The sequence below is a fragment of the Hakea prostrata genome, unplaced genomic scaffold, assembly GCF_041222555.1.
Source record: "Hakea prostrata isolate BN-2017 unplaced genomic scaffold, UWA_Hpros_2 contig_77, whole genome shotgun sequence".
NCBI lineage: Eukaryota > Viridiplantae > Streptophyta > Magnoliopsida > Proteales > Proteaceae > Hakea > Hakea prostrata.
This window is the reverse complement of record NW_028291196.1, coordinates 56,668-200,846: the sequence shown is the minus strand read 5'-3', so window position 1 is coordinate 200,846 and position 144,179 is coordinate 56,668. Positions and strand designations below refer to the sequence as shown.

Here is a 144,179-nt window from a genome sequence, read left to right as displayed (position 1 = left end):
CCGAAATATAAGGAATATCTTGTTGATTCCCCGCCCCTTCCAGAAGAACCTTCACAGCCCGCAGCTGAAAAGAAGACTGATGAAGACGATCCTGAGGAAGGCTCCCCTATGAAGGACTCTTCAGGTGATAATGAGGAAGAAGCGTAGGGATTTGTGGGATTTGTGGAGCTCACATGGGTAGACGAGCCCTGGCACACAAGATTCTGAGACTTGGGTTATATTGGCCTAAGATCCAACAGGCTGCTATGGAGTATGTTCGTCGATGTAGCAATTGTCAAATCCATGCTACAATATCAAAACGCCCGGCGGAAACCATGACTAGCAATTGATATTATGGGCAAATTCAGCAAGGCATCAGGTGGACGAGACTATCTGATAGTAGCAATTGATTACTTCACAAAATGGGTTGAGGCCAGCGCCCTGGCAACAATCACTGAGAGAAAAGTGGAGAAGTTTGTGCTTGAATCGATCATATATCGCTTTGGGATTCCAAAGATAATCATCACTGATCAGGGCACTCAATTTGATTGCCCACAATTTGAGCAATTTTGTGGAACTTACATGATCGAGCATCATATGTCATCAGTGGCATACCCCCAGAGCAATGGACAAGTAGAGGTTACTAACCGAACGCTGCTTGAGGGGATAAAGAGAAGACTTGAGACCGATAAAGCCTTATGGGTCGAAGGGCTGCATAATGTACTGTGGGCTTACCAAACTACGGTTCGAACACCCACAAGAGAAACTCCATTCAGGTTAGCTTATGGATCAGAAGCATTGGGACCTGTGGAAATAATGGCGGGAACATTGCAGGACAGAGAGTTCGAAGAAAAAGTGAACGAGCAAGGACTCCTTGATAGTCTTGATTTGTTGGATGAAGTTCGGGCAAAGGCAATAGCACGAACTCAACATTATCAATGGAGGATAGCGTCACATTATAATACCCGAGTAAAGAATCGTCGGTACCTAGCAGGAGATTTGGTATTGAGGAATACCTTAGCTTCGGATCCACGCCATCAAAGAAAATTGGACCCTTCCTGGGAAGGACCTTATATGGTTGTAAAACCAGTCGGTTTAGGAGCTTACAAGCTGGAGACCATCACCACCCAGAAAGAGTTGGATCGTTCGTGGAATGCTAGGCATCTCAAAAAAATTTATCCTTGATGATTTCAATTTTGTTCGTGATGTAACCAATTTCAACTCAATCAATGCAATTATTGGTTTTCAACAATTATCTTTTGATTTGGGGGCATCATACACTACACTCAAGAACAGATCCAGCTACAAGGCATCGGATGAAAATCCGTGTGGGTCCTTCAACACTTATTGAATTTTTTCGGAATTTCTTAAGTCAAGGCATCGGATGAAAGTCCGAGTGAGTTCCTTCCACAAGGCATCGGTTTAAAACCGAGTGAGTTCCTTCTAAAAGGCATCGGTTTAAAACCCGAGTGAGTTCCTTCTACAAGGCATCGGTTTAAAACCCGAGTGAGTTCCTTCTCAGACTTATTGAATTTCTCCGGAAATCCTTAAGTAAAGGCATCGGTTTAAAACCCAAGTGAGTTCCTTCTCAGACTTATTGAATTTCTCCGGAAATCCTTAAGTAAAGGCATCGGTTTAAAACCCGAGTGAATTCCTTCTTAGACTTATTGTATTTCTCAGAAATCTTTAAGGCATTGTTTTGAACAACTAAGACCTAGTGCAACAGCGACTCAAGTGACTGGCAAAGTTCAGGACAAAGTTAATTTCTTATTTCTTCGAAAGACCAGAAGGGGCCAACCTTTACATCAAACATACACATGAGATTACAAGAGTTGAGATACAATCTTCGTTCGGTCAAAAAAAAGAAAGAAAGTCATCATCGGTGATCATTAAGAAATCAAACAAGATCGGAATAGCTTTGCCAGAACAAACACAAGAGTCAAGAAGCAACACAAAATTCAGGAAGAAGGAGAATAGAGATGGAAAAAAGCACGTTATCAAAATCCTCTGCAATTCCATACTCTTTATCCAACTCGGCCGGAAGAAGTCTGATCTTTGATGAAACCTGTACTCAGGCCAAGTTCTTCGTAATTGAATCCTTGGAGAGGAGAATAAACAGGGGAATCATCGAGATAATCCATGATATCTGGATCTGGGGGCAGAGAATCAATCTTATCCTTGGTTCAGTCAGGCGAAGGAAGACCCAGCTGGGCAAACACTTTAGGATGACAATCAACGTTGTAGGGAGTCGTATCAAAATGAGGATCTTTCCTTAGTATTGATTCCCATACTTCGTTCTCGCCATCCTGGTACGCCTGCAAGTTATAAGCATTCAGCATGTCAACAAAGGGCTTACTGTGTAAATACTTGACGATGCAGGCTCTGTGAACGTCAGTTGGAAGGGATTCGGGCAAGGGAATTACAGCTTGCCTTTGAGGTAACGCTTCAGATCCTTTGGCCCCTGACTTTCCTACTTCTCGCTCCAGTCGCCGGATCTTCTCCCTGGCATCATCCAAGTCTGAACGGAGATGCTCAATCACAGAGTTCTTTTCTCCTGGAACCTCCCAAGCTAATTTCCTAAGGCGAGCAATCTCGACATCTTTGGCTTTGGAGTCTTCCCGAAGCCTGGAAACTTCATTACTCAGTTTACTAAGTCTAGAGGCTGCTTCCACTTGATTGTGGAAGTTCCCAGTGAGACTCTTGCAAACAACTTCCGAGTTAGTCATGTGACACCCAGCCCAAATCTAGCCCGGAAACCCGATCTGTTTTGGGTGAAGTAGGGTTTGTTTAATGTTGACTTTGAAGTTTGACCGTGATTTCAGTTTTACTATCTTTGAAAATCTTAGGAAGCCATGTCAAACCTTTCCCTTAGAGTGGATCCAATGTCCCAAAATGAGGAAGATATCTTTGTGGGCCATCTCAGTAGAAGATATGGTATTTGACCCAAAACCCATGGATATTGATGATGGTGTTTCTTTATGGAAACCATATTTGATTTGGAGTTGAACTACTCATTTGTGAAGAAGAACTTGGTTGATGGACCTAAAGCCTAGTTGGACCTGGTTTGAAGATATCCCTCCATACTAGGTAAGTAGTATGATGTGTTGAAAGAAGCCCATCCAAAAATATTGAAGTTAGGCCCATTAAATCCTTTGTTTTGACAAGCTGTCCAAGCAGTGGCATTTTGGTAATTTTCTGTTTTGAAGGTTTTTAAAAGTTTTATTTCTTTTAATTTCGTGGTAAGCTATCCTACCATGTTTCTAAACCTCTTGATGGCGTGGGAAAGACCTTTGAACTTCCTCTTTGGCGACCAATCAACCAACAGGGTCAGTTTGGTCAGTTTGGTGAAATCCTAGTAATTCTTGAACTCTTTGTGCTATTTAAAAGGGGGAACTCCATGTGTTTCAGTCTCAATCTGTTCTAAGCCTTTGGAGAACGTGGGAAAAGCCCTAGAACCTCTCCTTCAAAGCCAAGGAAGATACTCAAGCATCTGTTCTGATTTCTTCATCGGTTTCTCTTCTAAAAGGTTAGTATTCAATTCGTTTATTCTTTAATTCATTCTTTCTTCTCTACTTCTGATTTTCTGATCATGAGAAGGGTATTACACTGCTGTAATGACCTCTTCTCTAATTCTATTAGCCCTAGAGTGAATCCCCCAATTCACTCTATGTTCTTGAAGCCATATGGCGATGATTCTTGAATTTGACTCCACCAATGATCTTGATGACACTTTCCCTAATTTTCTACCTATCTTTATGATTGTGGGGAAGGTCTCATATTATTACCATGACCTTCCCTTGTGTCCTCATGATTGAGGAGTTGATCCCTGATATTACTTGGACCATTGGAACCAGAAGGGAGAGATTTTGAGGGGAAATTCTTGGGTAACCTTCATGAGAGGGTAACCAATTGGGAACCCTTTTATTTCTGTTAATTCATTGGACCCTCCCCAAAACCTTTCTTGATTGTAAATTCTTTGCCCTAGGGTGAATCTTTATTCTCCTTAGCCTTTCTGTGGGATACATGGATTCTTGTTAGTAAATCCCTAATTATATGATTTGAATTTCTTTCCTTTCACTTTAATTGAGAACCTTATTTTCTCTTATTGGTAGACCCTTCCTAATTCCATTCTTTATTTTGAAATACTAATGAGATTTTCCTTTATCTATCTTGGGTTGTTTTTGTGTGAGTTAATTATGGGTAACTCTCATGAGATGTAACCAACTCTCATGAGAGGTAACCATATCTGAAACCCTAATGTTCTTTTATCTATTGGAAACTCCCCAACACCTTTTTAGATTGTGCATTCTTTGTTTCTCTTTCCCTAGGGTGAATCTTGATTCCCCCTAACCCTTCCATGAGAGCCATGTTTGATGAAACCCTAACCCCTTTATTATTGACCTATTGAGATTCATTTTCTGACTAAGATCTCCCCCATGTCTTCATTTGGGTTAGGTTGTACTTGATCTTCAACCCCATGAGCAAAGCACCCTTGTATAGCAATATACATGGGGGCGGTTGCTAGTGGCGGTCGATCAAACCAAGCGACCGCCTGGAGCGACCGCCCGGTCTGTTTTCGGGGTTTTGCCCTGTTTTGCCCCCTGTTCGTTATAAATAGCATCCCTCGCCCTATTAACGCATTATTATGTTCGGGGTTGCTATTTTGGGCGATTAGGCGGTAGTGGAAACATGTTGGAAGGTGGGCGAAGTGCTGTTAATATTATGGAACCTTTTCTCTTCTATTCTTGGTGATTTTGGTTAAGGTAATGAATCTCCATCTGCTATTCTCTTCTTTTTAACCTCTAATTGATATGAACCCATCCCCTTTTTGTTAGTGGTTACCCAATTGATTTGCTGTACTCCCTTTCCAATGTTCTTGATGAGATCCTGTCCAGAAACGAATCCCTGCATTTGTTAATGGATAGATCCAGTCAAGGGGAGAATTTCTGGGTAATCCATTTATGATGATTGTTAGTTTTCCCTTCACCTATTGTCTTTACGAGTGTTAGATTCGAGACTTAGGCCATGATCACTCGAAATTCGGATTGAAAACGGATGATCAGAAGCCTGAGTTTCGGATTGAAACTCTCTGTTTTTGTGGCAGTCGCTCAACCTAAGTGACCGGCTCAAGCGACCGGCCGGTTTCCAGTGTCTGTGTAAGTTTGATTTTGGATTTGTTTTGACTCTTGACTCTTATATATTCTTGTAATCCTATGCCTAGGTGTTCTCTGTTTCAAGTAAAAGTCTTATAATAGTTTCTGGAATTCAAGTTAGAGGCATTTTACATAATTACAGGTAAGGACATGCATTCTTATTTATATGCAATTACATATACATGATGATTCTGTTGTTCTATTTACTATTCTTTGATCATGTAACTTGCTGTAATTGTATAAAACATGTGAATCTTATTGTACACTTGTTGTTTGTGGTATTCCTTGATGTACTTCATCTTTCATGATATTGCACAACTGTTCATGGTATGATAAAGAGTGATGTAGTGTGATTGTGATGGAAGGGGTATTCCTTTGGGATATTTTAGCTTGGGATATCAGAAGGCTGTGGAATGGGACACATGCCTGCTGATGTCTCCAGCACTATCATAATTACTGGATGACATACTTAGGAGAGTCTAGAATTGCATGGTTAGGTACCCCACATGCTATTACCCTTTCGGCAGGGGGAATTGAAGCCGGGTGACCCGTGACAATGGTGACGTGACTATGTTTCATCCAACAGCGGTAACCAGTCCGTGCGGAGACGCAGTGGTCCACTGTTGGTCATGCAACGGTAGGGTTGGGCTTATGGACCGGGTGTCGTGAGGAGTCATGAGAGCATCCGCCCCAATAATATGTGGATGACCATAGGGTTAAGGAGTGGAGTCCAACTGCGGTAGCCAGTACGTGAGGGTTCTCACTCCTAGGTTGCGAAGGATACTGAACCGAGTTGGTTGGTGCCATAGGGGAAGTATCTGGACTCCATATAGTATGTTACCATTATGACTTGCATTGGATTAGAAACCCCTACATGCGCTAGTACTCATTGCCAATGGTCATGGTGAGAGAGTGTTGACTTAACCCCCAGCCATGGTTTGAGAGCCAGATGTGGACTTACCCCTTTGCCCAGGATCCCTACAGAGGTAACTAGTCCTTGCCGGATCAGAGTGTTGAGACTTACCCAGAGGAAGGCTGGTGTATATCTTAAAGCATGTCAGCTGTTAGAGACCTGCATAGTTAGATCTTAGTAACATTCATATTTCTGCATACCATCCATATCATTTCATCTGTGCATTCGTGGATTGTATTGACATATATATGATAATTGCTTGTTCCTTATTGAGTTCGTTGGAACTCATTCCTTTCATTGTATATATTATATGAGTTGTACAGATGGTTGCACAACATCGGAAGTTAGAGATGATTCGTATGAAAGAACCTTCTCGTATGAAGCTGATGTCACGCCCTCCCAGCCGGTACCCTATCTGGCATACCCGAGAGTGTGATCCACAGCCCGAAGATCAGGTATCGAGTGATCAACCTCCCACATAAACAATAACATAATCATGAACAATCATAATAAAAGTGCGGAAGATAAACCATAGATCCAATAAAGAAAGAATGAATCATAAATAAATCAGAATAATAGATATAATCAGAGTGTCAAACAGATAAGTAAAGTGAGGCAAAAATCCCACTTTACAACTAGAGGAAAAGTAGCTCTAAAAGAATAAACTAGACAAAATCTAATCCCAGTAGCAAGTACATTGGGTAACTAAATTGTTCTCCACTTTATAGACAACATCCTTATAAGTGTAAATCTCATAAATGGCACAAGGACGCTTCCACTCAATGGTCGGACTAAGCATCATACGGAGCATAACCACTCGCGGGATCTTCAGTGTAATTGTGGTAACTGCAATCACCTTCCTGGAGATATGCCTCTTCGACTTGCGCTTCTTCATAGGGACCGTCATAGTACTCAGTACCTGCAGGATAGTCTAACAAACATGGTACAATAAAGGAATGAGTTTCAAAGAAACTCGCAAAGGCGCTTAAAAATCCATAATAACATAAATGGCAGGATTCCGGAGACAAACATAAATGCAATATGATATGAGACAAGCAATGAATGAATGAATCTAACTCTATGTATGCTGGTCTCTATTGGCAGACATGCTTTAAGTCATAGCACCGTACTTCTTTAGGAAAGTCCACTCACATCCTCAACCATTTAAGATATCTTGGATTCTCTCACGGATCATTTCACCGGTCTTGAGCAGCCGATTGGTAATGGGTCCTTCATCCCTCAGACAAACCATGGCAGGGGGTTAAGTCAACACACTCTCTCACAACCATTTGGTATAAGTACTGGCGCATGTCGGGGTAAAACCTAGCCAAATGCAAGTCTTCTACTTAGTTACATCAAGTCGATCCAGATACTTCCATTCCTCGTCCCCGACGATCCTTTCCGGTATCCTTCACACTAGAGTCCTCATAGTCCCCGACTACGGACTCATCAACCCTATTGGTTATCCACATATGGTAAACGGGAAGCTCTCACGTCCTCTCACGGGTTGGTTACCGGTCTTAAGCGCCCGTGAGCCCAAGTCTAACCATATGCAACCCTACCAATAAATGGCCCCCACAATGTGATTCCCTGTCCTCTCACGGGTTGGTTACCGGTCTTAAGCGCCCATGAATCCCCATTGCTACCACGGGTCGTTCGGTCTCAATACCCCTCCGAATAGGGTCCCACATAACAGGACATCCTAGCCAAACACTACTAGACAATCCTAGATATGTCATCCAACAACTTAGGAAGGTGTCCAGAGGGCATCTCCGGAAACATCCCATAATATTCCCGTAGTAGTCCAAGGACAGAAGTGTCAAAAGGACACCTCCCCTTTCCAAACCATACTTAAGCATACACATGCATCAATTCATATCATCACATATATGGTAACTTCATATATGGAAAGAAATCAATAATTACAATCACTTGTATAACATTGGTAAGTAAATCATACATGAATCAATTCAATATGAATAAGTAATGCTACTGTAATCAAAGTTATGCAACAGTAGTATATCATTGTAAGAATCTAATTTAGGAATCATATCAATGATATTCAAATATAGAAACTAGATTCATGCTATCTATGTAATTAAGGAAATAACCATCCTTACCTTTTATAACTCGCAAAGGAATCCTAAGAAATCAAGTAAGATCTTGGCAAACTTGAGAAGAATGTCCTAAACAAGTATATACAACATATTAGGAAAGATCCCTAACAGAAAAGATACCAAAACATCCAACAAAGACCAATTCTGGAGTTGCTGTACTCATTGGTCGAGTGGATTGGTCGATCGGTCCATCGACCAATCATCGACCAATGCAAGACAATGAGCCTAGAAAAACAGAGTTTTAAGATATGAAATCCGAATTTGGTGGTTCAAAAGGGTACTAATCAAGGGGTAAACTACATCAGCAGTATTCCAACATATAGGGGACCTCAAAACACCAATCAAATCAAGATATCAAGATCCAAATTAGGAAACAAAAAGTTACCATAATTAGATCAACCATGGATCTTGATGAATTCGAAATAGAAATCAAAGACAAGAGCAATAGGAGGATGGATCATTGCTTCATGTAATGGTATCATGAAAACATACTTAGATCTTCAAGGAACAAGGCTTAGTAGCATAAATCTAAATTAGGAAATAAAACCTACCATATATGTAACTACCATGCTTCATGAAGAATACATAGTATGGTAGAAGAGAACAACTAGAGATTGATAGATCATGGATCATGGAAAGAAAACACAGTAACTAACTACTAACATGATCAACATAGAAGATCCAAAGAGATCAGAATTCAAATCAGATGTTTAACAAGATTAGATCATGGTTTGATCATGATTCTTTCAAAAGCTTGCAATGATCATGGTTAAGATCATTATTCTAGCCCCAAACCCCAAACCAAAAAAAAAAAAACAATTAAAAAAAGTTTTCAAAAAACAAAACCACACCCCCTCCCCTCCCCCAACCCAAAAGGGAAAGAAAAAAAAAAAGGGGGGGAAAAAAGGGGGGGGCAACCCTTTTTATACAAAAAGAAGAGTTTCGACGAAGATCCGTCAAGAAAACACCAAGGATGCAAGGGAGATGACTTGCAGAGGTCTTTGGTTCGTTCCAGAGAGTTTGGAGGCAGCAAATACGAAGTGGACTCGAGATTGGACTTAAATAGAGCAAGAACAACCTAATTGCCAAAGACAGCACTCATTGGTCGAGTGGATTGGTCGACTGGCTCAGTCGACCAATCAGTCGACCAATGCTGACAGCAAGTCCAAAACAGGGAATTGAAGGCCCAGATCAAATCCAATCCTAAAGGGGTTTTGCACACAAGTCAAGTGACTTACCTAATAGGTAGAAATGCCTTCAAACCAAGATAGAGAGCACTCCAAGTCCATCAACTAATCAGATCTTCATCAGGATTCAGTTTCCATAAATAGAACTTCATCATCAACTTTCATGGATTCAAAGCCAGACACCAAGTCCTCCACTGGGATGGCCCAAAGCTGACTTCTTACTTTACTTCAGGTCATCGGACCTACAAATAACAAGGTTTCCGGGTCAAGGTTAGGGCTGGGTTTTACAGCTGATGTGACACAGACAGTGATACATGAACTTGAAGAGCATGAGGCCTTCTGAAGATGATTGTGTGCACTTTTAGCACCATTGATGGCCGACGGAGGCAAATTGCCAGGATTTTGATGATCTTATGGAGAAAGATTGGAGGACATCTTTATTTGTTAATTTAGAAAACCCGTTTTTAGATTTTGAAAAGAAAACCAGAAAGAAGATAATTTAGTTATTTAGTTTGCTTCCGCTGAACTCGATATTGCATTTGATTCTTGATTTTTTCCTTTGATTATTTCTTGGATATTTATCGGAGTATTTGGACTCTTGTAACCTTTTTATTAATTATTGCACTATTCTTGCTCTTGATTATCTGTATTTGTATTTATTATTGTTGATAGACTAAAACCGTGGATCATGTGACGGTTCGCACCCACGGGTTGTCGGGCCGGGTCCAGGCCCGGCGGGCGGGTAAACCAGGCCCGGCGGGCGGGGTGTGACAAGTCAGGAGCAAAAGAATAATCTTCAGAATCAAAAGATAATGAAGAACAACTTACATCACTAGTGACTTCATAAAGTCATCGTCTGGAAGTTTGGAAAGAACTCTGCTCTGGCTAGGCATTTGAGCAGCAGTGCACCACTCCAACGCTTTGTCAAACTTGTTTGACACTAATTCAAACTTCCTCGAAGGAGGAGAAAGATGAGCTACATCAAGAGAAGGATGAGCTGCATCCTCCACCAACCGATGACGCTTCCTAGTGGCAAAATCCTCCAGCTCCAAAGAAGGAGAGGAAGAGGATGAAAAACAAGCTCTAGAGTTGGAAATAGAAGCAGCGCCTGCTGTGACCGCGCCTTCATCAGATGCCAACATAGTTGCCTCTGATGTCCGAAGAGTCTCCTTTGGAGAAGCCCGAATGGTCTCTCCGGCAGAGGCAGCAACAAAACCATCAGCGACGGAGTGATCAAGATCTTCCTGAGAAGACCAAGCGATCTCTTCAGGCGGAGGGAGCGTAGGAGAAGCATCAATAGAAACTATGGGAATCTGATTTGAAGATTCACCAACAGCAGTCTCCTCACGCTTAGAAGACTCACCAGATGCAATCACCTCACTGGCCACAACCTTTGTCGATGCTGGAATAGTCTTCTTGCAGGACTTTGCCCTAATAAAGCTCAGATCGAATCTGGGAGGCACTGCATGTACAGAAAAGCAGTATCAGTACGAAAATCCAACAACATACAGAAAAGGGAAAACCCTAGTTCTCTATCGAATAAGAACTACTCAAAGTACCCATTAAGTAAACCCCAAGTATTACTACTGTGGAGTTCACTCAGGGGGAAGAAGAGGAGATTTGTGATAGACAAAGCAAAAAAAACTCACTTGTTCAGAAGCTGATAGAAAATATTGTTGGAGTACGAGGAATACGGATGCAGAGCAAGAAGACGGAATGTCATTTCGCAAATCTAACTTGCGGATAGCAGGATAGACGAAGAATACCCTTGAAGGACTTAAATAGCCTCAGGTAGTGAGGCGACGGTTGAGAGCCAAAGGAAACCAAAGGCCTAGATCGAAGAAATGCTTTGAATTCTTCAAAAAGCAAGATCAACGGTCATAAGGAAGCCACGTGGAAACGTGCACCTGGTACGAGAATACCTCCAACCGTCGCGCCACCATTTAAATAATGGTTGTATTACCAATTCATTGAAAGAAGTGAGTGGTATACAAAAGCAGAGAAACGTTTGGACTTCGCAATAAATGAAGGGAAACGTTTGAATTTTTGCAATAAATGAAGGAGCAATAGGGAATACAGAAGCTAAAGCATCTTTCCCGAACGTCTCTTCATGATATCTTAAAGATTATCCCACGTCAAGGTATAAGAAGTTAAGTGATAAGTTTTATCATTTATTTCCAAAACAAGCTTTTGGATGTGAGATGAGGAAATATGGAGGCAATCATTGAAAAAGTTCTCTTTTCATTAATGGTGGAGGATCAACCTTTACAAAAAAGAAAGAATAACTCCCTACGCTTCTTCCTCATTATCACTCGAAGAGTCCTTCACAGGGGAGCCTTCCTCATGATCGTTTTCATCAATCTTCTTTTCAGCTGCGAGCTGTGAAGGTTCTTCTGGAAGGGGCGGGGAATCAGCAAGATATTCCTCATACTTCGGGTCAGCGGGAAAAGGATCATCCTCTTCCAAAGCCCAATCTGGGAAGGCCAACTTAAGCTTCCCAAAGACTTCTTTATGGCACACCTCGTGGAAGGGAGTTGTATCAAAGGAAGGGATAGATCTGAGGATCTTTTCCCAAACATCGTTCTGCCCCACACGGTAAGCTTGAAGGTTGAAGGCGCCCAACAGTTTAGAGAAAGGAACGTTGTTCAGATATTTCCGAATACAATCCCTTCGAAGCTCTGGTTTGATGTGTTCAGGTTTACTAGGAACGACCATCTTCAATATACGTTTGTTCTCTATGGCCTTAAACTCAAGACTGTCACCGAACAGCGTGGCAGCTTTCTTCTGCTTCTTAGCTTCGCGCTCGGCAGCAACAGTGCGGGCCTTTGAAGAATTGAGGGCCTTTTTCAAGGAGCTCATCTCCTCATCATACTTCACTTGCAGCTCCTTGGCTGCTGCCATCAGTCAGTCTATTTCAGAATTGGCCTTCGCCAAATTCTCTTCATAAGTCTACAACAAGGAGCCATTGCGACCAACCCGGCTCAATGCCTCCATGTGTTGATAAAAGCTCAACACAGCATTCCTGGGACGAGAAGATTATCAGAAGAACTCATAAGAAATTATGAGAAACAATCAGTGAAAGATCAAGAAGGCCGGTACCTTGTGGATTGACTAACAAGAGCATCGCCGTCCAGGGCTTCAAAGGCCTGACGATCAGTAGACAAAAGACCGAGAGAACTCCATTCTACAGCCTTCTCAGGGTCTTGTGTTGCCCTATCGGTCTGCTTTAGTGTCCACTGAGGCATGAAGACCTCCTCGCAATCTTCAGCATTTTTGGATATTTTATGGGAGGAAGCATCAACCGTATCGTGCTTCCTTTTGGTTTGAGCGGCGGAGGGGATATTTGGCTTTTCCACCATTGGTTTTTTCCCTTTTCCATAAGCGTCAACCACGGACTTCAAGTTCCTGATACCCTTGTAGGAAGGGTCGGGAGAGGGAACAGAAACTTCTTGTTCACCAGTCAAGGCTCGGGGCGACCGTTGCTCAGCTGTCACAATGGCCCTAGCAGCCTTTGCCCGAAGATTCTCAGGGTTCATTCTTGGTGGCACTGCAAAGAAGAACAAGAATCAGAATTGCAAAAAAACATATCACTCTTAGAAAATTGAAGGATGATGGTTAAGAAGCTCACGATGAGCCAACCCCCAATACTGAAGGATGGAGTTGTACTCCACCTCTAATCCATGTATCTCCTGATACCATGGAATCGATTTGATCTTCCTGACAGCCGTCTCATCTTCTTTGGATAAAGGAAGGGCCCGGTTACCCTCAGAGTATGAAGTATACTGTTTCCAATCGGTCGGGAAGTTGAGATCAGATTGAGGCGCTCGACAAAAAAAATATCTCGCGCCATCCTTTGTGATTGGAAGGGCAAGTTCCTTTTGCAAGAATGCTGCCCCTCCAGCCAAGCTCAGTCTTATTACGCTTGGAGAGCACAACCCAACTAGGAGGATGGGAAATAGAAAGAAGATGAAAATGCACAAAAAGAGCAAGAGAAGGCGTAATGCCAAGTTCGAAGCATAAACCCAAGAAGCCGATGATGAGACACCAGCTATTGGGGAGCAACATTCATGGGCAAATGTCCCAGTGATTCAGGATGGCTGCAAACAAAGGATTGAAAAAAGGAAAACGAACCCCACTTTCCAGTGCATCTATATATAGGGAAAATTCGCCCGGAAGGGTCGAATCAACCCTCTCATCAGGGTTGGGAACCCTAAGATGATAAGGAGGAAAATCAAAACCCTGGATGGCCGAAAGAAGAGTTTTCTCGTTATAATAGGAGGGAACAGAACCAGGTCCACCACTAGACCTGGAAGTTTGTTTTGACTGCTCAGAAGACTCGGCGATCACCCTAGGAGTCGTGGATGGTCCAGACTCAGGAAGGGCAGAAGAAGTCTCAGCTTTTCTTTCTAATCTTTTCTGGTTAACTTCGGCGAAGTCACGCCAGAGAGCAGTTAGGGTTTTATTATCACTATCCGACTGCTCAGAAGGAAGGGAAACAAAGGCCTCGTTACCACTATCACTCTTACTGACGCTGGGCACAAGGGAAGCTTCAGAAGAAACCTTATTGTCCTCCATTACTAAAGCTTCAATATGGTACAAAAAGAAAAAGAAAAACCTGGAGACAGGAAGTTAACTTTACAAAGGGATCAGTAAACTTACTGATTCAGTGAGGCAAAAAGCTCGAGAACGAGAAGGCGCGAAGGAGACGACGAGGTTTCAAAATTCCAAGACAAGAAGAATGAAACCTACGAAGACAACGAACCGCTTTTAAGCACCCGCACGAGTGTTTGAGGACGTGAACGATCGAGATTGATTTAGCATCGACGATCGAGATTTAGGAGACAGTTTGAAAGGTTGAACCCACGAATCCAAAACCGGCGTTCGGAAACCGTCACTTGGGTTACGTGAGCCACAATCATTCGACTGCAATAAGACGCGTGGCATTGCCCTCACAACGCTCGAGGAAAAGTGACCACCGCATTAAATGTGATATTGCATTTAGTGGAATATGCAAAAACTATATTGCTTGACGAAGAACCCAGTTAAAAACCAAGCCCTCGGGATCGACCGAACGCTTGGTCTGGGGGGCTCGTGATATGGACGAAATATGATCGAACCTGATTCATACTTGGTTTGACCCTCGATCTCGGTCGAGACGAAGGGAATCGACTCGCTTCCGAGCGAGCCGGATCCAGGAGGTAGCTTGCTGATGAAGAAAACTAAATCAGCCACAGGCACGCCCTATCTGACTTATGGATTAGGTTAATTACCCTAATGATGGCAGACACAACTTGGCGGCTGTCACCTATCGCTATTGAAGGGATAATCATCGGATAACCGTGAGGTTATCTCAGGAGTCCTCTATTAGTCCAAACTAGTAGAAGTCTATCGCTCAACGGATCTAACTGTTAGGATCCAACGACTATTCGAAGAAGGCTCAAATGCATCCAACGAAGAAGATTCGAAGGTACATTCTATATAAACCTTACTTACCTACAAGGTGAGGAGGACACCAGATCCATACACACACCTTTGGACGTAAACATTCATATGCTTATGATCTAGATCATATTCTAGTTATTCATTCCTTAGTTCTGTGTGTCTAGCAGAGCCATTTGTGATTAAGTTCATCAACTGACTTAGCCTTCGGAGGTGGACTCCCAACCCCAACGGTCGGGCCACATCTGACGCTTTCGTTTTGCAGGTCATTCCAAGGAGATCTAAGGGCTGAGCAGATTTTGGACGTATCAGTATTGCTTAACTCATAATACATATACCTCATTACCATATATACTAATTTAATTTGAAGAAACTATAAATAATAATTGATCTTTTATATGGAATCATTCAAATTATAGTTATAACTATAGTTACTTATTAAAATATTTATTATATGAAAAATACAACCGATTGCCGTGATGGTCAATGAAATAAAATAATATTAATCACGTGAAATTTTATCAAATGAATTGAAATTCAACTAACATGGGAACCAAAATAATTTTTTTAATTTCACATCACAATGTTCAAATAAGAGAAAATATAAATCATATCATATAGTATCCTATAAAAGTAGATATTTTCATTCGTGGCAAATTCTTCATTGGACAAAATTATCATTTTTCTTTTGCCAAAAAGATTTCTTATATAGTTATTTATTTATTTAATAATTATATGAAAATTGTTCTTTAGAGTAAATTTATCCATTTGTTAATTTTTATTAAACAAAATGTTCCTATTTTCTATTTAAAAAGACTAATCATATAGTTATTAAAAACAAGGTATTCTAACTTCTAAGAGACAAAATTGTTAATTAAAATTTACTTCACAATTAGTTAGACAAGTGAAGTCAAACGTGTTTCCTTGTATTTATTGTTACTAAGATTGATAATAAGGTAAATTATATTTTACATTTTTTTTTTTGGTTCCTTTTACTATATTTTCTAGAATAATTTGAAAAATAGAAAGAAAATAAAAAATAATGTAAAAATCACAAATCAATACATTTAAACTTTATATTATTGAACAAGAGAAGGAAGTCTATCAAAATGAAAATTTTATTTTATTTTAAAAATAGAATGTAAGTTTGTATTTAGTTTAATGCAATTTACAAATTATTCAACTTTATGGCATTCTAGAAAACAGTTAAACTCATCAAATTTATCATGATGTTGGTGAAAATATCGAGTCTTATTTGACTCAAATGATTTATGATGTAATCACATTATTTTAATTTGAATTTGATCTAGATGGACTTTGTTTCCATAGTACATGTTTGAATTGAATATCCATTTGATTATTAACTTTGAAAATATCGACTATAGGTTGAAGTGTTGAACTCATGGGGAATTAAACAATTCACATAGGACACAAAATTTATATTATTGTCAATTTAAAGGGACCACCAGCGGTCTTCTGCATTATTGAATGCAAAAGGAATAACTTTCCGTTTGTGAGTGGCATGAAATTTAGTTGAGCTATCTTTTACATCTTTTATAGGTTTGACCATTTGTCACAATAGCGTTGGGAAGAGATTGTTTTATGTTACAAAGACTTGACAAAATAATATATTCTTTTTATATATGATCAAACATTAGATTAGTGATAGGATCTGATGAGGTACATCTCGGGTGGGTAAATGTTTGTTCTAACAATGAAGGGCATAAGTTTTGGCTTTAGAGAAGATGAAAGCGCTCTCTTTTTCCACAACAAGAAGTTATTATCAATTAGCTTGAAAGTGATGTAGTGGCCTGTAATGGAATAGAAAGGCTAGAGCAAACATTGCTACAGAAGATTAAAAATGACGATGGTGGAAAGAAATAAAGGAGATCAAGTATTTGTCTCTGTGATGGCTTCAAACTTTGGATTCATTTAGTCATTTTAGAATATTAGGTAGCTAAGTTATTTTAAGACTAATGAATCTTACATTTTATAGAACAAATTCTGGGAAACTCAAAACTTAATGTAGCTACTCTACAAAGTCTTGGTTCTTGAATTTTATATTGATATATTGACTATTTAACTTTGTTAGATGCATAGTTTCTAGACTTGAGCAACCAATCTAACTTTGGTTGACTTGTTGGTGCCTCTTCTTTTTTTATAGGTAGAAATATATGTATTTAAACTTAAAACCACGATTATGCTTGCATTCGAGGTATACTTGTTGGTGCTTGATATCTTGATATATAGGCTTGACTTCATGGTTGTCATCTATTAAAATTAAAGGTGTTAGCTCCATACTAAGATCACTTACCAAATCGGATCCATATCAAATTATACAAATAACGATATGAAGGAGTAATGCATTTGTGATATGGTATGATAATAGTATTGGAGTTGATGCCAATGGTATTTAATGATACCATACTATATAACAATTATTGAGTACCACATATAATACAATGTTTAATAGTATTTTAACACTCAACATACACTTTTGATATGTTCGAGGAAAAAACTTAAAAAAAAAAATTCTCCCCTCTCAATCCATTCTACAAAAGATATTGAATTAAAAAATCACAATGTACAATTTGAATTGAAACATGCGCATGAAGAAAATTTTAAATTGAATGCTTAGAAAGCAAATTAATGTAAAAATGTGACATGTATTTAATAGGTGAGAGAAAATAGTTTTTCCTCATTTAACATTCCGAGTTTGAAACTTTATCATCTTATCATAGTAAGAATTTTCAATTGAGTGCTTAGAAGGAAATTTAATGTAAAAACGTGGCATATATTCAATAGGAGAGAAAATGGTATTTTCCTCATTTGACATTACAAGTTTGAAACCTTATCATCTTATCATCTCCATTATAATTTTGTAGTTTTTCAATTTGAATGTCTTATTAGAGTGATATAATCAGCCCTTTGTCCAATGCATTTTGTTAATATTTATAATCATTTAATTGTATATATATATATATATATATATATATATATATATATATATATATATATATATATATATATATATATATATATATATATATATATATATATATATATATATATATATATATATATATATATATATATATATATATACACACTATTATATAAAAGCTTGTACTCCTTTTTTGTCGCAAATCTTTTTCTTGATTATTGTATCCCTTGTTTTTATTTAAATGACATATTTTTTGTATTAATCTTTTTATCATTTTATTCTTTTGTCTTACAAATTGTTGGTACCCTTTGTATTTTTTCTTTCAAATTTATAAAATAAAAATAGAAAAAAGAATTCTTTTGTTTAAATTTTCCAATTTGTAAACATCATAAATGATATTTTGGTCTTATAAAATTTGTAAAATCCTATCTGAAAAGGAAATCAACAAATTTTCTAGAAATAATAAGTCACAACTTTGGAAAAGAAGTTGAATAAAAACATCCAAACTTTTCTATTTTAAAAGTTTTTTCAAATTTTGGAAAAACAATTGTCTACCTATTTTTTAGAAATTATAAATCACAACTTAGGAAAATAAGTTGAATAAAATCTTCTCATAAATTCTATCATTCCCTCAACAATTTTTGTTTCCATTTTTTCTAATATAATCTTTGAGAAAGAATAACCATACATTGAGTGTTATAAATAATATTAATTGTGGATATCCATCACCCCTAAATAGATTATACTTTCAAATGAAGATCTCAACTCCCTCAGGATACAATATTGGTGAAGATCACAGCCATCTCATTATACAATGTTGGCAGTCAATATTTTCATTATATGCACCTTCTATCTTGGGTGGCAATCTATCATTCCATATGAAGATCATCTTATTGTGTGTGAGAATCATATATTTTATTTCTTTGTAGATTTTGATATTACCATATCAGAGAAAATGCTAGTTCCATTATAAATATATCATGACTAACTCAGATGAATTGAACTTATCTTGTCTTTCTTCTTTGTATTCAATATCTCTTTTATTTTATAACATCGAGAAGTTAACTAAAAGAATAAAAGAAATAGAAAAGAAGAAGATAATAATTAGGGAAAAAATATCAAGTCATACAAATTGTAACTTGATTATCTTATTCTTTGTTTTTATTTAGTTTTTTATGTTTTTTATTTAGTTTTTTTAATGTTTTTTATTTAAATTTATAAAATCCAGGTAATTAATAATTACCGTTTAAGAAAAACAAAGATTTCAAAATTTTATGCCTTCCACGATTTTTGTTTTTGTTTTTCAATGAAATTCCAATCCTATTTATTGTTTCCCAATTTAACCCCCCCCAAAAAAAAAAAATCCTCATTGGTGTTTTAGTTCAATTTTCTTTTTTTTTTTTAAAAAAAAAATAATCAATGTGAAGCAGTAGTTGGGAATGGTAAGTCTATTCTCTTCTAGAGAGACAATTGGATATGAATTAATCATGCTATTGTAGATATGGCTATGAAACTTATTCCAGTTGATTGGTTAGAAGAGATTGTACAGTCCAATGTGCAAACTAGTGAGAAGTTGTGGAATGGCAAATTTATGAATTTTCTGCCTGATAATATCTGTCAACAGATTAAAGCATGTGCCCCCCCCCCTTAAGAAGATAATGGCAGTGATAGGTTCATATGGAAGCATTCTCTAGATGAGCGATTCATTGTTCGCATAGCTTATGAAGCTATTTCAAATGAACAAATAATGTTGGCTCCTAATACATACACAGTAGCCATCTGGGATGTGTTTTGGAATCTAAAACTACCGAGTAGATTGTGCTCGTTTGCCTAGCTTGCAAGCAAAGATCGCCTCTTAACGAATGCTAGCAAAAAATATTTGAAACTCCAGGATGAAGATGGATGCAATTTTTGTAGTGCTAGGGTGGAAGACAATATACATGTCTTCCAAGATTGCGATTTTGTTATGGGTATATGGAATCAGTTGGTCCACCCGACTTGTCGAAATTCATTTTACACTTGTGATCGAACCTTTTGGTATGAACTTAACATTTGTGGAGAAGCTTCTAAATGGTATTCAAGATGGGCAGAGAAATTCGCCTGTATGATTTATTTTCCGTGGAACTGGAGGAATAAAGATGTGCATGTTATCGATTATGTCCAACCTGGAAATGGAAAGTTAATAATTGATGATTACTTCACCACAGTAAAGGAAGCATGAGAATCCTACAATGCGAAAGTACAAAAACCACCAAGTATTATAAAGAAGTGTAATTGGTCTAAACCATCGAAGGGTTGGTTTAAATGCAATACTTACGCCTCCATTATCAAACAAGGTCAAATTGCTCAAGTGGGAGGAGTTACTAGAGACCATAGTGGAGCTTTTCGAGGCAGATTCTCAAAAAACGTGCGATGTGATGAAGTTGTAGAAGCTGAAACTTTGGCATTAAAGGAAGGATTGGACATTGCTCTTAATATGGGGGCATGGCCTATTGAAATGGAATCTGACTCCCGCTAGGCTATCCTACTTGGACCAACCCAGGTGGTTTCTAAATCTTTTGTTTACTAATAAAAGAAATATCTTTACTTTTCTTTTGTTTTATTATATTAACTGGAATGACAAACTAGAAAATCTTGCACTAATGACAAACATGTGTACTTTATGCTTTTTTTTTTTCTTTTTTCCCCACTATACATCTCTCTTTGACCAACAATGAAATCATGCAAGACTTACTGCGAAGTTCTTCCACAACTGCAACAATGCATTTCAGGTTAGTTTATGTCCACAAATATATTGAATATGCAAGAGTAACTATTTATAGTAACTGATATGCCTTTTTAATCTTGTTGCAGTGCATTGGCAAGATTATCATGTTCACTTTACAAATAATAGGTTCTAGATGGTAAGATAAGTAATTATTTAGTCATTTTTGAGGTAAGATGATCATATTCACTTACAATTGTATCTTTGTGAATAGTCTTTTGAGATCTACTTGTTTGGATCAACAAAAATTGTGTTCCTTCTTCAGGAGAATATTTATTAAGATTTATTTTTCTTTTATGTCATTCTCTGATCTACCATTATTTTATCACTTTTTATGATTTCTAAATCTTCTAAACCAATTAATCTTAACTTATTGTGATCAATTCAAGGATTCTAGGATGGATTTTGTAGTATTTGATTTGAAAGTATATTCAATGATTTTCCTTTTCCACAAAAAATTGATTTGTATTCACATAAAATCTTTTAATATTGTATGGATCTCACTTGAGATTCTTAATTGAAAAAGAATTTGGTTGCATCATTGAGGGCTCACACTAGAAAGTTAGCAAAACCAACTCATTCAACTTCCTTCAAATTCAGTTTCTTGCATTCCTTGGTTCTTTGCTTCTTCTTGATATTTTTTAATATCATCTGCATGTGTGGTAGTATTGGTTGTTGTAATTATTGTTATTCTTGGTTATTTTCTAATGTAATACACCAATTTCATGATTGTTTAAGGAAGTATCAATTTTCTTGTTGATTGAGCATTTGGATGGACTTATTAAGCCATCCAATCTCCATCACCAAAGACCCATGGCATTCCCAACAAACCCACTTATTACCTTACTTAGAATAGGACATAGCGATTGAAAGAATTTATCTACAAAGAGAGCGGTTTCTTCTATATCTAAGGCTTGCATAAGCTTATTTAGGTTCATGGATTCAACTATTGTAGACATGATGTGATGAAGCTTTCCCTCGTTGATATTTATTTGTTTTTGTTTGATTTGTTTTTCTTGTTTATTTTTATAATTTTCTTCTTCTTTTGATGGTAGGTTTGATTATTTTATTGGTATACTTCTTCAATAAAGAGTTAACAAATTAGGCAAGATGTACATACAACAACTTAAATATTTATGACGGTTAGTGTTTATTTGCTATTATTTGTTGATTATGACCAACATCTATGAATTTTTGTATGAAATTAAAACATTTATTTGTGTCTTAGTGGGATTAGGGAGGGGAGAATGATGGTTAATATTTCAGAGAATTTTTTTTTAACTCTTCAGGATTTCAACAAAAAGCAGATACTTGCTTATTAGATAGCCAACTTGCAGCATTGGATGAGAAATATTGAATAGAGATGACAAAATAGCAATACAAAGTGAATTTCCATAAGGATGGCTGAATCTTCTACCAAACTATGTGCTAAATAGTAATTATTTTTTGATACGGAGAAATTATGATCAAACCGGGTTCATACCTGGTCCGACCCTCGACCCCGGTCGAGACGGAGGGAACCGACTCGTTCCCGAGCGAACCGGATCCGGAAGATGGCTTGCTGAAGACGAAAGCTTATTCGGCTACAAGCGTGCCCTAATCCTACTTATGGATTATGGTAAATACCCTAATGATGGCAGACTCGATTTGACGGCTGCGGATAATCATTATCGAAGGGATAATCATCACATAACCTAAAGGTTATCTCAGGAGTCCTCTACTAGTCCAAACTAGTAGTAGTATATTGCTCAACGGATCTAACTATTGAGATCCAACGACTACCCGAAGAAGGCTCAAGTGCATCCAACGAAGGAGATTTGAAGGTACACTCTATACAAACCTCACTACCATACGAGGTGAGGGGATCGAAAACACACAATCTGAGACTCAGGTTCAGATACATTCTGATAGACTTAAACTATCAGCGTTCTGCTATCTAGATCACCTTTCCCAGTTCTTCGTTCTTTAGCTCTGTGCTTCTAGCAGAGCCGTTTGTGATTAAGTTCATCAACTGACTTAGCCTTCGGAGGTGGACTCCCGACCCCAGCGGTCGGGCCACATCTGACGCTTTCGTTTTGCAGGTCATCACGAGGAGATCTAAGGGCTGAGCAGATTTTGGACGCATCATTTGGCGCCGTTTGTGGGAAACGACTTGAAAAGCCATGGAGACTAGATCAGCAGCCGCTGCACAGCGCAATTCCGGTGTTCAGATCCTTGGAGCGAATAATTCAGATACTCCCCAGGGAAGCCAAAATCCTATCGAGGTAGATGGTGGCCGGGAAGGACGTAATCCTCCTCCTGATACACTCCAAGATCAATTGGATCAGGTAAATATTCAACTCTTGGAGGTGAGTCAAGCACTCCGCCTGCTCACCAGACAAGTGGTTTTACCACAAGAACCTGATCAGCGCGATTCAGGGAGACGTGCATTGGCACGTGATCAGAGATTGGCTGAAGACCGGAATATCGGTCAGAATTTTTGGGAAGGAGACCGAGGACTTAGGAGGATTAATGATCAACCTAGGCGAGACGATCGGTTCGACAGACCGCAAGAGAGTACAACACATTCAAATACAAGGTTGGATACAGGGGTAAGAACTCACTCACCCACTGTCAGAAGAACCGTTCGTGATGATCGAGCAGTTCGCGACGAGCGGAATGCTCAGGATGGACTGGCTGTTCGTGATGATCGAGTAGCACGGGATGATCGTGTTAATCGAGGTCGTGATCATATTGCTGAAGATCACCCGACCCAGATTGGTCAGGAATTGGCCAACATCAATGAGAAATTAGGGCAGTTGGCTAAGGGAAGAATAACTGAGGATATTTACTCAGTCATTCGGAAGACTCCCTTTGCCGAGCCAATTGCGGGATATCAGTTTCCCCGTAACTTCCGTTTACCTACCTTTTCAACATTCGATGGCTCCGGAGATCCAATAGCTCACATCGGCTATTACCAACAGACCATGGCAGTTTCAGGTAATTCTGATGAAATTTTATGCAGGGTTTTTGGTTCATCTCTAACTGGAGCAGCACAAAAGTGGTTTTCAAACCTCCCCTTTGGAAGGATCGTAAACTTTGACGAATTGGCGCGCCAAATCATAGGGCGTTTCCAGAGTGGAATATAGGTCAAGAAAACGGAAGAAACCTTGTTTACTGTCAAACAAGGAAAGAACGAATCAATCAGAGAGTTTCTGAAAATATTCAACAAAGTAACGATGGAGATAGAAAATTTGGATGAGCAAGTAGCCAAAACTGCTCTATTCACAGGACTCACTAATCGGAAACTCCTGGAGTTATTACTACAGGATATGCCTGCGACTTATGCTGAGTTGGTACAGAGATGCCAGAAGTAGGCTGAAGTTATGGAGATTCTAGACGCGCGCCAAGGAGATAATAAAGTCTCCAATAAGGAACAGTAGGCTCCTGAGCGAAGCAGAAGCCAAAGAAAAATGTCCGTGATCGGGTTGGAAAATCTCAGGCTTGGCGCCAAAGGTCCCCCGGTAAAAGTGAGTACACTCCATTGAATGTTCCTCGGGCTGATATTTTAAATATCCTCAAAAGAAAAAATATTTTGAAGTGGCTGCCTAAAATTCTTTTGAAACCCGGAGAGCAGCAGGATCGAGAAAAGTATTGCTGATTCCACAAGGACTATGGTCATTATACTAATGACTGTCGTCATTTGAAAGCTGATATTGAGAGATTAATATCTTAGGGACATCTGTCCAGTTTTGGTTAGCGAAGGAGGGAGGAGCCACGTGAGCCACGTACGGCTGCTCCTAGAAGGGATCGTTCAGTTAGTTCGAAACGATCAAGGGAGGCCCCGAAGTCTAAGAAGGGCAAGGAGGTGATTGAAGCTACTCGGTCACCGATCCTTACCATCTTCGGGGGACCAGAGCCCGAGTCACTCCGGAGTCTGAAAACAAAATCCAAATTTGTTGGAACCGGAGAAATGCTGAAGCGGAAGAAGCTGAATGGTGAAGATTCTCTCACCTTTAGCGAAGAAGACGAAAGAGATGTTTATTTAACTCATGATGATGCCATAATCATCAAGGTAGAGATTGCACGTCGGGAAGTGCATAGAGTTTTGATTGATACAGGGTCTGCAGCTGACCTAATTTCTTACGAAGTGTATCAAAAATTGAAGGTGGTTCAGGACTTGATGAAACCTTCATCCACACATCTATATGGTTTTGTAGGGTCATCTGCAGTGGCGGAAGGATCGGTCTAGTTGGACTTATCTATTGGAAGTTTTCCTAAGGAAACAAGCGTCCAAATCAATTTTTTGGTGGTTCGGGAACTGCCAGCTTATAATATGATCCTCGGGCGACCATCTTTATCCAAGATAGGTGCTATTGTTTCGACAAAGCACCTGAAGATAAAATTCCCGACTGATATGGGAATTGGTCAAGTCTCTTCTGACCAGAAGATTTCTCGGCAGTGTTACGTTGCCTATTTAAAAGACAAGGAGGGCCCGAGGAAGGTAACTGCCCTACCTATAGAAGTTCGAGGCGATTGGGAAGAGGCAGAGATGCAAAGACCCGAACCAGTGGAGAAGTTGGAACAAATCCAGCTGTGTACCGAGGATGAGAAAAAGATTATTTATATCGGGTCTGAACAGCAAAAGGAATTTAAAGATGAGTTGAAGTTATTTCTTCAACAGCTGGAGGTCTGCTGAGGACATGCCAGGAATCGATCGGGCCGTCGTGGAGCACAAACTCTGGATAAATCCTAAGGCGAAACCAGTGATACAAAAAAGAAGAAATTTCTCCATTGAAAAATATGAAGCCGTTCGTAGTGAAGTTGAAAAACTCAAGAATTCTGGTTTCATAGAACCAATTGAATGCCCAACTTGGTTGGCCAACGTGGTAATGGTAAAAAAGGCGAATGGGAAGTGGAGGATGTGTACAGACTACACAAATCTTAACAAGGCTTGCCCCAAAGATTGCTATCCGTTGCCTCGGATTGACCTCTTGATAGATGTGACTGCAGGATATGAAACTTTAAGTTTCATGGATGCCTACTCAGGGTATAATCAGATCCTTATGAATAAGGAGGATGAGAAGTTTACGGCTTTCATGACTGATCGTGAAAGCTATTATTATAAGGTCATGCCTTTTGGATTGAAGAACGCAGGAGCAACATATCAGAGGGCCGTCAACAAGATCTTCAAAGAGCTGATAGGAAAGAATGTTGAAGCTTTTGTTGACGACATGCTAGTGAAAAGCTTTACAAAAGCAAATCATATTGCGGATTTAATTGAGGTATTCTCAGTACTGCGAAAATATCAAATGAAGCTAAACCTAGAAAAGTGTGCCTTTGGAGTCTCCTAGGGCAAATTTTTGGGCTTCATGGTATCCCAAGAGGGAATTGAGGCTAATCCTGCCAAAATACAAGCTCTGGTTGATATGGAGGCTCCCAAAACTGTTCGTGATGTGCAGTGTTTAACAGGGAGAGTTGTTGTGTTGAATCGATTCATCTCTAAGTCTGGAGAAAAATGTTTGCCTTTCTTCAAGGCACTTAAAGACCTGAAGGGCAGTAAGGAAGCAAAATGGACTGAAGAGTGCCAGAAAGCTTTCGAGGAGTTAAAAGAAGCACTTGGACAACCACCGATTTTGTCCAGACCAGAGAAGGGGGAAATATTACAGCTATATCTAGCGACGTCCCTTTCAGCGGTCAGTGCAGTACTTGTTTGTGAAAAAGATAAAAAACAGTGGCCGATTTACTATGTAAGCCACGTGTTGCTAGATGCGGAGACAAGATATTCACAGATTGAGAAGCAGGCTCTAGCTCTCATGATGGCCGCCAGGAAGCTAAGGCCATATTTTCAGGCTCATCCAATTGAGGTATTTACAACTTTTCCTCTTAGTAAAGTTCTTAATAAACCTGATTTGTCTGGAAGGATGGTGTCCTGGTCAGTTGAACTCAGTGAGTTCCAAGTAAGCTTTAAGCCCAGAACTGCAATTAAGGCTCAAGCATTAGCCGATTTTGTAGTAGAAACTACTGCACCGGTGGAATCCACCATCGAGGATCCCATTATACCAACCGCTTGGGAGGTATATGTGGATGGTTCGAGTAATAAAGATGGAGCAGGAGCTGGAATTCTATTAAAAAGTCCAGCAGGATTTATTATTCGATATGCTTTGAGATTTGCATTTGAAGCAAGTAATAACGAAGCAGAATATGAGGCTCTGATAGCTGGACTTCGGTTGTTAAAAGCATTGTCTATTACAGATGTTACTATTTATAGTGACTCTCAACTTATAGTCAACCAAGTCCAGGGGGAGTATGGTATTAAAGAACCACGTTTGCAGAAATATCAAGAGATAGTGCAGGCATTTCAAAACCAATTTCGAATTTGAAGATATCTCAGATTTCGAGGAATGAAAATTCAGTGGCAGATGAGCTATCCTGACTAGCCAATGCCAAAGAAAAGAATTTAGACCCTTCGGTCTATATTGAAGAGATAACTTTTCCAAGTTATCATGAGAAAGAAATTTCTTATATTGAAGCAGAACGTTGCTTTGGATGGATCCGATAATCGAGTATCTAAGAGATGACAAATTACCTGAGGATCCCAAAGAGGCAAAGTTGATCAAGATTCGATCAGCTAGATTTGTCATTCAGAATGGGAGACTATACAAAAGATCTTATTCTGGACCCCTTATGAGATGTATAGGCCCCGAAGGAGCAAAATCAGCTTTGGCTGAGGTTCATGAAAGAATTTGTGGAGCTCACATGGGTGGACGAGCCTTGGCTCACAAAATTCTGAGACTTGGGTTATATTGGCCTAAGGTCCAAGAAGCTGCTATGGAATATGTTCGTCGGTGTGGTAACTATCAAATTCACGCTACAGTATCGAAGCGCCCGGCGGAAACCATGACTTCAATTCTAGATCCCATTCCCTTTGCGATGTGGGGAATTGATTACTTCACAAAATGGGTTGAAGCCAGCGCACTGGCAGCAATTACTGAGAAAAAAGTGGAGAAATTCGTGCTTGAATCAATCATATATCGCTTTGGGATTCCAAAGATTATCGTCATCGACCATGGTACTCGGTTCGATTGTCCGCAATTTGAGCAATTTTGCGGAACATATATGATCGAGCATCGTATGTCCTCGGTGGCATACCCCCGAGCAATGGACAGGTAGAGGTTACTAACCGAACGCTACTGGAAGGAATAAAGAGAAGACTCGAAGCTGATAAAGCTTCTTGGGTCGAAGAACTTCATAATGTACTGTGGGCTTATAGAACTACGGTTCGAACGTCCACAGGAGAAACTCCATTCAGGTTGGCATATGGATCCGAAGCATTGGCACCAGTGGAGATAATGGCGGGGACATTACGGGATCGTGAGTTCGAGGAAAAAGCAAATGAACAAGGACTGCTTGATAGTCTTGATCTGTTGGACGAAGTTCGGGCAAAAGCAATAGCACGAACTCAACATTATCAAAGAAGGATAGCGTCTCATTATAATACTCGAGTGAAGAATCGTCGGTACTTAGCCGGAGATTTGGTGTTGAGAAACACCCTAGCTTCCGACCCACGTCACCAAAGAAAATTGGACCCTTCCTGGGAAGGACCTTATATGGTTGTGAAACCGGTCGGTTCAGGAGCTTACAGGCTGAAGAACATCAACACCCAGAAAGAGTTGGATCGTTCGTGGAATGCTAGGCATCTCAAAATGTTTTATCCTTGATGATGATTTCAATTTTGTTCACGATGTAATCATTTTCAACTCAATCAATGCAATTTTTGGCTTTCAACAAACTATCTTTTGATTGGGGAGCATCATACACCACATTCAAGAACAAGATCCAACTATAAGGCATCGGATGAAAATTCGTGTGGGTCCTTCAACACTTATTGTATTTCTCCGGAAATCCTTAAGTAAAGGCATCGGTTTAAAACCCGAGTGAGTTCCTTCTCAGACTTATTGTATTTCTCAGGAAATCCTTAAGTAAAGGCATCGGTTTAAAACCCGAGTGAGTTTCTTCTCAGACTTATTGTATTTCTCAGGAAATCCTTAAGTAAAGGCATCGGTTTAAAACCCGAGTGAGTTCCTTCTCAGACTTATTGTATTTCTCAAGAAATCTTTAAGTAAAGGCATTGTTTCAAACAACTAAGACCTAATTCAACAGCAATTCAAGGGGCTTGCAAAGTTCAAGATGAAGTTAATTTCTTATTTCTTCAAAAGATTGAAAGAAGCTAGTATCAAAACAATTACAAAAGCTGGATACAATCTTCGGTCAAAAAAGAAAGTCATCATAGGTGACTATTAAGAAGTTCTACAAGATCGACGCGACTTTGCTAGAACAAACATATGAGTCAACCATTGGTGTGGATTCAAGGAAAAGAAGAGAAGAAATGAGGATTACAAAAAATATTTCGGTATGCATAAAATCCTCCGCAATTTCATACTCTTTGTCCAACTTGTCCAGGAGAAGTATGGTCCTCGGCCAAACTTGCATTCAAGACTAGCTCGTCATAATTGACTTCTTCCGGGGGAGAATAAACAGGAGAATCTTCCAGATAATGCATAATATCTGGATCGGAAGGTGGAGGATCAATCTTATCTTTGGTCCAGTCAGGAGGAGGAATACCCAGGTCGGTAAATACTTCAGGATGGCAAACAGCACTGTAGGGAGTTGTATCAAAATGAGGATCCTTTCTTAATATTGATTCCCATACTTCGTTCTCACCATCCCGGTACGCCTGCAAGTTATAAGCATTCAGCATAACAACAAAGGGCTTACTGTGTAAATACTTGAAGACGCAGGCTCTGCGAACATCAGTTGGAAGGGATTCGGGCAAAGGAACGACAGCTTGCCTTGGAGGTAATGTCTCAGATCCTTTGGCTCCTGACTTTCCAACTGTTCGCTCCAGTCGCCGGATCTTCTCCCTGGCATCATCCAAGTCCGACTGAAGACGATCGATCATCGAATTCTTTTCTCCTACCACCTCCCAAGCTAGTTTCCGAAGGCGAGCAATCTCAGCATCTTTAGCTTCAGAGATTTCCCGAAGCCTAGAAACTTCATTGCTCAACCTACTAAGCCTAGAAACTGCTTCCACTTGGTTGTGGAAGTTACCAGTAAGACTCCTGCAAACAACTTCCGAGTTAAAAAGGAGCAGAAGAGTAATTTTTCAGAATCAAAAGATAATGAAGAAAGACTTACATCACCAGTGACTTCGTAAAGACTTCATCTGGAAGTTTGGAAAGAACTGCGCTCTTAGAAGTCATTCGAGCAGCAGTACACCATTCCAACGCTCTGTCAAACTCGTTTGACACTAATTCAGGCGAAGGATGAGAAGGATGAGCTACATCAAGAGAAAGATGAGCTGCATCACTTGTCACCCTACAGCGCTTCCTGGTGGCAAAATCCTCCAACTCGGAAGGTGTGAAACCCAGCCCTAACCTAACCCTGACCTTGACCCGGTAACCCGGTTGTTTTTAGGTTCGAAGACCTGAAGTAAAGAAAGAAGCCAACTATGGGCCATCTCAGTAGAAGACATGGTGTTTGACTCTGAACCCATGGATGTTGTTGATGGAGTTCCATACTTGGATGTCTGTGTAGATTTGGAAAGGAAGCTGCAGTTGTCTGAAGATGAGATTAGTTGAAGGACTTGGAGCATTATCTGACTTGGTTTGAAGGTATTTCTTCACACTTGACTTGTTACTTGATGCGTATGCAAAAGCCCATAAGGTTTAAAGCCCATTTAATCCTCCAAATCCCTGATTATTCCTTCTTGTTTCTTGGTGGTCGACCGGTCGAGTGGGCCACTCGACCAAGCACTCGACCAAAGGAAGGTGAAATCTGAGGAATTGTAATTTTAGGGTTTTTCACTCTTATTTAAACCCTACTTCGTATTTCTTTGTTACGGCTGCCTCCTAAACACTTTGTGAACGTGAGAAGACCTCTCCGAAACTCTCTCTGGTGATTGATTTCGAAGATTCCTCTGCACAGTCTGAAACCTCTCTTCTCTCTGTTCTTACAATTCAAGGTTAGTATCTCTTCTGAATTATTAATTCTCTTTTCTTGATCTTGTTCTTGATTGAGATCAGGAAGTTGATGCTGCATCCTTGCAACCATCCCTTCGTGATCCCCTTCGTTTCTTTGAGATCTATGATCATCATCATGATCTCAACCCTAGCCGAAGATTTTCTTGAAACCCTAACCCTTGCTGGAGTTCTGGAAACTCTTGTTAACCTCCCATGCGAGGGAAACCTCATGGGTAATATTTCTAGAAACCTAAATTAGTTTTCCTATGATTTTCTTATTGTCTTTGGCCAATTATTTAATTTTCTTTCATTCTGTGATCTCAACCTTTTTATGGGAACCATAAGGTTGAAACTCTAAATTCTTGGGTTAAATCAAGAACCCAAAATTTCCCCATGACTTGATGTTTTTATCTTACTATATGATCCTAATATACCTTAGGAAGTTCCCCTTCGAATTTCGGATCATTTCGATTTCAAACGAAGAAGTTATGGCCAAAGCGGATCCCAGATCAATTCCGTCCTGACTTGCTTGGTCGACTGGGCCAGTCTACCAAGCACTCGACCAAAGGAGTCAATAGCTTCGTTTTTCGCCCGAATTGATTCGTTTGCTCTCTGATCTTTTAGGCATCTTTCCTAATGTTGTATCTATGATTGTTAGGAGTCTATTTGCTAAGTTTGGAGTTGCTCTCTTTGATCTTTGGATCATCTTCTTCGATAAGCAGGTAAGGACAGTTGATTCCTTAACTACATAGATTACTTGTTCTCTGGTTTCTACTTTATGAAACTATGAGATTACCTACTGTTGTTGTATTTTAATTCTGATCTCCTACTGTGAGAACAGTAGCACTTATTTATATTATCTTTTTCATTATTCATGTTATATGAGTTACTTATTACTGCTTAATCTGATTTTGCTTTTACATTCTCTTGCATATGATGAACTGTTGGTTGTGTATGTCATGACTGATCTGAGAATGTGTTTGCTTAAGTTTGGTTTGGGAATGGGGAGTATCCTATTGATGCTTCTGTCCTTAGACATCGGAGGGAATAGTATGGGCTGTTTTCCGAAGATGCCCATCGACGCTTTCCCGAATCAATGGTTGTCATACCTAGGGCTGTCTAGCAGTGTTTGGCTAGGATATACCCCTGTTATATCAGACCCAAATCAGAAGGGTATTGAGACCGAACGACCCGTGGTAGCAATGGGGATTCGTGGGCGCTCAAGACCGGTGAAAAGATCCGTGAGAGGGCATGGATCACATTGTGGATACTCGAAAGAGGCCATTTATTGGAGGGTTGCATATGGCTAGACTTGGGCTCATGGGCGCTCAAGACCGGTGAAATGATCCGTGAGGGGACATGAGAGCTTCCCGTTTACCATATGTGGATAACCAATAGGGTTGATGAGTTCGTAGTCAGGGACTATTAGGACTCTAGTGGAAAGGATACCGGAAAGGATCGTCAGGGACGAGGAATGGAAGTATCTGGACCTGAGTTGATGTAACTGAGTAGATGACTTGCATTTGGGCTAGGCTTTTCCTTGACATGCGCCAGTACTTATGCCAAATGGTTGTGAGAGAGTGTGTTGACTTAACCCCCTGCCATGGTTTGTCCTGAGGGATGAAGGACCCATTACCAACCGGCTGCTCAAGACCGGTGAAATGATCCGTGAGAGAATCCAAGATATCTTAAATGGTTGAGGATGTGAGCGGACCTTCCCAAAGAAGTACGGTGCTATGACTTAAAGCATGTCTACCATAGAGACCAGCATACATAGAGTTAGATGCATACATTCATTACTTGTTTCATACTGCATTGCATCATGTTATGTTTTGCCACATGTTATCTATGATGTTATGGATTAACTTGCCTTACTGAGTTTCTTCGAAACTCATTCCTTTTTTGTACATTTTCTTGTTAGATTATCCTGCAGGTACAGAGTATTTTGACGAGCAGTACATCGAAGCACAAGCTGATGAAGCGTATTACACGCAAGGTGCTGGCTACGATCAAGCTTACTCTGATGATCCCTCGGCGGATCAAGCTGCGTACTACTTTTGAGAACGGCATAGAGTTAGAACGGATTCATTGGATTGATGAAGTCCATACTTATGAAGACGTTATCTATAAACTTGAAGACGCTTAATCCTAGTTTATTTCTTGGTACATTTGTTTCAGTTGTAATCCCTTTTGATTTTCATACTACGTTCCACTATTTTGGTAAAGTGAGTTTCCGCCTCACTTTACTCCTTTTTGATATCATTGGATATCTGGTATCTTTCCGCACTCTGATTATCTCCGATTGTTCATTTCTTGTTTTGAACCTTGTTTATAATATTAAAACTTGATTTATTTCCTGTTTATGATTATGTTATTGTATATGTGGGAGGATGATTTCCTCGATACTTGATCTTTGGGGCTATGGATCACACTCCCGGGTATGCCAGTTAGGGTACCGGCTGGGGGGATGTTCTAGAAGGAGAGGAGGAGGATGCCAAACAAGCACTAGAATTGGAAACAGGAGCGGCGCCTGTTGGGACCACACCTTCATTAGACGCCAACATAGTTGCCTCAGATGCCCGAAGAGTCTCCTTCGGGGGTGCACCAACAGTCTCACCAGCAGGGGTATCGGCAGCGCCATCAACAACGGAGTGATCAAGATCTTCCTGGGAAAGACGAGCGATCACTTCGGGCAAAAGAGGCGCAGGGACGACATCAATAGAAACTGGGGGAATCTGACTTGAAGATTCACCAACAGCAGTCGCTTTACGCTTGGAGGATTCACTAGCTGAAACGACCTCACTGGCCCCAACCACCGCCGATGGAACGATTTTCTTGCTAGATTTCGCTCTGATAAAGTTCGGGTTGATCTTGGGAGCCACTATGCAAATAGAAAAACAATATCAGTACAGAAATCCAACGATGACGACAAAAAGAGGGAAAACCCTAGTTCTCTATCACTTCAGAAAAACCCGATTAACTAAACCCCAAGTACTACTACTGTGCAGTTTACTCAAGGGGGGGAAGTGGGGAAAGATATGAGTAATCAAAAAACTCACTTGTTCAGAAGCTGATAGAGCTGTTGTTGGAGTACGAGGAATACGGGAGCAGGCAGAAGGACGGAATGTCGCTTGAGCACTTTAGAAAATCTAACTTGCAGATAGCAGGATAGATGGAGAGTACCCACGAAGGCTTTAAATAGCCTCAAGTATTAAGACGACGGTTGAAGGTGCTGGACAACCAACGACCCAGATTGAAATAACGCTTCGAAATCCGCAGAAAGCAAGATCAACGGTCGGAGGGATGCCACATGGAAACATGTGGAAACGAGCACCTGATGCAGAGATACCTCCAATCGTCGCACCGCCATTAAAATAATAGATGTATTTCCGATTAATTGGAAACAGTGAATGGTATACAAAAGCAAGAAAATGTTTGAACTTCGCGAAAGGGAAACGTGCGGACTTTGCAATAAATGAAGTAGTGGGGAAGATTAATGCATCTTTCCGAAACGCATCTTCACAATGTTTCTACAAGATTATTATTCGGCGAGGAATGTAAAGTTAAGTGATAAGTTTTATCATTTATACTTTGATATTCAAGGCAAGATTTCGGCAGAAGACGGGGAAATGCAAAGGCCAACATGAAAAAGAAATGTCTATTCATTAATAAGAGGGTAAATCTTTACAATAAAAGATAACTCCCTAAGCCTCTTCTTCATTGTTGCCCAAGGGACCCTGTTCGGGAGGACTTTTCTCAGGATCTTGAGAAGAGCCTTCCTCAAGAATGGCATCGGCTAAGTCCTCTACAGCAGCATCTTGAGCCTCGGCTTGTGGTTTCTCCTCTGGAAGCGCCGGCTCGTCAGCCAGGTATGCCTCATATTGAGGGTCAGCTGAAAAAGGATCATCTTCTTCCCGAGCCTAGTCTGGGAGATCCATGCCAACTTTCCTGAAGACCTCTTTATGGCACACCTCACGAAAGGGAGCAGTATCGAAGGAAGGGATTGACGCGAGAATTCGCTCCCAAACGTCGTTCTGCCCCAAGCGATAAGCTTGAATGTTGTAGGCACCTAGCAGCTCGGAGAAAGGTACGCTGTTCAGGTATTTCCGAACACACTCCTTCTGAAGCTCTGGCTTTATATGCTCGGGCTTGCTAGGGATGGCCAACTTCAGATATTCTTCGTTCTCCCTACATCGGAATTCAAGCCTGTCACCATACAAAGTGGCAGCTGCTTTTTGCTTCCTGGCCTCGCGCTCGGCAGCAGCGGTACGAATCTTCGACGCATCGAGGGCTTCCTTGAGGGAGATCACTTCTTCCTCATGCTTTTTCTGCAGCTCCTCAGCAGCTGCAGTCAGCCGGTCTATTTCAGAATTGGCCTTGGCCAAATTCTCTTCATAGGTTTGCAGCAAGGAGCTGGTGCGACCAACCCGGCTCAATGCTTCCATGTGTTGATAAAAGCTCAACACAGCATTCCTGGGAAGGCGGAAAATATCAGAAGAAGTCATAACAAATTATAAAAAAATAAGTAAGCAAGAAGACTGGTACCTTGTGGATTGACTAACAAGGGAAATGTCATCCAGGGCTTCAAATTCCTGGCGGTCAGAAGGAGCAAGACTGAGAGAGCTCCACTCTGCAACTTTCTCAGGATCCCGAGTCACCCTGTCGGTCAGCTTCAGGGTCCACTGGGGGGTGAAGACCTCCTCACAATCCGTTGAAGCTTTGGATTTTTTGTGGGAGGAAGCATCAATTGTGTCATGCCTCCTTTTGGTTCGGGCGGAGGAAGAGACATTAGACCTCTCCACCATCGATTTCTTCCCTTTACCTGAAGCATCAGCCATGGGCCTGATATTCCTGATACCCCTATAGGAGGGGTCAGGAGAGGGAATAGAAGCCTCTTGATCTACGGTCAAGGCTCTGGGTGATCGTTGCTCGGCTGACACAACGGCCCTAGCGGCCTTCACTCGCAGGTTCTCGGGGTTCATTCTTGGAGGCACTGCAAAGAAGAATGACAAGAGTCAGAATTAAAGACATATCACTTCCGTAAAATTAAAGGATGGTGGTTAGAAGCTCACAATGAGCCAAGCCCCAGTACTGAAGAATGGAGTTATACTCCACTTCAAGTCCATGTATCTCTTGATACCATGGAATGGATTTGATCTTCCTGACGGCCGCCTCGTCTTCTCTGGATAAGGGAAGACCTCGGTTATTCTCGGAAGAAGAAGTACACCTCCTCCAGGCGGTTGGGAAGTTAAGATCTGATGGAGGCACTCGACAGAAAAAGTATCGTTCGCGCCATCTTTTGTGGTTAGAAGGGCAAGTTCCTTTAACAAGGATGCTGCCCCTCCAATCAAGTTCAGCCTTATTGCGTTTGGACAAAAAAAACCCATCCGGGAGGATGGGAGATAGAAAGAACATGAAAATGTACAAAGAGAGAAAGAGATGGCGTAATGCCAAGTTCAAAACACAAACCCAAGAAACCGACGATGAGACGCCAGCTATTGGGAAGGAGCATTCCGGGACAAATGTCCCAATGATTCAGAACTGCGGAGAACAAAGGATTAAAAAAGGGAAAGCGAACCCCGCTTTCTAGTGCATCTATATACAGAGAAAATTCACCCGAGAGGTTTGAATCAACTCTCTCATCAGGGTGGGGAGCCCTAACCTGATAAGAGGAAGGAAAATCAAAATCTTGGATGGCTGAAAGAAGGGTTTCCTCATTATAAATGGAGGGAACAGAGCCAGGTCCACCATCGGACCTGGAAGTTTGAGGCTGCCTAGAAGACTCGACAATCTTGGAAGATCCAGACTCGAGGAGGGCAGGAGGAGTTTCGGTTTTCCTCTCTAAACCTTTTTGAGAAACTTCAGCGAACTCGTGCCAAAGGACAATTAGGGTTTTGTTATCACTATCCGACTATTCGGGAGCAGGAGAAGCAAAAGCCTCACTGCTATTACCAACACTGGGTACTAGAGAAGCCCCGTCGTCCGCCATTACTTGTTTCAGTAAACTACAAAAAGAAAAAGACCAGTAAACTTACTGATTCAGTGAGGCAAAAGCTTGAGAGCAAGAAGGCGCGAAGCAGACAACAAAGGTTCAAATTCCAGACAGGAAGAATGAAACCTACGAAGACAACGAACCGCTTTTAAAACCCCCGCACGAGTGTTCGGGAATCTGAACGATCGAGATTGATTCAAAATCAACAATCGAGATTGAAAGACGTTTTGAAAGTTTGAACTCACGAATCCGAAATAAGCGTTCGGAAACCGTCGCTTGGATGACGTGAGCCACGACAGATCGACTGCAAGGAGACACGTGGCCTTACACTCACAACGCTCGAGGAAAAGTGACCACCACATTAAATGTGATATGACATTTAATGAAGCACGCAGAGATTATCGCCTGATGAAGAACCCAATTAAAAACCAAGCCCTCGGGATCAACCGAACGCATTGTCTGGGGGGCTCGTGATACGGAGAAATTATGATCAAACCGGGTTCATACCTGGTCCGACCCTCGACCCCGGTCGAGACGGAGGGAACCGACTCGCTCCCAAGAGAACCGGATCCGAAAGATGGCTTGCTGAAGACGAAAGCTTATTCGGCTACAAGCGTGCCCTAATCCTACTTATGGATTAGGGTAATTACCCTAATGATGGCAGACTCGAATTGACGGCTGCGAATAATCATTATCGAAGGGATAATCATCACATAACCTAAAGGTTATCTCAGGAGTCCTCTACTAGTCCAAACTAGTGGAAGTCTATTGCTCAACGGATCTAACTATTGAGATCCAACGACTACCCGAAGAAGGCTCAAGTGCATCCAACGAAGGAGATTTGAAGGTACACTCTATATAAACCTCACTACCATAGGAGGTGAGGGGATCGAAAACACACAATCTGAGACTCAGGTTCAGATACATTCTGATAGACTTAAACTATCAGCATTCTGCTATCTAGATCACCTTTCCCAGTTCTTCGTTCTTTAGCCCTGTGCTTCTAGCAGAGCCGTTTGTGATTAAGTTCATCAACTGACTTAGCCTTCGGAGGTGGACTCCCGACCCCAGCGGTCGGGCCACATCTGACGCTTTCATTTTGCAGGTCATCACGAGGAGATCTAAGGGCTGAGCAGATTTTGGACGCATCATTTTTAATAGATTAAGTTTAGCTATAAATATAAAATAAATTTCAAATTATTGACAATTGATAATGGAATTAAGTAGAATATTGATAGATTACTGGAGGCACGACTCCATCAGAAGGTGTTTATGGGTTTCTTTTGGTAAAAATAGGGTGGTTATACTGATCAACTATAAAAAATTAGGATCCATACATCTAAGGATCTTTCTTTTTCTTTTTATTTTTTATTTAGGGTTCAAATACAAGACACATAGCGATATTATGGCAAATTATCAGTATCATTGATACAGGATGATTTCACCCGACTGAGAATGGGCCCAACCCATGGTAACCTAGTCGGGATATTGGCCGATCTCACGGATGGAAGGCTTCATCTATGCCGAACCTATATGGCAACACCGCCTTAAACAGAAGGTCAACCCCGAAGATGATTAGGTGAGACAACCGAAGGGGGAGCCTATCCAAGGTTGATTGGGCGGCCACCATCAGGGAAGCCTGTCTGGCAATCGAAAGGTAACTCGCATACTATTTAAACAAAGACTCACCCCTCCGGTATGACACGAACTTATTCTTAGCAAACTCCTGTGTAGCTCTTGCACGAGGCCTTAACTTGATCACTGTCTGACTTAGCCATTGGAAGCGGTTACTTGGCATCCTAGCCGGCTCGCGTCTGACTTTTCTTGTAGGACTCATTGTCTCTGAACACGGGAAGGAACTCAGGAATTAGTGCGGCTTAGTTGGAACCATGGAAGGAAATATTGCCGAATTTCGGTGATGTCAGTACTTAGTGAACTGAAAAAGTGGGGCGAAATGATATTTGCGCCGAACTGGCGATATATACTAATTCATTGCCGAATTTCTTGAGAAATTCGGCGATATAAGGGTGGTTCACAGGATTTTTTGGGAATTATCCTCATTAATTATACTAATGTTCTCTCTCCTCACCCAAACCATCCAGAGCTTCTCTCTCCTAGTTCTAGGTGTTTTGGCCATATTTTTGTTCGATCTTTGACATAAAACCGTAGTTCTCACTTCATTCTTGACGGGTATAGCATTACTCGCGACGATCAAGCAAGATTTCACATAGATCTAGGTGTTTTTCATTTGACAGGTAAACTGTTCTTCTGTAAACTGTTTTTATTTGAAAATGCATGCCATAATGTTGTTGGATGAGTATGAAATTAATGTATGTTGAATATAGTAGGCTGATCTACAGACTCACGGAGTCGGAATTTTTTCACTAAGTAATTTATTTATTTATTTTCGGGCGTAAAAAATTGTATTTTTCTATATTTTAAATGCTTGCTTTTTGCATGATGTGTTGTATCGTGATTGAAAAAATATATGTTGATCTCCATGGGCCAATCTACAGACTCACGGAGTCAAAATATTTTTTGACCTAATAAATAATTATTTGATTTTTTTGAAAGTTATTAAAATAAACTATAAATAATTATGAAAAAGATAAAAAAATTAGGAACAAGTAAAGGAAATGATTTTGAAAATTAGAGAAGATTATGGAATACCTATATAATTATTTTCAAGTGCTTTTCGTGTGGTTTCATTGTCGGTTTTGATATGATAGCATTTTCTTTTGTCAAAAAAATTTAAATATTATTTAAAATATTATATTGGTATTGTTTAATTGTTTATGCAATCATTTTTGTTGCAACAGTTATCATGTATAGTAGTGGGAGAGGAGTAGGTTCATAGGGCCGGGGACAGGGACAAACATAGAGACAGACTGAGACACAGGGAGCGGGGCTTGCAGCGAGGGGGAGGGTTGATCCTGCATGGCAGTATTGTGTTGCTATTGATGGCAACAAAAGTAAAACAAATGCAACTTCTGTGGTAAGGAGTTGAACTCAGGTGGCATAAGCAAATTTAAGGCTCACATCACTGGTAGTTAAAAGGATGTGGCCACCTGCACTGAGGCGAATATGGATATCGTGAAGGCAGTTAGAGAGATGGAGAAAGAAAAGGGGAAGAAGAAACAGGAGAAGAGGAGGGTAAATGATGCATTGGATGAGGCGGTGCGGGCACCATCATCTTACAGAGTTGATTCAGATTCTGATCGGGAGGTTGATTCCATTGATATTAGAGAGCAGGAGGAGAGGGACGTTAGACGGGCAATGGCTGAGAGTAGGGCGATGCAGTACCAGGAGGAGGAGAGGGCCAGAGCTAGATTACAGGAGCTGGTACCTCTAGGGCTATAGGGGCTGGAGCACCTGGATCTAGGGACAGGGGTGGTATACGTGGTTTGTTCAGCCGATCACAAAGTCAGAGGGTCACTTCTACGGCTGATGTATGGCGACCACGTGACTATCCACAGAGGCCAGATCCTATCCTAGAGCAGGACCTTGATATTTTCATAAAGAAGGCGGCCAAGCAGCCCATGATCACAGGTGCATGGAAAGGGATGGCGAAGAAAGTGAAGAAGGAAGTGTTGAAGTGGATGTACTACAGTTCGGTCCAGCACATACGGCACAAGGTCCTTATTATAGTAATATGGTTGACACTATTGCAAATGCAGGTCCGGGATATCGTGGTCCTACCCCTAAAGAGGTGATGACAACCTTCCTGATGGAGGAGAAGGAGGAGCTGCAACAATACATCAGTAGTTTGAGACCATTTTGGGAGTCATATGGATGCACCATTATGTGTGATGGATGGACCAATCCAACAAGAAAGTCTATCATCAACTTTATGATGTATTGTGATCGAAAGACTGTGTTTGTAAAATTTGTGGATGCTACTTGTAAAACCCAGCCCTAACCTTGACCCGGAAACCTTGTTATTTGTAGGTCCAGTGACCCGAAGTAAAGTAAGAAGTCAGCTTTGGGCCATCCCAGTGGAGGACTTGGTGTCTGGCTTTGAATCCATGAGAGTTGATGATGAAGTTCTGTTTATGGAAACTGAATCTTGATGAAGATCGGATTAGTTGATGGACTCGGAGTGCTCTCTATCATGGTTTGAAGGCATTTCTACCTATTAGGTAAGTCACTTGTTATGTGTGCAAAACCCCTTTAGGATTGGATTTGATCTGGGTCTTCAATTCCCTGTTTTGGAATTGCTGTCTGCATTGGTCGACTGATTGGTCGACTGGACCGATCGACCAATCCACTCGACCAATGAGTGCTGTCTTTGGCAATTAGGTTTTGCTTGCTCTATTTAAGTCCAATCTCGAGTCTACTTCGTATTTGCTGCCTCCAAACTCTTTGGAACGAACCAAAGACCTCTGCAAGTCATCTCCCTTGCATCCTTGGTGATTTTCTTGACGGATCTTCGTCAAAACTCTTCCTTTTGCATCAAAGGTATGTCTACACTCTCTTCTTCTCCTCCATCTCTGTTTTTCTTTCCTTTTTGAGTTGAGACAGTAGAGGAGATGCTGCATTCTCTGTTGCAAACATCTCTGGACTTGTCTCTCATGATCATCCTAAGGATTAATGGCTAAAACAATGATCTTAACCATGATCATTGCAAGCTTTTGAAGGAATCATGATCAAACCATGATCTAGTCTGTGTTTAACTTCTGATTTGAATTCTGGTCTCCTTGGATCTTCTATATTGATCATGTTAGTAGTCAATTGCTGTGTTTTCTTTTCACGATCCATGATCTATCAATCTTTAGTTGTTCCTCTTCTACCATACCATGTTTTCTTCATGAATCATGATAGTTACATATATGGTAGGTTTTGTTTCCCTATTTAGATTTATGCTTTTAAGCCTATTTCCTTGAAGATCTAAGTATGCTTTTCATGATACCTTTACCTGAAGCAATGATCCATTCTCCTATTGTTCTTGTCTTTGATTTCTATCTTGAATTCTTCAAGATCCATGGTTGATCTAATTATGGTAACTTTTTGTTTCCTAATTTGGATCTTGATAGCTTGATTGGATTAGTGTTTTGAGGTCCCCTTTATGTTAGGATACTACTGATGTAGTTTACCCCTTGATTAGTACCCTTTTGAACCACCAAATTCGGATTTATATCTTAAAACTCTGTTTTTTTAGGCTACTGTCTGCATTGGTCGACTGATTGGTCGACTGGACCAGTCGACCAATCCACTCGACCAATGAGTACAGCAACTCCAAAATTGGTCTGTGTTGGATGTTTTGGTATCTTTTCTGTTAGGGATCTTTCCTAATATGTTGTATACACTTGTTTAGGACCTTCTTCTCAAGTTTGCCAAGATCTTACTTGATTTCTTAGGATTCCTTTGCGAGTTATAAAAGGTAAGGATGGTTACTTCTTTAACAACATAAATTGCATATCTTAGTTTCTATATTTGAACCTTGTTAAGTTATTTCTTTAATTAGATTCTTATAATGTTATACTACTGTGGTACTGTCTTGATATCAGTAGCATTACTTATTCATATTGAATTGACTCATGTATGATTTACTTACCAAGTATATACAAAGTGATTGTAATTGTTGATTTCTTTCCATATATGAAGTTACCATATATGTGATGATATGATTTGATGCATGTGTATGCTTAAGTATGGTTTGGAAAGGAGAGGTGTCCTTTTGACACTTCTGTCCTTGGACTACTACGGGAATATTATGGGATGTTTCCGGAGATGCCCTATGGACACCTTCCTAAACTGTTGGATGACATATCTAGGATTGTCTAGTAGTGTTTGGCTAGGATGTCCTGTTATGTCAGACCCTAATTGGAGGGGTATTGAGACCGAACGACCCGTGGTAGCAATGGGGATTCATGGGTGCTCAAGACCGGTAACCAACCCGTGAGAGGACAGGAATCACATTGTGGGGGCCATTTATTGGTAGGGTTGCATATGGTTAGACTTGGGCTCACGGGCGCTCAAGACCGGTAACCAACCCGTGAGAGGACGTGAGAGCTTCCCGTTTACCATATGTGGATGATCAATAGGGTTGATGAGTCCGTAGTCAGGGACTATGAGGACTCTAGTGTGAAGGATACCGGAAAGGATCGTCAGGGACGAGGAATGGACGTATCTGGATCCGACTTGATGTAACTAAGTAGAAGACTTGCATTTGGCTAGGCTTTACCCTGACATGCGCCGGTACTTAGACCAATGGTGATGTGAGAGAGCGGTGACCTATACCCCCAGCCATGGAATGTCCCGAGGGATGCCGGACCCATTACCAACTGATGATGAGTGAGTGAGACCTTCCTAAAGAAGTACGGTGCTATGACTTAAAGCATGTCTGCCAATAGAGACCAGCATATATAGAGTTAGATTCATTCATTCATTCATTGCTTGTCTCATACCATATTGCATTTATATTTGTTCTGAAATCCTGCCATTTATGTTATTATGGATTTAACTGCCTTACTGAGTTTCTTTGAAACTCATTCCTTTATTGTACAATGTTTGTTGGACTATTCTGCAGGTACTGAATATTATGACGGTCCCTATGAAGAAGCGCAAGGCGAAGAGGCATATCTCCAGGAAGGTGATTGCGGTTACAACAATTACACTGAAGATCCCGCGAGTGGTTATGCTCCGTACGATGCTTAGTCCGACCATTTTGTGGAAGCGCCCTTGTGCCATTTATGAGATTTATACTTATAGGGATGTTGTCTATAAAGTGGAGAACAATTTAGTTACCCATTGTACTTGCTACTGGGATTAGATTTTGTCTTACTTATTCTCTTTTAGAACTACTTTTCCGTTGGTTGTAGAGTGGGATTTCGCCTCACTTTACTTATCTAATGTAGACACTCTGATTTTATCTAGTACTCTGATTTATATATGATTCATTCTTTCCTTATTGGATCTATGGTTTATCTTCCGCACTTTTGTTGTTATTGTTCATGATTATGTTATTGTTTATGTGGGAGGTTGATTACTCGATACTTGATCTTCGGGCTGTGGATCACACTCTTGTTGGGTTTTGTGGGCTTAACTAACACTGGTCCTTTTATCTGGGCTCATATTCATTCAGGGGTATTACTGACCTTTACTATTGTGGGAGTGGTTAAAGGTTAGGGATTTATATTATAAATAACTCCTTGGGTCCCCGTAGCCGTCACACGCAATATTTGGGTTTGAGATTGTTTCCACGAACACTCAAACGAAGGATTCCAAAAGGTGAAAGGCTACGGAAGATTCAAGGAGAGTGAAGAAAGCAGAAAGCAGATCTACAACAAAACACTGAGGTATTTATTCATCTACGCTTCCGCGATTGTACTCATAACATGCTTTAATTATTATGGAAATAATATAGATCCTTAGGATCCAACAATTGGCATCAGAGCCATTTTTCTATAATAATTTAATGTTATGAATTATTGATTTCTACTGTGTAATTAGTTGGGTGAAAGCCTGATATCCTAACCAATGGGAGGATTAAGGTTTAATTGAAATCTAGATTGATTTATTATTGGGATCCATTGGGAAGTCTATTGATTTGATTTGATTTATTAGAGAGGATCCATGTTTTTAATTGAAACCAAGGAAGCAGATTAGCTCCGTAACTCCGTTGAACGGAGGTGATGATTACCTCCAGATTAGTTTAATATTTTAATCTGATTTCATATCAGTTAAAGTGGAAATTAGTTTAATTTGATTGTTACTTTAATTTTCTCTGTTCGGCGACGCACAAAACGAAAATTTAATCCTCTTCGCTCCCACTGTGTCTTCTGAGTGTTGTTCGTCTGAACTCTTGACAAAGAAATTCTCAAAAGACTTTTCATTATTGAGATATTGAATACCATAACAAAGAAAGATAAGAAATCCCACAAAAAAAAGCTCTAGCCGATCCTTCTTTTCGCTTCTTCAAAATTGGTTAGTGTCAATTTTTCTGTTTTTTTTTCTTCTTTTCTCTGGATTATTTCTTCCGTTAATTTTACATTTTGGTTGACAAGGTCCTTTTTGCTTTTGGGTGAAAACGTAACTCATTTGTGTGATGGTAGATCCGGGTTGAAAGTTTTTTATGCCAATGAATTGATTTGCCTTTTGTTCGTATGAGTTCTTTGGGGTGAAGTGTTGGGTTCATTTCGGATGCACAATGTTGTTTCCTTTTATTTCCCCCTCCATTTTTTGTACTGGAATTTATTATTATAACTTGGTAACTTACTTAGACTCACCTGGTTACATTCCTACATTCCTCGGATATGTTCCTGTGGAGCAATGGGAACGTTGGAAATGTATATGGGTAAGAGACCACATGGTGTCTTGTTGTGTGAAACGTAAGCTTCCACTATGGAGATCTGGCTTTGTAGCTTATTGACAACAAAACACGTCTGAGTCCAATCTTACCACCAGAAGTCCTAAAAGCTGCAGAATTACTTAATACTCTGGGTGATCTGCAATGTTATTAGCCTTCGGAAGTCCTGGGAATGTTGTGCCTGAAAACAGCCTCTGTGGAAACAGGAATAAGGTCTGTAAATTTTGATCCACCCCAGAACCTGCTGAACCGAAAGCCTAGTGCAGTATGGCCTTTTTGTGTTGACAAAAAAAAAAAAACAAAACAAAACAAAGAATGGTTCCTGGGATTGCTTGCATTACTCGACTTCTTTCTTGTATAAAACTGGGAATGGTGACATATATCTCAAACAGTAGTGCACTACAGTACGTCTTGAGACGGGTTTCGTCTGATGCAGAAGAAACACTACCCAGTTTGGATGATGTTCTTATGGATTAAATAATTCTAACAGAAGATTCGGGTGGATTCTTACATCATTAGTTGACTTCTATTTTTGGTAGAGAACTTGAAAACTATTATATCTCTCTAAGTTCTGAGTGGCTTGAAAGACTAATTGCTGTTAGATTATCCTATGGTTATGCTGGAATTGGAAGATTGAGTATGCAGTTTTCAAGATAATTGGTGTACCATGTCTTTGTGAATGGCGTATAAAGTGATCATTAAAGTGGCAATAAGTTTTTAGATGTAACTAATCACATTTTGACTTTAAACGCTAATTGTTGTTCATCCATCTTTTCTTTATGATGGATTCAAGAAGATCATGTTGGAAGGAATTCTTAAGAGTGTTGATTGGATTTACCTCTTAGTTAATGATCGTTAGATCATTTAAGAAATGATTTTAGTTTCAATTTTTATAAGGTTTAATGGTCTTTAAATAAGGATAAAATCATTGAATTTATTATTATTCTAAAATCGTTGATTTTTATATGGTTTAATCGTTGAATTAATTCTGTAATTTTCATCTGGTTTTCGATATTTGAATCAGAACTAGATCATTGATTTTACTAGTTCATCAGGTTGTATTGAGAATCAGAAGACATGGTTTCAAGTGGATTTATGATGATAATAAGTGTGGAACAATGTTTCTTCTAAATATATTAAATTTAATCTGTTGGTTCCCCTCTTTGTTACTAAGGTTTGATATGTGTGAGGCGTCATTGCTTTGTGGGATATGAGATGTCTTCGTGTACGTTACTCAAGTATGTGGCTTCCCAATTTTGTAACTTCTCATTTTCTGAGGCTTACCTTTACTCTCTTGGCACTACAGTTTGTTTTTCAGTATTATTGCCTTCCAACGTGCATCATGAGTGCTTTGATGAATATCTGGATCCCATAATAGCATCTTGATTTTGGTAACCCATATTCGGTGAAGTTGGTTAGAGATCCAAAAAGTTTTTCCCAGTAATAGTTAAATCCAATCCAAGTTGACTCAACCATCTAGGTGATAAGAATTTCAGAGTATTGTATGTGCACCACTTATGTTTCAATTTTGATGTACTGGCAATTCAAGCCTGGGTGCAAGATGACCATTGTATCACATTGTTTGCTTGACATTATACTTTTGGTGCAATCAGTTAGAGTAAAAGCTTATCTTACTAACTCGTAAATACTTCTCTCCAGAGAGACGATTAGGGTACACTTTGGTAAATAGTTTATCTGAAATGTGAGATCTTGGTGAGGGCTTGTGGTATGCAGAAATTTGCATTGATTATTGATTCTTACTTTATCATGGCTTTTGTAGAATTGTGGCTAATGATATTGTTTAGGATGGAACTAACGCTTTTCTAATAGAAAATCATGAGAACCTTATGAATTTGCTGCTCTGCTTTCCTGTATGATTTAATTGGAAATGGTAGAGTATCCTTGGTAAACTGTTTGGTAAATTGAAAGTTCATGCAAAGTACATGGTTTTGATGTAGTTGACTTAGATAGTTAGCTAACCCAACTGTCATCCAATCCTATGAAAATAGTCATGCATTTCTAATTATAAAAGAGAATAAAATATTAAAGCATCTTACCAGATTCTAGAGATTGGATTTTGGGCATATTTATTCTCTTTCTCTTGAAGAAACTTGGAAGTTTCCACGAAAGTCAGTGTGAACCCTCCTATTGTCTTTAAATACTATGTTGGACTAGGGTTTAAGTTATTCAACTTAATTTGATTACTGCAATGCTTGGTTTATCAATTCTCCTACCGTTGGGAGTCCAGGATTGGGATGATTGCCTAAGTGAAAAGTTAGCTCGGGATATCTTGGCATGGTTTGCAATTTTGGTAAGCATGGCAGGCCAACCGACAAATCTTGGTATTGCAACATGGTTAGCCCATCCTCTACCCTCCCGAATGATGATACACATGGATGATTTTACATCATGATATGGATGTCATGCGGTTTTATAAACCTTTTAGAACACACTTCTTTATAATGCATTTTGGAAAAGGTATGGAGATTGGTGACTTGAAACCTTAATTGGTTGTATTTTATACTAATATATATTGTGCGTATTTTTGTTTTTCGACTACAAATTTTGGATGGAGATAATAAGAAGAGGAGTGTAATTCATCAAAGTGGCATCGCTCTACTTTCCTATTGTCTGTCATAATAGTCAAAGTTTGGTGACATTTGCTTAAATATGATATCATAAATGTAATGATAGTATATGCACACAAGTGGGAGTGAATAATAATTTAAGGAATTTCATTTACCTAAATGTAATGAGATTTTCAAGGATTGTTGTTGCACTCATTTTTAATGTGGGATAATATATTTGTTTTGTGCCAAAGAAATATTTCTGTAAAATGTTTATGCTTTTTATAAAAGTTTCTAGAATATGGAAACAATTTACATTGGATGTGCATAGTTGTTTTTGCCAAAGAAATATTTCTGTAAAATGTTTTTGCTTTATAAAAGTTTCTAGAATATGGAAACAATTTACATTGGATGTGCATAGTTGTTTTCTCATTGAAAGAATCCCATTATAAATTATCTCGCAAATAGGATTACATAAAATTATGATAGAATTATATGGAACCCACCAAAGTGGTAAAATATAATTTTATTATAGTATTTTGTGATCCAATGTATATATAATTATTGCAGTAGATTGATGGTGTTCACCCAAAGGTGTCTTCATCAAATAAGATTATGCACATGTTTTTAAAAGAATATGATGACTTAGAAGTACCATTAACCCAAAGGTGTTGGCACTTTCAAAATCATATATTCCGCGGTAATTGCAAATTGTAAGAGGACTAGTGCATTCCCAACCCAAAGGTTGAAATGTAGTAACAGTCGGCAACTCTTACCAGTATTATGGTAATTTTTCCTTCTTTGGCAATATATATATTTTTTGTCATTATTATTAAATGAATGCCTAAGATTGACTTTGATAAGTTATATATGTCATTTAAAGTACCATCAAAATGTCTTCCGTTTAATAAGGCACTTTCAGTGGGAGTTGTTAAAAATCATGTTTCCAGTATGGGTGTCTTATAATATTTTGATACTTTCTTTTAGTAGGAGTTGTTGTTGTTTGTTTTTATTCAACATTCTTTGACTTCACTATGAAATTTATTCATTAATAAGATGATTAATTCGTTTTCATCTTGTGTTAATGATTAAAGTAAATAGTGTAGATTTATATTTGCTACATTTGATGTTCTAATGACAATGGCGGTATTTAGCCAAAATTCTGATTTATGACGGTATTTAGTCAAGATTCAGATTTATGGCGGTATTTAGCCTAAATCCTGGTTAGCAATTTTGCCAATAGGCGGTTATGCCAATGGGCGGTTTTGCCAATGGGTGATTACGCCAATGGGCGGTTTTGCCATAGGCGGTTTTGCCATAGGCGGTTATGCCAATTGGCGGTATTGCTAAAGTCAGATATTAATGTTAGATCGATCAATGACGGTTTGCCAAATTATAATATCTGAGTATTCTACCTATGAGGTAATTCAAGGTAGGCTGATCATTGATCAGGAAAGGATCCACAAGAGGGAATGCTTTTGTGATCACATAAGGTTTTGCATTCTTTACCTCTTATATGCACCCCAAGGATTTATATCAGCGAGTTGTTAATGACTGTAATGGCAGATAGTTGTGTTCCGTATATTGAGGAGCATCTCCTACATGCGTTCACATTAATTGTTTGTTGGTTGAATCAGGTTTTCTGAGTGATGAAGGATTATGGGCATTATGGCCGAATACTTAGATAAATGTACTTGTGTTAGTATAGCCCAAGTGGGAGATTGTTGGGTTTTGTGGGCTTAACTAACACTGGTCCTTTTATCTGGGCTCATATTCATTCAGGGGTATTACTGACCTTTACTATTGTGGGAGTGGTTAAAGGTTAGGGATTTATATTATAAATAACTCCTTGGGTCCCCGTAGCCGTCACACGCAATATTTGGGTTTGAGATTGTTTCCACGAACACTCAAACGAAGGATTAAAAAAGGTGAAAGGCTACGGAAGATTCAAGGAGAGTGAAGAAAGCAGAAAGCAGATCTACAACAAAACACTGAGGTATTTATTCATCTACGCTTCCGCGATTGTACTCATAATATGCTTTAATTATTATGGAAATAATATAGATCCTTAGGATCCAACAACTCTCGGGTATGCCAGATAGGGTACCGGCTGGGAGGATGTGACACTACTGGGCATACAAAAGGCCACAGGTATATTCTTGGACTCTTGCAGGATGTGATTGATGAGGTTGGGAAGGATAATGTGGTGCATATTGTCACCGACAATGGCTCCAACTTGGCTCCAACTTCAAGAAAGCTGGTGAGGTATTGATGAATATAGTTGGATATAACCTATATTGGACACCCTACGCAGCTCATTGTATCGACCTCATGTTAAAGGACATTGGCAAGATCAATATTATCTAGAGCACAGTGGAGAGGGCCAAGCAGGTAACAAATTTCATCATCTACAATCATACTGCTGCTCTGGATATGATGAGGCGAGCATGCGGGGGTGAGCTAGTGCAACCTTGTCCTACAAGATTCGCCACGAATTTCATCGCCCTCAACAGTATTCAGGAACGGAGGGCGGGCTTGAGATCCATGTTTGCATTGGAGGAGTGGTTCTCATGAGTTGGATCAAAGTAAGTATTTTTTTTTTCTCTCTACTATTTGATTTAACAAGTTGTTAACTTTAAATTTAAATTTCAGGACTGATGAGGTGATGAGTTTAATTTTTTCAGACTTAGTACAGTTTGGCTTTAAAATGGATGGAAGAAAAGTAACTCCTACCATTTTTTCTGATGCAAGAAGACTGGCCTTCACTTCTCTGGTTTTTAGTGCTACTCCTCCACAAGAAATTTTTTGGTGTCCTCCTGCTGTAGGTTGGGTTAAACTAAATATTGATGGGTCTTCTTTAGGCAATCCAGGAAGGTCTGGCGGTGGAGGAGTCTTTCGAAATGAAGTTGCTGCGGTGGTTTTCAATTTCAGTATTTTTTTAAATGTTAAAACCAACTTTGAGGCTGAATTGGAAACTTTCATTCACGGATTACGTTGGGCAAGGCATTTACAAATTAATAAGCTTTGGGTAGAAAGTGATTCAAAAGTTGTGGTGACTTTAATACAGCAGAAGAAAATACCTTGGTATATCTTTCATATGTGGAGAGAGTTACAAGAATATTTGTTGACTATAGATTGGAAGATTTCACATTGCTATCGTGAAACTAATACAGTGGCAGATTTTTTGGCAAATTCGGCAGCTAGAACAGGAATTTCTGATATTAACATTCCTTGGTCAGCTTCAATCCTTAATGAACTTGATATGGATGCCTCTAGACGTCCTAGATTTCGTTTTATAAGTTAGTGGTTTCTAATCTGAACAGGAACCAGTGAGGAAGGGTGTATTGGGGGCAACAGTTGTTGCGGGTAAGGGAGGTTGGTTCTTTATACGGTATTAATTGATGTATTTTTAATATTTCTTCTTCGCTTAATATAATGATCCTTTTAGCGAAAAAAAGTTGTTAACTTCTTATACATTTATACTATGAATATCTAGTATGTAGTATTTATTACTAACTTAATGAGTTTGTGATAATTCAGTTCTAGTAGTGGGCGTATCGCACAGATGACAATATCGTCTGATAAGTTTTGGAGGAATGTAACAATTATGCTGGAGACCTTAGATCCCATAATAAAGGTCTCACGTATGGCTGATTCCTCCCTCAGGGGGCCCACTATGCCTCACATCTATGCAGAGGTTGCACTGCGTACCTAAACATTGTTCATGCTAGATGGACCGCTCATCTAATGCATCCGATGCATAGGGCGGGTAAGTAATTAGTGTGGGTTATTACTTATTATTATTAATTTGTAACTTGTAGTACATATTAATTCTTTGACTGTGAGTTTGTGAATTGTGCAGCCTATTATCTCAATCCAAAATATCAATACAATGAAATTTGGGGTTGCGGTCAGACCTGCTCGGTGCCGTTATGGAGGTTATCGCGAAGTTAGAGCCAAACCCAGTGGTCCAATCAAATTGCCATATGGAGGTTAGAACTTAGAACTTAGAAACTTAGAACTTAGTACTAGCTTTTTATTTGTGAAAAAATTTAGCTAACCATCAATACAAATTATTGCAGATAAAATACCTTAGGGATGCACTGGGGGCCTTTGGTTCAGTTGCTGCTGCACAAAACCGACAAAATTATGATCAAGGTTAGATGCATGATTACATTTTACATATAAGTATATAATTATATAAGTAGGATTTTTGTTAAGCATTAAAGTATTAACTTAATTTATTTGTGATAATGCAGCTGAGTGGTGGGTTATGTATGGAGGCGATGCAGAGAACCTCTGGAAAGTGGCAATGAGGATCCTCTCCCAGACTTGCTCTGCCTCTGGGTGTGAGAGGAACTGGAGTATATTTGGCATGATTCACTCCCAGAGGAGGGACAGGTTGGGAAGTCAACGCCTGAATGACCTCGTATATTGTCACTACAACATGAGGGTGAAGTTAGAGAATGTCCGTTTAAAGGCTAACACTGAGACAGACAGGGACATCCAACTCGATGATATCTTCAAGCTCACTGCAGATGACCAACATCCACTCATTGATTGGTTGTTGGACAGGGGTGAGCTAGTGTCAGACCAGCCTGGAGGTAGGCCAGACCCAGTCATTGCTCAAGCTATGGGAGTTGATGAAGATGAGTACATGGCATCTTGAGAGGGGTAGGTACATTAGGCGGTTGTCGCCACGGCAGATGAAGTTTGGATGGTGCAGCCTGATACTCAAGAGGATGATCCAGATGACACCTTGCTCCCAGTCCCAATCAGACTCAGAGGGATGATGATGACGATGACGATAATGACGACGGTCTTGGTGGTGGTGGAGGAGGAGTACAAGAGTGATGTCATGTTCCATTATTAGACGCACAACATCCCCCTCAGGACGACGATCATGGTGGTGAGCTTTATCATGGTCATCCTACGAGCTACAATCGGCCAGGGAGGGGGGAGGCTCATGGGGGGAAGCAGCAGCACATGCATGGGTATGGGCCGTATGGCTTTGGTTATAGTAACTATTGTAACAACCCTCGTATTTTTAACCCGAGATCCGTATTTCAGGTCCGAGAACCCGAAGGTCTAGTTGGGTGAATTTGTGGAGTGTCCAGATAGAAGTCCATGATCCATACCCTGAACCCATGGATCTGGATCCTTTGTCTGAAGAGCCTGCCCTGCTTGGTATTTGAAATTCTGGAAGTCAAGTGTTGTTCGGAGATGTCCGAAATGAAGGTAAGATCTCCCCCATCTCTTCTTTAGGGCTAGGTTGGCCTTGGATATCAACCCCCTAGCAAAAGCACCCTTGTATGGCAAATTACATGGGGGCGGTTGCTAGTGGCGGTCGATCAAAACCAAGCGACCGCCTGGAGCGACCGCCCGGTCTGTTTTTGGGGATTTTGCCCTATTTTCCCCCCTGACTTCTATAAAAGGTAACCCTCAACTAAATAACAAATATTTTATTCATGGTTGCTAAATTTGGAGGTTAGACGGCTGCGGGGAAGTTTCGAAAGTGGATCTGGAGTGCTGGCAGTGACTTGGAGATCAGTCCTTCCCTTTTTCTGGCTTTCTGACGTGAGGTAATGAATTTATCCTTTATTCTTTACTCTCTTTGTGAAACCCAGCCCTAGCCTTGACCCGGAAACCTTGTTATTTGTAGGTCCAGTGACCCGAAGTAAGGTAAGAAGTCAGCTTTGGGCCATCCAAGTGGAGGACTTGGTGTCTGGCTTTGAATCCATGAGAGTTGATGATGAGGTTCTATTTATGGAAACTGAATCTTGATGAAGATAGGATTAGTTGATGGACTTGGAGTGCTCTCTATCATGGTTTGAAGGCATTTCTACCTGTTAGGTAAGTCACTTGTTATGTGTGCAAAACCCCTTTAGGATTGGATTTGATCTGGGTCTTCAATTCCCTGTTTAGGAGTTGCTGAACTGATTGGTCGACTGATTGGTCGACTGGACCAGTCGACCAATCCACTCGACCAATGGGTTCTGTCTTTGGCAATTAGGTCTTGCTTGCTCTATTTAAGTCCAATCTCGAGTCTACTTCGTATTTTCTGCCTCCAAACTCTTTGGAACGAACCAAAGACCTCTGTAAGTCACCTCCCTTGCATCCTTGGTGTTTTTCTTGACGGACCTTCGTCAAAACTCTTCCTCTTGCATCGAAGGTATGTCTACACTCTTATCTTCTCCTCCATCTTTGTTTTTCTTTCCTTTTTGAGTTAAGACAGTAGAGGAGATGCTGCATTCTCTGTTGCAAACATCTCTGGACTTGTCTCTCATGATCTTCCTAAGGATTAATGGCTAATGCAATGATCTTAACCATGATCATTGCGAGCTTTTGAAGGAATCATGATCAAATCATGATCTTGTCTTTGTTCATCTTTTGATTTGAATTCTGATCTTCTTAGATCTACTATACTGATCATGTTAGTAGTCAATTGCTGTGTTTTCTTTACATGATCCATGATCTATCAATCTCTAGTTGTTTCTCTTCTACCATACCATGCTTTCTTCATGAATCATGATAGTTACATATATGGTAGGTTTTGTTTCCTTATTTAGATTTATGCTCATAGGTCTATTTTCTTGAAGATCTAAGTATGCCTTCCATGATATCTTTATCTGAATCAATGATTCATTCTTCTAATGTTCTTGTCTATGATTTCTATCTTGAATTCTTCAAGAACCATGATTGATCTAATTATGGTAACTTTTTGTTTCCTAATTTGTATCTTGAAGACTTGATTCGATTAGTGTTTTGAGGTCCCCTATATGTTAGGATACTACTAATGTAGGTTACCCCTTGATTAGTACCCTTTTGAACCACCAAATTCGGATTTTATATCTTAAAACTCTGATTTTGTAGGCTACTGTCTTCATTGGTCGACTGATTGGTCGACTGAGGCAGTAGACCAATCCAATCGACCAATGAGTACAGCAACTCCAGATTGGTCTGTTTTGGATGTTTTGGTATCTTTTCCGTTAGGGATCTTTCCTAATATGTTGTATACACTTGTTTAGGACCTTCTTCTCAAGTTTGTCAAGATCTTACTTGATTTCTTAGGATTCCTTTGCAAGTTATAAAAGGTAAGGATGGTTACTTCTTTAACAACATAAATTGCATATCTTAGTTTCTATATTTGAATCTTGTTAATTTATTTCCTTAATTAGATTCTTATAATGTTATACTATTGTGGTACTGTCTTGATATTAGTAGCATTACTTATTTATATTGAATTGACTCATGTATGATTTACTTACCAGTTATATACAAGTTGATTGTAATTATTGATTTCTTTCCATATATGAAGTTACCATATATGTGATGTTATGAATTGATGCTTGTGTATGCTTAAGTATGGTTTGGAAAGGAGAGGTGTCCTTTTGACACTTCTGTCCTTGGACTACTACGGGAATATTATGGGATGTTTCCGGAGATGCCCTCTGGACACCTTCCTAAACTATTGGATGACATATCTAGGACTGTCTAGTAGTGTTTGGCTAGGATGTCCCGTTATGTCAGACCCTAATCGGAGGGGTATTGAGACCGAACGACCCGTGGTAGCAATGGGGATTCATGGGCGCTCAAGACCGGTAACCAACCCGTGAGAGGACAGGAATCACATTGTGGGGGCCATTTATTGGTAGGGTTGCATATGGTTAGACTTGGGCTCACGGGCGCTCAAGACCGGTAACCAACCCGTGAGAGGACGTGAGAGCTTCCCGTTTACCATATGTGGATAACCAGTAGGGTTGATGAGTCTGTAGTCAAGGACTATGAGGACTCTAGTGTGAAGGATACCGGAAAGGATCGTCAGGGACGAGGAATGGACGTATCTGGATCTGACTTGATGTAACTAAGTAGAAGACTTGCAATTGGATAGGCTTTACCCTGACATGCGCTGGTACTTAGACCAATGGTTATGTGAGAGAGTGGTGACCTATACCCCCAGCCATGGAATGTCCCGAGGGATGCCGGACCCATTACCAACTGATGATGAGTGATTGAGACTTTCCTAAAGAAGTACGGTGCTATGACTTAAAGCATGTCTCGCTAATAGAGACCAAAGCATATATAGAGTTAGATTCATACATTCATTGTTTGTCTCATACCATACTGCATTTATGTTTGTTTTGTAATCCTGCCATTTATGTTATTATGGATTTAACTGCCTTACTGAGTTTCTTTGAAACTCATTCCTTTATTGTACAATGTTTGTTAGACTATTCTAGAGGTTCTGAATATCATGACTGCTTGTACGAAGAAGCGCAAGGAGAAGAGGCATATATCCAGGAAGGTGATTGCGGTTACGACAATTACGCTGAAGATCCCGCGAGTGGTTATGCTCCGTACGATGCTTAGTCCGACCATAGAGTGGAAGCGCCCTTGTGCCATTTATGAGATCTATACTTATAGGGATATTGTCTATAAGATTGAGAACAATTTAGTTACCTTTTGTACCTGCTATTGGGATTAGATTCTATCCTGTTTATTCTCTTTTTGAACTACTTTTCCGCTGGTTGTAGAGTGGGATTTCGCCTCACTTTACTTATCTGATTTAGATACTCTGATTATATTTAGTACTCTGATTTATATATATGATTCATTCTTTCCTTATTTGGATCTATGGTTTATCTTTCGCACATCGATTATTGTTGTTCATGATTATGTTATTGTTTATGTGGGAGGTTGATTACTCGCTACCTGATCTTCGGGCTGTGGATCACACTCTCGGGTATGCCAGATAGGGTACCGGCTGGGAGGATGTGACACTCTTTGTCTGTTAATTTAGTGTTAACCCATCCCCTCGTCATGGTGGTTACCCCCTTTGATCATTGTGACTCTCTTTCCAATCTACTTGAGATGAATTACCCGTAAACGAAACCCTGTTTTTGTGAGAAGGATAATCCAGTCAAGGGGAGAGTTCTGGGTAACCCAATGATGGTAATTACTAGGATTTCCTTCACCCTTTGGCTTTGGGAGTATTAGATTTTGAGACTTAGGTCATGATTACTCGAAATCCGGATTGAAAACGAGTAATCAAAAGCCTGAGTTTCGGATTGAAACTCTTTGTTTTTGGGGCGGTCACTAGTGGCGGTCGCTCAACTTAAGCGACCGGCCCGAGCGACCAGCTGGTAAACAGAGACCAAATGACTTTTGGTTCTGATTCTCTTAGATTCAATTAACTTATATAATATTCTAACACTATGTTTAGGTATACACTGTTTGGAAAGAAAGACTTGTAATAGTTAACGGATCTCTTTTTACGGACATTTTTACTTATATGCAGGTAAGCACAATTCATCCTATCTTTTGAATAGACTTGAAATATGCTAATCTAGTGTCCATTAGAATTGTATTTCTTTATATATGCTGCTATACTCATGTCTTAAATATAAATCTTGTGATTTTACTGCTATTTGTCTTGCTTACATACATACTGTGTTGATTATGAATGTTATGTATTGATGATAGTTGGTATATGGTTCTGATGGATGAGGTATCTATTTTGGGATATCTTAGCTAGGGATATCAGAAGGCTGTGGAATGGGACACATGCCTGCTGAAGTCTCCAGCACTGTCTTTACTATTTAATGACATTATTAGGTAGAGTCTAGAATTGCATGGCTAGGTACTCCACATGCTACTACCCTTTCGGTAGGGGGATTGAAACCGAGTGACCCGTGATGACAGTGATGTGACATTGGTCCACTGTTAGTGATGTAAATGGTAGGGTTGCATATGTTAGGGTTGGGCTCATGGATGTCCAAGGATCGGACCGGGTGTCGTGAGGAATCATGAGAGCATCCGCCGCAATAATATGTGGATGACCATAGGGTTAAGGAGTGGAGTCCAACAGCGGTAGCCAGTTCGTGAGGATTCTCTCTCCTAGGTTGTGAAGGATATTGAACAGAGTTGGTTGGTGCCATAGGGGATGTATCTGGACTTCATGGAGACATGTAACCAGTATGACCTTGCATTGGATTAGAAACCCCGACATGCGCCAGTACTCATTACCAATGGTCGTGGTGAGAGAGTGTTGACTTAACCCCAGCCATGGAAATGAGAGCCAGGTGTGGACTTTCCCTTTTTCCCAGGATCCCTATAGAGGTAGCCAGTCCTTGCCGGATCAGAGTGATGAGACTTACCCAGAGGAGAGCTGGTGTATATCTTAAAGCATGTCAACCATTAGAGACCTGCATAATTAGAAATCATAGTATCATATATACTTGGCATTCATTCATATTATTTGTGCTTTTTGACGTTGTTGGATAATTGATGGGATTGGTGATTGTTTCTTACTGAGTTCTTTAGAACTCACGCCTTTATTTTGTATATGTTTATTAGCTTGCACAGAAGAAGGAATTGTACAGGAAGATGGACTGGTTTCCTATGAAGGAACCATCCCGTATGAAGAAGATGTGGTACCGTCAGTGGGAAATGGAGATAGCATGTGCGGGAGCTCCTGCGGGTGCATGGAGTGCGCTTATCGCACCTATTGATGGTCAGAGACGGAAGGTGGTCAGAAAGTTCGCTCAGCGAATAGAGAAGAACTGGAGGACACCATACCTTAAGATTCTTGAAAAACACTTTTTAAACTTAGAAAAGGAATCTGGGAAGAAATTGATATAATTCTTTTGTTTACTTCCGCTGAACCCTTATTCATTTTTATCATTATTTCTTTCCTTTATTATTGTTATTGGAGTATTTTGACTCCTGTAATTCATTTATTGAACATTGTTTGCTCTTGATTATCTTTATTTGTATTTAATATTGTTGATAGACTAAAACTGTGGATCCTATGGCGGATCACTCCCACGGGCTGTCGGGCGGGTAACCGAGACTGGCGGGTGGGGTGTGACAACTATACTCAATCGTATGGTTCATACGGCCATTTTGATCCGATGGACAAGTTGTCGGGAGTGATGGGGTCCATGACCTTGGAGGAGTCTGTAGGCTCCACACCTGCTTATGGCTATGGTGTCCCTTCCGCTTATGGACACGATGATACACACCTATCTTCTAGGAGTTCGCACTACCATGGGTATAATGATGGATCTTCCATGAGCTTAGGTTCGCAGGAAGGCAGCACGTATGGGGGTTATGATGGTTGGGGTTATCATCATCAGCGTGTCTCGCTTATGCCTCCATTTGGCTCGCAGAGAACTGCTATGTTGGAGGCAACATACCGATATCCTTTCGACCATACGATGTCAATTTTAGAGAGCTTCGTTCACGTTACCCCCCGAGGGAAGTAGTTTTACAGGTCATGGATGATGAAAATTACAAAGGCCTGGTTTCTTTGTATGTCAATAACCATCAGTATGACATGTCTTGGAGTGACTTCAAGAAAATAATGGAGCGTAAGTTTAATATTGTAGCCTTTGGGCCTTTAACCCAATTATCAATGGACACAGAGCTGGGGGACATGGATCCACCGAGGCATAGTACTTGGTACTGAGTATTGACTGGTACGTAGTTGTATACTTGTATTTGTTACTAGTATAATAGTTTTTTTTTTTAAATGATGTTTATCACTCTATTATCATTGTGCATATTTATGTTAGTTTAATTGTTTAAAATAATGTTGTAGAATTATAGTTTTACTGGTATACAATTGAGTATATGCCAATCAAGAACACCATTTTGGGTGAGTTTTTAGGAAAAACCAGCAATTCCACTATGTTTATTAGCATCAAATTAGGGTAGATACCAAATTTCAGCTCAATTTGACCAAAAATACCCCCCGAAACTGGGGGGCGAAATTTAGCGATTTGGTGGGCGAAATATCGCTAAGATATCGGCGATATTTCGCCCTTTCGCCCAGTTCGTCGGGCAACCTGGCGAACCTGGCGAACCGGGCGAAATTTCATTCCCTAGTTGGAACCATGATTAGAAGTGAGACACATCAATCATAAATACATAAATTTTAACAAAATCATCAATCATTATTATACCTTAATCGGATAACAACTTTCTAACCTAAATATTTAAATTTCAAAGTGTGTTAGTTTCATTTTTAGAGATTACTACACTCTAAATTTCGATGACAACAGGTAGTACCCTTCAAAATGTGTACCTGTAGTAAACAAATTCCTACATTATTGCTGAAAAATTAACTTGATTTTAAAATATTCAATATCTATATTTGTTGCACACATTAAGAAATATACATGATCATGTGCAATTTGTAAGACCAAAAACCTAATAACATCAACTTTTGGTGTTAAGTTGACATCTGGTGACTAACATATATATGCAACCCTACCTGCCATAAGTTTTGAAACTGTGAAGCATCAAATATACTAAAATAAATATAATGACTAACAAAGACAACTCATACCTGATATACTCAATATATGTAGCATTGGCATATGACTCCCTCAGCTGTAGACCAATTGATCAACTACCATTTAAAAGAGTAGAGACAACGACGTGCATTTGCATGTGCGAGTTCTAACTAGTATGTATGTATATATATATATATATATAGTAAAAATCGCACGTGCAAATGCACGTAGAAATATATGGGGAAAAATTAAAAGAAAAAAAATTCAAGCAAATGTAAATTTGAAAAAACAAATGAAAAAACAATTATATTAAATATATTTTATTTTATGAATTTTGAAGTCATTAATTGATATACCATGAGTTCTAAAGTCTTGGAGATCACACGTACATCATTGGACATTTGCTTCCTTATCAGTGGGGCTATTAACTAGATGCTACTAAGTGAAAGGTGGCTTGTGTCCAATGGTAAATACCAAAGAAGAGGTGAATCCACAGCAAAATCCTTTTCCTACACAATCTTTTGGTTCGAAAAGGCTATACATTAGTCAGATCGTCTACCTTATTCAACTTTAGATGAAAATACTGATTAATGACAAATCGTCTATGGTAGTCACCTGAAATCCAGCAAGTTTGAGTGCTTTAAGGCATTGTCTTGTTGACCACTTGCCCACAAGGCCATTATCAACTGCAATTCCTTCTTATATCAATAAACATATGTTAGCATAATTAAGCATGCAAATCGATAGGAAACAAATGCAATTAACTGTGTATCTTTTAGTACGTCACTTTGATTCTTTGGTGTTCTAGGTTGTTGGAATAAAAAAATTAGTCAACCACAACACATAAGCATATATGACTTCATTGATACGACGACACCTAAGACAAATTCCAAACTCTAAACAACAATTCCTTACAAAAAACATCATTTATAACGACTTCATTGATAAGAGAAAGCCCAACATAAATAAAAAGCGGATTGGAATATGGAATTATTAGAATGGTTTTTTTTGGATCTCCTGAAAACTCGAAAGATCACTTGTTGGGGCAAGATGGATAGTGATCAATTTCGTATTTCGATTTTGATGTGATTTTGGTGATGCAAATAATGATAGGGGGAAATATTTGCCGGTTTGAGGGGTTAGAATTAAGGAAACAACAACCTTCGATTTCAATGTGAATGTGGCTATGCAAATCACGGTAGGCGCATGTTTCCCGTTGGAGGGGTGACAATGGAGGAAATAGAGGAGTCGATTAAAGATGGGTTGAGAAACGTTTTTAACAAAAAAATTATTATTTTTTCGAAAAAATCACATTTATTCTTTTTTCCTTTTCTGGTAAGAAGATTTTACCTTATTCTATAATCTATAATTACTGTACTAATAAAGTACCATATTCTAAAATACTACAACCATTTCTACTCATAGTACATTTTATTACAAGCTAAGCAATTAGCAATAATATAATAAGGCTAAAGTGTAGCTGAGCGGCCGTGTGAATAGGTTAGCTGAATGACTTTGAATATTCACCCTCATATTTGTTAAATTAAATTAGAATCGTCCAATAACATTCCTATTTTCCTCCCATTAATTATGGGTTAGCTAAGTTTTACCTAATATCACTAGTTGTTGATTCTCGGCAGTAACATCTCTTTCTTCTTCTTTTGTTTCTTCTCTAATATAGTTCTTCTACAAGTTCAACACTTTCTTCTTCCTCGGTTTCTTCTCTAATATAGTTCTTCTACCGGTTCAACACAATTGATTTTGGAGAGACTCAGAGGAAAAAGGCTGATTTTTATGGGAAATTCATTGAACATAAATATGTGGGAATCTCTTGTTTCCTTCAAGATGGAATTAGAAACAAGAAAGAGTCATGAGATCTCAAGGAAGATGAAAATATCTTTTTTCACTTTTTCAAGACAACAACAAAAGAATTATTGCAATCAAAGGGTGCAAACTTGATGAATGCTGAAAGCATTTTCATGGAGAGGGAACAGATGAAGAGATAGGGAAGGAACAGAGGAAGAAGAAATTTAACCATTACTCTAACCACCAGCGAGAATCGAGCTTTATTTTCTTTTTGAAAATTTAACCGGTGATAGAAGGTTATCTTAATTAACCCATAAATAATATGAGAAAAAATAGGAATTTTATCGGACGATTCAGATTTAGTCAACATATATGACATAGAAATCTAGAGTCTTTCAATTAACATATTCACACATCCGTTTAACTACCCCCTTCCCATATAATAAAAAGAAACTGCCCTAAATTTTTGGTCAAAGGATTTGGGAGGTTGTTAGATTTTTATTTTTAATCTTTTTTTGATAAATAATTTTTATTTTTAATTTAAGCAAGGCGTTTTTTGAGAGGTGGTTAGATTCTAAGAGGAAAAATAGAAACAAAAATCGGAGAGTGAGGGCTAGAAAATAAAAAATAATAAGAAAATAAAAATATTTCAAAGAAAAATAAGAATATAATAGTCAAGTGAAATATTTGTGGCGAAAGAGTAGTACATGCTTTTATATAATAGTATGATAGTATGATATCCCTCAGCTCCGATTACTCTCAGATCCTTTTACTACTTTGCATTCTCTTTTTTTTTTATTTTTTTTTATTTTTATTTTTATATACATATATATTTTAAATTATAATTATTCACTTACAAAAATATATTTTTCGCTTCATAATTTTTTCTCGACAACAATTACTAAATAAAATTTCATTTTTGATCAAAAAGTGCTTTTAGTATTGATTTCTTTTGATAGAAGAAAAATGAAATAAAAATTGATGCAAAAAACAGTCTTGGATTTTTATTCAGCTTTTATTTTTTTTGGCTAAACAAATCATTTTATTTAACAAAAAGAGGGAAAAATAAGAGCGGAGAGAATACAAGAGTAAACACCAGCTACTATTACATCCCAGAAACTTGCTTCTTGCCCAATGTTCAGATTTTTATTCAGCTAGTCTTTTGAATTCTTTTTTTTTCTTCTTTTTCTCTCTCTTTTCTTTTCAAAAGTTGATTTTATAATTTCAACCTTTCAGTTAGTCCGATTATGATTTATGCAAATATGGATTGAATTTTGTAAAGGATAAGTCTCTGAATTCAAATTTAAATTCAAATCCACCGTAACTAGCTCTATCCTCGATTGATCTTATCTCCAACCGATCAAGAAGAGTTTTGAGTTATAGTTAAAGTATCAACAACTTGTAGAGTTTTATTGTAAACAAGTTGTAATCCAAACTCAAATATTTGAATTGTAATTCATATAATATTAATATACATCTTCCACTCACCAATCTCTGTGTGGAAGAATCTCTCTCAAACGAAATTCTAACTTGGTATCAGTTTTTCACCCTTTGATTGCTGTCTATACGATCCTCAGGACCAGCTCCACCATTGCCATGGCTTCTTCTCTGGTTTTACCTACCAACATCGTTTCTCTCCTACCTGTAAAGCTTGATTGAAGCAACTATCTCCTCTGGAAATCGCAATTTCTTCCTCTACTTCATGCACATGACCTTTATGGCTATGTCGATGGAACCAATCCAGCTCCTTCTCAAACCATACCCAATCCCTCCACCACATCACCCACATCAACCTCCATTCCTAACTTTGGATATTCTCAACTTTGGATACTCTCAATGGCGCAAGCAAGACCAGATGATCTTATCTTGGATCATCTCCTCCCTTTCTGAAGTGCTCTTTCTCAAATCGTTGGTCTCACCACTTCCCACGCTGCTTGGAATTCCCTTGAATGGACTTATGCCTCCCAATCTCAAGCCCGCATAATGCAATTGAAATACCAACTTTTGCAAATTCGCAAAGGCCACTCTTCTATGGCCGATTATGTTAAGAAGATTAAATCTATTGTTGATCATCTTGCCGCTGCTGCTCACTCAGTTTCTGAGGCAGATATTATCCTCACAATGCTTCGTGGCCTAGGCCATGAATATGAATCATTTGCCACTTCAATTACCTCCTGCCTTGACCCTTTTCCCCTTGATGATTTCATAGGCCTTCTACTGAATCAAGAAATCTTCAAAGACCAAACAAGACAACAACTTGACTTGCCTTCATCAGAAGTTAATCTATCCACCAGATCAACCCCCCACCCACTAACCGCAATCGTGGCTCCTTTCAGTTAGTCCGATTATGATTTATGCAAATATGGATTGAACTTGATAAGTTTATGTGTCTTATGAAAAAAGAAAAAGTAGTTCATGTATGCTGGATGTTTTACAGGCATGGAAAAAAATAATCTTTTCCATTAAATACTAAAATTTGGGTTTGTATGTTTAGATTGAATGGGACAGCAGACAGACAATCCTCCATGCTTGAATGGAATTGTTTGGTTATGTAGCAAAGCAATTTTTTTTCAGCCGATCTCTTTTCAAAGTCTTACACTTTTAGATGAGTGATGCGTCCAAAATCTGCTCAACCCTTGGATCTCCACGTGATATCCTGCAAAACGAAAGCGTCAGATGTGGTCCGACCGCTGGGGTCGGGAGTCCACCTCCGAAGGCTAAGTCAATTGATGAACTTAATCACAAACGGCTCTGCTAGAAGCACAGAGCTAATGAATGAAGAAACGGGAAAGGTGATCTAGATAGCAGGACGCTGATAGTTTGGATCTATCAGTATGTATCTGAACCTGAGTCTCAGATAGTCTTCTTTTTGATCGATTGATCAGTCCCTCACCTTGTATGGTAGTGAGGTATAGAGTGTACCTTCGAATCTCCTTCGTTGGATGCACTCGAGCCTTCTTCGGGTAGTCGTTGGATCTTATCAATGAGATCCGTTGAGCGATAGACTTCTACTAGTTTGGGCTAGTAGAGGACTCCTGAGATAACCGTTAGGTTATGCGATAGTTATCCCTTTGATGATGATTATCCGCAGCCGTCAGTTTGAGTCTGCTGTCATCAGGGTGATTACCCTAATCCATAAGTAAGATTAGGGCACGCTTGCAGCCGAATAATCTTTCTTCTTCAGCAAGCCATCTTCTGGATCCGGTTCGCTCGGGAGCGATTCGGTTTTCTCCGTCTCGACCGGGGTCGAGGGTCGGACCAGGTATGAACCCGGTCTGATCATAAACTCTCCATATCACGAGCCCCCCAGATCAAGCGTTCGGTCGATCCCGAGGGCTTGGTTTTTAACTGGGTTCGTCGTCAGGTGATGATCTCTGCGTGCTTCATTAAATGTCATATCACATTTAATGCGGTGGTCACTTTTTCTCGAGCGTTGTGAGTGTAAGGCCACGTATCTCCGTTGCGATTGATCTCGTCGTGGCTCACGTCATCCAAGCGACGGTTTCCGAACGCCTATTTCGGATTCGTGAGTTCAAACTTTCAAAACGTCTTTCAATCTTGATCGTTGATTTTGAATCAATCTCGATCGTTCAGATTCCCGAATACTCGTGCGGGAGTTTTAAAAGCGGTTCGTTGTCTTCGTAGGTTTCATTCTTCCCGTCTGGAATTTGAACCTTTGTTGTTCGCCTTCGCGCCTTCCTCGCTCTCAAGCTTCCGTCTCACCGAATCGGTAAGTTTACTGGTCTTTCCTTTTTGTAGTTTACAGTAACGAGTAATGGCGGACGATAGGGCTTCTTTAGTACCCCATGTTGGTGATAGCGATGATGCTTTTGCTTCTCCCGCTCCCGAACAGTCGGATAGTGATAACAAAACCCTAACCGTCCTCTCGGCGGGAGTTCGCTGAAGTTTCTCAAAAAGGTTTTGAAAGAAAAACCGAAACTTCTCCTGTCCTTCTCGAGTCTGGATCTTCCAAGATTGTCGAGTCTTCTAGGCGGCCTCAAACCTCTGGGTCCAATGGTGGGCCTGGTTCTGTTCCTTCCATTTATAATGGAGAAACCCTTCTTTCAGCTATCCAAGATTTTGACCTTCCTTCCTCTTATCAGGTTAGGGCTCCCCACCCTGATGAGAGGGTTGATTCATCCCTTTCGGGTGAATTTTCTCTCGTACATAGATGCACTTGGAAAGCGGGGTTCGCTTTCCCTTTTTTAATCCTTTATTCTCCGCATGATTTTGAATCAACGGAACATTTGTCCCGGAATGCTCCTCCCCAATAGCTGGCGTCTCATCGTCGGCTTCTTGGGTTTGTGTTTTGAGCTTGGCATTACGCCGTCTTTTTCTCTTTTTGTACATTTTCATGTTCTTTCTATCTCCCATCCTCCCGGATGGGTCTTTCTTTCCAAACGCAATAAGGCTGAACTTGATTGGAGGGGCAGCATCCTTGTCAAAGGAACTTGCCCTTCTAATAAAAGATGGCGCGAACGATACTTTTTCTGTCGAGCGCCTCCATCAGATCTTAACTTCCCGACCACCTGGAGGAGGTTTACTTCTTCGTCCGAAAGTAACCGGGGCCTTCCCTTATCCAAAGAAGACGAGGCGGCCATCAGGAAGATCAAATCCATTCCGTGGTATCAAGAGATACATGGATATGAAGTGGAGTATAACTCCATCCTTCAAGATCTTGGGGCTTGGCTCATTGTGAGCTTCTAACCATCATCCTTTGATTTGACTGAAGTGATATGTCTTGAATTCCGATTCTTGTCCTTCTTCTTTGCGGTGCCTCCCCGAACCCCACGAAAGCTGCGGGTGAAGGCCGCTAGGGCCGTTGTGACAGCCGAGCAACGATCGCCCGGGGTCTTGACTACAGATCAAGAGGCTTCTCTTCCCTCTCCCGACCCCTCTTATAGGGGATATCGGGAATATCGGGCCTGTAGGCGATGCTTCGGGTAAAGGGAAGAAACCAATGGTGGAGAGGGCTAATGTCTCTTCTTCTGCCCGAACCAAGAGGAGGCATGACACAATTGATGCTCCCTCCAACAAAAAATCCAAAGCTTCGGCGGATGGTGAGGAGGTCTTCATCCCCTAGCGGACCCCGAAGATGACCGACGGGGTCACTCGGGATCCCGAGAAAGCTGCAGAGTGGAGCTCCCTCGGTCTTGCTCCTTCGATCGCCGGGAGTTTGAAGCCCTGGATGACACCTCCTTGTTAGTCAATCTACAAGGTAACGGTCTTCTTGCTTACTTATGTTTTCATAATTTCTTATGACTTCTTCGATATCTTCCGTCTTCCCGGGAATGCTTGTGTTGAGCTTTTATCAACACATGGAAGCATTGAGCCGGGTTGGTCGCACCAGCTCCTTCTTTGCAAACTTGTGAAGAGAAATTGGCCAAGGCCAATTCCGAAATAGACCAGTGACTGCAGCTACCGTGGAGCTGCAGAAAAAGCATGAGGAAGAAGTGATCTCCCTCAAGGAAGCTCTTGAAGCTTCGAGAATTCGTGTCTTTGCTGCCGAGCGCGAGGCCAAGAAGCAAAAGGCAGCTGCCACGTTGTTTGGTGACAGCCTTGAAATCAAAAGTAGGGAGCTCGAAGAACATCTGAAGTTGGCAATCCCTAGCAAGCCCGAGCATATAAAGCCGGACCTTCGGAAGGAGTGCATTCGGAAATACCCGAACAGCGTACCTTTCTCCGAATTGCTAGGTTTCTACAACATTCGGGCTTATCGCATGGGGCAAAACGACGTTTGGGAGCAGATCCTTGGAACGATCCACGACTTCAACACCTGCTCCTTTTCGCGAGGTATGCCACCCGAGGTCTTCGGGAAAGTTGGTATGGATCTTCCAGAGGCCAGGCTCGGGGAGAAGATGATCCTTTTCCAGCTGACCCTCAATATGAGGCATATCCGAATGACGAGCCGGCACTTCCGGAGGAGAAATCACAAGCCGAGTCTCAAGTTGTTGCTTGTAGAGGATTCAGCCGATGCCACTCTTGAGGAAGGCTCTTCTCATGGTCTCGAGAAAAGTCCTCCCGACCGGGGTCCCTTGGGCAACAATGAAGAAAAGGCTTAGGGAGTTGTTTTTTGTAAAGATGTACTCTCAATTTAATGAATAGACATTTCTTTTTTCATGTTGGCCTCAAAATTTCCCCGTCTCTGCCCGAAGTCTCGCCTTGAATATCAAAGTATTAATGATAAAACTTATCACTTAACTTTTCATTCCTTGCCGAATAATGATCTTATAGAAATATTGTGAAGATGCGTTTCGGGAAGATGCGACATGTTTCCATGTGGCATCTCTTCGACCGTTGATCTTGCTTTTTGCGGATTTCGAAGCGTCATTTCGATCTGGGTCGTCGGTTGTCCTTAGCCTTCAACCGTCGTCTTATACCTTAGGCTATTTAAAGCCTTCATGGGTACTCTCCATCTATCCCGACTTCGCAAGATAGATTTGCTAAAGTGCCAAAGCAACCTTTCGTCCTTCGGCCTGCTTCCGTATTCCTCGTACTCCAACGACAGCTCTATCCATTTACGAACGAGTGAGTTTTTTGATTTCTCATCTCTTTCCCCACTTCCCCCGAAGTAAACTGCACGATAGTTATACTTGGGGTTTAGTTTGTTGGTCAGTCGAAAGCTTTAGAAAACTAGGGTTTCCCCATTGTTGCTTTGTTGTTTATTTACTGTCTGATCGATATGGCTGGTTTTTTTGTTGTTTTGCATAGTGGCTCCCAAGATCAACCCGAACTTTATCAGAGCAAAATCTTGCAAGAAAAGGGTTGCGTCGGTGGTGGTTGGGGCCGTGTGGTGGTTTCAGCTAGTGAATCCTCCAAGCGTAAGGTGGCTGCGCTGGCGGTGAATCTTCAAGTCGATTCCTGCAGCTTACGTTGATGCCGTCCCTACGCCTCCTTTGCCCAAAGTGATCGCTCGTCTTTCCCGGGAAGATCTTAATCACTCCGTTGCCGATGGTGCTGCCGGAACTCCTGCTTGGTGAGCCTTGTTGGTGAGCTTTGTTGGTGCACCCCGAAGAAGACTCTTCGGGCATCCGAGGCAACTATGTTGGCGTCGATGAAGGTGTGGTCCCAGCGAGTGCTGCTCCTATTTCTAACTCTAGTGCTTGTTTGGCATCCTCCTCCTCTCCTTACGAGTTGGAGGATTTTGCCACCAGGAAGCGCCGTCGGGTGACAAGTGATGAAGCTCAGCCTTTGCTTGATGTAGTTCATCCTTCTCATCCTTCGCTCTGAATTAGTGTCAAACGAGTTTGACGAGTGTTGGAATGGTGTCTTGCTGCTCGAATGACTTCGAGAGCGCAGTTCTTTCCAAACTTCCGGATGAAGTCTTTTCGAAGTCACTTTGGTGATGTAAGTCTTTCTTCATTATCCTCCGATTCTGAAAAATTACTTTTTGCTCCTTGCTAACTCGGAAGTTGTTTGCGGGAGTCTTCTTTGTAACTTCCACAACCAAGTGGAAGCGGTTACTAGACTCGATAGGTTGAGCAATGAAGTTTCTAGGCTTCGGGAAATCTCCGAAGCTAAAGATGTTGAGATTGCTCGCCTTCGGAATCTAGCTTGGGAGGTCGCGGGAGAAAAGAATTCGATGATTGGTCGTCTTCGGTCGGACTTGGATGATGCCGGGGAGAAGATCCGGCGACTGGAGCGAACAGTTGGAAAGTCGGGAGCTAAAGGATCGAAACATTACCCGAAAGGCAAGCTGTCGTTCCTTTGCCCGAATCCCTTCCAACCGATGTTCGCAGAGCTGCGTCTTCAAGTATTTACACGGTAAGCCTTTTGTTGATATGCTGAATGCTTATAACTTGCGGGCGTACCGGGATGGTGAGAACGAAGTATGGGAATCAATATTAAGGAAAGATCCTCATTTTGATACGACTCCCTACGATCTTGTTTGCCATCCTGAAGTATTTACCGACACAGGTATTCCTCCTCCCGATTGGACCAAGGATAAGATTGATCCTCCACCTTCCGATCCGGATATTATGCAATATCTGGAAGATTCTCTGTTTATTCTCCGCTGGAAGAAGTCAATTATGACGAGCTTGTACCGAATGCGAGTTTGGTTGAGGACCATTCTTCTCCTGGACAAGCTGGACAAAGAGTATGAAATTGTGGAGGATTTTCTGAATATCGAAATATTTTTGTAATCCTCATTTCTTCTCTTCTTTTCCTTGACTCCCCACCAATGGTTGACTCATGTGTTTGTTTTAGCAAAGTCGCGTCGATCTTGTATAACTTGTTAACAGTCACCTGTAATGACTTTCTTCTTTGATCAGAGATTGTATCCAGCTCTTGTAATTGTTTTGATACTTTGGCCTCTTTGGATCTTCCGAAGAAATAAGAAATTACTTTATCTTGAACTTTGCTAGCCACTTGAATCGCCGTTGCATTAGGTCTTAGTTGTCTGAAACAATGCCTTTACTTAAGGATTTCCGGAGAAATACAATAAGTTTGAGAAGGAACTCACTCAGGTTTTAAACCGATGCCTTATACTTAAGGATTTCCGGAGAAATACAATAAGTCTGAGAAGGAACTCACTCGGGTTTTAAATCGATGCCTTATACTTAAGGATTTCCGGAGAAATACAATAAGTCTGAGAAGGAACTCACTCGGGTTTTAAACCGATGCCTTATACTTAAGGATAATTCAAAAATTCAATAAGTCTCGAAGGAACTCACTCGGGTTTCAAACCGACGCCTTGCAAAAGGAACTCACTCGAATTTTTATCCGATGCCCCGACTTAAGAAAGTTCGAAAGATTTTCCATAAGCGTTGAAGTGTTGAAGGACCCACACGCATTTTCATCCGATGCCTTATAGTTGGATCTTGTTCTTGAATGTGGTGTATGATGCCCCCCAATCAAAAGATAGTTTGTTGAAAGCCAAAAATTGCATTGATTGAGTTGAAAATGATTACATCGCGAACAAAATTGAAATCATCCTCAAGGATAAAACTTTTTGAGATGCCTAGCATTCCACGAACGATCCAACTCTTTTTGGGAATCGATGTTCTTCAGCTGTAAGCTCTCGAACCGACCGGTTTCACAACCATATAAGGTCCTTCCCAGGAAGGGTCCAACTTTCTTTGGTGACGCGGGTCGGAAGCTAGGGTGTTTCTCAACACCAAATCTCCGGCTAAGTACCGACGATTCTTCACTCGAGTATTATAATGAGACGCTATCCTTCTTTGATAATGTTGAGTTCGTGCTATTGCCTTTGCCCGAACTTCGTCCAACAAATCAAGACTATCAAGCAGTCCTTGTTCATTTGCTTTTTCCTCGAACTCACGATCCCGTAACGTCCCCGCCATTATCTCCACAGGTGCCAATGCTTCGGATCCATATGCCAACCTGAATGGGGTTTCTCCTGTAGGTGTTCGAACCGTAGTTCTATAAGCCCACAATACATTATGTAGTTCTTCGACCCAAGAAGCTTTGTCGGCTTCGAGTCTTCTCTTTATTCCTTCCGGTAGTGTTCGGTTAGTAACCTCTACCTGGCCATTGCTTTGGGGGTATGCCACTGAGGACATACGATGCTCGATCATATATGTTCCACGGAATTGCTCAAATTGTGGACGATCGAACCGAGTACCATCGTCAATGACAATTATCTTTGGAATCCCAAAGCGATATATGATTGATTCAAGCACAAATTTCTCCACTTTTTTCTCATTAATTGTCGCGATTGTGCTGGCTTCTACCCATTTTGTGAAGTAATCAATTGCTACTATCAGATATTCCCGTCCACCCGATGCCTTGGTGAATTTGCCCATGATATCAATTCCCCACATTGCAAAGGGAATGGGATTTAGAATTGAAGTCATAATTTCCGCCGGGCGCTTCGATACTGTAGCATGAATTTGACAATTACTACATCGACGAACGTAGTCCATAGCAGCCTCTTGGATCTTAGGCCAATATAACCCAAGTCTTAGAATTTTGTGGGCCAGGGGCTCTGCCACCCATGTGAGCGCCACAAATTCCTTCATGAACCTCAGCCAAAGCTGATTTTGCTCCTTCGGGGCCTATACATCTCATAAGGGGTCCAGCATAAGATCTTTTGTATAGTCTCCCATTCGAATGACAAATCTAGCTGATCGAATCTTGATCAACCTTGCCTCTCTTTGGATCCTCGGGTAACTTATCATCTCTTAGATATTCGATTATTGGATCCATCCAACGAACGTTCTGCTTCAATATAAGAAATTTCTTTCTCATGATAACTTGGAAAAGTTACCTCTTCAATGTAGACCGAAGGGTCTAGATTCTTTTCCTTGGCATTGGCTAGTCGGGATAGCTCATCTGCCACTGAATTTTCATTCCTCGAAATATGAGATATCTTCAAATTCGAAATTGGTTTCGAAATGCCCGCACTATCTCCCGATATTTTTGCAAGCGTGGTTCTTTAATGCCATACTCCCCCTGGACTTGGTTGACTATAAGTGAGAGTCACTATAAATAGTAACATCTACAATAGCTAATGCCTTTAACAACCGAAGTCACTGCTATCGGGGCCTCATATTCCGCTTCATTATTACTTGCATCAAATGCGAATCTTAAAGCATATCGAATAATAAATCCTGCTGGACTTTTTAATAGAATTCCAGCGCTTTGCTCCGTCTTTATTACTCGAACCATCCACATATACCTCCCAAGTGGTTGGTATAATGGGATCCTCAATGGTGGGTTCCCACTGGTGCAGTAGTTTCTACTACAAAGTCGGCTAATGCACGAGCCTTGATTGCGTTACGGGCTTAAAGCTCACTTGGAACTCACTGAGCTCAACCGACCGGGATACCATGCTTCCGGACAAATCGGGTTTGTTAAGAACTTTACTAAGAGGAAAAGTTGTAAATACCTCAATTGGATGAGCCTAAAAATATGGCCTTTGCTTCTGGCGGCCATCATGAGAGCAGAGCACAGCTTCTCAATCTGCGAATATCTCGTCTCCGCATCTAGCAACACGTGGCTTACATAGTAAATCGGCCCATTGTTTCTTATCTTTCTCCCGAACAAGTCTTGCACGACCGACCGCCGAAAGGGATGTCGCTAGATATAGCTGTAATATTTCCCCCTTCTCCGGTGCGGACGGGATCGGTGGTTGTCCAAGTGCTTCTTTTAATTCCTCAAAAGCTTTCCGGCACTCTTCGATCCACTTTGCTTCCTTACGCCCTTCGGTCTTTAAGCGCCTTGAAGAAAGGCAAACATTTTTCTCCGGACTTGGAGATAAATCGATTTAAGGCAACAACTCTCCTGTCAAACATTGTACATCCCGAACGGTTTTGGGAGCCTCCATATCAATCGAGCTTGAATTTTGGCGGGGATTAGCCTCAATTCCCCTCGTGATACCATGAAACCCAAGAATTTGCCCGAGGAGACTCCATAGGCACATTTTTCGGGGTTCAACTTCATTTGATGTTTCCTCGATCTTGAGAAAACCTCGATCAAATCTGCAATGTGATTTGCTTTTGTAAAGCTTTTCACCGACATGTCGTCAACATATGCTTCAACATTCTTTCCTATCGGCTCTTTGAAAATCTTGTTGGCGGCCCTCGATATGTTGCTCCTGCATTCTTCGGGCCAAAAGGCATGACCTTGTAATAATAGCTTTCACGATCAGTCATGAAAGCCGTATACTTCTCATCCTCCTTATTCATAAGGATCGATTATACCACTGAGTAGGCATCCATGAAACTTAAAGTTTCATATCCTGCGATAGCATCTATCAAGAGGTCAATCCGAGGCAACGGGTAGCAATCTTTTGGGCAAGCTTTGTTTAGATCCGTGTAGTCTGTACACATCCTCCACTTCCCATTCGCCTTTTTCACCATCACCACGTTGGCCAACCAAGTTGGGCACTCGATTGGTTCTATGAAACCAGAATTCTTAAGTTTTTCAACTTCGTTCCGAATGGCTTCATACTTTTCAATAGAGAAATTTCTTCTTTTACTGTATCAATGGTTTCGCCTTAGGGTCTATCCAGAGTTTGTGCTCTGCAATGGCCCGATCGATCCCGGGCATGTCCTCGGCGAGACCATGCGAATACATCTTTATTCCGTTGAAGAAATAACTTCAACTTATCTTTAAACTCTTCCATTTGTTCGGACCCGATATTAGTAATCTTTTTCTCATCCTCGGTACACGGCTGGATTTGCTCCGATTTCTCCACTGGTTGGGGCCTTTGCATCTCTGTCTCTTCCCGATCATCTCGAACTTCTATGGGGAGGGCAGTTACCTTCCTCGGACCCTCCTTGTCTTTTAAATAGGCAACATAACACTTTGCCGAGAGATCTTCCGGTCGGAGGAGACTTGACCGATTCCCATATCGATCGGGAATTTTATCTTCGGTGTGCTTTGTCGAAACAATAGCACCTATCTTGGATAAAGATGGTCGCCGAGAATCATATTATAGGCTGGTAGTTCTCGAACCACCAAAAAATTGATTCGGACAGTTGTTTCTTTAGGAAAACTTCCAATGGAAAGATCCAAGCTGAACCGATCCTTCCGCTCTGCAGATGACCACCTGCAAAGCCATATAGGTGTGTAGATGAAGGTTTCATCAAGTCTGATCCACCTTCAATTTTTGATACACTTCGTAAGAAATTAGCTCAGCTGCAAACCCACTGTATCAATCAATACTCTATGCACTTCCCGCCGTGCAATCTCTACCTTGATGACTATAGCATCATCATGAGGTAAACAAACGTCTCTTTCGTCTTCTTCGCTAAAGGTGATAGAATCTTCACCATTCAGCTTCTTCACACCTCTGCGCCTCTCCGGCTCCAACAAATTTGGATTTGGTTTTTAAACTCCGGAATGATTCGGGCTCTGGACCCCCGAAGACGGTAAGGATCGGTGACCGAGGAGCAGCTTCAATCACCTCCTTGCCTTTTTTAGACTTCGGGGCCTCCCTCGATCGTTCCGAACTAACCGAACGATCCCTTTTAGGGGGAGCCGCACGTGGCCCACGTGGCTCCTCCCTTCTCCTGCTAACAAAAGCTGGACAAATGTCCACTGAGATATCAATCTCTCAATATCCGCCTTCGGATGACGACGATCATTAGTGTAATGACCATAGTCCTTGTGGAATCGGCAATACTTTTCCCGATCCTGCTTGCTCTCCGGGTTTCAAAAGAATTTTAGGCGGCCACTTCAAAATATTTTTTCTTTTGAGGATATTCAAAATATCGGCCTGAGGAGCATTCAATGGAGTGTACTCACTTCTACCAGGGGATCTTTGGCGCCAAGGTTGGGATTTTCCAACCCGATCACGAACATTCTTCTTTGGCTTCTTCGCTCTGCTCGGGAGCCTTTTGTTCCTTATTGGAGACTTTATTATCTCCTTGGCGCGCATCTAGAATCTCCATGACTTCAGCTTTGCTTCGGCATCTCTGTACCAACTCGGCATAAGTCGTGGGTATATCCTGTAGTAATAACTCCGGGGAGTTTCCGATTTGTGAGTCCTGTGAATAGAGCGGTTCGGCTACTTGTTCATCCAAGTTTTCTATCTCCATCGTCACTTTGTTGAATCTTTTCGAAACTCTCGATCGATTCGTTCTTTCCTTGTTTGACGGTAAACAAGGTTTCTTCCGTTTTCTTGACCTCGTATCCCACTCTGGAATCGCCCTATGAATTGGCGCGCCAATTCGTCAAAGTTCTGATCCTTCCCGAGGGGAGGTTAGAAAACCACTTTTGTGCCGCTCCGTTAGAGATGAACCAAAAACCACATAAAATTTCATCGAATTACACTGAAACGCCATGGTGCTGTTGGTAATAGCCGATGTGAGCTGTTGGATCTCCGGAGCCATCGAATGTTGAGAAGGTAGGCAAACGAAAGTTATGGGGAAACCGATATCCCGCAATTGGCTCAGCAAAAGGAGTCTTCCGAATGAGCGAGTAAATATCCTCGGTTATTCTTCCCTTAGCCAACTGCCCTAACTTCTCATTGATGTTGGCCAATTCTTGACCAATGCTGGGTCGGGTGATTTTCAGCAATACGATCACGACCTCGATTAACACGATCATCACGTGCTAGCCGATCATCACGAACAGCCCGTCCTTCACGAACGTTTCTCTCGTCACGAACTGCTCGATCATCACGAAAGGTTCTTTTGACAGTGGGTGAGTGAGTTCTTACCCTGTATCCAACCTTGTATTTGAATCAGTTGTACTCTCTTGCGGTGCATCGAACCGATCGCCTCGCCTTGGTTGATCATCAATCCTCCGAAGTCCTCGGTCTCCTTCACGGAAATTCTGATCAACATTCCGGTCTTCAGCCATTCTTTGGTCACGTGGCAATGCACGTCTCCACTGAATCGTGTTGATCAGGTTCTTGTGGTAAAACCACTCGTTTGGTGAGCACGCGGAGTGCTTGGCTCACCTCCAAGAGTTGAATCTTTACCTGATCCAATTGATCTTGGATTGTATCGGGAGGAAGATTACGTCCTCCCTGGCCATCATCCACCTCGATAGGATTTTGGCTTTCTGGGAATGTCCGGATTATTCACCCCGGGTATCTCGAACACCGGAATTGCGTTGTGCGGCGGCTGCTGCTGCGCTGCTGATCTAGTCACCATGGCTTTTTCAAGTCTTTCCCATAGACGGCGCCAAATGATGCGTCCAAAATCTGCTCAGCCCTTGGATCTCCACGTGATGTCTGCCAAAGCAAAGCGTCGGATGTGGCCCGACCGCTGGGGTCGGGAGTCCACCTCCGAAGGCTAAGTCGGTTGATGAACTTAATCACAAACGGCTCTGCTAGAAGCACGAGAGCTAATGAATGAAGAAACGGGAAAGGTGATCTAGATAGCGGGACGTGATAGTTTGGATCTATCGGTATGTATCTGAACTTGAGTCTCGGATAGTCTTCTTTTTGATCGATTGATCCGTCCCTCACCTTGTATGGTAGTGAGGTTTATATAGAGTGTACCTTCGAATCTCCTTCGTTGGATGCACTCGAGCCTTCTTCGGGTAGTCGTTGGATCTTATCAATGAGATCCGTTGAGCGATAGACTTCTACTAGTTTGGGCTAGTAGAGGACTCCTGAGATAACCGTTAGGTTATGCGATAGTTATCCCTTTGATGATGATTATCCGCAGCCGTCAGTTTGAGTCTGCTGTCATCAGGGTGATTACCCTAATCCATAAGTAAGATTAGGGCACGCTTGCGACCGAATAATCTTTCTTCTTCAGCAAGCCATCTTCTGGATCCGGTTCGCTCGGGAGCGATTCGGTTTTCTCCGTCTCGACCGGGGTCGAGGGTCGGACCAGGTATGAACCCGGTCTGATCATAAACTCTCCATATCAATGAGACTTTCCGCTAAGAGAACATTTGCACTAAGAATAGAGAAAAGAGAAAATTACGTTTGCAAAGCATTCGTATGTCTTCTTCCTCACACCCCTAATATTCTAAAAGAATATCGTCGTAAAAGAATTTCAAAAGAGAAAAAAACCCTTCCCATTAGAAGAGCTAGTAATTTAAGTTTGATTATTCATCCCCCTGTTTTCTTTCTCCACCAAGGGTCAGTCAATTTTTGCGATTTCTTCAAAAGCAAACTCCCTTCACCTACTATTTGAGATTTGCTTTCATCATCTAGATCCTTCACCTCATCAATTTGTGAAACCATCGTATCACAATCATCTTATTGCCTTTCGTGTCCTCATACAAATCTTATAAGCATGCAACAAGCCCCTTGTTTTCTTTAGACATAATGTATAAAAAGTCATACACCTAGAGGAATAAGTAGGTAAGAGGTAGAATTATATAACAAATTAAATCAAAGGAAGGAAAATGCAGATGAGTATAGATATGGAGGATGGGGAAACAAAATTCAGAATCACCAAAATGAACACATATAAATAGTAATTCCACTCAGTAAGAAAGATCGATAGTTCCTACGACATTTCTTACAAGTCCATGAAGAACCCCACTATGAAAATTGTTCAGGACGGTGCCCTAGCTTATGTATCTGAAGATTTTAAAATCAACCAGATAAGATACAAATCAACAACCATACAGACTAAAAGTTATGACAAACAGTAATCCAACAATACAAACCCATTGTAAAAAATAAACCTACCTTTCAATGGTTGGCCATCTAAATCACACACATTCCTCATTCTCCAAAGTAGCATCAACCTTTTGGGATGACAGATGGGAAGTACATCTATCTCATCTACAAATTAGACAAATTACAATAGTATTAGACAAGGGCATATGCAAAACAATCACATGAAAAAATCAGAAATTTGGAAATGATTTGAGATGACCAAGTTGAAACAAATAAGCAACACTTCTAGTGGAAAACTTTCAAAGATCACATTCGATAAATGCTTCTAACAATGTTACGAACAACCAAAAAATTACTTGACATGGAACCTGCAGGTTATCCACAATTGAAAGTTTTAATTGAGAAAAGACCTTAATTCTATCCAACAAAGAAAAATGGCTATTAAAGAGGAAACTTATAATCCCCAATCTAGCAAGAAGGGTGCAAGAAGGGTCTTGACGCTCAGCCAACAGCTATAAAGTGGCAGTTCCCTACATCCTAGCACAACATGATGCATTCAAGCATGTAAAAAGCCAAGATTCATATCAAATTACTAAAAGGCGTTCAAGCTTCTGTCCCAAGATGCAACTTCATTTTCCAAGATATCAAAAGTCAACTGCATTAATTATTAGGAACATAACTCACTAGATGCTATGTGTTAGAAGTGCAATGCAGACCAACATTTGAAAATCGAATTCAACTCAAATTTGAAACTGAATATCACCAAAAATATTTTCAAAATAAATGAAGTTTAGTGATGGCGGGAAACCAAATCGGATTTGGATTTTGCCCATTTCTTTAATTCAAAATAAATGAAGAATTTAGGGTAAAATTGATATTTAATATGGTTTTTATAAAAAGGGTAGCATCTTCTTTTAATTTCTTAATTTTAATAAAGGACAAATTAGACATTACATATTTAAACTTAACGGCTACTTAACACCGTTATAACGGGGGCAATAGAAATTTCGTAAAGAACATGGTTTTATTAGTAATAAAATCAAACTATAGGGGGGCAACAATAATTATCCATTTTTTATATTAATTTGTCTGTCATTTTATTTTGTTTTTCACAAATTCTTGGTACCCTTTATTTTTTTATTTAAATACATAAAATCAAATCAAGAAAGAATTTTTATTTTTAGTAAGGAGAGTAAAATGTACATTTTTTTCAACGTCAATCAATAAATAAATTTTATATGGGAAACAATTGAACCAGTAACCATCACTTTAAACCACCAATCACTATCTTAGAAAAGAAAAGAAAAGATAATTATTTATTTTTTTCAATTTCAAACAATTTTTTTTTTTTTTGGTTTGCCAACCCCGGTTTCTTTTTTCTTTTTATTTTTTAAATGTATATAAATTAAAGCCTCTCTTCTTTCTTTCATATATATATTTTTTCAATCTCAAACAGACTTCTCTATAAATCATTTTTTTCTAGATATATTCTTAATATCTTAAAAAAAAAAATCTTTTCCAAAATTCTTACCATATCTCTAAAACATTTCTATCACATGAAATATGGTGTGAAATAAAGAAAGTTTTCATAGATTTCTTAAAGGGATAATTACTATTGCCCCCTTATACTTTGATTTTATTACTAATGTATCCCCTGTATTTTACAAAATTACTAATCGAACCTTTAACTTTGTCTATAATTACTAATGCCCCCTACTTGTTAAGTTCCGTTAGTTTACTGATGATGTGGCATCTCCATATTTTTTAAAAATCCCAAAATACCCTTTTACTTATCTCTTTACTTATTTACCCTTTTGTCAAGTTACAGTAATACCCTTAATTAATTGTAGAGAAAAAAATAATCATAATCTGTTTTACTCAAAAAAAAATCACCAAAATAAAGAAATAATAATTGAATAAAATTAAAATAGAAACCGAAGAGGAGGGAAGATAGAATTCAACTCAAATTTGGAAACTGAATATCACCTACTTCATTAATTCCTTCTTTGGCAAGATTTTGTGGTTTCGTCAATGGTGGGTTAGTAAAGCAGTTAAAAGTCTAAACTCCCATGGGGAGGTGTTACGTTTCGTTTACAATATTAAAAAAGCACCAGTCCCCCAAAAATAAATAAAAAAAATTGTGGTTTCCATTCCCAACGTATGCTAGAGGAGAAGGTGGGAAACCAAATCGAATTTGAATTTTGCCAATTTCTTTAATTCAAAATAAATAAGTTTAGTGAAGGTGGAAAACCAATATTTTTTTAATTCAAAATAAATGAAGTTAGGGTAAAATTGACATTTAATCTGGTTTTTATAAATGGGGTAGTATCGTCTTTTGATTTCTTAATTTTAATGAAGGACAAAGTGGACATTACATATTCAAAATTAACGGCTACTTAACACCGTTATAAGGAAGGGGGCAACAGTAATTTTGTAAAGAACAGGGTTTTATTAGTAATAAAATCAAAGTACAGGGGGCAACAGTAATTATCCCTTTCTTAAATTAAAAGAAATCAAGAAAGAGATTATTCCCATAGATTTCACTAGAGATCAGGAATCAAAATTCACACTTCAATAAAAAAGACAATTTTGTTTTTTCTTTCGTTTTTCGCAAACATAGCAACAATGAATAAAAATTTTAATTACCTTTAAAAAATTAAATCTTTTCCTAAATTTTATACCACCCCTAAGATTTGGATTTCTATTTTTTATTTATTATTTAATGGTAAAAAAAATTAATCCTTTCTTCGATTGACAAAAAAAGTTGATTACTTAAACTTCATTATTTTTTAAAAAATCTTAAAAATTATAAATCATCGGGTCAAGCTCCATATATTTTTCTTTATTTTATTATTTTTAGAGGATCTTCTAATATATTTTCGTTTGAAGTTTTTATATTTTTTTTACTATAAATACTATCTCCTGTTCCATCTCTTTCTTCATAGAATCTCTATATATTTCATTTTTTTTATAAATAAAATCTCTCTATCTATTTTTGGGTAGAAAACTATTCTCTATCTTTAATATTTAGAAAAGTGATGTGCATATTATGGCTAATTTAGTTAATAAGAAAATAATCATATTGAATCTTTTCCTAAATTCTATACCACCCTTATAATTTTTGTTTTTTTTAATCTTAAAAAATTGAATCCGTTCTTGGATTTACCAAAATTTTTTATTATTTAAACTTAATTGTTCTTTTAAAGAATTTTATAAATTATAAATTAACCAGTCAACCTCCATAATTTCTTTCTTTTTTGCTATTTTTAAAGGATCTTTTAATATATTTTCATTCAAATATGTATATACCATAAATACTATTTCTTTTTCCGCCTCTCTCTTTAAATAATCTCTATATATTTTCATTTTTTTTTGACAAATAAAATCTCTCTATATTTTCTATTTTATAATACACAAAAAACTCTCTATCTATTTTTAGGTAGAAAAATACTCTCTATTTTTTTATTTTTTTTTTGGTTTGCCAACCTCGGTTTATAAACCGGTGGTTCGACCCGCGTCGCACACCTGGCTGTGGTGAGTGAGTCTCCTAGCCAGGATTTTTTGCATTCACAAGGATTCGATACCCGAACCTTGCTTAAGGGCCTGTTTGGTTACATGAGTCTGGAGATTTCAAATATCTGGAGATTTCAAATCTGTAGATTTCAAGTCTATGGAGTTATAATTTATAAAATTAGATGTTTGGTTGTGGAATGAAATTTGTGGATTCATCCTAAAAAATTATTTGATCGACGTGATTTTTGTGGATGTACAAATGTATAGCTTTTTTGAAATCTCTAGATTTCACCCCTTACCCATAAATCTACAGATTCACGTTTTTAGTGTAAAAATGTGAATCTCTAGATTTCATGAATCTAGAGATTTTTATAACCAAACGGGTAAAATTCTCAGATTCATGAATCCAGAGATTTGAAATCTCTAGATTCATGTAACCAAACAGGCCCTAAGGTAACCAAGCTGCTTACCACTTAGACCAACCCCGTTGGTCTTTATCTTTAATGTATAGGAAAGTGAGGTGTCTATTATAACTAATTTTAAAAAATAAGAAAATAATTATGGTATGGATTTCTTGCTCTCGTACTTCTTATATTTATTGATATTCTAAATCTTATAAAATCTTCCTTTCCTTTTATTTTCCTTTTTTGTTTTCCTTCCTTCCAAAATTATCATAAAGTTACAAAAGGAAATGTTCATATGGTCTTGAAATATTGTGTCTCCAAATCATTGATTATCTTTCTTATTTGTAAACACTATTTATATTCCTCTTTTCATCTCCCGTATCTCCAAATTTGAAACCCTAATTCTGATTCGTAAGCCCTCTTCTCCCCCTGCAACTTTGTTGTTTGAGAATAATTATTTTCCTTGGGGGACAACAATGAAGCTGCATGGTTTGAAAGTACTCCAATGGACCTTGATGGATCAAGATATTCCTCAACAACAATGACAGAATTTCTGAATAATTGAGTTTATAGTTTCATTTTTTCTTTTCTCTTTTTAATCTTTTATGGTGTAGGTGGAGGTGACAATAGTCTAGAGGATGATGGGAACATAGCATTGAATATGAAAATGTTCACCATTGAACAAAAACTTTAAGATTGTCTCTTCATAAGAGAATGTTTATCACTTGTTTTCTCTTTCTCTTTTAACATTCAAGATCCTTGAACAATTTCAATCTACCACATTCTTAATTGGGTTTTCATTTTAATTATTTTTAGGTGTTTATGATGAATAAGAGAAAGCAGCGAGACATACCATCTTGCAACTCTCAAGTTCTGGGATTCAACCACTATGACAAATTTTCGATAAGTAGTTTTTGTCAAATATTTTTTTTTAAACTTTCCTAAGCTTTTGGATCTAAAAGAAGTTGTTATTTTAGTTTTTACTTAGGGTTTCTAACTATGAAAAGGAGCTGAAGGAGATGAAGAACCTGACCAAGCAGGAGGTTGCTTCCCTTATAAGCTATTTATCATTACATAGACTTGCTTGGTTCTCTTCTTTTATGGGTTTGCAAAAATATTAAAATTTGATATTTCTTTGCAGGAAAAGCAGTGGATTATCCAAAGGAGCTTCAATATATAGGGGGTGTTGCAAGGTGGGTTTCTTCAATATCCTTTCTTTCTCCTGGTATTTGACAGCTTTGAAACATATGATCTAAAATGGGTTCATTTTTTGTTCAACATCATCAACATGATAGATGGCAGGCAGGGATAAGTAGAGTTGCAAACAACAAGGATCTCCATTTGGGAACCTTCAATGAGTATTCCCCCCCCCCCCCCCCCCCCAATTTTTCATCATGATCTTCTCTTGGTATATTGAAAAGAGTTGTTGCTGGTGTAATCTTGGCAATAAGGGGCACAAGAAGAGGCAAATGTAGTGACCAACTTTGACATGTATAAATATGATGTGAAAAGCATTGGTAACAATATTCTTCGCATTGGTGGCATAAAAAACAGAACCAAACCTTCTTTATAATTGGTTTTTGATAGCAAGAGTGGGTCAAATGATAGAGATCATCTCTCTTCGGCATCTTTATATCTTTTGTTTCACAATCTTTTTCTATACGTCTCAGCTTTGCAGTACCCATTAAAGAGATCTATTAGATTATTAGTCATGTATCTTGTGTTTCTAATGTTAGAACCAAATCTGTCTCAAAGTTATGTTAGGGATCATAATGCAACCACTACCACTACTATTACAATAGCAATAACTATGAATTTATATCACGATAGTTAATTGAATGGAATTGATTTCTCTCCAACTTTTGCTATTGCTATTGCAAATAATAATATTAGGTTTTTGAATGAAGGAAGAGGTTTCATGGTGCCTTAGAATAGTACAAGTATTTCAATTCCAATCCCATTGTTGTGTAGGAGCATGCTTTACAATCTATTCGACTTCAATTCCAAGATAAAGAGACTAGATGGACACTTTCATTTGATTCTTACCTATAAGAAAGAAGTTTAAGGCTTTGTTTATTTAGAATACTTGGCAATAAACACTGACTGAAAAGACCCATTGAGGAAAGTCCAGATTGGGAAAGCACCAATGGTTTTTCGTTACACATATTGTATGGGTCCTTAAGACCCATTGAGGGTCCCATGTATGAATTATTTTATTATATTAAAGAATAAACTCACATATTTTGTGGGGCTCACACATATTTGATAAAAATAGGTAAATTATTGATAATGATAGCTTTTTTCAACAAGATATAAATAAATTAAAGCATCAATACAAAAAAAAAAAAAAAAAAAAAAAAAAAAAAAAAACACATGGCTTCAACCCTAAAATGTCAGGTGCAAACCAAATTTTTTTTAAAGTAAGAAATGCAACCAATGGTACTTAGTTACCTTACTAACTATAGACATTTTATTTATAATATAAAATCAAATAGCAAAAATTTTAGACAAAATAAAGAAACAAAGAATATAAAATCAAATAAAAAATATTAAAAAAAAAAAAAAAGAGAAACAATAAATAAATTGAGAAATAAAAAGAGTACCTAATTGTGGGGAAGATTTTTTCCCCAAATTTTCTTTAACCCACGCTTATAAAAAGGGAAGAATAAATAGGAAGAAAGAAACATAAGAGAATACATAGGAAAAAAAGAGGAGAGATGAGATATGAGAGAATATAGGAATTGAGGAGTTAGTTTCTAATTATAAATGACATTTTGAATATCTAATAAGATTTTTTTTTTCAAAAATTTTAAAAAATTTCCTTTAATCCACGTTTATAGAAAGAGATGAGAATAAATAGGAAGAAAAGATATGAGAGAGAAGTGGAGAGAATAAATAGGAATTGAGGAGTTAGTTTTTAACTAGAGATGACTTTTATACCCATAATTTTACATTTAAAAGTTGTTCTCAATATTTTTTTTTGGGCGGGGGGGCATGGCCCCCGGCCCCTTAGTAGGTCCGCCCCTGTTCAATAGGTCAATTACAAATCTAAAATGTTTGGAAGATAAAACATTTGAAATAGAAGGTTGATATTAGTCTAAAAAACTCTATATCTTTTCATTATATTTATATTTATGTACCTAGATATTAGTCATGAACTTAAAAATGTTCCTCTATGCAAATATTTTTGAATGCAAAAACTTTCTTTTGTTGCTCGAATGGAAGTGTTATATGCTATCTCCGGCAATTTGAATGAAGTATAAAATTTATTCGTCTCCTAATCATTTGAGGCTGTTGAATAATAGAGATTCATACAACCTTACGATACACATTTTTTTGGAGTTCATGTAGATAAATGACTAACAAATGGAAGAAGGGGTATATACACTTTTAGAACTCAAGGCCAAGTATATCATGAACTACCTTCCATCATTCTCCTATTTGTTTTCTTCTCTTTCTATAAACGTGGGTTAAAGGAAATTTTTGGAAAAAAATCTTATTAGGTATTCAAAATGTCATTTTTAATTAAAAACTAACTCCTCAATCCCTATTTATTCTCTCATATCTCCTCTCTCTTTTTCTTCTTCTTATTTATTCTCTTTCCTTTCTTTCTTCCTATTTGTTCTCTTCCCTTTCTATGAGCGTGGGTTAAGGAATATTTGAAAGAAAACAAAAAATCTTCTCCCCAATTAGGTACTCTTTCTTTTTCTCTTTCTCAATTTATTTATCGTTTCCCTTTTTCTCTTTTTTTTTTTTTTTTTTTTTTTTTATTCTTTTTATTTGATTTGTATTATTTGTTTCTTTATTTCTTCTACAATTTTTCTATTTGATTTTATATTGTGAATAAAATGTCTATAGTTAGTAAGGTAACTAACTACCATTGATTTGCATTTCTTACCTAAAAATAAATAAAAAATTGTTTGCATCTTTTACCAAAGAAAATTTTGGTTTGCATCTAATTTAAGGTTGAAGTCATGTGTATTTTTATTTTTGTATTGTTGTTTGAATATCGCTATATTTTGTCGGAAAAAAATCATTATCAATAATATACCTATTTTTTTCAAATATGTGTGTGCCTCACAAAATATGTGGGCCTATTCTTTAATATAATAAAATAATTCTGAGGTGGGACCCCCAATGAGTTTTATAAGGGCCCACATAGTATGTGTGGCAAGCATTAGTGTTTCCACAATGGGAAGGTTATCTGGACTTTTATTCTTTGGTCCCCCTCCAATGTTGAATCCTAATTCCACCCATGTCCATGAATATTCAAGTGAGTTCGGATCTAGCTGGGAGAGGTGTGACAATGGCTCTGTTCTCTATTTTGGAATCCATTTTGCCGTCAATTAGATTATGCTTTTGCTAAATTCTGGTACGGCAAGGATAGCCAATCCCGGATATCAACCCGTATTGCTTGGTCCAACGCTTGTGGGTGGTTTAGGTTTGCGCAGGTCTGCTGCTTAAAATAAAGCTCTCCTTTTCATGCAAACCTGGCGATTACTTACTTAATCTAATTCCCTTTGGGCCCGTGTTATTAAAGGAAAATAGTTTTGAAAGACCTCCCTCTTTGATCCTTCACTTGATCGTAAACCTGGATCTCGTGTTTGGGGTTGAATTAAATCAATTCTACCTCTTCTTCGTTCTAATGTGTATGCTAGTCTGGGAATGGAAGGACCCTGATTTTTTCTTTCAACCCTTGGATACGATCTATCCTTTGGAAGTTCCCAACCTTCTGCTTTCCATCACCATTTTTAATATAGATATTCTCCCACCTCATTTACATTATGCTATTTTGGGTCTTACCTCTTTGACTAGGCGGATCAATGGTTCTTTAAACCGTCCAACTCACCTTCCACCTCTACCAAAACCATATTCCATTCTCTTTTGTGTCCTTTCGAATTTCCATCCACTGGGTGGTGGCGTTTTTTCTGGAAACTCAAAATTCTCCACGTTACAAACTGTTTTTCTAGCGTCTTTGGGACTCAGGGTTGTTCCTAAATACTATTGTTGCTTTTTGGGGTTCTAATGTATCTGTTCTTTGCCCTTTTTGTGGACATCAACCAGAGTCTGAATGGCATAGGTTTTGTGCCTGTACATGGTCTTCACACATTTGGAAAGCGAGTATCTTGGGTTTTATTTAATATGGATTTTCGATCCGTTCCAACTACTAAAAACTTGTGTCTACATTTTGATGCTATCTTTCCACCCACTTGGCCTACTACTAAACCCCAATTTTGTGATCGGCAGGTATAACTAATGAAGTTCGAAGTGCCAAAGGCTGGAGCTACTGTTTTGTTGCAAATGGATCATGTTTGGTCTCTAAAGCTGGTTGCTGGGATGCATGTGGAATCTCTACTCTCTGTGCCATGCTAGACGAACTTTTTGCTGCTTTAGATACACAACAATTATGTATATATAAGGATGTATGTGTTTGTACTAATTGCCCCTTACTTAAGTCTGTGCTACCTCTGCCTAGTACACCTTGCCCCTATGAGTTTCTACCCTATACTTGGACTTGATAAATAGGAGGGTACTTTTCAGTTTTCACCACCAACTTAGATGACACTTCCAGTTTCATGCAATATATGATATCCACCGCTTGGAAGGCATCCATGGGAGGATAATGGTGTACCTATCTAGTTTATTCTCTTTGGCTATCAGAAAAGGGGAAAAAAATAATTTAAAACTCATATTTTATGGATTTTATTTACAAAAATTAAAATTTTTTTTTGAAGGAATCAATAGCTTTATATCAAGGGGGAGTCCAGCTGCACCCTATTACCCATGTAGTCATACACCCACATTCACAAGAGTGTGGGTCCCATGTTGTTCGACCTAATGTGGGCAAACTTGACACTGTGCTGGTCCTACATTCTTGTGAGTGTGGGTGTATGATTGGGAAAAACTTCTTCCACTATGTACCTAGATCTCTTTGTTGTGCACAATAATGTATTAATATGCCAAATAAGTGGCTGAGAAAACAAAAAAAATAAATGACTATTGAATTTTTTTTTTTTTCAATTTAAAATCAAACGGTTAACTATAATTTTCTATTTAGTATAAAATTGCACGTGAATTTATGGGAACATTCTTTTTTGTATTTATTTTTCTATTATTATTATTTTTTTGTATTCGGCGAGTCTATATTAGAGGTTGGGGGGGGGGGATATTACCAATATAGGTGCTACTGGATAGGTGTGAACCCAAGACCTCCCCATGGGGTTAGGGAGACTAATAGGTGCGCGAATTATTTAGCCGGATTGGCAACGGCAGACCAAGAAATTTTGTTGGATCCTCTCTCCATTTGTTTTTGGAAAAAATGAGACTTTATATTAATAAAAATAAATAGAATACATACAATAATACAAGATTAGGTTTTAAAGAACCTGTGACCCTACTGCTCTTTTACAACATATTGAGAGAGTTGAGCAGGCAAAGAGAGAGGATCCAACAAAATTTCTTAGTCTGCCGTTGCCAATCCGGCTAAATAATTCATGCACCTATTAGTCTCCCTAACTCCATGCACCAAAATACACTCCTAAAACAAAGATCTCAAGTGAAGAGTATTCTGAACAATGTGTAATATACCCCAATGTGGGCGGTAAGTACCCAGTAAGGTCCTAATTGCCACTTGGGAGTCTGAATGCACCAAAACCTTATTATAACAGTATTGTCGAGCAAACTGCCAACCACACCGAATTGCAAGCATCTCATCATGAAAAACACCCACATTAGCACAACCGCTAGAACAAGCAAAAATAATATCACCTTTGCAATTTCGAGCCATAGCACCATATCCTCCAATATGTCTTCGGAGAGAACCGTCACAGTTGATCAGGATCCAACCCCATGGTGGTGGTAGCCAATAATGGACAGAACTCTTGATCTGGGCAAAAGAAACTGAAATTGTCACACCCCACCTGCCGGTCTCGGTTACCCGCCCGACAACCCGTGGGAGTGATCCGCCATAGGATCCACGGTTTTAGTCTATCAACAATATTAAATACAAATAAAGATAATCAAGAGCAACAAATGTTCAATAAATGAATTAAAGGAATTACAGGAGTCCAAATACTCCAATAACAATAATAAAGGAAAGAAATAATGAATAAAAATGAATAAGAGTTCAGTGGAAGTAAACAACATAATTATATCAATTTCTTCCCAGTTTCCTTTTCTAAGTTTAAATAGTGTTTTTCATGAATCTCAAGATAAGGTGTCCTCCAGTTCTTCTCCACTTGCTGAGCAAACTTTCTGACCACCTTCCATCTCTGACCATCAATAGGTGCGATAAGCGCACTCCATGCACCAGCAGGAGCTCCCGTACATGCTATCTCCATTTCCCACTGACGGTGCCACATCTTCTTCATACGGGATGGTTCCTTCAAAGGAAACTAGTCCATCTTCCTGTACAATTCCTTCTTCTGTGCAGGCTTATAAACATATACAAAATAAATGCATGAGTTCTAAAGAACTCAGTGAAACAATCACAAATCCCATCAATTATCCAACAATGCCAAAATGCACAAATAATATGAATGAATGCAAAGTATGAATGATACTATGATTTCTAACTATGCAGGTGTAAAACCCAGCCCTAACCTTGACCCGGAAACCTTGTTATTTGTAGGTCCGATGACCCGAAGTAAAGTAAGAAGTCAGCTTTGGGCCATCCCAGTGGAGGACTTGGTGTCTGGCTTTGAATCCATGAAAGTTGATGATGAGGTTCTATTTTTGGAAACTGAATCCTGATGAAGATCTGATTAGTTGATGGACTTGGAGTGCTCTCTATCTTGGTTTGAAGGCATTTCTACCTATTAGGTAAGTCACTTGACTTGTGTGCAAAACCCCTTTAGGATTGGATTTGATCTGGACCTTCAATTCCCTCGTTTTTGGTCTTGCTTGTCGGCATTGGTCGATGGGCCAGTCGACCAATCCACTCGACCAATGAGTCTTTGTCTTTGGCAATTAGGTTGTTCTTGCTCTATTTAAGTCCAATCTCGAGTCCACTTCGTATTTGCTGCCTCCAAACTCTCTGGAACGAACCAAAGACCTCTGCAAGTCATCTCTCTTGCATCCTTGGTGTTTTCTTGACGGATCTTCGTCGAAACTCTTCTTTTTGCATCAAAAGGTATGTCTACTCACTTTTCTTCTCCTCCATCTTTGTTTTTCTTTCCTTTTTGAGTTGAGACAGTAGAAGAGATGCTGCATTCTCTGTTGCAAACATCTCTGAACATGTTCTCATGATCATCCTAAGGATTTGAGGCTAGAACAATGATCTTAACCATGATCATTGCAAGCTTTTGAAGGAATCATGATCAAACCATGATCTAATCTTTGTTAAACTTCTAATCTGAATTCTGATCTCTTTGGATCTTCTATGTTGATCATGTTAGTAGTTAATTACTGTGTTTTCCTTCCATGATCCATAATCTATAGATCTCTAGTGTTCTCTTCTACCTTACTATGTGTTCTTCATGATGCATGGTAGTTACATATATGGTAGGTTTTATTTCCTTATTTAGATTTATGCTTCTAAGCCTTGTTCCTTGAAGATCTAAGTATGTTTTCATGATACCTTTACCTGAAGCAATGATCCATCCTCCTATTGTTCTTGTCTTTGTTTTCTATTTCAAATTCATCAAGATCCATGGTTGATTTAATTATGGTAACTTTTTGTTTCCTAATTTGGATCTTGATATCTTGATTTGATTGATGTTTTGAGGCCCCCTATATGTTAGAATACTACTGTTGTAGTCTACCCTTGATTAGTACCCTTTTGAACCACCAAATTCGGATTTCATATCTTAAAACTCTGATTTTATAGGCTACTGTCTGCATTGGTCGATCGATTGGTCGATGGACCAGTCGACCAATCCACTCGACCAATGAGTACAAAGAACTCCGGAATTGGTCTGTGTTGGATGTTTTGGTATCTTTTCTGTTAGGGATCTTTCCTAATATGTTGTATATACTTGTTTAGGACCTTCTTCTCAAGTTTGCCAAGATCTTACTTGATTCTTAGAATCCCTTTGCAAGTTATAAAAGGTAAGGATGGTTATTTCCTTAATTACATAGATAGCATGAATCTAGTTTCTATATTTGAATATCATAGATATGATTCCTAAATTAGATTCTTACAATGATATACTACTGTTGCATAACTTTGATTACAGTAGCATTACTTATTCATATTAAATTGATTCATGTATGATTTACTTACCAATGTTATAAAAGTGATTGTAATTATTGCTTTCTTTCCGTATATGAAGTTACCATATATGTGATGATATGAATTGATGCATGTGTATGCTTAAGTATGGTTTGGAAAGGAGAGGTGTCCTTTTGACACTTCTGTTCTTGGACTACTACGGGAATATTATGGGATGTTTCCGGAGATGCCCTCTGGACACCTTCCTAAACTGTTGGATGACATATCTAGGATTGTCTAGTAGTGTTTGGCTAGGCTGTCCTGTTATGTCAGACCCTAATCGGAGGGGTATTGAGACCGAACGACCCGTGGTAGCAATGGGGATTCATGGGCGCTCAAGACCGGTAACCAACTCGTGAGAGGACAGGAATCACATTGTGGGGGCCATTTATTGATAGGGTTGCATATGGTTAGACTTGGGCTCACGGGCGCTTAAGACCGGTAACCAACCCGTGAGAGGACGTGAGAGCTTCCCGTTTACCATATGTGGATGATCAATAGGGTTGATGAGTCCGTAGTCAGGGACTATGAGGACTCTAGTGTGAAGGATACCGGAAAGGATCGTCGGGGACGAGGAATGGAAGTATCTGGATCCGACTTGATGTAACTAAGTAGAAGACTTGCATTTGCCTAGGTTTTACCCCCGACATGCGCCGATACTTATACCAAATGGTTGTGAGAGAGTGTGTTGACTTAACCCCCTGCCATGGTTTGTCCTGAGGGATGAAGGACCCATTACCAATCGGCTGCTCAAGACCGGTGAAATGATCCGTGAGAGAATCCAAGATATCTTTAATGGTTGAGGATGTGAGTGGACCTTCCTAATGAAGTACGGTGCTATGACTTAAAGCATGTCTGCCAATAGAGACCAGCATACATAGAGTTAGATTCATTCATTCATTGCTTGTCTCATATCATATTGCATTTATGTTTGTTCGGAATCCTGCCATTTATGTTATTATGGATTTTTAATCGCCTTCTTCGAGTTTCTTTGAAACTCATTCCTTTATTGTACAATGTTGTTAGACTATCCTGCAGTCTTGAGTACTATGACGGTCCCTATGAAGAAGCGCAAGGCGAAGAGGCATATCTCCGGGAAGGTGATTGCGGTTACCACAATTACTCCGAAGATCCCGCGAGTGGTTATGCTCCGTACGATGCTTAGTCCGACCATTGAGTGGAAGCGTCCTTGTGCCATTTATGAGATTTACACTTACAAGGATGTTGTCTATAAAGTGGAGAACAATTTAGTTACCCAATGTACTAGCTACTGGGATTAGATTTTATTTAGTTTATTCTCTTTAGAGCTACTTTTCCGCTGGTTGTAAAGTGGGATTTTTGCCTCACTTTACTTATCTGTTTGATACTCTGATTATATCTATTATTCTGATTCATTTATGATTCATTCTTTCTTTATTGGATCTATGATTTATCTTCCGCACTTTTATTATGATTGTTCATGATTATGTTATTGTTTATGTGGGAGGTTGATCACTCGATACCTGATCTTCGGGCTGTGGACCCCCCCCCCCCCCCCCCCCCCCACACCCACCCCCCCCCGCCCCCCCCGCCCCGCCCCCCCTTTTTTCTCACTTTTAATACAACCCCCCCCCCCCCCCCCCCCCGCCCCTCCCCCCCCCCCCCCCCCCGCCCGCCCCCCCCCCCCGGGCCCCCCACGAAAAGGGGAGGCCCCCCCCGGCTCTCATTTCCATGGCTGGGGTTAAGTCAACACTCTCTCACCACGACCATTGGTAATGAGTATTGGCGCATGTCGGGGTTTCTAATCCAATGCAAGGTCATACTGGTTACATGTCTACACGAAGTCCAGATACATCCCCTATGGCACCAACCAACTCGTTTCAATATCCTTCGTAACCTAGGAGAGAGAATCCTCACGGACTGGCTACCGCTGTTGGACTCCACTCCTTAACCCTATGGTCATCCACATATTATTGGGGCGGATGCTCTCATGATTCCTCACGACACCCCGTCTGATCCTTGGACATCCATGAGCCCAACCCTAACATATGCAACCCTACCATTTACATCACTAACAGTGGACCAATGTCACATCACTGTCATCACAGGTCACTCGGTTTCAATCCCCCTACTAAAAGGGTAGTAGCATGTGGGGTACCTAGCCATGCAATTCTAGACTCTACCTAATAATGTCATCAAACAATCATGACAGGTCTGGAGACATCAGCAGGCATGTGTCCCATTCCACAGCCTTTTGATATCCCAAGCTAAGATATCCCAAAAGAGATACCTCTTCCATCAGAACCATATACTAATCATCATCAATACATAACATTCATAATCAACACAGTATGTATGTAAACAAGACAAACAGCAGTAAAATAACAAGATTTATATTTAAGACATGAATACAGCAGCATATATAAAGAAATACAATTTCTAATAGACACTAGATTAGCATATTTCAAGTCTATTCAAAAGATAGGATGGGTTGTCCTTACCTGCATATATGTAAACTGTCCGTAAAAAGAGATCCGTTAACTATTACAAGTCTTTTTTTTCAAACAGAGTATACCTAAACACAGTGTTACAATATTATATAAGTTAATTGAATCAAAGAGAATCAGAACCAAAAGTCATTTGGTCACTGTTTACCAGCCGGTCGCTTAAGTTGAGCGACCGCCACTAGTGACTGCCCCAAAAACAGAGAGTTTCAATCCGAAACTCAGGCTTCTGATCACTCATTTTCAATCCGAATTTCGAGTAATCATGACCTAAGTCTCAAATCTAATACTCCCAAAGCCAAAGGGTGAAGGAAATCCTAGCAATTACCATCATTGGGTTACCCAGAACTCTCCCCTTGACTGGATTATCCTTCTCACGAAAACAGGGTTTTGTTTACGGATAATTCATCTCAAGTAGATTGGAAAGAGAGTCACAATGATCAAAGAGGGTAACCACCATGACGAGGGGATGGGTTAACACTAAATTAACAGACAAAGAGAGTAAAGAATAAAGGTTAAATTCATTACCTCACGTCAGAAAGCCAGAAAAAGGGAAGGACTGATCTCCAAGTCACTGCCAGCACTCCAGATCCACTTTCGAAACTTCCCCGCAGCCGTCTAACCTCCAAATTTAGCAACCACGAATAAAATATTCGTTACTTAGCCGAGGGTTACCTTTTATAGAAGTCAAGGGGCAAAATAGGGCAAAAACTCCAAAAATAGACCGGGCAGTTCGCTCCAGCGGTCGCTTGGTTTGATCGACCACCACTAGAAACCGCCCTCATGTAATTTTCCATACAAGGGTGCTTTTGCTAGAGGGTTGATAACCAAGGCCAACCTAGCCCTAAAGAAGAGATGGGGGAGATCTTACCTTCATTCCGGACATCTCCGAACAACACTTGACTTCCAGAATTCCAAATACCAAGCAAGGCAGGCTCTTCAGACAAAGGATCCAGATCCATGGGTTCAGGGTATAGATCATGGACTTCTATCTGGACACTCCACAAACTTATCCGACTAGACCTTCAGGTTCTCGGACCTGAAATATGGATCTCGGGTTAGAAATACGGGGGTTGTTACATAAATTCCCCAACTAAAGAAGAACTGTCTCTGTCTCGGGCAATCCTCCACCCTTAGCTTTGTAAATTGAAACCGTAATCGGATCATCTTAGCCACTAAGTAAAAGATGTCGAGGTCACACCGAGAACCCTGTTGAAAGGTATGATTATTCCTTTCCTACGACAGAAAGTAAATCATGGTAACAAAGCTGAATTGTCTCACATCATTCAAGCTATAGGATCCTCAAAAATGCTCAATGCACCATTGCAAAGCGTCCACCCACGAGAGAGGACCAGGATCCTTGAGTCCATGAAGGATCATGAGACGGCTCCAGACGCCAAATGGGAAAGGACAGGAGAAGAAGATATGAGCATGCCACTCTCCTATCGACTGGCATAATGAGCAAGTAGGGTCAGTTTCCTACCCCATGAGATTAATTGATCCTTGGTAGGAAGGCGCTCAAGGCAGGCTAGCCAAGCAACAAAAGCGAACTGTTTTGGATTTTTAGAAGACCAAATCACATTATACCAATCCACTTCTCCACCTGCTTGACGAATCATACTATAGGCCGAACTAATAGTGAACTCACTTGACGAACTGGTTGTCCACGCTGGCTTATCCCACTTCAAACAACGAAATATGGACATCTTAGAAATTTCATGCCATTTCTGACAAACCACACCATCATTTACCTCTCCATTCCACATTCCATGATCACCCATCAAGTCTGAAACGCGAGAATGAGGCTCCCTGCCAACCACAGTAGACACCAACAACCCATGGCTATAAAGTGGACCCGATTCCAACTATGGATCAAACCAAGTTGATATGGTGGATCCGTCATGCACTAAGTACCGAATCTTATGAATAATCAGTGATCTAACCTTCAATATGGCCCGAAGAGAGAAACAACATCTACTTGGCAGAGGAAGGGACCAAATAGTGTTCTTCTTCAACCACCTATGTCGAACAAAGGTTTGCCACAAAGATGACAAATTCATGCATATGAGCCAAATTTGCTTCGCCAAGGCTGCCAAATTCCAAATGGAAATATCCTTGATGCCCAAGCCACCTTCCTTGAATGGTCTACAAATCTTTTGCCAAGAAACTTTAATTCACCCTCTTTCTCGAGGACCCCACCATAAGAAGCAAGCCATGGATCATCCCAAGAACTGCACCACTGTTTGAGGTAACTTAAAACACTGCACTCAATACCCAATAATGCCGTAAAGGACGGATTTAATCGGCGTCAACCACCCCGCATAGGATAAAGATTTTGCCCTCCAAGCATTAAGCCTACCCTCCACCTTGGCAATAAGAGATGCAAAGTCCGTTGGAGTAGAATGCCTCGAAGTGAGAGGAACACCAAGATAATGAATCACAAGACAACAATCGAGAACCTAAAAAAGATTGGTGAAAGGGTTCTTGAATCGATTGGGGAGTATTGGAGAAAAAGATTGTTGATTTATCCCTGTTCACCGGAAGACCTGATTTTGTTGAGGAGTCGCTTAAGACCCTGTCAAGACATGTCACATTTGCAACAGAGGATCTACCAAAAATAAACAAATCATTAGCGAAGCATATAGTAGTAATTTTTGGCTTCTCACAAAATTGATGATACTTGAATTCACCCGAGTAGGCAGCCACAGATAGAGCGTCAGTAAATGCTTGAAGCACCAAATTAAACAGAGTTGGGGAAAGAGGGCATCCTTGCTGAAGACCCCTGTTAACTGTAAAGCAAGGGGACTGAGCACCATTTAAAAACACCACATAATGAGTATTCGTTACTAGCTGAACCACCCAATTTATGAAAAGAGGAGGAAATTGCATACGAAGACGAAATGTGAAAAAGAAAACTCCACTGCACAGAGTTAGAAGCCTTTCGGAGATCCACCTTTGCAGCTAAACGAGACATGCCCGAATGAAGGTGATATCCTTGAAGAAGCTCTTGGCACACCAAAATATTGTCTGTGATATGCCTACGTTTTGTAAAGCCAGTCTGGTTTTCCCCAACTAGCCTGGGAATCATTGACTTGAGTCTGTTAGATATGAGCTTGGCAATAAATTTATATAAAAATCAACTCACCGCAATGGGTCAGTAATCATTGAAAGAATTCTGGATCTCCCCTTTGGGAATCAAGGTAAATTTAGAAAGCCTTACTTGATTAGGGAGAAAAGGCCTGTGGAGAAAGAAAAAAAAAATCAAGAATGGTATTATAGGGATCATCACCAATAATAGGCCATGCTTTCTTAAAAAAATAAGCGCCAAAACCATCCATGCCAGGGGAACTTTGATTGTCCTCATCGAAGACCACCTTTTGAACTTTTTCTCGAGTAAAAGGTCGAATAAGATTGCTCCATTCTATAAAATCAAGGTGCCAATCATTGGGTAATGTAAGATCAGTGCAAACTACTTGAGGGGTCCCCATACCTTGTTCTTCAAAGTAACCAGTTGCTTTATTCCTAATCTCCAGCTCATCTATCAGCCAATCACCCACTTGATTTTGAATTGAATTAATGTGATTTATGGCTTGGTGAGCTTTGACACAATTGTGAAAGAAAGCAGAATTATCATCAGCCTCTTGTAACCACTTTGCCTTAGCGTTATGCCTCAATTCAGACTCACGAACATACATGAGATGTTGGACGTGGGTCGAGGCAGTACGATACTAGAGGGAAAGGCCATCATTATCCACAACACATCTAAGGGCCTGTTTGGTTACATGAATCAAGAGATTTCAAATCCTTGGATTCATGAATCTGAGATTTATACCCGTTTGGTTGTGAAAATCTATGGATTCATGAAATCTAGAGATTCATGAAATCTAGAGATTCATATTTTTACACTAAAAACATGAATTTGTAGATTTATGGGAGCTTTGACACAATTGTGAAAGAAAGCAGAATTATCATCAGCCTTTGTAACCACTTTGCCTTAGCGTTCTGCCTCAATTCAAACTCACGAACATACATGAGATGTTGGACGTGGGTCAAGGCAGTACGATATCGGAGGGAAAGACCATCATTATCCACAACACCATCTAAGGGCATGTTTGGTTACATGAATCCAGAGATTTCAAATATCTGGATTCATGAATTTGAGATTTATACCCGTTTGGTTGTGAAAATCTATGGATTCATGAAATCTAGAGATTCATATTTTTACACTAAAAATGTGAATCTGTAGATTTATGGGAGCTTTGACACAATTGTGAAAGAAAGCAGAATTATCAGCAACCTCTTGTAACCACTTTGCCTTAGCGTTCTGCCTCAATTCAGACTCACAAACATACATGAGATGTTGGACGTGGGTCGAGGCAGTACGATACCGGAGGGAAAGGCCATCATTATCCACAACACCATCTAAGGGCCTGTTTGGTTACATGAATCCAGAGATTTGAAATCTTTGGATTCATGAATCCGAGATTTATACCCGTTTGGTTGTGAAAATCTATGGATTCATGAAATCTAGAGATTCATATTTTTACACTAAAAATGTGAATCTGTAGATTTATGGGAGCTTTGACACAATTGTGAAAGAAAGCAAGATTATCAGCAACCTCTTGTAACCACTTTGCCTTAGCGTTCTGCCTCAATTCAGACTCACAAACATACATGAGATGTTGGACGTGGGTCGAGGCAGTACGATACCGGAGGGAAAGGCCATCATTATCCACAACACCATCTAAGGGCCTGTTTGGTTACATGAATCAAGAGATTTCAAATCTTTGGATTCATGAATCTGAGACTTATACCCGTTTGGTTGTGAAAATCTATGGATTCATGAAATCTAGAGATTTATATTTTTACACTAAAAACGTGAATCTGTAGATTTATGGGTATGGGGTGAAATCCAGAGATTTCATTGCCACTATAAAAACACTGCACATTTGTGCGTTCACAAAAATCACATTGACCAAATATTTTTTAGGATGAATCCAAAAATTTTATTCCACAACCAAACAGTTAATTTCATGAATTATGACTCCATAGATTTGAAATTTCTAGATATTTGAAATCTCCAGACTCATGTAACCAAACAGGCCCTAACTAAATTTGCAAAGCTTCAACCTCTTTCTCCAAAACTGCGATTTGAGAATCAAGATTATGGTAGTGTCTCTGATGCCAGGACTTGAAATGTCACACCCCACCCAGCCGGATCCGATCATTCCCGAATACCCGTGGGGGTGATACACCGCAAGACCTAGGTTCAGTGACAATTCCACACAATATATGATATAATAAAATCAAACGGACAAGAATAAATCAAGTTTCAAATATAAAATTATCAAAGCCAAAATAATTGTTACAATCATCCATTACTTCAAATCAAAAGGTATAACATCAGAGTTTTGAAAAGAAAAGAGGATAGTTTTATTCACAGTGGAAAGTAAACCAAACTAATTCTCTAATGGAAACCAACTCCATAATAACAGTCTTAACACTGATATGAAGCTCCATGTGCGTCCACTTCTTCTTTGGTCACTCCTTCAAGAAGATATGTCGGCAACGAATCCCCCATTTGGAAGAAGTCCTCATAATCTGTAGTATAATCTAATAGAAAACGACATATAAAAAGAATGAGTTCAACATAACTCAGTGAGGTCAACTCAACATCATATCATGCATTCATTCACAAGATTCCACATTACACATATAACATGAATATCAATAATGTAGTTAATGATAATGATATGATATATGAATGATTATGATATTATGCTCCTAATATTAAGTCATACACCAGTCTCCTTTGGGCAGTCTCAGTCACTCTTACCTCACGATACTCAAGCACGTCTGTTGGGTTCTCCGCGGTTGTTGGGTAAAGTCTTATCAAGCCATGGTTGGGGATTAGCTCACCACTCTATCACATCACCATTGGTATAAGATCTGGCGCATGTCTAGGATAATCTTAGGCCCAATGCAAAGTCATACGGTCTCGTACTACATATGGTCCGGATATCTCCCCTCACACCTAGTGCTTTGTTGGTTCAATACCTTCCCACCTATGAATGGAATCCTCAACGGAAAGCATTTGTTGGATCCCATTCCTTAACCCAGTGGTCATCCACATATAATGGACATGATGCTGTCTATGTCATCTCACGGGTTGGTTACCGATCTTGAGCGCCCATGAGCTCTTATCTATTATATGCAACCCTACCTCTCTATGATGATAGTGGGCCTGCTTGACACACAAAACCCAGCCACTAACATCACGGGTTAACTGGCTTCAATACCCCTGCCAAAAGGATAGTAGTACTCATGAGGTCACCTAACCAAACACTTCTAGACATGTTCTGGATATGTCAACCAATAATCAGAGAAAGCGCCAAGGGCACCATAGGAATGCGTATCATACCGCCTCCTCTGGTGTCCTATGACATAAATGCCAAAAGGGCATTCTCAATTCCCAATCACAATCTAAACAATCATATTATGTCACTAGGACAATGGGTGAACCCACAACCCTAGTAAGCAACATAAAATAGAAGGAGTAATTTAATTCAACATCATCCATATATTTTCATATCAATAATTTAGGATTCAACAAGGAAAACTCAATGCATTCAATCTCATCGACCTCATACATTCTCATATCACCATTCAAAGATATTGAAAAATATAAGACATAATCACAAGATAATGCTAAAGCAAGTCAAGATATCAATAATAAAAATTAATTAACATAATTAGACATGCAAGATAAGGTTAAGTATATTCCTCACCTTCCAACTAGATTCTTTTCTCCAAAGATCAGTAATTCCTTCCCATAGCTTTGTGACTATAGATACAAGATACATAAACCTATTTATGCAAAAGAAATAATTATCACAAATTAGAGTTAATTTGGGTTTCAAAGGATATCCCAAAATCTTCCCACGAAAATCCAAATCTGAAAACTAGGTTAGAAAAAAGGTAGTTCTCAACCTCACTAGTGAATGATCTCTAATTCCCCACCAATTCGAAATCTAAACTAAATGAAACTTTGAGAAAGCCTAATTGGCAGCAAAAGGATCCTATAGGTACCTTCAATTTGATCCAATTTGACCAAAATAAAAAAGTCCCAAATTTTCTCTCCTAAATCACCCTTGGGTGACCTGGAGAGTAAAAAATTCCAAAATCTTTTGCAAGCGAATGTACCATTACTCCCATACTCAAGGGAAACATTATTATAAGAAAAGATGATCATCCAAGATACCTAACACTCTTCCTTTTCAAGATCTCACAAAAGAAGAGAAGAGAAATTACTCCCAAAACCATGTATAAGAGATGGATTAAAGAAAACTAAACATTTCTTAATGTTTTCGCGAAGATTCGAATCTCAAATCACCTTCGGAAGGATGGGAACCGCTCTTCTCATTGGTTTCTCTTCTTTCCGCAGCCTTAACCTTGTTCTAGCATAAAGAAATGCGGTTACAAATGAGTTAAAACATAAAATAGGGCTTAAAAACCCAAAATTCCAGTTTTTGCCCCTAAACAGAAAATGGGGTGGGGGTGTTGGTTCAAGCAACCGGCCCGACTTACTATCCATGGTTGGACCCCCAAACAGACTCCGAATTCGGTGATTTTTAGCTCGTTGGAAAGGTCTTTCGATGATTTTCGATGGATACCTTATTCGTATCAATCAGACTCTCCATTGCCAATCTATGGATGTTCCAAAATCACCCTTTTTACACCATCATGATTAATCTTCTCTCTTCACTTAAACTCTAGAAGAGTTATTGAGTCATCACAAGGGTCATCCGCCAACATTGGTTCCATTTCCAATCCTTCGGGCATGACTTGAATGGCTCACAGTTGTCGCCGACTCGAGGCCCGGTTTCTCGGTCATGAAACCACGGGTTAAAGGGGTAGAAATCCGGGGGATTTCACAAGAAAACTTCTTTGACAACTTTTAACTTTTGAATGAGAACCCATATTGGTCTGCCTTGAATATTTTGATTCTAAACATTTTCAACTAAAGCGAGAAAATCCTCATGGTCTGCCCAATGATTCCAGAAATAGAACTGAGGACCACATTTATTGTCAACTTCGCCCAAAGAAACTACCATGAAACTATGATCCAAAACTCCTTGGGGATGGAAGTGAGAAAAAGAAGAAGGGAATTCCACCGACCAAAGCTGGTTCACCAAAACCCGATTCAATTTAGAAGTCTTTCTATTTGCGCCGACGAAGTTATTGCACCAAGTGAAAAAGGCCCTTGTAAACTTTAGATCCACTAGCCCATTGCTACACATGCATTAAGATAAAGGCATGATCATATTTTCTGTCACAGCCTGCCACCATGCTTCTCTGAAGGATGCAACACGGTGTTAAAATATCCGAGAGTAATCCAAGGGACTTCAATTACCGAGCCCAAAGTTAACAAATCTGCCCATAGCATCTCTCTCTCAGAAGCTTCATTAGAGCCATAAATGATTGAGGCTTCAAAAGTACAATCCAACCCCTTCTTGGTGACTCTAACATGAATAACTTGACTAGAGGTGAATATAGGTAAAACATCAATAATAGAGTCATCCCAAAACACCCAAATACGACAGCCTTCCATATTTTGTAAATTATGTAAAACCCTCCATCTATTTCCAAAAGTACCTAAAGCAGCATCGAGGTTAACCGCCTTAACTCGAGTTTCCAAAAGTCCAAGAAAAGTGAGCTGATGTTTTATAGCCCACTCACATACAGAAACCCTCTTAGCCACATTGTTCAAGCCGCGGGTATTCCACGCACCAAGCTTCATCATCATAAAATTTAGAATAAGAGAAGAAAAAAAAGCACTCAGTCCCTTCGAACTGGGCTTCTGTCCCTGCACCATGACGGAGCACCCACAGGTTGTCTATGCTCCACACCATCATCCCCCACTGAGTCTTGCTTCTCTTGGAAACTGTCATCGAAGTGCAAAAGTTGGAACTGGTTCGCATTTACTTTACCAACCGAGTTCTTTTGTTTAAGAGAAGACTTACCTCGATCCGCATTGACATCCGATTGAATAGGCTATCTAGACCCATCACTCACACCTGGGTTAGTATTTGGTAACTGCATGCATGACGTCGCCGTAGCCGTTGAAGTTGGAATGGACCCCCAAATTGTCAGTTGGCATATTTTCAAAAATAGGATTCAAACCCATAAATACCCGATTACTATGATTGATAACCAAATAATCTTCCCCAATCCTCGGGATTTGTGCCATAAGTGCCAAATTAACTTGATTGTTGTATATGGGGAGAGAATCCACTCCTTGGTCAACGATAGCATTTAATGAAAGGGTTTCAATCACTTTATTGGCATTACTATTCTCATGAGAAGTTTCCAATTCAGCAGCATGTAATAAATTCTCTTTAAGCAAGTCACGACCATCTTAATTCCCATATTCCCCACAATCAACTAGAAGATATAAAACATTCAAATTAATAAAATAAGCATTGGTTCTTCTACATCCCAAAGAAAAGGAACTAACTACTCATTATCACAAACTTCATAAAACAAATAGAGATGAAATTTAGAGAGAGAGAAAGAGAGAGAGATGTGGTCTTCTTCTTGAGCAATGTGAGAGATGAGGGCCAAGATCCGCGTTCACCGTCTTCTCCTTTTCTTTGTGGCTAGCTTCTCTTTTATCCTGCACACAATGAATTTGTTCTCTTTACCCATCAATTCGACTTTTATTCGTTTGGATTCTGGAAAAACGCAAAGCTAGAAAGTTGTAGATATTTTCGTTGTCTTTCCATAGCAACTTGAAGCACCACAACCCAAGCTCATCTGAGAGAGATATGACCAAAATACTTAATGTGGGTTTGTTTATCCGATTTTCAGATCTTATTACCAATTTTGTTCCTTGGACCTCCACTTGTTTCCAATTTGGGTAAAGTTCATGCTCTCCTTGCATTAATTAAGTTGGATCTTAGCATTTATGATTTCTTGGGCAGCAAGATTGAATCTCATGATTTAAAATCCACCAATATCTAATATATTTGCCAACTTTGCTCCACATTATCTCTAATAATCAAAATCACCTTATTCTTGAAAAATACACAAAAATACTCAATTAGCTCTCTTTTAATTAACTAAGTATGAGAAATTAAATCAAATAAATAATGATAAATGCATGCTTATCATGCATCATGTGACCAAGGTCTGAGAATGAGATATCTAGATCCAATGCTCCAAGAACCCTCATCAAGGACTTCTTGATTTAACTCCACGTTTTGAAACAGAAAAACAAAAATACCATTTATAGAAGCAAAGACTTCTACATTACCTCTATTCCCCCATGTCTCCTTTGCAAACTTACACATATCGGTGAATGATGGCAGAGGGCCGAAAACATAACCCACCAAAGTTGCTTCCCACCGCTCAGGTTCATCAATGATATCACCGATGTCATACTCAGCAATCAGTTCACCTTGATCTTGTATTGGTGGCACCTAGTGTATAGAGGTAACAGCTTCCCTCACGGTTTGGCTATGGAGAAGACTGACCCATGTTCCACTTCTAACATTGCTGGGAGCTGAGGGTAGCAAAACTTGATTCCTTGATAGAGGGTCACCGGTGGTAGTTGTCGGCATCATGCATAAAAGAAAAGTGATTCCATTCCAGAATTTTCCATTTTGGTTGGAATCGTGTCTCAATCAAAGAATCTGCATTATGTTTTATATTTTAATTTACAAGGAGATGACGATCGAGTTTGGACTTTTAACCGCTCAACTAACCCACCATTGACATATTTTTTTGTTATTATTATTATTATCAGACAGCCGGTGAATGCGTTGGAATTCAATGGATGTTTCTGATCAATTCGATGCCAAATCAAAGGTTACAATTAAAAGAAGCCGGAGGAACCCCTTAATTTGCAATCGTCTCTCACGCACGAGACCACAACACACTAATCTATTCTACGCGTCCGTTCGGCACGTCACCGGTTTAGACTCCTTTCACTGTCCATGTTGCTTCGCTTCACAGCGTCAGTGGTTTTCTGAACTGCTTTCTTTGGAATCGTATTTCTCAGGAATCATTAATCGAAGAAGAATTGTGTTTCTCAGGAATCATTCATTGATCGAAAAAGAATCGTGTTTCTCAGGAATTATTAATTGATCGAAGAATGTGTTGATGAGATGAAACAAGTCATAAAATCCAAACCAGGTATTTCATCCTTACTTTCCTTTTTACCCCAAACCCTCTTTTGTCTCTCTCTGTTTTCGTTGAAAATGGCTATAGTGTTGATGTTTTCTATATTCCCCGTAGAGAAAATTAATTACTCTTAACTGATTGCTTTATATTGAATTTTTGATGAAAATCCTAATCGAATCTGAGACGGATTCGTCAATCGATGAGTGCAAATCAACACACAAACAGAATTTGTAGAAACCACAGCTCAGTCCTTATGCGAACACCGGCCCCCAATGAAGACTTGCTTGGCTGGGCCTCAAATCTGGCCCTTCAAGCTTCATTTACACAGTCTAATTATCGATGGACTAATACCGCCATCAAAGAAAAAACAAAAAAAAAAGTGATGCAGGCCTGGTATAGGGATGCATTGGTGGGCGATGGTGGACGGAGAATTAGAAGGATTAGAAGAGGAGGAAAAGGGGAAGAAGTAGTCATACTCACAGAACTGCCACACAAACATAATTCTAGGTTTTATTTTATTATTTTATTTATTTATGGATAAAAATAAGAAGATATCCTTGATTTAAACAGTATATACAGAAATGAATTTTATCTAGTCCATTTCCTTGTCAAAAATAAATCATCCATTTCCTTGTAGATGTATGACATCATGACATGTATTCCAACATAACATCAAATGGTTGAAATCCATTTATTAGTCTTATCAATATTTTAAATGATGTGACTTGTAAATGGACCTCAATCTTTTGATATAATGTTGAGATACATGTCACATATCTACAAGAAAATGATGGTCAATTTCTTTGTCAGAAATTGATAGGATAATGGTCCTATACAGAAGTCAGAGGGACGTACATTTTCCCCAATCCTATTATTGCTTCCTTGTGGGGATTGTATCTCTATATTAGTAACCATTTGCACAAAAATTATGTCGAAAAGGTCCAAAAAGAGAATCCCACTCCACACATTCACAATATCTGGTAAGATCTGTGTTAACCCGAAAGGCCAAAGGCCAACCCTAGTTTACCAGGTTTAGTTAAAAGATTAATGACTGTTTTTTCATTACACTAGATTTCAGTAATTTGGGCCGAGAGAAGTTGGGCGTGATCCAACCTCAAACGAAGGCAAAATGGCAACTTCTTCTAAAAATATTAGATTCTATCTTCCCCATATAAATAACTTAGAAAGAGTCTTCAAAAGTTAGCCCCGTAATCCTCCATGTTCTTTTCAATTCAGGATTATAGAATCTTGCACACATTAGAGTGGTATGATGAACATAAATTAGGTCATCCATAGAATAGCAAATACGTTCCTATGTAAGGAATATATACCCAATCGCTATGGGGGTGATTGATGATGAAGAAATACTGTCACAATTGTTCTTTTTTAGATGTCTCCCCTAAACCATCTAATTCATGGGGTTGGAGATCAATACTACTGGGTCGAGATTTAGTTAAAAAAGGAATCATGTGGCAAGTTGGGGATGGACAACTGATTAATCCGTGGACAAATAGTTGGATTCCAAATATAGCTATAGACTTAGGTTGTTATCCTTCTGCTACTATTGCCCCATCCAAAGTGGCACACTTCATTGACCTACGCAATCATTCATGGAACAAAAATACTTTGCAGCAGTGGTGGCCACTAGATCTAATAAAAAAGATACTTATTATTCCCTTACTAGTTTCAGCATAGACTGACCGATTGATTTGGCATTGGACCACATCTGAAACATTCTCAGTTAGATCAACCTATAGGCTGGCCATAAGTAACTCAACTTGCCCTACCACACTAGCTAACATTTGGAAGAGATTATGGAAAGTGCCCCTACATCCAAGAGTCAATCATTTTCTATGGAAGGTCCTTCTACAAAAGCTACCTACTGCCTCATTATTAATTCAACGAGGATATACATGCTCCAATTGTTGCCTACACTGTGGAGAGGAGCAAACAACACCTGACCATATCTTCGTTCAGTGCCCTCTTGCACATACAGTTTGGGACGCTTTACACTTTCCCTTAATGAATATACAAGGGATCTTGGTGGAGAAAGTAATATAGCTGGTGAATCAATGGCATGACGGGACGGCTACTGAGATAGTGATTGTCAATTTAACACCATTATGGTTAATGTGGAAAGCCTATACTACTCAATATGATTCAACTGAAAGACTCTCTCATTCCTAGGTGAAATTTTAGATTTGGAAAGGCCTTCATTTCTATAGCCAGAACCCCAAGAAAGTGCAAAGTCATAACACTAGCAATCGCATTAAATGGGTGGCTCCAATTCCTTCCCACATTAAATTGAATGTCGATGGATCCCTTTTTAAAGATAGAAGGGTCGTTGGCTATGGAGGAATTGCAAGGGATCATCGGGGACATATGCTTTTCTGCTTTGGTCGGGGAATTGAAGCTCAGAACATCCTAATTGTAGAAACTTTGACAATCAGACAAGCTATATTGTGGGCCAAAGCTCTCATTAGTATCATGAAAAATAATCAAAATGAAGCACCCTGGAAGGTCTTCCCAATTATAGTAGATATCTTACATCTCTCGACCTCATTCGAAACTATATCCTTCAGGCATGTTCTTCGTGAGGCTAACATGGTGGCAGATGCTCTAGCGAAGGATAGTGTTCTTTGTCAAGATGCCTTCCTAACTATCACTTCCCCACCCCCACATCTTAGCTGGTTTCTTTTGTTTGATATACTAGGACTAGGTTGTAATAGAGGTTTCACCTTATAATAAATAAATCTCTTTCTTACAAACAAAAAGGAATATATATCCAACAATAACTAGTCCTCTTTCCAGGAGGTTATGTCCCTTGATCCATATCAAGTTAGGATTTTTCTTATTGAATAAAACATTATTACACAAGAACCACACAAAGTAGCAGGTTATGTAATATTCGACGACATCCATCAAAGAGTAGGTCTATCGAATGAGAATTTGAAAGGAGAGAATTGCTGACATGAGGCAATGATCTCTAAGAGAGAAGCTCAGCTGAAATCCTAATTGAAATCTATATCCAAATAAGATCCCAAACCAAATCTAAAACCTCTCACGTCCAAGTACTAAAACAAATAGAACCCTAAAATTAAAACCAAAATAAAATACTTATTTAAATCCGACTCTTGTTGGACCAAACCTTATTAGACCAGTTCGTTTGGGTTGGAGTGGAGTTGATTAAATTGGTCTGATACAACATCAATTTAGATCTGCCATCAACGCCAAAATTACACCCTTAATTGCAGGCCTACAGCCATGGATTTTATGTATTGGATTTGAGTGTTAGAGAGAAATACACAACTATTGCTGGTAGAGATTTAAAAATTAATTTACTCTTAAACATAATTTTTAAGTAAATCATGTTAGATTATCTCTATTTACATGCATGGTTTTAGTGCATGGCATTGGAGCAGGTGTTATTGACACGATAACTAATATGATATTGGATTTGGTATCAGTAGATACCAGCAATATTGGATAGTTCTACCATCAATATTCCTTAGAAAAAGGATTTTTGAACTTTATGTTAGTACCCCTTGTATGTACTATGCAATCGATATGGTATTGGCCGGTTGGCCCCATATGAATATTGGTAAGTTCCGAACTGATACGTATTGCCCGATTCACTCAAAGAAAGAAAAATACAACTTTTTGTACATCTTGTAGATTAATCAAATTTCAAACGGTCCCAGCTTTAACATTCTGATGATATGGTACTAATTTTCTTTGGTTTGAATTTTCAGTTTCTGAAATCATACTACCACTGTTGAATTTAAATCACTTGTGGAGCTCTGTACAACATTCAAAGCTGAATGTATCTGAAAGTCATTTTAGAATCATATGAGGTTGATGTGTAGCTGCAGTCAACTAAAGCTCTTGTTGCTGTCAATGTTTATTCTCATTTTTGCTCTATTAAAAGAAATCAATGTTAAGAATTCTTCCGATAAAAAACAAGATCTTGGAAACTGTTGTCTAGAATAAATTCTAAATTGAAAAGTATGTTGGACAATTGTATAGCTGTAAATAGTTTTCTAATATTTTTCATGTAGGATGTATAAGCTGTTTAAAGAATCTAAGAGAGAAACAGGTGGGAAGAGAGATGATTTTCTAATATCTTGGAGTTAAATAACGTTCTTATTCTTGTTTTCTGGGCATATGAGCACGTGCTTAAAGCTACTTTAAAAGTGATAAGTTTACATTTTTGTCCAAAATCCATGATAGACTGGATTATGAGATTATGAGGTTTTTTGATTTTTTTTTTTGGGTTTTTCTAAAGTATGTTCCATTACAGATACCAAAAACACACAAAAGTACAAAATTATCAATGACTGGTAATAAAAATCGACACAGAAAGAGAAGAAGATTCTAAAATAGGATTAGATTAGTACTTAGATTGATCTGATCCAAACTTACAAATCTTGTTGGTATTTTGTAAAAAAAGTACTTAGGATGGAACAATTCTATCATCAACTGGGAAGGATATCCAACTCGTTAAAATTGTTTCATGTATTGACATTCTCTCTCAACTTCTTGTTGTAGGGTATGGATCACAAGAGAAAGAGCTCGAGCATGCATTGTCCAATTTGCATTCCTTGAAGAAATTATACAGCCTTCTTTATGTCGAGGAAAATGATCTTAAAAGGAAAGATTCAAAAAATGTGAGTATTTCCCAAATGACAGTTATTTTTTGTTTTCTTATTTTCAACTATGTTATTTGATGATTTGGACACTCTTTTCTACATCTATTTCTCCTACAATTAGTTATTTTTATTTTACTGTTAAATAATAAAAATAAATATAATTTTTTTAAGAATTGGTATAGTTTTATATGAGGGGGACATAACTAGTTATATATATGGATTTCGTCCCTAACCCTAGAGAGCTACAACCTCTTTGATCCCATACAATGAGATATTAATGTATGCCAATTGATCCAACCAGTTGGGGTTAATAGAGATTGATACTTTTACAACATTAGTGATTAGTGAGAGATGGGCTTCTCTTCATTTTCCATTGCTTATCGACTAATTTTATTATTATTGTTATTTTTCATGTTAATAAGTAGTTGGATGAGCAAGCAAGACTTTTACTAAAGAAGCTACTAGATGGTGCAACTCAACGAGCCTTAAAATCTCATTCTCAGGTGAGATTAGTAAAAGCCATTGTCATATGGTTCATGTATACTTCTGGGTTTGTTCTTAACATTTAAAAAATTTTAATTATTATTATTAGTATTTTTCTAAATGCAAAAACGGAGCATATGTATAGAATTATTTTACTTTCCTTCTTACGTATTCTATTTTACAGATTATTTCAGCGCAGCTTGGAGCATCTGTACAGACACTTGAGAACAACTCTCAAAGTCAAGACCATGCGCAGAGTTGCCATGCGACCACTGCAGAAGAAGATGATCAGTCACTGGATAAGAAAACATCTCCGGCGATTGCTGGAGGAGAGACACGCAGTGGTGATCTGATTTGCCAAAAATGTAACCGGAAGCGTCAAGATCCGGCCAATGTGAGGAAGACTCGGAATAGAGAAACTCAGAACCCGACTCGTGATCAACATGTGCGAAAACGAGTTAGCGGGATTCGGGTCGGTTCAGAACCCAATTCTGACATTGTTGTAGGCGAGAGTAAGAAGAAAGCGGAGGACCCGATTGATGTCCACAAGGAAGTTGCACAAGCGATTAAGCAAATCGAAGGTGAGATCCATGCGGATCAAAGAGAAAAAGTGGTTGGTTTGACTAATGAAGCGATTCGGGTTGGGTCCATGGCCACTCGGAGAAGTGAATTAGAAGATAAGACGGAAAAGAAGAAATCCAAGGATGCCAATGCAACTGGGAAGAGTCAAAGTTTGCCTTGGCAGAAAATAAGTAATTCAGGTAGGAAGACCAAGGTCTGTGCTTTGCCTGGTGAGTCGTCACTGAGTCATAAAGACACAAATCTGCTGCCGAGTCAGGTGTTGACCTGGATCAATAAGGAAAGCATGGCAAGTCCTGGTCCAACCAAAGGTGGCAAGTCGTCCCTTCTCGTGAAAAACGAGTTAGCTGGTCGATTGATGAGTCAAAAGGTACCAACAATGAGTCAGAGTGGCAAGCAGCCGATCCTCGAGAAGCATGACTCGGTTAGTCGAAAGGCCAGAAAGCTCAGAGAAACTCACAGAGACAGCATGCAACGTAGAGAAAAAAGAAACTCCAGGATCGGAACATCTAAACCGTCGAGTTCTTTCTTGGTTGTGGGCCCTACACTAATGAGAAACGAGTCATTAAATCCTGTTCGTCGGAAGAGTAGCAAGAGTATGGTAAGCAAAAGTAATCAGCCACACGAAATCACGAAAAGACCCCGTCTTCGCCATCATACCGTGGCTTCCACAAGATCTAAGAATCAATCTAACAGGGCAAAGAGTGGGACCCACAAAGAGAGGAAGGTGATCAGAGCCAGTGATGACACGGATAGCGGTGGGACCCAGAAAGGGAGGAAAGCGATCAGAGCCATGGATGATTCGGATTCCTGCTCTACGTGTACTAGTCAGGATGAAAGTGAGGACACGTCGTCGACCTATCGAGAAATGGGTCCTACGTCGAGTGAAGATTCTTACACCAGTGAAGAGGAGGACCCACAACTATATGAAACAGTGGGTTCCACTTCATTGAGTAGAAGATTTGTACCGCGTGATCAGATAAAAGATGGCCTTCCAGCGAAGGACAGGATTAGTCGGTGGAGGAGATTAAAGGATAAGCTCGTCATCTTCCACCATCATCATCACCATCACCATGTTAATGATGTTGATACTACTCAAGTAAGACATTCTACACCGAATCATCTCTATCACAAACCTAGTAAGAAGCCCTGGCATCGAGTCCTTCACCGTCCAAGCAAAGAAGACAATAGAAAGTTGATGGCTGAGATTTATGGAGAAAGAGTGGCAGAAAGGACTCCACGTAAGCACCAACAAGGTTACTTTCATGCGCTTCTGGACAGTTTGTGGAGACACGTTTGGCACTCGAAGAGATCCAAGCCGACCGTGACGGGAATCAAACGGCTGGGAAAGGGTCCCAAATATGGCAAGGTTGCCAAGAAAATACATTGGTGGCAGAAGTTTCGCAAACGTGGAGTCAAATTGGCAAGTAGTGCGAAGCCATGTGTCAATGGAGCGTTGAAAACTAAAAGACTCTATTTACATGCAGGGAAGATGACTTAATCATTCACCAAAAAGGGGGGGAAAAATTAAAAAATCTTTTAGAGTCTTTTGATATCTATTTTCATTCTCATCTTTTTTGGCAGTTTTCATTAGTTTAAAGTGTTAGGCATTTATTCATAGTTTTATTTTCATTTAAAAGTAATAGAAAAGTCCCCAAAATTCAGAATAAACTTTTTGTCTATTATTGATTATGGATGAGAATTTTTTTTTTTTTGGTAAGAAAATTTTATTATTCAAGAGAAGGACCGAGGGAGGTGAACATAAATCTATCAATCAAGGAGTGGGCCTTCCAGGCTAGGAAGTCTGCAACAGAGTTGGGATTCCTAGGAATAAAGGAAAAATAAAATTGTGAATAGGATGCTTGAAGATGCATAATATCGGCAATAATGGGCTCAATCGCCATGGGTTTGGGGCGGTCAGGGTGAAGAAGTAGGTGCACTAGTCCTTGCAATCTAGTTCCACAAGAATGTTATGTAGATCTTCCCCTATTCCAAGAAGCATGCCTGATCGTACAACGAGAGCCTCTCCTACCAAAGCAGAATGTCCCATTGTCTTCTCAGAGACTGCAGTGATAATTTGTCCCCCATTGGCTCTAATAATGAAGCCCAAGCCCACCGTGGGCTTCCCTTTGGTAAAAGTGGCATATGTGTTGATTTTATACCATCTTGGAGGTGGGTCTTTCCAGGCAAGTTCCTCTGTTACCCTTATTGAAACTGATGGGCCATTTGCAATGTTTCTTCCTTGTGCTTGAGCTTCAGTTTCCATAAACAAAGATGAAATGGGCCTATTTGCTATCAAAAATTCTTCATGGGCTGCTTTAGCTCCCAAAGCCACATCTATTGGTGTCCATGACTTTCCTTTAAGAGCCCATCCATTTCTTGCAATCCAGAGAAACCAGCAAATGAAAGTACATAAGCTAACAAACTTTCTAGCTTCTTCTTTGTTTGCAGGAGCAACCAAGTAGAGGTTCCTAAACCATTTAGCAAAATTAATCTTGTGTCCAATTGGAGGAGAGTAATACAGATCGCTCGCAAACCATACACCTCTTGCAAAGTTACAGCCCAATATGATATGAGTTGCATCTTCATCTTCCTCACACCCTCTACAACAGGTTGAGTCAAGTGGTACTTGCTTCTTTTTTTTTTTCAAACCAGCAACAGTAGGTAGTCCCTCTGCACATATTCTCCATATAAAGTGGCAGATTTTTGGTAGGCTATGCAATTTACAAATCTCTTTCCATACCAATATATCTACCAATTTCCATTTGGGAATGGAGGAAAAGGATGCAGGCAGCTCCAATTTTGCAAAGTGTGCATTTGATAAAGCATGATAGGCTGATTTAATAGAAAAAATACCTGTTTTTGTTGCTCCCTAGATTTGCATATCCTCCCTTGGAAATAAGCTTAAACTTATTTTTTTGATGTGCTCCACATCCGCTGCTTGAAAATAAGTTTGTAGCCTATCTTCTCTCCTTTCTATTCTTAGCATCTATGAGTTCTGCCACCCATATAAATTCACAACCATTCGGCCCTGGGTATTGTAATATCCCACCTGGTAAACTTGGCACCCATCTATCATTCCAAATTTGAATTTTTTCACCTGTTTCAACCCTCCATATTAAGTGATCTAGTAAGACTTTCTTCCCTTCCATTAGACTACGCCAAGCCCAAGAGCGTTGATGACCAAGGGATGCCTCTAGGAAAGATCTTTGAGGGAAATAGACTGCTTTGATGAACTTTGCCCATAGTGAATCAGGGTTATGCCACAGCCGATATGCCACCTTTGTGAGTAGGGCTAGGTTCTATCTACTTGGGTCTCGAAAACCAAGTCCACGGCGGGGTCAGGGTTAGCATAAGGCTGGATTTTACACAACATCTAAAGGCTTCATTTGAATCTCTCACTTTTCGACATATATATCGTGAAGCTAACATGGTGGTAGATGTACTTGCGAAGGAAAGTGCTCTTACACAAGATGCCTTCTTAACGATCACCCCCCCCTTATCTCCTCTAGGTTCTATTGTTTGATATATTAGGTCCTTTAAATAAATAAATTTCTTTCCTACAAAAAAAGAAAAAGAAAAAAAGTGGTGCTGACTATCTGCCAGATAATTATCAAGATTGGCACCTTTAGAAGTAGATACACAATGATTTACCTTAATAAGTAGAGAACTACAATGGGATGCCACTAGATGTCCTATATATATAGATTTTAAATTTTAAAATTTTCGTTGTTTGTTTTAATTGGTGCTAGGAGAATCTATTTTCTCTTCCTAGTTTTCTTATATCATTGTTGAGAATAATAGAACTAGTGAAGTTGGGTGTATTCGGTGCAATTGAAGTTGCGAGTTGAGTGGTTTGGTTCCCAATTTGTCTGGTTTTGTATGGCTGTTGTATTTCTTTTTCGCTTTAATATCAATGACCTTTTAGCTTTTTTTTCTTTTCATTATTATTTTCAAACAAATTTTCATTTATACCAAACTTATTTTTCATTTTATAATTTATTATCTACAAAAAGTCACCAAACCATTTTTCATTATTGTACTTATTTCTTTTAAATAGGCATAATAGAGAATTGAATTGATTAAAAAAAAAAGCCTTAATCTTTTATAATTTTCAACTTACGTATAATAGAGACTTTTTTGTATCAATTCTCATTTTCAAATTTTTTTTTATTATTTAAAAGAAACAAATATAATAATTTTTTTTTTGGTAAAAAAGGAAAAATAGTTTGGTAGTTTTTGTTTAGGATAAACTATAGAATGAAAAATAAGTTCCGCAAGTCAAAATGAAAATTTGATAAAAAAGGAAAAAGAGAATTGAGAATTTAAATCATTAAGATTGGGGTGAAAAAAAGGAGAAACAATAGAGTTTTCATAAAAAGAATGTATATTTACTATACATTCAATTTGCATTTAGATTTTAAATAACTCTAAAATCTATAATAGACTTATAATTCATTATGAATTTTGGAGGTTTTTCATTTCTTTTAAATAGAAATAGAATTTAAAATGTTACAAAATGCATAAAAAAAGGAATAAAAAAAATCAAAAAATGAGACTCAGAATTGATACAAAAAGGTCCAATGGCCCCCTCACAGCCATTAAAAAAAATATATGGTTACTTTCCTTATTTTCTCCTATTTTCTTTTCTTTTCACATGTAAAATATCTTATCTGCCCCTCCACCCCCCAAAAATAAATAAAATTTGTAAAGATAAAGATAATATAAATGTTATTATCCATAATCCAACTGTTACAATTAAAATTTGAAGGAATAAATAGTTAAATTCCAACTATATATAAACTAACTCATAATCCCTAAGTTTTTTCGTTATTTATTCTCCTATTTCCATTCCTATTTATTCTCTCTTCTTTCCTTTCTTATTTCTTCTATGCTCTTTCTTCACTCCTCACACACCTCACACGCGGTTTAAAAAAAAAAAAAAAAAATTTTTTTTTTTTTTTTTCACCCTCACCCTCTCTCTCCTCTTCTTTTTTTTCTTTTTTTCCTCTCTTTTTTTTTTTTTTTTTTTTTTTTTTTTTTTTTTTTTTTTTTTTTTTTTTTTTTTTTTTTTTTTTTTTTTTTTTTTTTTTTTTTTTTTTTTTTTTTTTTTTTTTTTTTTTTTTTTTTTTTTTTTTCCACTCACCCCCCACCCCCCACCCCCCCCCTCTCCTCCTCCTCCCCTCACCCCACCCCTCCCCCCCCCCCCCCCTCACTATTTTTTTTTTTTCTTTTCCCTTTGGCCTCCCCTCCATTTTAATTAAACAACCACCACTTTTTTTTTTTTTTTTAAAACCCCTTCCTTTTTATCCCCCCCCAAGATATATATGTGCCCCCCCCTCTTGATATTTTTGCATTCATATAGTATAACTTTGCATCAGGCCAAGATATGTACGTCTTAACTACGAAGGTAGTACTGAGTAGGATATACAACTTTATTGATCACTCGGTGTATCCAGTTTCAATAATCACTGTTCACTATTCACAAGTACTATTCATTTTACTATTCACGTGACACTAGTAAGTTTACTTTTCTGAATTCTAGTTAATTTTCTTTACTGTCTTTATAAACTTTATATAATGAAGGAAGTAGTAGATAAATTTACTGTTTATATTTATCTTTTGCATAATTGTAATAATTTTTCACAAATAGAAGAAGTATTTTGCAGTTTACTTGAATATTACAAAACAATTGTGAATATTATAGAACTTCCACAACCATATGTTGAACAAGGATGAACTCTTCCAATAGAAATCCACGAACTTATCTTTGATAAGTTAGCATCTTCTATTAAACCAACCAATACTATAGTACAAAAAGAACAATTAAGAAATAAGTTTAAAAATCAAAGACAAATATATGTGATATATTTAGCAGTAAAACATTTTGACAAAAAAGAAACAGAATTACCTTGGTATAATCTTATAAAAGGAATAAAATATAAAAGTCCCACATCAATGGGATTTGATCCTTATACATACGAATTACTCATGTCTGAAACTCTAGAAATAAAAAAACATGAACTTAAAATAGAAATTTTACACCAAAGAAATATTGGTGATGAACTTGTTTATATAAGAACAAAAATTCAACAAAATTATAACAGAATCTATAATATTATGAATAAAGATCAAGTAGAAATAGGAAAAAAAGATATTAAACATATGAATAAAATTGAAAGAAATAATCATAGATTATTTGAACAAATTAAGAATTTAATAAAATTTTATGGAAATATTAAACAATATATGGAGCCTAAACAAAATGAATTAAATACAGCAATTTATAATGAAGATAGTGATAATTACGAATTAGAATAATTATGCAAAAACTAGTAGAAACATACACAGTATATATATCTGCTTTACAACATAGTCAAACAAATAACGGAAAGAAAATAGCTTTTTGTAGCTTATTAGAATATTTTAAACATGCAGTAAATATTATTGAACTCCCTAAAGAAACTATTATTCAAGGAATAACTTTACTAAGTGAAATAAGAGAACTTATATTTGATAAATTAGCGTCATCCATAGAATCCACAAATTCAAAATTATTATCACAATTTACATAATTAAAAGAAGACACAAGATCAAAGAGACAAAAATATTGTATACATAGGTTTTCGAGTTATTTCGATCAACTTGACGAAGAACTCCCTTGGTATAAAAATATAGAAAATATAAAAATGAAACTAGCTATATCTTACGGATATGAACCATTTGATTGAAGTTTAACTTTAATCGAAACAATAAATATAAAAACTCAAGAAATGAAGATAGAAATCCAAAAACAAAAAGATATAAGTGATGAGGTAGTAATATTAAAACAACAAATCAGAAATAATTATGATAATATACATAGATTAACTGCTCTAAGATATTTAGGCCCACAAGGTCCTACCCTAGAAGCGAGGAACTTCTAAAAGAATTTAGACAACAAAATAATGAATTATTTGAAAAAATTGAAATATTATTAAAACAATTTGAATAAATAATTAGAGTAAATGAAGAAAATGACAGCTTATTTGAAGATTATCATAATTCAGAAGAATATTACTAAATGGATCAAGAAAATAAAAATTATAAAAATGAACTAATAATACTTAGACAAAATCAAGATTATATAAAAAGTGAATTAGAACAAATTATGTCTGTAACAAACCAATTAAAATTACAACAATTACCAACAAGTGAAGATATACATAAACTAATCTTTTTCTTTGAACAAGAGCAAAATAGACATATAAAGTATAAATAAATATTTAATTTATTAAACGAAAGATGTGATAAAGTAAATATTAGATGTGATCAAATAATGAAAAAATTAGAATATTTAGAAAATATAATTAAACAAATAGGATATTAGGCTATGGAAGACAACCTTATATATCAACAAATTTTACAACAAGCCAAAGAATATCACCCAGAAACAGAAGGTTTATCAAAATATGATCCAGGATAACCCACTGATAAAATTCTCCTTAAACAAAATAATGTAATTATATTATTACATTTAAAACTCCTGAATAACATAGAACAATTACATAAAGATTTACTTTTATTACAAGATTTAGTACCAAAGAAAACTACAGTAAATGATATATTATCTTAAATGAAAAATCTAAATATTAACAAGACAACAGGAATAGATAGATTCAAACAACCAAAACCCTTAGCTAAATTTTACGTGCAAAAATCATGAGTAAAATGATAAGAAGATTTTCTAATAGACAGATAGTAGGACAGTCCTCCAAAACTTCAGAAAGCCCACAAGAAAATAAAATAATAGAAATTGTAGATATAAATAAAAATATAGAAATATTTAAGAATAATGCTTTAAATCTATTAAACCCTAAAACCTTATATAATACAACAAACTTCCCAAGAGATACCGTATTTATAAGACATAAAAACGAAGAAATTGTAAGTTGTTTAGAAGGACAAACCATCAGATTACCAATGGTGGACAAAGAATTAAAAATATTATTAAAACCAAAGCATATTAAATTAATACACACTGGAATATTTGTGGTTTGAATAAAATCCCTTACTCGAAAACACTTAGGCACTAAAGCCTTGGTAACAATATATAATTCTAGATGGAAAAACACAAATTCAATTAATGGAAATAGATATGAACAATAATGTAGGATTAATATTCTTCACCCCTGATATGTTAATTGATAAAGAAGCTTTTATAAATAATATACAGATAGGAATACAAACTAAAGGATATGAAAGATTTAAAGGAAACAATCTTATAATTTGTATAGGATTTTTAGGAGCCGGAATACAAAATTCAACCACTAATTATAAAATAAATATAAAAGATATAGTAGAAAATACGGCTAGTAAAGGAGTAAAAGCCATAACACTCCCTAAAATAGACTCTTTTGAATATGCAGGATTACCATGGAACATTTCTCAAATAGTGCAAAACGATACACAAACGACAATAACTCCATCTGATCACTCAATGTATCATACAGCTAAAGGAGAAACATTAATAAAATTCACAAACTACACAACCCTAACCCAACCTAAGACAGACACTGATATTGAATCAATTAGTGATTAAACAAAACAAAATGGATATCAAAAATACTTTAAAAGAAATGCACCAATCAATAGATAAATTAACAAATAATATAGCAATAATTACCAAATTAGTAGAAGAACAATGTAAAAAAGATAAGTTAGAACAATAAAACAAATTAAAGGCTATAGAAAAACAGAAAGAACTTGTTATAACACCCGATACAAATACTACCTATGAATCTGACATAGAATTCGAATCAGAAATATCAAATATTATTAATACGGAATATGTTATAGATCCAGATCATGAGTATATACAAGAAATTATAGATAATATAAATAATGAATATATGGAACCACAAGAATCTAGAGCTAGTGCTTCAAATCCACCTCAAAATACTCACATACGAGATACAACAATGAATACTGAAGATGGATCATCAGGAATGAATATACCTAGACCATCTGCACAACATAGAGATATATTTTGGTTACCGGGAAATACCAACAATTTTAATCATAATACACAATGGAAATCTAGAGGACAAAGATACCCTACAGATGAACCGATAATACTCCAGAATCATGAACAATGAGCTATATTAAATATAATACATCATGATCCACAAAAATGGAATACTGTTATATCTATTTGGAAACAAAGAGTTACTAATGATATTTATAAAAATTTTAATGTAGAAAATTTAACAACAGAAGAATTATTTGCTAGATTAGAAACATATTTAGGTGACTCAGTTAAAGTGATATGGGAAAAATTTAAACAAGAATATCAACCCACATATCAATATTTAATAAATCTAGGAAATAATCCATTCAATTTATTAAATTATGTAGGACAATTAGTCACTGGAAAAGACCCAAATTTAGGAAACACTACAAAACAGGCTGATGCCCTAAAAACATTAGAACAAATGTCTTCACAGATTATCGATATATTAAACAATTTTGTAATGATTACATGTATTATGGAATAAAATCAGGATTATATTTTAATAAAGAAATAAGTGACAAACTATTTTTAAAATTACCCGGAATATTAGGACAACAAATACTAGAAGCTTGGAATAATTTTTTAAAAGACAAGGCTGAGCTTATAAATAAAGCAGATATGCACGGCCTCGGTATAAAGGTACAATTTATAATGGAAACACTCAAAGCTAAATGTGCAGACCAATTAGCACAAAAACAATTAAAGGGTGATAATAACTATTGCGATATAATGTATGTCCCACAACAATACAATAGAAATATACCCTTCTATAGAAAACAAGCTAAACAAAATAGAAATTATCAGAATTCGAAATACAATACAAATTCCACTAAAGGCCAAGATAGCTATATATTAGTAAACCTCGAAATACAAATTCAAATTACTCTATCCCAAAATCTACAGCTAGAAAACCATTTTTATCTCAAGATAAACATGTTCGAAGATATGACTCTAGAAGGACATATAAACAACAATTAAAGTGTTATACCTGCGGCAATACAGGACATTTTAGTAATAATTGCCCAAATTTACAAAATACATATACTCAGAATGCTTATTTAGTACAAAATACAAATCAAGCGTTATTAGAAATTGACAAAGATGTTTCAGATATAGAAAGCATTAATAGTACAATTACTATACATGATAGGGAAGATATAGAACAAGAAGATCTTGAACAAAAACCAATAGAAGAATTATTCCACAACATCAATTTAAACCATATTTATTAAATGACAAGTTGTTCTCATAATTGGATAAACAACAAAGGCAACCTACAAATAGGATGTCTCTACTGTGGCTTTTGGCCATCTTTACAAAACCGGTATCAATGTAACAAATGTTATAAAGAAGCCTGTAAATCTTGCCTTACTGGCAAAACCTCTCCATTTTTACGAACACCCGAATATTCAAATATAACTCTTCTCTCACCTACCTCAACCCAAAACACACCTGTTCTACAAACTACAACTGCACCTTCTGATCTTAGATTAACACAAATTGAATCCAATTCTCGCCAACATAATGCACAACTTCAAACTCGCGTTTCAGCCCTCGAATCTGATATAGTCACTATTAAATCTGATATTCAAACTATGCACACAACCCTACATACCTTAACATCACAGGTCCAATATATTACTGAATTATTACAATTAAAACAACATTCTCAATCACCGCCTAACGAGCTATATAACACTGAATATTCCACAAACTCTGACCCCACTTCATTCCCTACTTTCCAATGTTCACCTCAACCAACTTTAAATACTCTTTTGGTCAAAGTCAAACTAACAATTCTTTCCACTAACAAAGAGATATTTCTTATCGCCCATGTTGACACAGGATGTACAAAAAACCTCATTTCTTCCCATTTTATCTCTGAACATGATACTCAACCCATATCTAACCCACAAACCACGATCAGTTATGGTATTGATAATATTCCACATATATATACTCATCAACTCAAACCTTCCACAATTGCTTTTCGCAACCATTGTAAACAGTACTCTCTTTCCTACCCCCTTGACACCGTTTATATCAAAACCGACATGCCCCCTTCTATCGATATGCTTTTAGGCTTAAATTTCCTTTTAAATCACAATGCGGGTCTTCTAATCACCAAAGAGGCCCTTCTTCTCTTTGATGGTTCTACCCTTACACCCACGGTTTCTACCAATGAATATCGCGCGTCACGCCGTCGCATCACCCAATCAGAGTCGGCAACTTCGCGTGGTGGTATCATTAAGTTGACTTCCAAAACTCAAAAAACAAAACCCATTAACATTTCTTCAAATACATGCGCCTGTACACGAAATCAATGTGGATTACCTCCACTTCAATTACAATATAATGAACATATTGCAGAAACTTCTGAAAAAGGAACAATGAATGACTTCTGCATAATAGAACCTGAACATTTTGAACATCTGATTACAGGAAAATCTTTATACTATAGTCTTGATTCAAACAATGAAATCCAACAGATAATTAGAAATTTAGAAAAACTAGAAATCATAGCAAATGATAATCCACTTAAACATTGGAATGTTACAAAACCAATTTGTAAATTAGAAATAATTAATCCTGAAATGCGAATAGATACAGGACAAGCGAAATATACACCTAAAGATAATGAAGAATTTCTATTACACATGAAAGAATTATTAGAATATAAATTGATACAAAAATCAAATTCTAGACATTCTAGTGCAGCCTTCATTGTAAATAATCATGCTGAACAAATTAGAGGAAAAACTAGAATGGTAATAAATTATAAAAGATTAAATGATAATACACATGAAGATTCTTACAAAATACCTGAAAGAGATTATTTGCTAAGTTATATACAAGATTGTACAATATTTAGCAAATTTGATTGTAAATCAGGTTTCCACCAAATAAAAATGCATAAAGACTCGATAGAATGGACAACCTTTTCTACAACCTTAGGACATTTCGAGTGGTTAGTAATGCCCTTTGGATTAAAAAACGCTCCATCTGTCTTTCAAAGACGAATGGATGATATATTTTTAAAATACAAGCAATTTGCTATAGTCTATATCGATGATATTTTAGTCTATAGTAAAACACCTCAAGAACATATAAGTCATTTGAAAATAATATTTGTCGAATTTATGAATAATGGTATAATTATTTCTAAAAAGAAAATGGAAATTGGTAAACAATACATTAAATTCTTAGGAATGGAATTAGGCAATGGTACTATTAAGTTACAACCCCATATTGCCACAAAAATACAAGACTTTCCTAATAAATTAACATCAATAACACAAATTCGATCATTTTTAGGCTTAGCTAATCAAGCTAGACCTTTTATACAAAACTTAGGAAAATATTTAGGACCTTTACACCATAAAACTTCACCGAATGGAGAACATAGATGGAATAATCAAGATATTCTTCTTGTACAAAAAATTAAAAATCTTTTCTTAAATATTCCCTCATTAAGATTACCTACAGATAAGGATTATCGAATAATAGAAACTGACGGTTGTGAAGATGGCTGGGGAGCCATTTTAAAAATTAAACCATCAGAACAACACCCTAAATCAACTGAAGAAATCAGTAGGTATAACTCAGGAAAGTTTAGTATAAAAACATTGACCTCTGTTGAATACGAAATTGAGGCCTTATTAAAAGGACTTGATTGTATGGAAATATTCCTAACAAATCGACCATTTACAATTCGAACTGACTGTGAAGCCATAGTCAAAGCATATAATAATTTAAATGAAAGGAAAATACAACATAGGAGATGGGTTCTTTTAAGAAACCATTTTTATAATAGAGGATATAAAATTACAATAGAACATATAAAAGGTGTAGATAACAAAACTGCTGATTTACTATCCAGGATACACCAAATTTTACAGGACCCTGGTTAACCTCCTCTATTTTATGATTACACAGGAAGATGATATGATCCGAGATCTCATACAAAGGAGTAATACAACTCCAGAACAAAGCTCTTCAGCTTCTCCTCTGATAACCCCCTCACAATTATTGAATAATACATTCTCACCACAAACACGGCGTTTACCTGCCAGCATAATGGGAACAGTCGGTAATTCAAATACCAGTGCAGCTCGCACATTCCCTTCTTTCTCACCACACAGAATTCCCTCTCCCCCAGAAACTATAAACTTTGGAAAACATATTCTGTTCAAAAACTCTCACATGAAGTTTGAAAATAGCAATGGCTATATGATCAGTGATGAAGAGCAAATATGTTTGGACAACATATGGTACAATGCAAACAAGTGCATCACTCAACATAAAGCTATCTCAGGATTAGCCAATGCCATACATGCTGCTGCTTTCCTATACGGACAACTGCGAACAAAGAAAGGCAAGGCGAAGTTCTACGTCGTCTACCAAGGACACAATACTGGCATTTTTCTTGATTGGGAAGATGTTGCAGAAGCTACAAAGGGTTATCCCACTCCTTTCTTCAAGGGATATGAGACCCTCGAACAAGCACAGATCTTTGCCAAGTCGATGATTGGCCCAACATATTACGTAGATCCAAAACTACGTAATGCTCCTCCTCAACAACCCTCTTTCTCCAACATGGCTCAGAGAAACACAACTTGTATACAATGCGAGCCAATCAAGAACAAAAACAGGGAACTCTTGGATCAAGTAGCCAATTGTTCTATGAGGATAAGCAAGTTACAAATAGAAAATGCTACAAAAGAAAGACTAATTCAGCGTTTAGAAGCTTCGAACAAAAGCCTCTTAGCTGATTTACAACTTTACAAAGCACAAGATACTCCATCAGCAAACGATGCTCAACAAGTTGAACAAATATCACCAGGCTCTAGCTCACAATCACCAATGGAGGCCTTCAAAACAGAAATACTTGGAGAAATAGAAGCTCTCCTCCAACAAAAATTCACACAATACAGCGGAAGCTATCGTGGGCCCATAAACCCACAGGACGAACAAGAAAGAACATTGACCCCACAAGAAGACACTGAATATGAAATAATACGACGAAGACACAACAAAGGAAAGTCTCCGTCAGCATCACAAAATCTACTAGAAATGTAGATTGAACAAAGGGGTGATTCCCTAACCATCCGTCTCACACCCAAACGACGTTAAACTTAGGGATGGTTTTTGTGGACCTTAACAAAACCACAAGGATTTTGGCCCAATCCATAAAGGACCACATGGTTCATAGGACAACCATGTAAAACTACATAATTGTCCTTAACCCTCGATCCGGGCTACAACAGGATCCATGCTAGTACCAAGCATGAAAAACATTGGGTAAACTAGGCCAGGCTAGTATAAAACCGGCTAACCCTGAACACGGGTTACAAAACGTAGTGTTTATCACACTTGAGCATGCTAAGGATAAAAGTATGCCAGGCAAGAACCCTGTCTGTAAAATATGGGTTACCCACCTGAACCAAACCAATGTGGAAAACAGTAGTTTTATACTACATGGAATGCCACGGGGTGGTTCTTGAAGAAATACCAAATCTACGGTCCCCAGCAGAGTACACAGCTGCATGCGTAGAGGGTGTTGCATGGAATCATCCCTTTAATCATTAAAGTGACACCTCAATGGACAAAGTTGTAAATACCAAAAAGGGCTAAGGGTATTCTAGTACCCTGAAAAATGTACCTTAGTCCTTTTACTTCCATCTTTTTAATAACTTGACAAGTGTAATAGTACATTGTAACTTAGCTTGAAATGGTGACATGTGTACTTAGGAATAGTACTCTCCCTTTGCCTATAAATAGAAGTAGCTAGTGTGAGATGAAAGAGGAGGAAGGATAGCAATAGATGAAGGTGAAGGTGTGAAGTTTCTTTCTCTTCTTGGCTCTCCAAGTGTAATGGTGCTCACTCTTGTAACAAGCTCTTACTTTGTAACATGCTCTTGAAGAAATAAAGACAAGCTTTCATAATGGTATGTTTTGATCTTTTCTCTACTTAGTATTTAGTTAACACTTCGGGGATCCCGAAAGGGAACCCTAAGTGGTTAAGATGTAGCTTATCTTGTGCCTCTGTTTTTATTATTTTTTTCTATTAATTTCTTAGAGGAAGGATTTGAGGATGAAAGCCTACAGTCGTGCTTCTATCATCTCTCCTAGGCCCCTCTAAATTTTGACATCATGCATCATCTGCACTTTATATGTATATTCACTTCTTTCATTTCTTTCTTTAATTTCTTCGAGGAAGGATTTGGGATGAATAGCCTACAGTCGTGCTTCCTTCATCTCCTAGGCCCCTCGATAATTTTTCATGCATCTCATTAGACCACATAACCAGAAATGGTCGGCTCTGCCGCTATATTTGGTGACAGGTGGTATGCATTTCATCTGTAAATTCATACTCTTGTAAATATTTGGTATTCATTTTTTTAATCTTTCAAACAAAGTTTTAATTACTGTTACAAGGATGAATCTGGCATAAATTCCTCCTGTAAGACCAGTTTAATTTTAGAAAACTATTAAGATCTGATGTGCTAGTCCTAAATTCCAACATAAGTCCCGCTTGCTGTGTGCGTTAGGGCAATTGGTTGTGGCTGGACATTAGCTCTGATAGAATTCTGAAAGCTAGGCATGTGATGGTGCACCGAAGGATTCAGAGTAACAACCATTTAAAATTGTTGAAAAAGATTAAAGTTTTATGTGTTTTACTCAGGGTCTTCACTTACCCAATAAGGATTGAGATCGTTAGGAATTGTGTGTCTTATAAGTCTGTTCTAGACCTCTTCTTCTTCTACCAGTCTCTTGAACTTCTTCAAGCCAGACTCATGTTAAGGACTGATAGGAACGAAACCTGGTTTCATACTTTCTAATAGGTCCTGCCAAGGGGAAACCTTTGGACAGCAGAAATACACCAGCTAGCATATGCTATGTGGAGTGTAACACTGTAAGTGGTCCTTCCAGGAAGAGTTTCGACTATTCAGTTACAAAGTCTGTGACTTGGTTGTATTCTTGGTGACGGGACAGGAAGGTTGGTAATTTGGACAGCCGGATCACAAAAGCCCTGACCTTCAAAATATCTTGAGGGTTAAAAAAAAAAAAAAAAAATAAAAAAAAAGTCACGTGATCAACGGTGATGAGATTAAACGATTTGTTCACTCCCGCCCATGTGCCCCCCCCCCCCCCCCCCCCCCCCCCCCCCCCCCCACCAATTAATATATAAATATATATTTTTTTTTTTTTTTTTTTTTTTTTTTTTTTTTTTTTTTTTTATAATAAAATTCTTAATAAAAAAAAAAAAAAAAAAAAAAATTTTTTTTTTTAATCCACCCAACATAATATAAAATAATATTATTTTTTTTTCCCAAATTATTTTTTCTTTATATTTTTTTTTTTTTAATAACCCCCCCCCTTTTTTTTTCCCCTTTTTTTTTTACCTTAAAATATCATTCTAAAAATAAAAAATTACCCATATTTTTAATGTGCAGGCCCACGTCTGTAATATGATAAAATAAGCTAAAGGTGAGACTCAGGGCCCCCCACAGTATGTGTGGTGAAAAAGTGTCACTGCTCTCTCGACAAGGAGGTGATTCAGATTGTTATTATTTGCACCTCCCTCCCTCCTCAAAAAAAAAAAAATGTTGAATCCTGGCTCCGCCTCTGGCCCTAAGTCTAATTTTCATATCCTTCCTGAAGGATCCTACAAGTTGTCTGTGACACTTCCAAACCCAATCACATGAAATCTAACATGCTGAGAATAAAATCTTCTATAGTGTGAGTATCATGTTAGATTTTATATAATTGGTTTCTAGGTCCCCTTCGAGGTTCTTGTATAAGAAGCTGATCAGACTAATTTAACTTTGTCAAGTCAACAAGTTAAATTCAATTCTCTATCCAATCATAATTATGATCATGCCTCATGTGGGGATACAATACTTAAAAAGCCCAAGGATGGGGGAAGCGGAACCTCTCCACCCAAGCAAGTCGTTTCCCCATCCTCAGTTGGGCTGACAGAGGCCTGTCCATGTACTATAGGCAGCCCATGTGTGAGGGTGGGAGAATGGAAGGACGAGCTGCCTGGGTGGAGAGGATCTGGACTTGTGAATCTTATCTTGTACAAGAAGGTCCAAAATATCCAAGGAATCAATCAAATGATGAATCTTCACCGTGTGTCTTATGTTGGTTTCATGCGTTTGATTCTTACGATGTCTTAGATTTCCTTATATAAGGAAAAGATCCAGATTTGTGAAATAATAGAAAAAGAGGAGAGAGAAATGTAGGAAAGGTGCTCAAGTAATGGGTAACCAACCCTTAACCTTCCCTGCCTAGTAAATGACATACCCTACATGGCCTTTTCTTTATCTATGTCATCAATATGAAATCTAAAGTTGTATAACCCATTACTGGCAACTAGTATAAATTATACATATGCCAAATAAGTAACTATTGATATTCATAAATATTTTAGGATATTATTAACAAAAATTAAAATAAATTTTTTCTTCTCTCTAGGTTAGATTGATATTTTTGCTCATACTTCTTATAGCATAAAAAGTTTCTTGGAATACAATATAGTGTACATAAGCTCACTACTCTTGAAGGCTTGAAGCATGATTAACTCATTAGTTTTGAAGAACAAATAACTTTTTTTCATAATATCGACTTCCTCGAAGTTTGAGGACATTGAGAATAGAAAAGAATTACAGAGCCTAAAAGAATATTATCTCTCTTGAAAAACCTATATATTGAACTTCGTCAAACAACAACAAGAAGAAGAAGCCTTCCAACTGGTTAGCTACGTGGATTCTTGCCTTCCAATTAGCTCTATTTGATGTCATGCTAGACACAAGGCCTATGCATATCCTTTCTCACCACTTCTCTTAATGTTATCTTAACTCTGCCCTGGCTTTTCTAATTCCTTCAATCTGAATTATATTACTTCTCTAAACAAGGGCATTTACAAACCTACCTTGAACGTGGTCGTGCCACCTTAAACGACTTTCTCATAGCTTATCACTTATTAGAGCTACTCCTAGACCAACTCTAATATGATCATTTACTATCTTATCCTTCCTAGTTTTACCACTCATCAATCTTTGCATTCTCATTTTTGTTACACTAAGTTTATCTACACGATTCTTTTTAACGATGTAAGAATCTGCACCATACAACATAGCTGGTCTAACGACAGTCCTATATAATTTTCCTTTAAGTTTTCAAGGAATACGTCGATCACACAAGACTTTGGATGCACCTCTAACCTATTTTAATTCTTTAGGAAACATGATCCTCTATCATCTTTTTTTGTTTATGATTGAATCAAGGTATCTAAACAATTACTTTGATGAATCTCCTTATCATCAAACCTCCTACCCAAAAAAAAAAAAGAGAATATTTTACATGGCACCCACTATTATTAGGGTAAAACTAGTGACCACCCACTATTATGTTCTAAATAACATGACACTCACTGTCAAAATTACAAGTTACACACAGTTAAGTTTTTCTATCAAGTGATAGGAAGAATGACCTAAATGCCCTTACCCCCATTTAACTCATTTAAAGTTTGGCATGACATTATTGCCCTTAATTTGACTCAGTAAATGACTTAAATGCCCTTACCCCCATTTAACTCATTCAAAAGTTGAAACAAAAATTACTGAAATGCCCTTTAGATTGTGAAATTACAATATGGCCCCAACCTTAACAATTAATCTATTGTAGTGAATAAGGGTAATATGGTAATCACATAGAATTGTATTCATTTACAGTTTTAAATCTTGCAACTTCATGTGCATCTGCAGAACTGTATTCATTTACAGTTTCAAATCTTGCAACTTCAAGTGCATCTGCAGAACTGTACTTATTTACAGTTTCAAATCTTGCAACTTCATGTGCATCTGTAGAACTGTATTCATTTACAGTTTCAAATCTTGCAACTTCAGGTGCATTTAACAATATTTGTGGTGCAAGATTAACAACCACTATGTACAATAAATAAAAACCGTTATTTTTAGATTGGTATGACAAACCACAATTGTTAAGGTAACCTATATGTTATTTGATTCTTATATTCAATAAAATACATACATTTCTATCACGATGCACTTACATTTCAAGATGGAGAAGGTAAACTCCATTATTTACAAAAACGCTCGAGGAGGTACATAGTCTGCTGTCTTTCTTCTCAAAACACAATACTTTAAGCAGAGTCGTTCACAATTACTTCGAGCGGAATCGTGCTGATAACGTGTTATAAAATAAATAGGAAATATAGAATACAAAGAAGAAAGACAAGATGAGTTCAATCAGAATTTGTTCATTTAGTTGAGTGCATTACATATTTATAGTAGAAGGAACATTTACTCTGATATGGAAATATCAGAGTCTACAAAGAAATACAATATATGATTCTTACACACAATAAGATATTCTTGATATGGAAAAATAGATTGCCACCCAAGATAGAAGGTGCATAGAATGTAAATATTGACTACCAACATTGTGTGTTGAAATCACTGAAATCTTCAATTAAGATGGGAATGTGAATCACCAAGATTGTATGCTGAGGTGGTTGAGATCTTCAATTGGAAGTACAATCTCTTTGGGGTAATGGACATCCATAATAAATATTATTTATAACAGTGCTGACTTCTAGCCAAATAATTAGCAAGACTGGCACATTTAGAAGTAGATACACAATGATTTACCTTAATAAGTAGAGAACTACAATGGGATGCCACTAGATGTCCTAGATATAGATTTAAAATTTAAAAATTTTCATTGTTTGTTGTAATTGGTGCTAGGCTAATCTATATTCTCTTCCTAGTTTTCTTATATCATTGTTGAGAATAGAACTAGTGAAGTTGGGTGTATTGGGTGCAACTGAAGTTGCGGGTTGAGTGGTTTGGTTTCCAATTTGTCTGGTTTTGTATTTCTTTTTCGCTTTAATATCAATGACCTTTTAGCCTTTTTTTTCTTTTCATTATCATTTTCAAACAATTTTTCATTTATACCAAACTTATTTTTTATTTTATAATTTATTATCTACAAAAGTCACCAAACCATTTTTCAATATTGTACTTATTTCTTTTAAATAGGCATGATAGAGAATTGGGATTGATTAAAAAAAAAAAAAGCCTTCATCTTAATTTCCGGCTTAGGTATAATAGTCTTTTTTGTATCAATTCTCATTTTCAATTTTTTTCTATTTAAAAGAAACAAATATAAGAATTTTTTTTTTGGTAAAAAAGGAAAAATAGTTTGGTAGTTTTTTTTTTAGAATAAATTATAGAATGAAAAATAAGTTCCACGTGTCAAAATGAAAATTTGATAAAAAATGATAAAGAGAATTGAGAATTTAAGTTGTCAAGATTGGGGAGTGAGAAAAATGAGAAACAATAGAGTTTTCATAAAAAGAATGTATATCTACTATACCTTCAATTTGCATTTAGATTTTAAATAACTAGAACAACAATGAATAGAATGAATTTTTGTTTTAAAATCTATAATAGACTTATAATCTATTATGAATTTTGGAGGTTTTTCATTTCTTTTAAAAAGAAATAGAATTTAAAATGATACCAAATGCATAAAAAAATGAAGAAAAAAAAAAAAAAATGAGACTCAGAATTAATACAAAAAGGTCTAATGGCCCCCTCCCAGCCATTTGAAAAAAAAAAATGGTTACTTTCCTTATTTTCTCCTATTTTCTTTTCTTTCCACATGTAAAATATCTTATCTGCCCCTCCACCTCCCAAAATAAATAAATTTGGTAAAGATAAAGATAATATAAATGTTATTATCCAGAATTATTCAACCGTTACAATTAAAATTTGAAAGAATAAATAGTTAAATTCCAACTATAAACTAACTCATAATCCCTAAGATTGTTCGTTATTTATTCTATCATCTTTCCTTTCCTATTTCTTTTTTGCTCTTTCTTCACTCCTCACACCTCACATGCAATTTAAGAAAAATTTAGAAAAGCTAAATGTTGGAGTTTATTCTCCACAATCAGGTATTTTCTTTCTCTTTCTGGATTTTTTCCCTATCTCTTTATGGATTTTGTTTTTGTTATTATTTTTATTTGATTTTATATATATTTTTTCATTTTTTTTGTTATTCTTTATATTTGATTTAATACTGTGAATGAAATCTCTGTAATAAGGTAACTAAATACCATGATTGGTTTGATATGCATCTAGCCTTCTATTACTGAAATCATGTATTTGATCTTTCAGTAATGTTGATTCTATAAATATATCTTTATTAACAATCCTCATGCTTTAATTTACCTAAATTTTGTAATTGTAAAATATCATTTTAAAAATAAAAAACTACCCATATTTTTAACGTGCAGGCCCACGTTTGTAATATGATAAAATAAGCTAAAGGTGAGACTCAGGGCCCCCCCCAGAATGTGTGGTGAAAAAGTGTCACTGCTCTCTCGACAAGGAGGTGATTCAGATTGTTATTATTTGCACCTCCCTCCCTCCTCAAAAAAAAAAAAAAAAAAAATGTTGAATCCTGGCTCCGCCTCTGGCCCTAAGTCTAATTTTCATATCCTTCCTGAAGGATCCTACAAGTTGTCTGTGACACTTCCAAACCCAATCACATGAAATCTAACATGCTGAGAATAAAATCTTCTATAGTGTGAGTATCATGTTAGATTTTATATAATTGGTTTCTAGGTCCCCTTCGAGGTTCTTGTATAAGAAGCTGATCAGACTAATTTAACTTTGTCAAGTCAACAAGTTAAATTCAATTCTCTATCCAATCATAATTATGATCATGCCTCATGTGGGGATACAATACTTAAAAAGCCCAAGGATGGGGGAAGCAGAACCTCTCCACCCAAGCAAGTCGTTTCCCCATCCTCATACATTCACAGTTGGGCTGACACAGGCCTGTCCATGTACTATAGGCAGCCCATGTGTGAGGGTGGGAGAATGGAAGGACGAGCTGCCTGGGTGGAGAGGATCTGGACTTGTGAATCTTATCTTGTACAAGAAGGTCCAAATGTCCAAGGAATCAATCAAATGATGAATCTCCACCGTGTGTCTTATGTTGGTTTCATGCGTTTGATTCTTACGATGTCTTAGATTTCCTTATATAAGGAAAAGATCCAGATTGGTGAAATAATAGAAAAAGAGGAGAGATAAATGTAGGAAAGGTGCTCAAGTAATGGGTAAACAACCCTTAACCTTCCCTGCCTAGTAAATGACATACCCTACATGGCCTTTTCTTTATCTATGTCATCAATATGAAATCTAAAGTTGTATAACCCATTACTGGCAATTAGTATAAATTATACATATGCCAAATAAGTAACTATTGATATTCATAAATATTTTAGGATATTATTAACAAAAATCAAAATAAATTTTTTCTTCTATCTAGGTTAGATTGATATTTTTGCTCATACTTCTTATAGCATAATAAGTTTCTTGGAATACAATATAGTGTACATAAGCTCACTACTCTTGAAGGCTTGAAGCATGATTAACTCATTATTTTTGAAGAACAAATAATTTTTTTTCATAATATCGACTTCCTCGAAGTTTGAGGACATTGAGAATAGAAAAGAATTACAGAGCCTAAAAGAATATTATCTCTCTTGAAAAACCTATATATTGAACTTCGTCAAACAACAAGAAGAAGAAGAAGCCTTGTTCCAACTGATTAGCTACGTGGATTCTTGCCTTCCAATTAGCTCTATTTGATGCCATGCTAGACACAAGGCCTAAGTTATGCATTTCCTTTCTCACCATTTCTCTTAATGTTATCTTAACTCTGCCCCTGGCTTTTCTAATTCCTTCAATTTGGATTATATCACTTCTCTAAACAAGGGCATTTACAAACCTATCTTGAACGTGGCCGTGCCACCTTAAACGACTTTCTCGTAGCTTATCACTTATCATAGCTACTCCTAGACCAACTCTAATATGATCATTTACTATCTTATCCTTCCTAGTTTTACCACTCATCAATCTTTGCATTCTCATTTTTGTTACACTAAGTTTATCTACACGATTCTTTTTAACGATGTAAGAATCTGCACCATACAACATAGCTCGTCTAACGACGGTCCTATATAATTTTCCTTTAAGTTTTCAAGGAATACGTCGATCACACAAGACTTTGGATGCACCTCTAACCTATTTTAATTCTTTAGAAAACATGATCCTCTATCATCTTTTTTTATTTATGATTGAATCAAGGTATCTAAACAATTACTTTGATGAATCTCCTTATCATCAAACCTCTTACCCAAAAAAAAAAGAGAGAATATTTTACATGGCACCCACTATTATTAGGGTAAAACTAGTGACCACCCACTATTATGTTTTAAATAACATGGCACCCACTGTCAAAATTACAAGTTACACACAGTTTAGTTTTTCTATCAAGTGATAGGAAGAATGACCTAAATGCCCTTACCCCCATTTAACTCATTTAAAGTTTGGCATGACATTATTGCCCTTAATTTGACTCAGTAAATGACTTAAATGCCCTTACCCCCATTTAACTCATTCAAAAGTTGAAACAAAAATTACTGAAATGCCCTTTAGATTGTGAAATTACAATATGGCCCCAACCTTAACAATTAATCTATTGTAGTGACTAAGGGTAATATGGTAATCACATAGATTTAGTTAATTTTCTTCTGAAATTTACAGTAAACTACCCCAAGAGTTATTGAATTTACGGTATAAGACCAAAACCCTAGCCCACTAGCTATTGTTTGAGTCGCAGCGGAGTTGCAACAATGCAGGTTTGCTAAAATAGTGAACATGACTCAGAGGAATTGAACCTGAATAGATTGTGAGGAAGGAACAATGGTAACCTATTCGATTTTGTCATTCCCTTTGGTATTTTATCTGAAAATCGAATGCGAGAGAACCCGAGAGCTACTACAATTTTACTCAAGAAAAGACCAAAGAAATCATTGGAACTCAAATCCAAATTTGTCTAGGGTTCTAAATCCCTGGGCTTAACGGTTTCCCTACGTTCCTTTGCAACCTAAGTTCATTGAAAATGAAGATGGGTGCCAAAAATCTCTTTGCCCACCATCCTTTGCTAGAAATCTCTCATGGAAGACAATAGCTTTGTTGTGTTGAAACTCTTCTTCGCATCTTGTTTGTGAATTTTAAAAGTAACCGCAAGCGCACGGTATCGTGTAGCTAACGGGTCGATCTCAAGGAGATATGCCACTTATAATTCAACTTCTTAATAGTAATGCGAGAGTGGAATGATTCAATTTTTGTTAACTAATTAACTAAACTAAACGATCCTAATCTATATGTCTAATGCAATCGAATTGAAACGAAAAATAAATTAAACACAATCAATGCATAAATAAAAGACATGAAAAAAATGCGAACAATAACAAAGCAATAAACAAAGAAATAAACAAAGCAATAAAAGGAAAAGGAAATAGCTAAAATGCAGATGCAACACCACCCGTCACCAGAAGCGAGGGCACGACTGTAGGCTTGCTCCGGTTATGTGGTCCGAGATAATGAATGAATAGGCAGAAAGTAAATAACAGAAAGTAAATAACAAAGCAATAAAAAGAAAATGAAATAGCTAAAATGCAGATGCAACACCACCCGTCACCAGAAGCAGAGGCACGACTGTAGGCTTGCTCCGGTTATGTGGTCCGAGATGATGAATGAATAGGCAGAAAGTAAATAACAAAGCAATAAACAAAGCAATTAAAGGAAAATGAAGCCTTAACCAAAGAGAGGCACGACTGTAGGCATCTCTGATCAAGGATCCAGGGGAAGGGAGAACAATAAATAATGCTGAAAGTAAATCCTAAAATAAGAATATGGAGGTAGATAGAAGCGGGAATGGAGGGAGGAGAGAAGATTAATAAAAAAAATTACTTAGTTGCGAATTGAACAAATGATTCGAATCTCAACCAACCCTAACAACCAGATCTAGATCTAGAATGATCTAGATCTGCAATTGCTAGACCCAGAGAAAAACGAATCTAAAAACTTGAAACTTGAACTTGAAACTTGAACTTGAATTGCATTACATAAAAATTAAATCTAAACATTGAATCTAGAAATTTAAAATCTCACAACTGCAAGCAAAGAAAACTAGAGAAAGCCTAAATAAACTGAAGAGAGAAGAAAGAATGCTACTACTGAGCTCTAGAACATGTTCCCTTTTGATGGAGTATGCTCTCCTTTTATAGAGTTTACATGAGATATGAAACACGGCTGAATTTGAATAAAACTCAAGGTTTCTATTTGACTCAGCCAATTAGGGTTTTGACGTACTAATCGCGCCAACTTAGAGAAATCAGATGCGTAATTCCACCGTTGGATTTGAGGTTCAAGTAGTCGTGAAGCTCTCCTCCAAAAATCAGCACGATCGGACATCAGATGACAGTTCGATGAAGGGTTTGATCAAAACTGGACAGAGGCATTCAAAAACGGAATTTTTCCTCTTTTTCTTTCTGAATATAATTCTTTTTCCTCTTTTTCTTTCTTTAATTAAATCCAAGATAAGAAATAAGATATTGAGGTATGCAAGGACTCTTTTCCATTTGGACTCTCTCAATAATATCTCTGTAGATTTGATTTAAAATCTTAGCCGTAGATCAAATTTGCCTTCTTTATCTCTTTAATATTTCGGAGTTGGCCCATAATCACACATCTCTAGCCCATCATGCTCTAGATCAGGCCCATTTTCGCATTTGAGAATTTGAATGGACTTCTTGACGTGTAAAATAGCATGATTCAAGCCCAAAACTCCAAATATTTGCTTAAATCTTGAAAAGTCCTAAAATCTGCAAAAACAACATAAAACCCAAGGTAACTCCACTCTAAGTGTATAAAATGCATGCTTTATGCCCTAAGATTTCACACATAAATGTGCTAATCAGATTCCCCCACACTTAGACTAAGCTTGTCCTCAAGCAAAAATTAAAGAAAAATACAAATGCAGGTAAGAAACTAGTGCAACAAAATAAATCTTAACTCACTTTCGTAAGAATCACGGTTACACTTAGCATGTGCAACAGGCCTTTAAACCATTAGGTTACCCCTAGAGGACGAGTTTTGTCTCGTGGATGTTTGCAGTGAATGTACATCCAAAATTCCAATTTTAGCTCAAAATAAAACATTGTAAATTCCAACTCTAACAATTGGTAAGTACTCATACAAGATCAATAGTTATGACAATTTTTCTCACCATTGATTTAAGATCCCCCACACTTGAACTTTATTACCCCATATTGATTCTTGAGACTTAGCATATATCTCAATCAAGGACTCACCTTATATCTTTCAAGTACACCTCTCCTTTAAGTAAAACCACTCATAAAGTAAGGGGACCAAGGACTAAGGTTTTGAAGTATTTTTGACCAAACAATTTTACCAAGGCGATGACACTTGTATTTATTTCTCTTTTTTTTTTCTTTTGAGTAGTGAACTCTACATTACTCCACTACGATTGGCTTGGATGACATGGTGGAGTAGACACTAGAAACCCAAGTTACTTTGTAGCTTTGCTTTGCATATGCCCACATAGACAGTGATGCGAGAGTTCTTTTCAATAATCTCCTTCCTAAGAGTTTCGATCAAGTCACCTCGATTCCTGAGTCGGAGTGCCCTGTCTAGTTCCAAGGAATTCAGGGATTTGAAGGAATCGAGAAGACCCAAAAAGCGATACTTACAAGGCCTCCGTATCATTTACCACCCATGCCACCCGATTGGAATCTATTCCTAAGTGATGCTGCATTCAAACCTGACTCCAATATAATGGGCCTGGGCTTTGTAATCTATAAGGCTGATGGGGTCGTGCTTCAGGCGGGTTCAAAAAAGGACCTCTTCGCTTCAGCGATTGTTGGTGAGGCACTGGCTTTGAGACTTGCAATGCTGGCTGCAGTTGGAAATTCACTTGATAAATGCCTCTTCATGTCGGACTGTGAGACATTGGTTAAGCTTCTTAATCACCCGGCACCAAATGTTCTTTTGGAAATGGATCCAATCTTCGTTGATATTAACAACATCAAATCCTCCTTTGCGGAATATAGGTTTGATGTAATTCCTAGATCAAGTAAAACTGTTGCTCATGATCTAGCCCGGAAGGCTATGTCGACTGTGGGCTCGACTGTTTGGCCTAATTCCTCTCCTTGGTTGAAATCTTCAACCTTGGCTTTTGCCCCCATTGAATGAAATTGAGATCTTTCTACCAAAAAAAAAAAAAAAAAACTTTTACTTTCTACCATTTTTTTTTTTGGTGTCATGCCATACACAAAATTGATCTCAACTTTTAGCCAAAGAAACAAGGACCCACAAAACTCATAGATGGTCCAACGCCTTAAGTTAAGGGCCTTTTATTTTTCTAAGGAAACTCTCATCTCAACATATATACAAGTTACCTTCCTCTCAACAGGGTTTTTATGTGTTCATGATGGGTACCAAAATCACTCTCATTTCACACATCATAGCAATTGAAAGAATATGTATACTAACCAAAAGTCAAAGTTAAACTCTACAAAGAAGCTATACCCCCCCCCCCCCACTTAAGTAATGCAATGTCCTCAATGCATGCATGCTAAACAAGGAAGACAAGTGAGGGGTATACCTTTCAGTCAAGATGTGTTTATCATGGGAAGCTTTTGTCTTATCTTCAATAGCAATGTATGATGGGGAAGGCACTCCAAATAAGAAAAACCATGAATAGAAAAGTCATCCCTAAAGACTTCAAGAAAAACATTCACCATGTAAAAGAAAATTCTCATCATACGTTGAGGTTTTCTAGAAGGTTTTGCATCTTTCATAAGATGAATATGATGTTGTAAAATGGAAGAGCTTAGACCTTTGATATTTGTGATAGACCAACCCAATAGTTCTATATTATTATTCAACAGTGTGATCAACTCTTCTGCTTTGTCAAAAGTTAAATTAAAGACAACAATAACAGGAAGAGTATTATCTTGTTCCAATAAAGCATACTTCAAATTAGAAAGCAACTTTTTCAATTGTAGCCGAGGGGGGGGGGGGGGGGGGGGGTTCAATTATTGAGGGCTTGGGGATAGAGATGGAGATGGATAGAGGTTCAATAGGCTCTAAAGGTGTGTGAAAATTTGAGACTTCAGAAAAGAAAGTTTCACTATCATCATCCAACATATCCATACATTCTTGAAATTCAGAATCAAAATCAATCTCAAAGTTGGTAATCACATCATTAGGAAAATCAAAAGATTCCTCAAGCATATTGATCTCTTCTTCTATTTGTGGTTGTTTCCCTATCCTAAACATATTAAACTCCACAGTTCGATTTCCAAAAGACAACCGTAAAAGACCATTTCGACAATTGATTAATGCATTACTAGTAGCCAAAAATGGTCTTCCTAGAATTATTGGGATTTCATCTTTGATTGAAAATGGTTTAGTATCTAGCACAATGAAATCAACTGGAAAAATAAATTCTCCCACTTTCAGTAAAACATCTTCAACCATCCCTTTGGGAATCTTAATTGACTTATCTGCCAACTGAAGAGTAGTTCTAGTTGCTTTTAATTCTCCCAACCCTAATTGTTTATAAACATGGTAAGGCAAAAGATTCACACTTGCATCAAGATCAAGTAAAGCATGTTCAATGTGTGTATTGCCTATGACACAAGCTGTCACGCCCTCCCAGCCGGTACCCTATCTGGCATACCCGAGAGTGTGATCCACAGCCCGAAGATCAGGTATCGAGTGATCAACCTCCCACATAAACAATAACATAATCATGAACAACCATAACAAGAGTGCGGAAGATAAATCATAGATCCAATAATGAAAGAATGAATCATAACCGAATCAGAATAATAGATATAATCAGAGTATCAAACAGATAAGTAAAGTGAAGCAAAAATCCCACTTTACATCCAGCGGAAAAGTAGCTCGAAAGAATAAACTAGATAAAAGCTAATCCCAGTAGCAAGTACATTGGGTAACTAAATTATTCTCCACTTTGTAGACGACATCCTTGTAGGTGTAGATCTCATAAATAGCACAAGGACGCTTCCACTCAATGGTCGGACTAAGCATCGTACGGAGCATAACCACCCGTGGGATCTTCAGAGTAATTGTGGTAACCGCAATCACCTTCCTGGAGATATGTCTCTTCGCCTTGCGCTTCCTCATAGGGACCGTCATAGTATTCCGTACCTGCAGGATAGTCTAACAACATTGTACAATAAAGGAATGAGTTTCAAAGAAACTCGCATGAAGGCGATTAAAATCCATAATAACATAAATGGCAGGATTCCGGAACAATCATAAATGCAATATGATATGAGACAAACAATGAATGAATGATTCTAACTCTATGTATGCTGGTCTCTATTGGCAGACATGCTTTAAGTCATAGCACCGTACTTCTTTAGGAAAGTCCACTCACATCCTCAACCATTTAAGATATCTTGGATTCCCTCCAACCATTTAAGATATCTCGGGCGACCGATTGGTAATGGGTCCTTCATCCCTCAGGACAAACCTTGGCAGGGGGTTAAGTCAACACACTCTCTCACAACCATTTGGTATAAGTCTGGCGCATGTCGTGGTAATACCTAGCCAAATGCAAGTCTTCTACTTGGTTACATCAAGTCAGATCCAGATACTTCCATTCCTCGTCCCCGACGATCCTTTCCGGTATCCTTCACACTAGAGTCAGCGTATCCTATGGCACCGACCAACTCGGACTACGGACTCATCAACCCTATTGGTTATCCACATATGGTAAACGGGAAGCTCTCACGTCCTTTCACGGGTTGGTTACCGGTCTTAAGCGCCCGTGAGCCCAAGTCTAACCATATGCAACCCTACCAACAAATGGCCCCCACAATGTGATTCCCTGTCCTCTCACGGGTTGGTTACCGGTCTTGAGCGCCCATGAATCCCCATTGCTACCACGGGTCGTTCGGTCTCAATACCCCTCCGATTAGGGTCTGACATAACAGGACATCCTAGCCAAACACTACTAGACAATCCTATATATGTCATCCAACAGTTTAGGAAGGTGTCCAGAGGGCATCTCCGGAAACATCCCATAATATTTCCGTAGTAGTCCAAGGACAGAAATGTCAAAAGGACACCTCTCCTTTCCAAACCATACGTAAGCATACACATGCATCAATTCATATCATCACATATATGGTAACTCCATATATGGAAAGAAATCAGTATAATAATCACTTGTATAACATTGGTAAGTAAATCATACATGAATCAATTCAATATGAATAAGTAATGCTACTGTAATCAAAGTTATGCAACAGTAGTATATCATTGTAAGAATCTAATTTAAGAAACATATTAATGATATTCAAATATAGAAACTAGATTCATGCTATCTATGTAATTAAGGAAATAACCATCCTTACCTTTTATAACTCGCAAAGAATCCTAAGAAATCAAGTAAGATCTTGGCAAACTTGAGAAGAAGGTCCTAAACAAGTATATACAACATATTAGGAAAGATCCCTAACAGAAAATATAGCAAAACATCCGAAACAGACCAATTCTGGAGTTGCTGTACTCATTGGTCGAGTGGATTGGTCGAGTGGTCCAACGACCAATCAGTCGACCAATGCAGACGGTAGCTTAGAAAATCAGAGTTTTGAGATATGAAATCCGAATTTGGTGGTTCAAAAGGGTACTAATCAAGGGGTAGACTACATCAGTAGTATTCTAACATAAAGGGGACCTCAAAACACTAATCAAATCAAGGTATCAAGATCCAAATTAGGAAACAAAAAGTTACCATAAATAAATCAAACATGGATCTTGATGAATTTTGAAATAGAAAACAAGGACAAGAACAATAGGAGGATGGATCATTGCTTTCGGTAATGAAAACATGAAAACATGCATAGGTCTTCATAGAATAAGGCTTAGAAGCATAAATCTAAATAAGGAAATAAAACCTACCATATATGTACTATCATGCATCATGAAGAACACATAGTAAGGTAGAAGAGAACAACTAGAATTCTATGGATTATGGATCATAGAAAGAAAACACAACCATTAACCACTAACATGATCAATGAAAGAAGATCCAAAGAGATCAGAATTCAGATTAGGAAATTAACAGAGATTAAATCATGGTTTGATCATGAATCCTTCAAAAGCTTGCAATGATCATGGTTAAGATCATTGTTCTAGCCTTAAATCCTTAGGATGATCATGAGAACATGTTCAGAGATGTTTGCAACAGAGGATGCAGCATCTCTTCTACTGTCTCAACTCAAAAAGGAAAGAAAAACAAAGATGGAGGAGAAGAAGAGAGAGTAGACATACCTTTTGATGCAAAAAGAAGAGTTCCGACGAAGATCCGCCAAGAAAACTCCAAGGATGCAAGAGAGATGACTTGCAGAGGTCTTTGGTTCGTTCCGAGAGGGTTTGGAGGCAGCAAATACGAAGTGGACTCGAGGTTAGACTTAAATAGAGCAAGAATCAACCTAATTGCCAAAGACAAGCACCCATTGGTCGAGTGGATTGGTCGACGGCCCGATCGACCAATCGGTCGACCAATGCAGACAAACAAGGCCAAAACAGGGAATTGAAGGCCCAGATCAAATCCAAACCTAAAGGGGTTTTGCACACAAGTCAAGTGACTTACCTAGTAGGTAGAAATGCCTTCAAACCAAGATAGAGAGCACTCCAAGTCCATCAACTAATTAGATCTTCATCAGGGATTCTGTTTCCATAAATAGAACCTCATCATCAACCTTCATGGATTCAAAGCCGGACACCAAGTCCTCTCTTTGGGATGGCCCAAAGCTGACTTCTTACTTTACTTCGGTCATCGGACCTACAAATAACAAGGTTTCCGGGTCAAGGTTAGGGCTGGGTTTCACATTCTCCCCCCTTAAAGAAATTTCGTCCCCGAAATTGAAAGCGTACTGTGCTTCCAAAGAGGTAAGGAAACTTCTCCTTCATGTCTTCTTCCTTCTCCCAAGAAGCTTCTTCAGGGGTATGGTTCTTCCACCGAATCTTCACCAAAGGAATGGCGCGATTCCGCAGTCGCTTGTCCTTCCTATCCGGGATTTCGGCCGGTTCTTCGTCATAGGTCAAATCAGCACTAAGTCCTTCAGGTGCTTGCTGCAAAATGTGTTCCGGATTCTCTATGTATTTTCGGAGCATCGAAATATGGAACACATTGTGCACACCAGCAAGAGAGACGGAGGTAATGCTAATCGATACGCAACAGGTCCAACCTTTTCCAAAATCTCGAAAGGTCCAATGTAACGAGGGCTAAGCTTTCCCTTAACATTGAATCTCATCACACCCTTCATTGGTGAGACCTTCAGAAAAGACTTTCTCTCCAACTTGAAATTCCAAATCGGTCCTTCTCTTATCAGCAGATAAGATTTCTGTCTCGATTGGGCGGACTTAATCCTTTCTCTTATCATATCTACCATAGCACTTGTAGCTTCAATCATCTCGGGACCTAAGACTTTTCTTTCACCTGTCTCGATCCAAGTACAAAGGTGTCCTACAAGTACTACCATACAAAGCCCTGAATGGAGCCATGCCTATTGTTGCTTGATAACTGTTGTTATAGGCAAACTCAACCAAAGCTAGGTGTTCATCCCAATTACCACCCATATCCACCACGCAAGATCTGAGCATGTCTTCCAATGTCTGAATTGTCCGCTCGCATTGTCCATCGACCGTGGATGATGAGCTGTACTCAAGTTCAATTGGGTTCCCAAGGCCTTCGCAAACCTGTTCCAAAACCTTGAGGTGAACCTAGGATCACGATCCGAGACAATACTCAAAGGCACACCATGCAGACGAACCACATTATCCACATAAAGCCCGGCTAGCTTATCCGAGTATGAGTGATCTTCATAGGAATGAAATGGGCTGATTTGGTCAACCTATCAACAATCACCCACACGGTGTCATTGCCTTTACTTGTCCGAGGCAAGCTAGTCACAAAATCCATGGAGATATCTTCCCACTTCCAACTAGGAATAGGAAGGGGTTGAAGTAATCCAGATGGAGGTTGTCGAACGGCTTTCACACGCTGGCAAGTCTCACACTTGGCAACAAAATCATCAACATCCGCCTTTAGACCAATCCACCAAAAATGTTCCTTCAAGTCCTTGTACATCTTGGTGCTTCCCGGGTGTACAGTAAAGACTGACTGGTGTGCTTCCTTCAATATTTCATTCTTAACTTCATCGTTTGCAGGTGCACACACGGTCTTCCTCTAAACAACAAAGCACCATCCATGGATATACCAAAGTCGGGGTCCGACTCAGATTCGAAGAAATCTTCTCAACTTTGGTCAAAAACTCCCCGATCGAACTCTGCAGAGCAACAATCTTATCTCTAAGACCAGATCTTGCCGTCATGGCGAAAGAATAAAATCAGAATTCTCGAGGACGATTTCCAAACCAAAACTCTCAATAGAAGACCACAATGGTAAACTCAAAGCATTTAAATCCAAAGTCTTCTTCTGGTTCTTCCTACTAAGAGCATCGGCAACAACATTTGCTTTCCCAGGATGATACTGAATATCACAATCATAATCGGAGACGAGTTCCAACCATCTCCTTTGTCTCATGTTCAACTCCTTTTGGGTAAAGAAGTATTTCAAACTCTTATGATCCGTGAAAATGGCAATCTTCTCACCGTAAAGATAATGTCTCCAAATCTTCAAAGCAAAGACAACGGCGGCAAGTTCTAGATCGTGAGTGGGGTAATTCCGCTCATAATCCTTCAATTGCCGAGAAGCATAGGCTACGACCTTGCCATGTTGCATCAGTACACAACCCAAACCAATCTTTGACGCATCGGTATAAACTGTCATACCACCGGAACTATCGGGTATAGTCAAAACCGGGGCACTTGTCAATCTATCCTTCAACTCTTGGAAATTCTTCTCACAAGCGTCAGACCAAACAAACTTCTCTTCTTTCCTGGTCAACTTAGTCATAGGAGCAGCCAACCGAGAAAAGTTCTCAATAAACCTTCGGTAGTAACCCGCCAATCCAAGAAAACTTCTTATTTCCGTTCTCGACTTCGGTCTCTCCCAATCAGCCACAGACTTGGACCTTTTCAGGATCGACACGAATACCTTCGGCTGAAACTACATGACCAAGGAAAACCACTCTCTTAAGCCAGAAATCACACTTGCTAAACTTAGCAAACA

At 38.4% G+C, this 144,179-nt stretch overlaps 2 protein-coding genes across 2 annotated transcripts; both read left to right on the top strand.

Moving 5' to 3' along the window:
- The first annotated feature begins 58,642 nt into the window (after positions 1 to 58,642).
- On the top strand, positions 58,643 to 111,624 carry LOC148998978 (uncharacterized). Its single transcript, XM_089141564.1, has 5 exons — positions 58,643 to 58,827; positions 108,323 to 108,360; positions 108,813 to 108,931; positions 109,339 to 109,416; positions 109,581 to 111,624. Exons 1-5 carry the CDS (start codon positions 58,643 to 58,645, stop codon positions 111,474 to 111,476), a joined length of 2,316 nt encoding a protein of 771 aa, XP_088997690.1. The 3' UTR covers positions 111,477 to 111,624.
- Positions 111,625 to 136,717: 25,093 nt separating this feature from the next.
- LOC148998977 (uncharacterized) lies at positions 136,718 to 137,194 on the top strand. Its single transcript, XM_089141563.1, has one exon. It carries the CDS (start codon positions 136,718 to 136,720, stop codon positions 137,192 to 137,194), a length of 477 nt encoding a protein of 158 aa, XP_088997689.1.
- The last annotated feature ends 6,985 nt before the right edge of the window (positions 137,195 to 144,179 follow it).

Excerpts from the sequence above, each read along its gene's own strand:
- LOC148998978 (XM_089141564.1), top strand. The coding sequence starts at position 58,643 with ATGGATGATGAAAATTACAAAGGCCTGGTTTCTTTGTATGTCAATAAC. Across the intron at positions 108,361-108,812 it reads AGAATCTAAGAGAGAAACAG|GGTATGGATCACAAGAGAAA; the intron begins GTGGGAAGAGAG and ends TTCTTGTTGTAG. Across the intron at positions 109,417-109,580 it reads CCTTAAAATCTCATTCTCAG|ATTATTTCAGCGCAGCTTGG; the intron begins GTGAGATTAGTA and ends TCTATTTTACAG.
- LOC148998977 (XM_089141563.1), top strand. The coding sequence starts at position 136,718 with ATGCCACCCGATTGGAATCTATTCCTAAGTGATGCTGCATTCAAACCT.